General features: G+C 38.9%; 1 protein-coding gene across 3 annotated transcripts; it reads right to left on the bottom strand.

Moving 5' to 3' along the window:
- Positions 1 to 70,833: 70,833 nt before the first annotated feature.
- On the bottom strand, positions 70,834 to 130,859 carry TRIQK (triple QxxK/R motif containing). 3 transcript variants are annotated; one of them, XM_034068529.1, is made up of 7 exons: positions 130,799 to 130,859; positions 129,130 to 129,179; positions 128,465 to 128,550; positions 112,434 to 112,514; positions 91,979 to 92,041; positions 82,034 to 82,119; positions 70,834 to 71,824 (listed from the first exon to the last, which is right to left on the bottom strand). In XM_034068529.1, exons 4-7 carry the CDS (start codon positions 112,492 to 112,494, stop codon positions 71,711 to 71,713), a joined length of 324 nt encoding a protein of 107 aa, XP_033924420.1. In that variant the 5' UTR covers positions 112,495 to 112,514; positions 128,465 to 128,550; positions 129,130 to 129,179; positions 130,799 to 130,859; the 3' UTR covers positions 70,834 to 71,710. The 3 variants fall into 3 exon arrangements, with proteins under 3 accessions (XP_033924420.1, XP_033924421.1, XP_033924424.1); XM_034068530.1 differs by having other exon boundaries at positions 130,818 to 130,858; XM_034068533.1 differs by lacking the exon at positions 91,979 to 92,041.
- Positions 130,860 to 144,179: the final 13,320 nt, after the last annotated feature.

The following is a 144,179-nucleotide window of genomic DNA, read 5'->3' as shown; positions in this document are numbered from 1 at the left end:
GTTTCCTTTGATGAGACATCCAATAACATCATTGAAGAAATAGGCACAAAATCCGTCATCATCAAAACTTTGGGGAATGAAAAAATGTGTATTACTGTAATGCTGGCAGTGTTAGCAGATGGTATAAAATTGCTACCGTATGTGATCTTGAAGCGGAAAACAATACTGAAGGACCAGATGCCTACTGGAATAATTGTTAGGTGTCAAAACCAAGGATGGATGTCTTCAGACTTAATGAAGGATTGCCTGTACATCGTTTGGAGCAGGGGACCAGGTGTGCTGGTACGCAAAAGGAGAATGCTTGCCTGAGGTACATTCGAAGGGTATCGAATATCAGCAATGAAGAATATGATTGGAAAAATTAATGCTGCTTTTGCAGTGCTACTAGGAGGAATGTCAGAACTGCAGGTGCCTGATGTAGTAGAGAGCAAGCCCTTTAAAGAGCGTTTGTAGCCCTTATGGCTCTTGGCAGGGGATCCTGCTGTAAATCCTACAGGGAAGATAAGGAAGTCCTAGAGTAGCACTGCTTTGTCATTGGATTAAGACAGCATGGGATCAGATAAATCCAGAAGTTGTCACTGAATGGTATAGGAAGTACTGTGTTCAAATTCCACAAGAGGAGCCAATGATGATTTGAGTTCAAAGAAGCTGAATGGTGAAGACACTAGAAGTGAGGAAGAAGTTGAAGATGGTGAAGAGAGTGACAGTGATGGATATGACTGTGCCAGATGAAAAATCTAACCTGCAGTAGTAATAACCATAAGAGAAGAAAATAGATGAAAATTAGGTAAATCAGTAGTGAAAAGTTTCTATCCATATTGTATGCTGGTTACAGATATGTAATGAATTTTTTATAACCTTTTTCTTAAGGGATATTATTTTAAATTCAACATTATTGTCCCTGGGTAATATGAGATATTGTCTATAACTTGAAAATGCTGGGGAATGCTTTTAACAGACAATATTCTGAGAAAGCAGTATTAGATGAGGAAATCTGAGGAGATAGCAAAAACAATTTCTCTCCAAACTATTTACCAATCTGTTATGTAAATAGAACATTTGTCAAATTATTGAAAAAAAAAGTAAACAACAAACAAACCGCTTTTCAAGTAGTACTGCTATGAGACTGAATGGTAAATTCCCCAGGCTCAGAAAAGACGAGAAGGAGGATCTGTTCTGAATAAGGGTTCAAAGTCTGGCCCATTGTTTTTATTTCAGTGTTGACATTTAGCAAAACCCAAGAAAATAACCCAAATATTGCTTTGGCAGCTTTCCAAGTGAGACACAAAAAAAGCGGGCCAGCCTGGCTCTTCCCACTCAACCCCAAAATCAACAGAGCTGCCCTTGTGCACTGACAGCTCTGAAAATCTGAAGATCTGGAGAATCATAGAGGTGTTCACAAATCAGGCTGCTCCAGAGCTGCTGGAGAAGGACATTACTTCCAAGGTTTGATCCTCATTGGTACCTTGCCAGAAGAGTTCCAGCTCTTGTGTCTTTCTTTACTGTAATGAGCCTGTGGTCTACAAGCAGCAAATTCAGAAGGTTAAAGCAGGAAGAAGTGAACTTCTGCCCCTGGAAATCAATAACAAGGCACATCCTAAAGCTGTACTATCAAAAAGTTGAAAAAAACAGTGGCCAACTTGGAACTCAACATGTATCTCTGCTGGGGAAAGACTTGTGAGGAAGCTGCTTGCAGTGGAGAGCACCATGCAGTTGTCTATGAAGAAAACAAGAGGCAGAGATACCAGCAACAAGGTCAAGAAAAGACAGGCATGAGCCAACAAAGTCTTTCCACCGACTTCAGTGTGTTTTGGGTCACATCCCTTGCAAATACATTCAATCTCAAAGGTCAGCAGTGGAAAGCTTAGTTCTTTAATATAGCCTCTTTTTTGTTGTCATTGTTGTTTTAAATATTCTCAAGCTAAAGGTTTCCAGGTGTACAGTGCTTTTCTTGTTGCTGTGTGAAGAAGACCTATGGACTTTTGCTGTGAAATGCACTTGTGTTATAACTGGTTCCCCAGAATATTTATTTCTTCAGCTATATATTGCCTTATTTATCCATTCTTATCAGCTTTTCATTTGTTTTTTTAAACATTGGTGCTGACTATACAGAAGCCAAGAAAATTCAAGGCAGTTTCCAAAGCTGATCATTTTTTACTTTCTTTTTGTAATGAAGACTCCAAACCAGCACTGATGATTTAACAATGTATGTCCACAGTATATAAGCAAATCGACTTCCCTGCCATCCTGTGATGGAGCCTTAAAAATCACACAATGCCTGTCACTATTTTTCAGATACCTAATAAATCTGGTCCAATGATTTTCTGACAATTCTCCACCAAAATTATTCAGGCAGACTGAGTCCCTCTTAAAAAAGAAAAAAAGAAAAAGTCAAAAACCAATGCTGTATGGATTCAATCTTGAGTCAATAAATTGTTGATTAATCTGGCTCATGGTGTGTATAAACTCAGGCTTAGCTCTAATGGTAATCATCTCCAGTGTGCCATACAGCTGCATGCTTTCATTTCACACCAAGGGAGCAAGGATTAAATCCCTAATGGAGAAGACATATAAACAGTTTTAGTCCCTGCAACAAGCATGGTCCCCATGGCAGCATATTTGTGTATACAGCATGTGAATGTACAGAGAGGAAGGAGGTACTGGGTTAAAGAAATAATAATCATCTTCACAAGGTGAATGGTGCCGCAGGTAGGACAACAGAAATGAATAAGGGAGAAACTTAAATGGAGCTGTGAAGCAAGCTTAGCAGGGTGCATTCCTGTTGGTTAAGCACCTACACCGGCCACACTCAGGTGGCATAGCATAAAATATCTCTCCTGCTCTGAGTGACAACATATGTACAGCGACAGTCTGAGACAGTGAGATGTTATGTGCAGGCTGCTGATAGCCATAAACTCTTAACAGCTATGCCTGTTCATTAGTTTGCTGCCCTGACCATTAAGTGGTTCTGTAAAACGTGGTTTTACCCAGACCCTTATTTCCCACCATATAACCTTCCCAAAGCTGTCCCCAAATCTCTATTATAGCAGTGTTCCATAAAATCTCTAATATAACAATGTATTTGTAAAGCTTTCTTTTTTCTTAGAGAATTTTAATCCCATTTATTTGTAACTAGCTTTTAAAATGACATTTTTCCTTGCTGCATTTAGCTTAGTCCAAGGGGGGGAGAATAAAGAAAGATGCCAGATGTCACAGGGCCAATAAGCAGGTGGGACGAAGCTTCTGTACCAATTCAAACTGGCACTGCATCAAACCTGGTGGGTATAACCTTTAATTCAGTGCTTCCCTGGCACCAGATCTAGTGCCATCTGCTTAGCTTTGCTAAGCTGTGCTTGTTTCTGTGCAGGGACGATGCCAACAATGCAAACTGTCTCCTACATGTGCAGGGAATCATCGGTGCAACTAGTTTTTCAAGACCCATATGGTGGCATCTGCAAATGTACACTGTCAGCATTGCTACTCGTACCACCCTTCGTGTTTAAGAATGGAAGGAGAGAGCCCTGCTTTGCAATTCACATCAAGATGAAGGGATATTCTTTTCCTCTGTGCTCTTGTTCTTAAGGCCAGCTCTGGGACATGTAGCTTTTAGAGAGGAAGCAGTTTAGAAATCAGGAATGGGAGCTAAGGGAAATAAGTAACATTTGGGAAAAAATAATGATTTTGTGAAAACCCCCTTAACTTGTTGCCTGAAAGCTTCCACAATGAAGTTAAAGCCAAAAAAAACATTGAATCAGAGGATCAACTAGGTTGGACAAGACTGTATCTTGGCTATGAAATGGGTTCAGTTCCCACCAGTAAGCCCAAGACATAACTTCCATTTGTCAGGAATGGATACCACCCTATTGTCTCTTCTCCATGAGGCGGTACCTCACCAAGAAGACGTCAGATCAGAGAGACAGAGTAGGTAGAACCTGGTTCCAGCACAGCTCTTTTGGTACTTATTCTGGGCATTAAGGAGAATGGCTACTGATACAGAAACAGGGGGTGAAACGTTAAATTTATGTGCAATGATAAACAAACCCAGAGCTATTAAAATTCACTTCAAGCTCTTCAATTTAAGTTTCTTTTCGAGAGCAGCAATATGTTCCAATTGCATGGATGTGGGGGTCAGCTCCTCTTTTCCTCTCCCCTGCCTGTAGGCAAACATCCCCAAGAGTACAGGCTTTGCAAGTGCTTTGTTGAGGTGGCAGGTGTGTGTGGCAGTTTGGTGGGGAAGGGCAGAGAAACACCATCCTTGCTCGTAACTCCAAGCACTGGCTTGGCATTTTCCACTCCTTCATAATTTGGCCACTCAGACATTGCCGCTAGATCTAATATGTTACCACCTATCACCAGCGTCACTAAGCAAGATCCTGACACGTTGCTCTGCCAACCATCATCAAAACACCTCTGTGTGGTCAGGAAAAGTACATGTTGACCACAAAGAGTGGTTTCCCTTACTGCAAAATGATTAATTGCTCTCATAGAAGGCCAGAAAAATTTGCACTGAAGAGTGTGAACAAAGCCGCTTTCTTTGGATTGCAAACTCTGCTGTGGAATAGTTAAATACAAACAAAAGGTGTTTTTTCAGTGGAATAATTTTCCACATTTGATTTCATGGAAATTTTCTGTTGATCTAACAGTTTTCAAAAAAATTGCATTTATATAAAGCATAATTCTACCTGAAAGTGTGTCTTTAAAGCAAGTCCTTCCCTTACTTCATGTTTCTCTGATCTCCAATTAGTTCTGCAACATTTTTAAACAAGGAAAAGGTTAGCCCAGCAGTTTGGGAATTATGAAGCCTGCTGCCATTTTCTTTTGAAACCTCAAGCAATTCTCTATTCCTACAATAACATGGGCTTCCCCTTTCTTCCCCCTCAGTGTCATTGCCCTCCCAGTGCATGAGCAGTACAGATCTCTCTGGGTCGAATTCAGCTTATAGGTCAAAGATGGGGCAGAAATGATTCTTTATTCACAGGAAAGGTATGAACCTTCACTGATTCATGGCTTAATTTCAAGATGTTTGGATAGAACATGTAGCAAACTATGTCAATATCACTAAGAAAAGATTAAATAATTAAATAGGTTGTCTTGTCTTTATTTAGTGTAAGACAACTGGTCAGCACCAAACACAGCTGCAAGTCATGCCACTGGTAAAGAATGAGAACTTTCTTGTTGCTGTTATGAACTTCCAGGTTGTTCCAGATACTTCCAGATAACTTCCAGACTTCACTTTAGACTGTGACCTTTAAATCACACTAGTCCAAAACTGCCTTTTTTTATTATTATTATTTTTACACTCCATATGTTCCTTTCCTTGACATTCTATCTTCAAAAAATTATAATTAAAGATTATAACTAATAGAATTTAAAACTTCCTTTATGGAAAGGCCAGTCTCTTCTGGGAGAAAGATACAAGTAGAAAAAAAATTATTTATTCCTTAGATACATTAACAGAGAATTCATGACACAGTAATCTAGCCCTGAGTGTTAGACTACAATTTCTTCCTCTAAAAGAGTTCATAATGACTGGTATACAATCTGCATGGAATTTCTGAAGGTTTCCTCCTCCTCTGCACTTCCACAAATAGACAAACCAAAAAAAAAATCACACTTGTTGCAAGTTTGATACGGATGCTGCTGGTGCATTGCAGAAATGGTTAATTGCCCAAATCCACTGTTGCACTGTTAAGCAGCATTTTTGTTTTTCAAAAGAAAGATTACTTGCAAATACTCCCTCTTGTGATCAAAGCTAGAAAACCAATGGAATAATTTCCCACTGGTTCAAATGTTTCTGACTGACATTGTTCAAGTGTTACAAATAGTCTGCATACAGGATTTTTAAGCCCTTCCATTATTTGGTCTTGTAAAGATGATGGGTGCCTTTCAGAGATTTTTAAGCCCTTCCATTATTTGGTCTTGTAAAGATGATGGGTGCCTTTCAGAGACATTGAAAAAAAGTCTCATTCATCTCCTGAAGTGACACTGCATATGCTGAACTTCATATTTCATTTCATAACTCTTCTGAAGAGGACAGATTTAAAACGACATGTTAAAAGGACATATTCTTTTCTCCATTCCCAATTGATAAGTCAACATTTAAAAATTGCAGAGATTGGCTAGTCTTCAAGGAAATGAAATAAAGAGCATTTCAAACAACAACAACAACAAAGTTCCTTTTTTTTCATCTCAGTGTCTTCACCAAGTTAAAAAAATCAATTTTTTTGGACATAAATTCTCTCAACCTTGAATTTCACCCATGGACCAAGGGTAGCTGCTGGACATTATGAGGTTAACAATATAGCACCTGCCTTAGATTTTCCAGAAGACTGATTAAAATGAACGTAATATCTAAAAAATGAAAACAAAGTACATAATCTGTGTTATAAAGGGCTGTTTAGCTGCCTTTTTCTGCCTAATCCAAAGGAGATATTTGCCTTAGAAAATGCATTTTAGCCCCAAGAAATGAGACCTGAGTGCTCACTCAGAAAATCCAAGTTTGTGAAAATCCAGCCGTATCTCTTAGTTGATATTTATTTTTCACAAAAACGTTAATTAGGCTTGTAAGTCTGCTTTGTGCAGAGTTAAGTCTTACATTTAACATCCTGATGGTTCACAGAGAATTTACTATTAGAATGTTACTCACTGTTTACCACAATGCCCACTAGAAGTGTTCCACATTAATTTTGTCCTATCAGTCATTGTGTAAGATGAGTAACACTTCACAGATGAAGTATTAGGAAAGGTGGAGCACACAGTTTGATGAAGAGAAAATGTTGATTAGAGAAAAAAGAAAAGAAATTAGAAATTAAGTACTTTGACTCACATGCAATTTTACAGAGCTTTGATTGCCCTCTCCAGCTAGTTGAGGTAAATTAAAAGGAACCATGACTGCTTATGCATCTCTATGTGGCAACCAAAAACATGAATACACCTGGATTTGCTTCTGTTTCTAACAATTACCACATAGAATATACATTCACTATTGCACGGTCAGCAGAGACCCCCTACCCTGAGCTCTGACAGACCGTGTCTCTGGAAGATCCCAGCCCTATATGTGACTCTAAGATTCTGCGAAAGTTTCTGTTCATACTTCAGTGAGCTCTAGCACAAACCACTGCTGACCCTTCATGCTGATTGCACATTGTTATCTAATGGACAGCACCTCAAATGCTTGGGTTTTTTCCTTGAGACATTTTTATTTATTGCTTTAGTTTAAGTATGTCCTTCACACTCTTCTCCTTGCACTCAGGTCTATTTTACTTCAGGCATCAACAAACAGTTGTTTTTTTCTAGGGAAGTTTTTTGTTCTTCTGTGACTGCTCCTGAACTTTCTTCTGGATGCTCTTACACATACTGCTGAAGCACTTGAATCAATAACAGCTTTTGTACAGTTTTATTCATACACATCTACACCACTTGAATGCCAATCTATATCTAAACCTATAAAGAAACACTCATGGCTTGGCCAGTTTGCTTCCAGGGTCCTCAAGGCTCAGTAAGAGTGTCACATACTTCAGAGTAAGAAATGATCAAGAGAACATGCCCCCAGTACTTTTGTTCGTCTCACTTGATTATGTCAAGACATTCATATAGAATTATTTATTTCTTTTCTGTCAGCAGCAGCTTAACCTTGGATTGTCTTAGCTTATAAATGTAAAAAAAAAAAAAAAAAAAAACACATATAAACCAAGCAGAATAGAGCAGACAAGGAGAGACCCCTTGGCCCAAGCTGTGCTAGAGCACCAGACTGGCATTTCACAGTAAACAATGGCTGTGTTAAAACCCTTTAGTGTTTTTCACACTCTGCTGAATGCTGTTGGAGAGCGTTGTCTTCAGGGGAATTATAAAACACATGCAAGAAGCAGTGTCTGGGTTTTGCAAGTTTGGAGGACACCAAGGCTGACTTCCTGCAAGCAGGGCTGACCTTACTAAAGCATTTACTCTGGAGTACCAGGGGCTGAATAATCTGAGAGACAGGCATACAGCACATATAAATAAATGAATACGCATTCCTCCACACAGAGGAATATGAAAATTCCCATGCAGGATGTACCTTTTGCAACACGTTAACCCTTTTTGCAGAGAATTTATGGACAAAGAAGTTGTGTTGATAGCTCCAGTCATCTGTGCTAACTCTGCCATAACTTCATCCATGTGGAGTGAACTATGTCTTCAGCAATGTCTGGAATGTTCCCACATCTGTTTAATTTATTTCAGAAATGCCAGCAGTGTCACAAAATTGTTCATCTATACAGCCTTGTACAGGGTCTCAAGTTCTAATAAACATTACTACTTAATAATCAGTGACATTCATTTTTGTGTGTTTAAACTGATTAAACACAATGAACAACAATAGAGACAAGAAAAGTATAATCCCCATTGCTGTTACATTCCCATTTAAACAGATGTTTCCTTTCCTTGTTTTATAGACTGGAAGAGGTAAATTAGTTGCTGAGTTCGACAACACATTTTTTTACAGCAGCTTACAAACTATTTAAAATCACTAAGCAGGAGTATTAGCATCACATTTGCTCTGGGGCCACTATGGTGGTGAAATAGGCTTACAGGCACTTCCCTAAAGCCCATGAATGATTCAAAACCACTTGATATGCAAAATCATATACATATATATATATATATATATATATATATGCCCTCTCTCAGAAGTTACATGCTATGCCTATCTGTGAGAAGGAATACCCACCAGCATCTAAAGAATAGTCTTCATTTTTATTGAGTAGCATTCCAGCTCTGAATGAGATCAAGTTGCCAACCACTATAGAAACATATAAACTCTACTCTCAAATTATTTATATTAGGACTATAAACCAAAAAGACAAAAGGAAGATAGACCCAATAAACAAGAGTACTAGAAAACCAGGAGACGCTGTAGTGTCCTAGCACGAGATGTTTAACCACTGCCAGTTTTTAGAAAACCAGGTATATACAGACCTTAAGAGAATTCAATTGCACTTTTATATCATTCCTAGTTGGCAAAACCAGTCACTGTTTATCAAATTCATGACCATGCCTCACACTGGCATGGTTTCTGTCCCCTCCTCAAAAGAATAATAGCTACCAGCCCACCCTAGGAACCAAAATATTAGCAGAAAAATATTTGGTGTGAAGAATGCATCTCAGAAAGTGGATTTTTTGAAGTGCAGTTGCATTGCCTAACTATTACAGACAAACATTGAAAAGCACAGACTGAATATACAGGGTAGATTACCATTCTCCCAAATGCACATCTTTCTAAGGAGAATTTGCAAAACCTAGTATTTAGCTCCTGGCCTCACATGCAGCACATGTTGAGCTAGGCTGTATAGCAGAGTTTGAAGATGGAGGCACAGGAGTAAATACACAAAAGTCAGGCCAATTAGTAGGAGTTTCCACAGCAGCAAACAACCAGTTTCTGGTATACATGAATAAGGAAAGATTTGGGCTGAGGAAAAAGTGAAATACAGGTCTTCTGAAGATGGTTGGAGTATTCTAGGAAATAATCACTCTCCTCTTTCTCTGCAAACTCAGGTCTTCATGACCTTTGGTGAAGCTAGTGAAAGGAAAATATATCCTACTGAAACTTCAAAACCCCTGCTGCATGGTAGTAATACTTACATGGTGGCAAGGACTAGATGGTTTATTACCCTGAACACCCATAAGGTGCAAATATGCTCTTAGCTCAAAAGATGGAATCAAGGATCAGTAGCACCCAGTCTGCATATATCCTGAACTATGTGAGAGAAACCATAGCAGTGGAGACAGACAAGACCAGAGAGCTCCATAGTATGGAATTGGAATCAATAAGTCTTATTCTTCCCTCAGATCAAAAGTTTCCTACACTGAACAATGAATACTCTTTTTTAATGCTTTTGTCTTTCCCAACTTTGGAACTCCAGGATAGCCTTATATAACGTGCAGACAAGGGAAAGTCTTTGCATTGCATATAAGAATTTAATTCAAGGAGGAGACACTGTGGAAGCATAGCAGAATAATTAAGGCCTAATAGGGGAATGGTATCAGAACTTACCATTCTGTCCTACCTACCTGAAGGTCTGCATTATGCTATTACAATATGCTTTTGAGAAAGATGCAGGAGACAAAATATCTGTTCCTCACAGCAGAAGTTTCATGTCGGTGACAGTACAATCGCATGAATGAGCAGATGAAAAGTTTGGGACGTGAGATATGGCAGCAGAAAGTCAATGCCACTTAGGAAGTCTGTGGAACAGAAATTCAGGAGAGCCATGCAGGAGAAGAATACCATCTTAAAAGGGAGAACTGATGAAATGCATTGTTGAAGTTACATCAGGAACACAAGGACAGGAAAGTCCTGGCCCAGCTAGTGCAAACCAGTACATTGGTAAATCTGTTGTAATCTATACCAACTCTGGATTTAAATTTGATATCACATCTAAAAGAAAGGCACAGAATAAATAGCATTTCATTGGTTTGAATGAAAATATAATACTCAGGAAATGAAAATTGAAATCTGACTGAAAAAAAAGACTGTCCCACATGAAATTAAATATAGATCACATACCTGTAATTTAAATTTCAAAACCTGAAATGGCTCTAGTACTGCCAGAACAAGGCCTGAGAAATCTGCAATGCAGCTAGGTGCTCTACATGAACCTCTCCTATAGCTCTATAGATTTCTATCCAAAGAGAAGCAAAAGTGAGAGGAAAAGAAAGTAAAGTACACTGTGGATATAGTTCCAAGACAAGGCCAAATAATCACCTGCAAATGATTTAGGAAAAAAACCCAAACACAACAATGGTAATGACAAAACAGGAAAAGAAATAGAAAAGCAGTTAAGTGGTGCACTCTGAAATGTCTCAGCTGAATTATGATAAGTATGTATTAGCTGCAGTATGTTTATCTATGTTCACAAGAGAGGATTAGCTGCAAACATTCTTCTGAGATAAACCAGAACTGTCTGGTGCTGGCACTGTTAAATTTTTGTGATATGCAGGTGTTTGGAGTATGTGTACAGCTTCCTCACTGGTTTTGATCCAGGTATTTCCATTGAGAGTATTTTTATGCACTAAATGTGATGAGGTATATAGAATAACGGCAAACACTCCATGCATCTAGTAAAAATAGCTTTATTCACACTGAAGCTTAAAATAGTTTTGTGTGTTAAGGCCAATGTATATAAATACTCACACTGTCAGAAAATCTTGAGATTGGTGAACTTCACTCACTTTTAGCTGGCAGACACACGGGCAATGGCTCTTGCAGGTGGACAAGAGTATAGCTACCCCATTTCTAATAGCAGGGAAGGCACGGTGTGAGCAGGGATTTAGGGTCCTTCAGAGATGCAGTTCTGGGTAAGAAGGGTAGGTGAAAACAGTCCTCCACAGTGTCTGGTATCTTTGCAATGCACTCAAGCTGTACCAGAACTCTTCATACCAACCCACAACCATTTCTGTACTGCTCTAAATGGCCTCATGCCAGATTGAGATCTGCTGCTTGTCACCTCTCACCTCTACTTGTTCCCAAAGCTCTTCAGCTCAGCTATCCCCCAAGAGCCCAACTTTCCTAACCCTCTTAATGAGACAGGTCAGTAAGACTTCTCCAGTGACTTTGAAAGACACCCACTTTTTTCTTTTTGGAGTCATTTCTGATGTCCACTGCACCCTTACTGCCCTAAATATCATAGCTGTAATTTACTAGTGATTTAGGTGTTTATTTCAGAAATGGTGCTCTATATGATATCTAAAATCTAGGCATAATTTTGATAACTAAATTCATCACAGTTGGATGCCAACTTAGACACCTGAAGAGAAGATTAAGTTACACAAAACCCCTGAAATTTCGCAACTGCACATTTTTAACCTCTCCAGTTTTCACTAAATAGCAACCTTTTCCAGTTAAAGGATCTTCCCAAATAACTCATTTCCTACATCAGCAAACCTAATTCTCCTAGCACTTACCAACATTCCGTTCTGTCAAATGATTTACTATTGTAAATTGTGCCTCTCCTGAAGTTCCTGCTGTCTGTAACCTCTTGGTCTATGCCTAAGTTGTGGGGATAGCTCTGCGCCCTCAGACTGATTCATGTGGAAGGCCACTATCTAGTTTTACTGAGGGCTCACTGCATGGTTTTAATCTTGTTACTCTTGTCTGCTGAAAGCCACATTCTCAGCCTCTATGCAAAGTGACCTATTGTTTCATGTAATTTCCAATGTTTCAGATGTAAGGTATTTTTAAATCTTGTCATGTCATTGTTTCATTTTCTGAAACTTATCATTGTTTTCTGTGGTGTAATGACACACCAACAATTTAACCATATGCACCCTTCATCCATTGCAGTTGCCTTTCAGCACAGATGATTCACATTGAAATCTTGTATTATCCATGAGATCTCATCGGTATTTCATGGCTAGCAACCATGAAAATGCATTTCAATTTTGTTTTCTTCAGCTCTCACAGTTAATTTCTCTTTGCAGTCATGCAACTTTCAGCTGAAGTCATCAAGGACTTTTTGGCACTAATCTTGAGATGAAGGGAAAGAAACGTATTTTAAAACATTGAAGATTACAACTTCTTGATAGGTTCCAGTGAACTATGGATCTACTCCTCTGTCCCTTGAGTTAACATGTTTTTTACTTCTGGCTGCACTTGGGAGTCTGTGTGTCCTTCACTCACTGTAAGGCTAGAAGCATTAAAATTTCAGAATAATCATTTCCATTGAGTAATACAGCTGAAGTGGACAAAGATTTACCTACACTAATTGCAGAGCAAGAATACCCATATATTATCACCTCGAGATAGAGGTCTAACACATTTAATCTGTTCATAATTAAAGGAGCAGATCTGCCAGTGCTGCCAGAAACTGTAAAGAACTACAGCCACATGGCACAGAAGACTTATATCTTCCTGACTTTTATGCTGAATTTTGCAAAAAACAACAACAAAAAAAACCCAAATGGAACACACAGAAATACATTAGAATACTCTGCTATGCATCTTAAAATGACAGGCCAGAACAAAATTACTGCAAAAAATAGATAGTTAAGCAAAACTAAAACAGCAGCCCAGACTTCTCTGTGGTCTTAATTCCACAAATAATTTCAGCATGTCCTTTAGCCCTTCCACACTAAGCACAGCACATTAACAAACATTTAACTGTAGGCCATTGCCAAGTATTTCAGTGAAAAGGAATGGATATTGGGGTTGAGATCCAAAATAACAGAAAAACAAAACCAGCAGATACTCACTCTGCACAAGACTTTGGGACTATCAAGCCAACAATTCTCTCCTCTTCATGTAGTCTGTGCTAAAAGGCCCTCTGTAAGTCTGTACAAGATCTTACCAACTCATTGGGTCTTACCAACTGATATGGTTGAAAAATGATTCATAAACATGCAAAACATTATAAAAATCTTTAAAACTTGTTTGAAATAAATGTGTTGGTTTTGTTTTTTTTTTTTGTTGGTTTGTTTTTGTGGTTTTTTTTTCGTTTTTTTTTACTCTTATACTTCCATGAGAACTCTCCAGTTCCAGAAAATGTCAAGACTTTGTTCTGTAATTATCTGACAAATATTCATTCCCAGTTTTTCCTTCATGTATAGCCTGGTCTGCTCTTATTAGCCTTTAAACAGTTTTGTTTTATTCCCAAAAGACCTTTCACTTCCTGTTTTTCATTCTCCTGATAAACAGTAACATGTTTCCTCTCAGCCCTTTCTACCCATGAGGTAAACACACCAAAATCTTCTAGTCTTTTATAAAAACAATCCATCCTTTCCTTCAACAACCATCATTTGTATTTGAATTCACTTTTCCTTAAATAGGTGATCAGAACTGCAAAAACCTCCCTATAAGCTCACATTAATATCTTTAGGCTGAGGCATGAGGGGTCAGAGGATATATCTGAAGACTCAGCTTGCCACTCTCTCAGAAGCAGATGAGTCTTGGATGGCCCATATGCATCATGAAACTGATGAGGGTAACTTTGTTCCTCTCCTTTTCTGTTGTTTCCTGCCATTGAACATATTAGAGTTCTTTCTGGTTGCCCTTCTAAGTGACTGACCTTGCACATTTTGCTATTGAATTACAATTCTTTTCTACTATTTCAGCCCTCTAAGTAACACAGGTCTTCCTGCAATATGTTTCGATCCCTTCCATATTGACAAAACTTCCGATTTTGTCTCATTACCACACTGCCACTTTTTATGTCTTTGTCATTACTGGAGCTATTAAGGAAAGGTATGGGCAGAGGAACTGGTTACCAGAGGGAAAGGAACACATCACTTACTGTGCAGCAAATGCCCACATGCACCCTCCTACCTTTAGTGAAAGAGGAGCTGTCTCCTATTTATCACAGGCTATTGAAGGGCAAGTGTGTTCAGAGGAATAGTTTCTGCTCTTAAGCTATAAACTCGCACTCTAGCCCATGACAGTCATGACAATTGATTAGGTGTCCTTATTATGTCCTTAATGATCCCTCAAGACTTCAGGGTACCTCCTTCCAGCCTTTAAGCACAAGCCATTGCACTATTATCTTGCCCTCAGTCAGCTCTTTACCTATTTTTGTAAGTTCCCTGCTAATCCTCATCCTCTCTAGTGTCATTAGTAAATTCCAATGGAGTACTACATTAGATGCCTCGCTAAAGTCCAAGCAGATTTGACCTACCTTACTTCCTAGTTAAGTAACTCCGTTATTTTACTGAATAATGATACCAAGTTTGTTCTGGTAAATACAAGTTGCATTTTAGCTTCCTCTGTATCTTTGTTTATACTTTCCTTCCAAATTTATTCTAAACAACATGCACTGTTGAGGTAAAGCTCACAAAGCTGTAATCACCTGGATCGCTTTTTCTTCTTTCTCATTAGAGGTTTATATTTCCTGTTCTCTGCTCATACTCTCCACTTTTAAAAATAACATCTAAAAATAATAGCTAACAAACTCCAATTATTTCATACAGCATTGATGATTATGTGAACATTTTTCATATGCTTGATGATATTAAACTTTTGGGGGTTTGATTCTCTCTCAAATGTGGGGATTTCAGATTCTCTTCTTTTCCTTTGGATATTTTGATTAGTTTAGCAAGACAAATAAGTTTTCAACATCTTTGATCTTGGCAAAAAGTGGGAAAAAATAGTTATTCGCTTTTGAGCCATAGCAAAATCTTAACCCAGCCTCCCTCCAAAGAAGTATGGCTTTCTTCATTGTTCCTTTGTTAGCTTTACTGCTTTTTAATAAACTTTCTGCTATTCCACAGAATCATAGAACACCAGGTTGGAAGGGACCTCAAGGATCATTTGGTCCAAACTTCTTGGCAAAAGCACATTCCAGACAAGATGGCCCATCACCCTGTCCAGCTGAATCTTAAAAATGTCCAATATTGAGGAATCCAGCATAATTAATGTTAATATGTAATAATCTTCCCTTGGGGAGATTATTTCAATGGCTGATTCTTCTCACTGTGAAAAATTTTCTTTTGTGTCCAATTGAAATCTCCCTCAACTTTTCCATGTGATGCCTTGTAAAAAGTCTCTGTCTTCTTTGTAGCTACTTTTTAATACTAGATCACAGTGATAAGGTCTCCCCTGAGCCTTCTTTTCTCTAGGCTGAACAAACCCAGTTCTTTCTCTCAGCCTTTCCTCATCTGCAGGCTTCCCAGTCTTTTGGTCACTTTTGTTGCCCTCCTCTGGAACCTCTTCAGCTTGTTCACATCTTTTTTGCATAGTGGGGACCAGCACTGAACACAGTGTTCCAGGTGTGGTCTGGCAAGTGCTGAGTAGAGCTGGATGATGGCTTCTTTATCTCTGCTGGTGATGCCCTTGTTGATGTAACCCAGCATCCTGTTGGCTTTGTTTCCTACAGCAGCACACTGTTCACACTTACTGAGCTTGTCCTCCCCCAGGACCCCCAGGTCCCTTTTCAAAGAGCTTCTCCACATCAGAGTAGATCCCAGCCTGTGCTGCACTCCTGGGTTGTTTTCCCAGGTGCAGTTTGTCAAACTTCATAATTATTAGCCACTCTTTCAGCTTATTCAAGTATTCCTGCAGGATGGCTCTCCCATTCAAAGTCTCCCCTTCCCCACTCAGTTTGGCATCATCAGGAAATTTTATCAGGATACACTTCATTTATTTGTTTTCATTTTCTCTATACTGCCTAATTCAGTTTGATTTAAGGTAGTTCTCCTGCTTTCCCTACAGTTGTTCACCTTTCAAGCTTCCTGCTTTCTGGATCAATATCCTTTTTAATTCCCTGAAGGTTAGCTATTCATTCATTATGTCCTTTTGGAGTCTTTTTGGCTTCCAGGGTATTTGAACCTGATATCCCTGCTACACTTCTTCAATTTTTTTAGTGAAATTTTGCAGATTTGACTTTAAAATATTCCAGAGCTCATCCACATTCAAGACACTGAACTTTTCAATCTGACTGATTTCACTAACCAGGCTCCCTAATATCTTAAAGAAAAAAAGAAACCTTACCTAAGGAACTGGTTTTATTTAGCTTCCATTTAATTTAAAAAGAAAACACTGCTGATCAGGATAGAATATTATTCTCTGAGACCATCCTTTCTGTCACAATCTCATTTCTCATACCAATGCACAGCATCTTGTTGGTCCAATGATTATGTGGCAATCAGGCAGCTGCCACATCCAGAAAGAACAGAACTAGGAAAACTTTTTTTTTGAGAAAATGAACATGAGCCGGCTTCAGTGAGTGCATTCACAGCCCAGAAAGCCAACCGTATCCTGGGCTGCATCAAAAGGAGCGTGACCAGCAGGTCGAAGGAGGTGATCCTGCCCCTCTACTCTGCTCTTGTGAGACCTCACTTGGAGTATTGTGTGCAGTTCTGGTGTCCTCAACATCAAAAGGACATGGAACTGTTGGCACAACTCCAGAGGAGGGCCACAAGGATGATCAGGGGACTGGAGCACCTCCCATATGAAGACAGGCTGAGAAAGTTGGGTCTCTTCAGCCTGGAGAAGAGAAGGCTGCGTGGAGACCTCATAGCAGCCTTCCAGTATCAGAAGGGAGTCTACAGAGATGCTGGGGAGTGACTATTTATTAGGGACTGTAGTGATAGGACAAGGCGTAATGGGTTAAAACTTAAACAGCAGAGGTTTAGACTGGATATAAGGAAGAAGTTCTTTACTGTTAGGGTGGTGAGGCACTGGAATGGGTTGCCCAGGGAGGTTGTGAATGCTCCATCCCTGGTAGTGTTCAAGGGGAGGCTGGACAGAGCCTTGGGGGACATGGTTTAGTGTGAAGTGTCCCTGCTCATGGCAGGGGGGTTGAAACTAGATGATCTTGAGGTCCTTTCCAACCCTAACTATTCTATGATTCCATGATTCTATGAAACTGTTCCTTCAGCTGTGGCTGAAGTCTCCTTTAAGGGCAGAGTGCTATGGTTCCTGGCAACACTTCCTCTATTCAATAAGCTGTTTGTCCATTCTGAATCTAAGTGTGCTGATTACCATCTTTACTATTACTGCCACGTGGAAAATAAGGTGTTTATTAGCCTTCTCAAAAACAAATTGATTCCAAATGTGTTATTTCGCACTATTTTTTCCTAACTGTTTAACACATTGTTAGTATTCAAAACCTTGCATACCTGTACTTGTATTTTACTTTTTTTATTTTCCTTGAGCAATTTTCAAACCACTCCTGTGGATTACGACATCCCAAGTCCAGGTTCTTTTTGACCAGGTTTCCTTTATCTCTGTTTTGTCTGTTTTCACAATCTGTGCCAGGAAAATTTTTCTCAAGGTTTCTGCCCAGGTACCTGCATTTATGATCAAATACCTATTTCTCATAAAAGGAACATAATTTCCTATTCAAATAGACAATGCTGTATTGCCCCTAAGCTACTTCATCTGCATAAATGCTCCTTTTCTTCTTAGTGCCCATTCTTCTAAAATCTGTCATTTCTTTATCTTTATTCACGAGACCTATATGCACATGAGAAGCGTTTTTATTTTTTGATTTGTAGAAATGCCAGGAATCTATTGGGAATTTTTAAGCTAGTTTGGCTTGATCCATCAGCAAAACAGTTTTCTCATGCATCCATTCATCAAAATATTTCCCGAGTTACTTTTGGTTTTGAATAAATGACTTCAACACAATTTATTATGAAATATCTCCACATTTGATATTCAGTTCCATAGTCTGAAAAACAAATTCCAATGATCAGAAGCTCTTGCTCCAAAGCCAGAATTTGTTTTCCTCAGTTGTGTTAGTTATTTGTCATTGGTATTGCCAGCAAACTAAATACACTAGAAAAGCAGCTGAACATAAACAAAAAACAAAGTTTTAGTTTAAAAATTAAAAATATTGAATACATTTTTCAGAAGCATTTTCTCAGATCCAATATATTTGTATTTATCTCTTTGATCTAGCCAGCATCCAGAATGTACTGACATTCAGAAACACTAATTACAAAGGAAAAAGTATTCAATAGCTAAAAACCCCACCATCTATTCTGTTCAGGAGGAATGGTGTTTTGAAGAAAGGAACTAGAGTTAGAATTATATTCTGTATTCTGTTTATTTATTTTCTCTAAATGAATTGGACACATTTATAATAAAATCATGCATTTTTTTCTTTAGTAAATTAATTTAGGTAAATTAATTATAAAATAATTATCTGAGGTTTCATGTCATGCAGGAAGTGTCATTTATATGCCAGTTGTATGCAAAGAGAGAAAAGGTTGACCCCTTAATTTATTGTAATGCATGCAACAGTGAAATATGATTTAATTGAAACAAAAGAGGATGAAAAGAACCTTTTTTTTTCGCATAAAAAATCCAAAGCATTTGCATGCAAGGCCTTGAAGCATTTCCACATTATAAATTATATATTTATATGTAAATGAACTTATGGCTTCTGTCCAGAATATTTGGCAAATTGAATGCTAGATTCTGCTGTCCTTACCCCCATTGAGTTGTGAACTACTCCCTGAATATTCCTATAGATTTCTACAGCTTTGCATAACTTAAGCTACTGTATGTAAACTACATGGTAAGGTGAAGGGTTTTGTAATGAAATGGATGCATCCAGGAGCTGCCTTCTCTGCAGTTGAAAATAAAAGTTGTTCCATACTTGTAAAGCTGTTGCAGACGGTCAAAGCTTGGGATCAAAGCAAAAGGTTTGGACTGTTCTTCCAATCTCAGAAAGATTTTCTCTATTAAGAAAGATCGCTTCCATGTTATCAGAATCCATGATAGCTCAGAATCAGTGTGTGTAGCTTTGAGGAAGAAACCATAAAGGAGAAGAAAAAAACTGGTGTACTTACAGTAGACCAGGGATTGACAAGGAATACCCTAACCACAGAGCAAAGTTGTGATCCCTCATGCAAAATGAACACAACTCCAGGAGGGAAGGAGATCACTTAAGAGCAGCCAACTATGCCTTTCTTTTACTCAGAAATCCCAGACTGAAACCAAGAAATCTTTTCTGAAGAAACCAGCTCATACCTTCATAGTTTCAAGGACAGTTAATTATTTCCTGGCAAAATTATTTTGTCAGTGAATTCCTGACCAGCTCCTAATAATGAGTCTTATTTCCTAACCACCAGTAATGATCATACTGGAAGAACAAGGGGTTCAAATGACTGAATTCTGATTCTGCAAGATGACTCATCAAGTTAAAGGTGACTCACTAACAAAGCCTACAACTTCAGCATCAATACACTTTACCATTCTGCTTAAAAAGGCAAACAAAAACCTTGCTTAATCTTTTATTGTCAGAGAAAAAGAAGTCTTTGAGGAGATGACAGTAATGAGGGATTCTAAATAATAATGCATTCAGTCACCGTTTTGAGGGATTTACATTCCTTAACTACTTCCTACTACGAATAATTTATAAAATTTATTTTGTTGAATATTGATGTAAATTTTGCTTGCATTATTTCTCATAAAATAATTCCTTTAGGCTGGTGTTTTTGGGGGCTTTTGCTTAGGAAAATAGAAAAAAAAATAAAGAAAGAAGGATTTTCTGTTTCTTAGAAAACCATGGGGCTCCACCTCTCCACCCAGACATCTCAAGCTTCAAAAGAAAAGTTTTCCAGGTGAACACAAACCCTCTGTCCCAAGGCTTTAAAAAAGAAACGAGCCAGTGTTTTTGCTTTGGAAATGCCACTGCAGTACACTGCTACAGAACTGTAGTCACACATCTCATGCTGCCACTCTTTTGTTCGGGCTGGAATTGCTATTTCCACATTGTCTTCCACCATGCTGCAGTTAAGAAAACAGGTATATATTGTAGGACAGCATAGAAATATCTGAGCAAGATTGATATAGGAATAAACAAGGCTTTACAGAGAATTATCCAGAGGGAGCTCCACTCTTTTCCTGAAGCCTGGGCCACCTCAGGTAGATACTTCTTGCTACCTCTACAGTGCATCATGTGAGTCCATGTGAACACCAAGCCCATAGATCAAGGACAGAGATGGAGGTAGCAAAACACCACTTCCAACTGAACAATTTCTAATATATGTCAAAAGTTGAATTTTTCCACTGCAAAGAAAATGAATCTCCAGCAAAACTCTTGTTTCACAATTTGGTGGTATAGATACAAAAACCTGACATTGAATGACAGAGTTGATACTGCAGCAATGACACAGAAAGCAAGAAAAATGTTAGTTTGGTGTCGCATGAAACAATTAACAACAATAGTTTACACACACCAAGCCTGATACAAAGTCTGTTGGTTTCCATATGTAGATTTCAGAGCACAACTTTATAAAAAGCTTTGTTCCAAAAGGCTACAATATGAGGAGCCTTCTTGGTTGGACCAGCATCAGAGTCCCATAATATGATTTTACAGCAGAATTTAAGACAGCAGCAGTCCTGTTTGTCAAATATTCTAAGGGAAAGATAGAAACTCTTGATAACGACTGCAAATAATAAATAAATTCTGTTTTTAAACCACCACTTTCTATTTTGGAGCATGTTTAGCTTTTGCCTTGTTTGAAGAAAAACCTTTTGCCTTGTTAGACAGAACAGAGGGTGGGCTGCATCATGAAGTTCAGACACAGTAAATCTGGACTCATGTTTTAGTACCGGGCTACCCATGAGCTCAGAGACACAGCTGATCTCCTTCAATCTGGAGTCCCTCCTGGAGTGTTAGTAAATAGCTAACTGTTCCACTTAGGCAGGTGCTGTTACAAGGCAGATTATAATTACATCTACACAGTGGTTGGAACAAGAAAAACACAGTTCCTTGAAACCTCGAAATTAGAAATGACTTCATGTTCAACCAACTTGTTTTAAAATGTGTACTACAGTAAAACTAAAAAGCCCAATAAAATAAAATATCACAGCCACCTAGTATAATTAAAACAACTGAGCCAAATGATTTACTGGTTAACTGCATAATTCCCCCTGGATGGGAATACATCTGATCTGTAGCCAGCACTGCTACAAACACCAGCTCCTCTCTCTGGAGTTGAAAATAAATATCTGTGTTGCTTTTTGGGGGGTTACAACCTCCTGGAGGTCAATAGGTCACTGCCCTCTTCAGATTGACAATAAACAGAAAAGGTGAAATACTGTCAATGAGAGTTTTTCTATTGATTTCAGCTAAGCCAGGACTCCATTCCATGTATTTCACCCACTCTTAAATTTTAGTAACACTTATCTATCCCAGGAAATGTTAATGGCAAACTACTTCCCACCACCTCCACCCCACCCCCCCATTTGACATGCATGTAAATCTAGAAGCTTGGAATTTGGGGTAAAGGGAGATGAGCTCTCGAAAATTAGTTCCACATTCACTGAGATACTCTCAGCCTTCACTGGGAATCTCCAACATGTTAGTGCTTGATCCTACCTCTCCCCAGCGTCAAGTGCAACATCTCTTTAGAGTTCAGCAGGAGAATGTGGTAACAGGCACGCAAAAATGAATGAACTCTGCTGTTTTGAGCTATCCCTCATAAATCACCTTTGTTTGCATAAGGCCAGAGGCAAAGTCCACTGAAATCAGTATAAGCCTTTTTATTTTGGAAGGAGTCCATTATCTCTGCTTCTCCTTCTCCTTTTTCTTTTGGCTGAAATGTCATGTCTCACTTAAGCACTACAAGGGTGGCCAACGGAAGAGATGAAGCCAGCAACAGGAGTGTCATGAGAATACATGAATGGGATATGTATATTCATAGAAAGATTCATTTTAGAGCAGAATAGTGGAGTGAAGATGCACCAGTTGCTCTTACACACTGATAATTTACACATTTTACACATTATTACTTTGCTGTTCTACAGCAAAAATGTAGTTACTATAGCAACTGGTTTGTCATATGATCAGAATGCTATTTTTAATATCACTCAAAGATACATATTAACATGTGTAATATATGGACTACTTATGAGGGCTGAAAATACATATACTAAATTTTTAAGCTTATAAGGGATAATTTTTCTCTGATTTCTTTTACTGTCTGCATTTTTTTATTAGGCTGTGTAATTACAGACTGCCAAAGAGTAATGTAGTAAAATTGTCCTTACAGATCCTGGTGAGCCCATGCAGTTTTTTCCTTTATGATGCAGGAGATCAGAGGTGCCTATGAGGTTCAGAGCTTCTGAGAGAGTGACAAGGTCTGGCTGGATGTCACCATGAGCTTTGGCTCCTGAGTATCTATATCACCAGCTATCACCAGCACCTTATCCCTTTTTGTACCATGCTCCTGAGTTAGCTTACATGTTTGGATGACCTATGTCAAAAGAATAAAGATACCTTAAAGCATTCGTTTCTTTTCTTGATCTAACATATAAAATGTTTCTGGAATGACATAGTCCAGCTGCAACAGACTTAAATAAGCCATTTCCCAGTATCATAGCACCCCTGAAGTCCCATGCACAAGGCAGCTGATATGACACCTTTGTCTTTGCTGCAATCCTGAATTTATCAAATAATGGATTTTCACTCTATAGATCAAAGAGAGTGTAGGAGAAGGGGATGCTCAGAGGAAAGATAATTTGAGAATGGTGGTGAGAGGGGGTTGTACACTTTTTCTCGCTGTCTCATTGACTATATTATTCACAAATCTTTGGTGGTGTGGGGGTGGGAAGAACTCTTACTTCATTTGGAACTCCCATTCTGGGAGCAGAGTATGCATGCACACATTTGCTGCAACAGCCAAGGAATATACTCACAGAAGAGCTTCTCAGGTTGCACCAGCTTACAGTTTGTTTTGGAGGCCAATGCAAAGCATTCCTATTGCTCTATTGAGCCTTAAACTCTAGATTGTACTTCCTGGTTAGGGAGGGGGAAGGCTCCCAATTCAAATTATTTCAAACTTTTTACTCCTTGTGGAGACTTCACATGCTGTCAAGCCCCTCCAACTTCAGCTGACGGCAGACTTAGATGGTTTCCATTCCAATATATAGGTTTAACATTACAGCTCCCTTAACACACAGCTCCATCTATACCATGGCCTACAGCTTTCAGCAAAGTTGCCCACATTGTAATTCTGAAATCTCAAATGTAACCCTGAGGTGTAATTCAGGTTCTTTTATTCCATAAGAATCTTATAGGAATCAGTCTGCATGTCACTGACTTATGGAGAGCAGAGAGAGGTAGGTGACAGATGCAGAGCTGCCAGAAGTCAGGAATAAGGACTTGTGGTACCCCCCCACATGTCTGAGCCCAGAGGATCAGGTCAGTCCTCAACATCCTGCAGAAAAAAAAGTGCATCTGTTTCCCAGCATGTTCATATCACCCATGGAGCCTTCAGTACGTGGTTGATGCTGCAACCAGAGCTCATGCTGACTGGGTGACTGTATTGCTGCTTGGATGCTGTGGGCTAAAATTAGTCTCAAACTGACCCAGACTTGAGTCCCAAAGGAAAGTATCTCTTGGTGTCATACTGCTGATGCATGAACACCACAAAGCACGCAGCTTCTAGGAAGCCCACTAGTAGTATCCACATGAAAAGACAGAGGATTTCTGGTGCAAAGAAGCTGAATGAAATTGTCCCCTCTCCCAAGCAAAAAAGGTCCAAAAGTCAGCATCCCAAAAGGTCCGGAATCACAAGGAGCTTTGCGGTTAAAAATGCTTTTTCCTATTCAGTGGCTAAATGGTTTGGACAACTGAAAAGGATCTCACTGTAGATAGTGTCTCTGATAACTTGGCATGAGAAATTTATATGTAATTATTTGTGCAGGAGGACAAAATCATGATGAATGCCCTATATAAATCCCAGTAAATATATAAATTAAACCTGCTATCGTATAAAGATTTGTTTCTGTTCCTATGCTATTATCACGGCATACAATAGGAAGCTTCATTATCTATTTACATCAATGCTCTCATAGGCCAGAATGCTTTTTAGCTTTCTGTTACCATTGTGTTGTATTATGTGTGGCAATGTCATAGCAACCCAAGATAATACAAGTACTGTACCGCAACAATGTAATATTTTCTGGCTATTGTTTTTGATTAAGACAAGCAGTCAACAAATACCGAAGATTTAACACAATGAGCTGTAATTAACAAACCAAAATTACATATTGCAAGCAAGCATTTTTATCCATAACATCCACAAGATTTAAAATAACTAAAAGGTACAATTACCACATTGCAAAAGTATGAGCAGTATCCATAGGTGTGTAGTTCAGAGGTTTTGTGTATTTCACTATGCCCTTACTCATATTTGATCTAACTGCACATGTATGACAGATTTGGGCAACAATGGTATATCTATCACATTTGAACTGGGTCAAGTCTTGGGTTAATAGGCTAAAGGCTGAGGATCACATTAGGACGTGTTTATCTGGCATCCACCACAGCAGTACTATGTGTAATTGGAGTTGGTGAGAATCTAATCAATGTTTGCATGCAGAGTAAAATGGCATTTTTAGCCACCTGAGACAATGAGCTCAGAATGCCTTCTCTGAAATATGCAGTGATTGCCATTTTGTGACCTTGGTGCAATAATGTATTTAGGCAATCAGGCACAGGAAATAAAATACCGGTATGATCAACTAAAGTACCAAACTTTCCTCCTGTGGGACTTAGCTTGTGCTCTGGAATCTCTCAGATACTCTGGGGATAATGGAACCTGTCAGAGTGGAGCTTGTCAATATCCTGGGTTGTTCAACACAGAGTGCACACTGGTAATGGTTTCGTTTTGGGCCTTGTGTCTAAATATGATATCAACAAGGCAGTTTACACTAGCAGAATACATTGTGTGGTAGGGCATTTTGCACTAACTTGACTGCTTTCTTTTTTTCTCTTCTTCACAAGAGATCTTTTCCTGTGAACTAACTTAGTTGCACTGTATGGGGACCAGGTTACAACCATTTTGCAATATATAGGTGCTAGCACAAAACCTAGATATCTAAAAGTATCTAAATATGGTAATAAAAGTGGTCTTCCCTGTCAATAAACAGAAGAAAAAAATACCAGTTTTGTATTAAGCATTGTTGAGACAGACATACGTAACTACTGACCTAATGTTCAGGCATCTGAGACAGGGCAAGAAGCATGCTTGGGGAAACAGGTAATGATTGAAACAGCTTCCTTACACAAAATACAAAAAAATGCAAATCCCCTCAGGAATCTAACTTAGATGCCAACGCTTTCTTTGATGACCTGTGTGTGTAGTAGTGAATCACAATGAGAGAGAGAGATTGAGAATAAACGGGCTTGGAGGCAGAGCAGGCAGCTTTGGTTAGAGACAGAATGAGGACTGCAGGGAGGCTCAGCAGAAAAGCCCATCTAGGGCAGAGAGTGCTCTCTGGGACAGGCTTAAAGTTACAAGTAGGAGAAGACAAACTAAACCCCCAGATAATCTAGAGACATTTGATCCTCTTGTGTTTGTGGCACAGGCTATTGATATTTCCTTGTAAATACATAACAGACCTGAAAAATATGATTTTATTCCTTAACCGGTGTGCTCTGCAAGATGTCCAAACTGCTGAAGGTTTTCTTGGTTAAAAATGGAAATACATTTTATAAATATAGTTGAGCCACATGATTATTTCACAACCATTTAAAAAGTGTTCGTTTTTTTAGTGCAGAAGAAGCCAGAGTTAATTAACACTAGTCACTGGAGACAGCAGTAACTCACTCACCTTTTTTTTTTTTTTTTGCTTGTGCTAAATGGATTGCAATTACTCCCCCAGTAATACTGTGATAACAAAGTTTAATACATAGAAAAAGTATTAACAGCATCAGTGATGCATCATGGGAGAGCAGTAACTAGAAGAAAAATAAAGTAATGGGTTTTTGTTCAGATCTGGAAAGAAAAGATTTTTCCTAATAAAGAAATGCATTTTCAACATTGTTTTCTAAACCCAGAAAGACTGCAGAGATTCAAACCAAGAAATCCTAAATAAGCCTTAAATACTTCCATAATTACATACATCTGCACTATTTTATACAGATGTTTATGATTAGGAATGCATTATTAGAACAAGCAAAGATCTTTTCCACCTATAAGCAAGCAGGGTCACAGTTTCAGAAAACTGAGTAAAACCTACTTATTGTTTCTGCAGGTTTTGGGTTTTTTTTTTAGGGGGAGGCTTTTTTGTTTGGCTTTTTCTGTTTGTTGGTTTTTTGTTTGTTAGTTTGTTTTAATTTTCACAGTTTGCTACCAGAGTTCAAAAGGAGCCTAGTTCCATCCCATCAAGTCTTAATACTACTGTTAAAGAATCAGATGTAAAATATTGCTGAGAATACTCACGGGCATGGCTAAGTCATTCCACAACAGTACAGTATGGACACTATAAGTGAAAGACTGTACAAAACCCCAGGTTATCATTATTGTCCCTAGCAAACTGAATAATATCACCACTGTTCTCCAGATCAAGATGGAAAATTAAACTAGATGTTTAGTTCACTCACCTTGGTAAATGAAAATCTAATATGTTATGAAAATATAACACTAGATTGCTCTATTTACTTCAATGTGTAGAACAGAGCTCTTAAAAATCCCACTGTAGGAAAAAGCTGAAGTCTACAGGATACAAAATGTTTTAGATTTGTAACTATTTTGCAACAATATAGCATTTTGTTTTCCAAAGGACTGTGTTAGAGAGGCATGCTGTAAAAATCCAGATATGCTGTCAGTAATTAGGCAGCTGGGTGGCCTAGAAATCTTCTCCATTACACTTTTGTTTTCTTGCCAGTTCTTCATGTTCTCTCCTGAAAGCATGTTTTGTTTTTGTTTACATAGCCCTTGTAGGCAGAACGAATAAGCCTTTTTTCCCCATGCTTGCCGGCCTTCACTGATACAATATCGGTTTCTCCATTTATGTGTTTTGGACAGGCATTTCAGAACATTTGGTTTGACCAGAAATCAATTTTCATGTCACTAAAAGAAAACATCTTTATAGCACTCAAGATATTTTGATCAGTCAGGTGGAATTGAAGCTTACATCTGTTTTAAGGAAAGAGATCTAGATGGAAACCTCAGCTAAGCTGAGTCAGGACCAGTTGGGCACCTGCTTAATGGAAATTCCCTGTGGGGAAACAAAACTTTCCCCATAAAATTCCCGATTTCCTGCTTCTCTCCTTCCTTCTACTACTGTCTTTTCACCGTGTTATGTCTGTTTTGCAGAGATAATTTCCCCATTCAAACTAGCCCCTTTGGGGCGCTCAGGCCGAGCAGCGCAACCAGGCAACAGGAACCCTCAAAAGAGAATCAATTTCATTTGTTGCCTTGAAATATTTTGGTAGAAACTCATTTAGCATGCATGGGAAGAGCTTAGTCAACTACTTAAGATGTTTGTGATTGTTAACTTCTGATCAAACTATCGAAGTTTGATACAAACTACATGGCCCTTACCAGAGGCAACAGCTCAAAATTCAACAATTTATCTTGTTTCTTGAAATAGCAGAGATTGAAATTTTACATTTTTAACATATGGGGCACATTTTCGCTTTCCACTGTTTGTAATGAAAACAAAAAGAAAAGGAGAATAGGATTTATTTCTAATTTTCAAAAGAATTATTCTCCCCTGAGCAGAATCTAATCACAGTGTACTACAGCGAAAGGCAAGAAAGTTTCAGATAGTTGTCAATTCTAAACAGAAATTTTCAAATATAGTTATTTGTCTCTCAATCAATAGATACTAGAAGTGTAAAAAGAAATTGTTATTAAAATAGGTATGAACATGACAGAGAAAATACAAGTTTAAACAATTATAAAATTATAAAAAGAAAGAGTCATGTAGCTAACTTCATTGCAAGATTCCCAAAATATATTAAGGATTAAAACATTTAAGACTTCAGTCACAGTATGTTCTTACACTGAACATTCAGAAATTTTACAATAAATTTTTTACTCTATAGAACAATATATACAAGAGTAAAGCAATGCTGCTACAGAAACCTTAACTCTTACTAGCCAGAGCTTGTAATTTAACATATTCTGCTACAGAATAAGTTTTTCTGCTCACCTGGAACAATTATCAGAGAATCAGTACAGTTTTGAGACATTAGATCTTGCATTTCACATCACCTCTCATAGAACCTGTCCACTATTTAATGTTTTTTTTGACATTTGTTCTCATGTTCTCAGGTTCTGAAAAACTCTGAGCTTCATTCTCTGCTCAGATGTGAATATCTTGGGAAGTTTGAGAACAAATAAAAATAAGTTGTTGCACATTTGTGAAGTGGAATCAATGTTATTCTGTAGCAGATTAAAATTAAATACTCTAAAGATATTCCTTACTTTGCCACAAACATTTACGTGGCTATATCTAAGTCACTGAGTCAGTTTTTCTGTGTTCCTATAGATAGCAAAAGATACTTCTAAACTTGCCAACTGCAATGTTTTGTGCATACAGTTAATTATCATCTCATAGCTCTTCTGAAATCTATGGAAACCTGGAAAGACAGTGTAAGCAAAAATGTTAAATACCCATTTCCTTTTGCGCCAATTTTTAAAATGTCCACAATCCATGCCCAGAATCTTTAGGTTTGAAATAAGAGAGGTTCTGGGCACTGGTTTTAGAGGAACTTGTAATCAGAACATAAACTTTACGGTATATAATGAACAGAAGTCTGGAGATAATTGCACTTACTCAGTATAAGGCCAAAATTCTTTTTTAAATTCCAAGTGTAACCCTTCACATTGCCTGTGTTTATCCATAAGATTCCTGAGTGCAACCGCTGTACCCAGCAGAACCAAGGCTTCCCTTGCATAGCGGCCATCCACTCCTACCAGCAGGGCTGCCCTCCATGCAAGGGATGTGCACGGAAGCAGTTCACTGCCTGGATAAACAATGCTGCTGTTTGTTCCGACAGCTTAAAATAATGTCACCATATCACTGACATGCCACTGAACATGTCAGAAGCTAGGCCATTTCACTCCTCTGAAGTGCTTTTCCTTTTATTGCCAGCCCTATAACAAGGTTATTGAAATGATTCAACAATAGTCAAGCTACAGCTATAGGTACTTGTTGAAAGTAAATAATAAAAGCATTTTATCAGAATTGCTGTCATTTTCCTGTTGAGGGATACATCTGTTTCATAAATACATTTTTATGTGTGCCTGCCTTATGTGAACCTGCTCTAATTTAGTTACACAGATAGGTTCAGTTGTAGCTTTCTTTCTAACAATATTAACAGATGAATAGGGCAGTCATTTTCAGACAGTAATTTGCCACGGCTGCAGTCAAAGTGGATTGGTTTGAGATTGAAACCTAGTAAGAAGAGGGTTTTTTTTTTATTATTATTTTTGCAGTTACTTTGTTGCAAGGTTGGGGTTTTTTATTTTACAGCAGGCTACTGGAAACTGTTAGTTATGCATTAATTTGAGATAATTCATCACAAGGAAAAATAAATGGGTCAAAAGCATTCTTAAGTGAAAAATTGTGGTAAAGTACAGCCTATAGATACGGAAAGGTACAGAGAGCATTATCTCTCTGTGTCCTGAGTACTGTCTAGAAATGTAAACCCTGGTCACATGACACAGCTATCCGACATATATACAAACAGGAAGGGCCATTTTTACAAGGTGACAGCTAAAGAGAACTGCAAAGCAAGTGGATGAATCATTGCATTTCTTTGTGAGGAGAGGAACCTGTGCCTGTACATGGAGATACAGGGAAAATACGTACTATTTTGAAAGCCAAGTAGCCAGATTCAAACCTCAAAGCTATCAGCCAGATAAGTCTAGATGCCTTTGTTCAAATTAGCAATGTCATAAATCCTGCCAAAGCACTATCAGCAGCTAAAGGCAACTAACCTCCGTCCCAGAAGCACCTGTCCACCTCTGTTGCCAAGTAAGTTTCAACCTGTTTTAACTGACAGCCAGTGGTCTCAGATATATGAAGTTCTATCTAGAAGTCAGTGACTTGACGGAGGAAAGAGACCTGAACCAACATCCCTGCATAAAGTCAGGGTTCAAGCTCATAGAACTTTCTGCTTGAACGCCTGGCTACCTAACCAGAACACTGCCAGTGTGCTGGGCACTAATGAACTTTACTGTCAATGTCCAGCCACCCCTGGGGTTCCACTCCTCCTACCCACAGCCCAGGACCCCAGTTCAGTTCCCCAGAAACATCAATCCTTGCCCCAGTGACATTGCAGCAGGGCTGTTCTTCAGTTCCCCACAGCGCCACCAGCCCAGCCATGGGCCCTGCTGAACCAGGCTCACCTGCATACCCATGTCCTGGCCCAGCCTCAGCACGTCCCTGGCCCCAGGGCTGCCAGCATCCCCTATCTATACCTTCCAGATCCTTAAGGCACTGAATTTGTGGTCCCAAAGACACATAAAGATATTTTTATATCTAATCCCACATGCATGCATGTGAATTTCTCAGACATGTCCCTTCCGGGGGTGTAAATAGGGAAATTACCTATTTTTTGAACATCCACAAGGAGAGCTGTATGAAGCTTTTCACCAGTGCTTTCCTCATATTAAACTGGCCAGAGAGGATGACATTTCACACAGGTCTTCACCAACACAATTTATTCCATCATCTAATGTTGTACTAGACAGTAGCATCCACCCTGCATCTATTTTCAATGGCTAATCAGTCAAGGAAATGAGTAATGATGAATAGTTTCAGGAGATCATCTGCATTTTATCTCCAGAGAAGTAGTGGTTATAGTGACACCCCTGCCCCACCACCCCACCTCTTGTGTGATAAGAAGTACAAGGAGAAAGATGGCCATAAACAAAATACTTTTCTTGTTAAGTAAATAATGACTTATTCCTTGGTCAGGAAGCACAAAATGCACAATATATTGAAAATCAAAATAAACCAATAAACATTAAGGTAAGAGAGACACTGAATTAATAGCTTTTCAGTGTACAGATTTCCACTGCTATGAGTTTACAGATGTCAGAATATTTAACTCATGTTACATTAATTTTCTATGTGCCTGTTCTTAGCTAGCAAAATTCAGGTAAAGAGCACCAAACCCCTCTTTCCTTTAATTTGAGAGGAACGAGGAACAAAAGCCCAGTCATCCTCCAGAGAGGGAGGGTTCCAAACAATATCGCAGCCCTGCAATAATGAAATCCCCTCATCCTCTTTAGTGTTTGCACCTGACAGTGAAATTCAAAAACCCTCAGTTGCTGGAACCTGGAAATATCAAAGTGTGCTTCAATATCGATTGCTACCATAGCCCGAAGAATATCTATTGCAGAAAACACAGGCAAAGTCTGTCTATCTCTTCTCCTGCTCCTGAGCTATATGGGGCACTGAAACCTTATAGTGTAAGGGAAAGTTCGGGATTGCAGACAGATTGGACTGTGTCAGAAAGTCTCTTTTAACAACATGTTTTTCAATTTCCTTGGTTTTGCTTAGAAAAATACTACTTTCCTTCACATTTATCTCCACTTCTTTTCCTTTTAAATAATTGCAGGAAGGAGAAGGTTAAGCAATCAACCCTGAGGGAACACCTAAATCAAAGTTTATGTTCAGGGGTATTTTCCTTAAATTTATTTCCATTTATAATTTGTAATGGAAACAAGATACTTATTCCATAACACAGAGGAAGGGAGAGCTGCGGCTGTATGATCTCAGAGATCTGGCATGATGGAGGCTGCAGAGAGAACCCCCCCAAAACCCCATTCCAGAGCACCAAGGAAGAAATGAGCCTCTCCCTGCTCCCACAAGTCCTGTCTCTGCTCTGCTTTGCAGGAGCTGGCAGGAGCATTGATGTGAGCTTCTGCAGAGCCAGAACTTCTCCCCAGGATATGAGATCCAGCAAAGAGCTGTTAAACACATCCTGAAAATCTGCCACTTCTCATGAAAAAAAGAGTTGGAGGTGGTTTCTCCTTCTCCTCCGCAGTGGAGGGAAGCTGTTTGCACTGTTTGTAATACATCCAAACACCTTCTTCAAACAAAATATTTCCCTCATGAAGCATCTCAGCCAAAAACCTGGAGGAAACTTTGCTACGACTTTCCCTCTGAGATGACAGTCCTTACTGGGAAAAATAAGAGATTATAACTCCGTAACCAGAGAAGACCTTGATATCAGCAATGCGGGATGTCAGAGAGTGGAAGGGAAAAAGCTAGTTGAAATGCTATTGCTTCTAAAATAAAAACTGGTCTCTTCACTTCTGGCTCTTTTTTTAAATAATTGAAGAACCACTCAGATTTTCTATATATACACATGGATGGATGGATGGATGGATGGATGGATGGATGGATGGATGGATGAATAGATAGATGATTTTTACAAATATATTAGTATGTTAGGTGTTAAAAGCCTAAATAATTGTGGAAGATTGTTTCTTTTACCCAGAAAAAGTAGGCTAAGATACTTGAAGGAGAGGACTTTTCTTCTCAGTCATACAAAGTTTAGCACAAGGAGTCCTGGATAATACCAGAGATTCCTGGGCAGCACAGTGGTATGAACAGTAGCTTACCCTTCTGGTCCCACTGCACTTTTTCCTAGCACTTGTGTTTGTAAAGGCACACCCATTCATTTCTTCCTAGTTGCTTCTTACAGCTTGGCTGTTCCTGCATTCAAATATAAAAATTCATCGAACTAATGAAGATGATTTGCAGTGCTTTAGAAACCCATCCCCATTGGGCTCTCCGCTTAAGGTTGTCATACAGACAGTTGCTTTTTTTCTAATTGAAGTGGTCATACTGCAGAGACAACAAAGACATGTGTTGAAGCTTTCCATCCTTTTGAAGAAAGCATTTCTCTATGTCAGCTGGCCTGTGAGCAACAGAAGTAGCAAAACCTGTCCCAAACGTACATGCCCAGCAAGCCACAGTTAAACTCATATTCACCACAGATCTTCCCATAATACCTCCAGTTCCTTGCTCAAATCCTCCCAGCTATTTCTAGGTCCCATACCTACCAGAGAGAGGAACCAGAAGTAGCCTATGTGGTGGCTTTTCGTGAAATAGTCATCCAGCAATTTGTTGAGGAATATACATCTGTTATTTTGCTGGTCAACTACACAACACACAGGTGCTGTGCTCATGCTCCAGGTGCACTCTCAGTGGAGGTATCAGTTGTGGTTATCTTATTCTATCTGATTTTCATGGGCCAAGTTTGGTAGAAATTGGTAAATGGGCTCAAAAGTTAGGGGAGAAGAGAGGACTAAGGTCTAATGATTACTTAAATCTTTTCACACAAAGCTAGAAATGCCTACTCTCAAAAAACATTTTTAAAAGATATATTATCCACCAAATTTTCCATGTGAGTGGTTAATGTGCCACAAGGAACAGAATATCTGGAAAAAGATGTTTTCAGACTACTTTTCTTGGGCCCAGAGTCTATTTTTTCATTTCCACATTAAACAAAAGAGCCAGTCATATGTAGGTCAATAAAGTGAACACAAGGGAGATGTACCTCCAAATTGGAGCCAGACGGTGAATAACATAGCTGGAATGTACTTAAACCTCAGTACCAGCTCGTGACAAGGTCTGCTCTCTGTCTTAGCCCTTGGATTTTGGAAAAAAGCTTCAGGAGCTAAGAGAAAAATTTTCAACCTGACAAATACTCTTTGGATGGAAAAGGCTCCTGTTTTAATTCAGCACAGATGTGACTTTTAATGAAAGCATTATGGCTTTGCAGCTGCATAGATGATACAAACCTTCTTAAAGGAATAAATGACTCAAAAAGCTTTATTTTGACTGCACCATTATGTTTGACCTTTGCTGGGATACAATCTTAAAACCAGCTACAATGCTGTTTACAGTTACCTGTCTCTTATCTGGTCTAATCTTTGGAGAAACAGGGCAGCCTGAGTCCTGCTAGATGAGTAAAGAGAATAGCCCATACCTCCCAGGTGGGACTCAGCACTTTGCAAGATTAGGTACCTGGCAAATATAGACACCAGTGGTAAGCAAAAAGGAAAGCATCTAAACGCACCAGGCAGTGAACAGCAAAGAAATACTGGGTCACATTCACACAGAGTCACTAGACAACCCTGAAAACTAGGTCAGTGTGAGGAACACTGGGAGCTTTTTCTACAGCAGTCATCCTCCAAAATTAAGTTGAATCTAAGGGCTGGCTATTTGGCTCACATTCAGACACCTGCTTCGTGCAGGCACAGAGGTATATCATAAACTTAATTTCTTCCCTTCATTTTGTGTCTTAATTCTGCTGGGCAGGAGACAAGACAGACACCTATGTAATAAGCTTTTATATATATATATATATATATATATATATATATATATATAGTCAGGTAGCATCTTCTTCGTCTCACCTAACCTCTGATCAGAGACAGTCCGCTAGGCTTCCTCTACACAGTGGCATTTCTGGGGTCAGTTCACCACACATACCCTATGATGGGATAAATCAGCTCCTAGAGAGAGCCTGTCTTTTTCCACATAAAGAAGCTCAGACTAGACAGTTTTCAGATAGCCATTAAGGTGCAGCAAATCCCACCCTTATTATATATGACCCTAGTGAGTACTTAAGAAAAACTGAAAAGCCAGAAAAATAATTAAGATCAAGCAAATCTTTTCCAGCTCACAGAACAAGCACTATTGTTCTAAACACACAAAGTTACTTTTAGGTAAGACTTTTCTGGTCATCTTTCTTGCTATTGTTTTTGGATGCACATAATTATTCTGATTTATTTCAGATTTATGCCCCTACAAGGCAAAAGAAGTCAAACCCCTGTGGTCAACATTTTCTTTCACCCAACATGCCCTGTATAGACACCGCACTCATCTGGCCCTGATTCAGCAGAGCACTTATCCATTTATTTAAAAACTGCTGAATCAAGGCCAGAGGTACCATCCTGTGCTCAGCAGTAAACTAATAAGCCAAATACTGTGGAGTCAAGTTTGACATGCTGGCACATTCACTTTTCTCAACTTGGATTCCTGGAAGTCTCCAAGCTACTGTAAAAATTTGGACTTCCGCTGATTATACCCTTTGTACCGGTGGTGTAACAGGTCACATCTGCTTACCGACTCAGTGAAGGTTTAAAAAATATTTACCAATATTAATATCAAAGAGTGTCACAGCAGTATCCAGTAATTGATCCATGAAATGTACATAATTTGAAAAGCACAAGGAAATAAAGGAAATATTGTAAGAGAAAAGTTAATTTCAACCCTGGAAAACTGATGAGAGAGCCCTAAACAATTCTATTTAAAGAGAGAAAGTTTAAAGTCATTATTCTTTAGCAAATCATCTTGAATTAATTTCATCATTCTTGATTCAAATGTGGCTTTTTGACACTTTAATTATGAAGAAGCTGTTCCTGAACTGCACAATACAAAAAGAGATGCTATAAGTTTAAGTAAAATACCATTACATCCTCATTTTGCAAAATTCACAGTCGCATTCAAATTAAACATAATTTCTCTGCAATAGATGAAATGAGTATTGCAAAAATTGAGTTGTATGCATGGGTTCAGAAACATTTTAATCATTTTATGCTTTACATACATATATATGCATGTGTGTGTTTATATATATATCAAGAATGGCATGCTGACAATTTTGCAGTTTAACGACTATATCTTTTTCCCATACTGACATACCCTGTTATCTTCTTGGAAATGAGAAACATTCACTACAGCAGTATAACAAAGCAATGTTCATTAAAACAGGGTATGTAGGTAAAGGATTTATATTACCACATTACACCCCCCACTTAACTGAAATACAGAGCACTCTAGGCATTCACCTAATTTTATTGCTTGTACCCTCCTGCTCCCCATTTATTATTGAGCTACCACATTTATAATTCATTTGGACAAGTTTGCTGCAGAATAAAGCACAACCAATCTGCACAGTACAATGTTTACCTCTCACCCCTCCTCTTTTCTTTTTTTCTCACTCTTCCCTGTTATAGTAACAAATCATTTTTACAAGCTATGGTTGGTTAGTTGTCAGTTTGCCCCCTTTTTAAATTTAACACACACACACAAAAACTGAGCTCAATTTGTTTTTCTTTAATAAATAGGTGATTCTGAATAATGCAGGGTGAGCAGTTACTTCAGGTATTACATAATACTCTAGCTCAATTGATAACATTTTAAGCCTGTAAATCAGGTTTTAAATTTGCATGACAAGTGCAGCACATATGACATTTAAGCTAATGACTTGCTTTACAAATTTATGGACCCTTCTCATTCATATAATGCTAGAAAGACAGGAAGCTTTTGTGCTAATGTATTTTGATTCCAAAATGTTGCAAACTCTGTGTTTCACATTTACAGGATCTGTGTTCTTCTGCCATGCAGTAAATTTCAGCTGGTAAAAGGGCACTGCAGAGGGTGCAAAACATAAAAAAAGACAGACAGTAATAAGCCTTTTTCAACACTACCCAGAAGTGAGCTGGAGCAATTGCTCTACTATATATAAAGAGAAAAAAAACTTAAAAAAATCTTTCCTTAGGGAACAGGACAGCACTTATCAAACTTATTTTGTTGTAAGGCGTCCACAACTCTATTTTGGCTGAGGGAGAGCAGTAAGATTATAGTTGCTGAACAGAAGTGGAAGTACAGCAACAAACCAAATGTCCCACATTACCTCATTTCTCCATTTTCGTATTCAGGGTAGGCAAATGTGCAAAGAGAAAAAACAGCAGTCTAGCTACACTGTAGGTAAATATGCAGATATTTTTATCCCATTGGTATTAGGTTTTCACTGAGTCACTTAGTTCTTTACTGTGCCTCCTTTGTCCACCTCTATTAAAATACATAATATGCACAGGTGTATTAATTCAGATTACACAGTTGTATATAGACATACTGACCTGATTTACAAGAACAGTCTTCAGTAAGTACTTAACACCTTGAATCTCCAGCTCAGCTGCACTCAAATGACTTATATTGGACTCAATTCTCACCTCAGCTTGCTCAAACACAAAATTCCCTGTTGTTCAGGAGGCTAGTGGCTAATCAAATGCCAACCAATTAATGAAAAATCAGAGGTAAGATACCAGATACATGGAAAACTACCAGCCAGCACAACAGGAAACAAAGCTGAGTGAAATTATAATTTCAGAATGCTATTATTAATTTGCAATTGAAGAAGGAAGACTAGTCTTGTGGTTAAGAACCTGTAATAGGACTTGGGACCAGACGTGTGATTTAATTCTTGGCTGTATGGAACTTTCTCTCGGTAACTTTGAACTGACCAATTTATCTTCTATGTCATTTTCCCATACACGACATGATGCTTAATCCTGTTTCTCATCCCATCTCCCTCCCCTCTTTATTCACCTTCATCCATGGAAGCACTGGAACAGAAGCTGCTCCCTCCTAAATGCCTGTTATGTAGAATTTCCATCCTAATACTTTTCTGTCTTTCTGATTATCAAAATAAAGTCTTGTTTTCTTTTCACAAAAAAAGGAGAAAACCCAAAACAAGGTGTATGTCAAAGAAATCTGAAATTCAAAATTTTACAATTACCTTGTTTCAGAAAAGAAAAAGATCTATTAGAATTGCTAAACACTCTCTGAGGACTCAGCAAAACTGTATCTATCTGTTAATAATAAAACACAAGTGGGATGCATATTAAGGTACTGCCTGTATATTTCAACACTATCTAACCCTATCATATCACAAGATGTAAGCTTGACTCTGTAAAACTATATTTTTCAGTAATATTTAACTGCACAAAACCTGCAAAATAAATAGAAACAGATACGGATTAAACACGATTCAATCTTAAATAAGCCTGCATATATAATTTTACTATAAAATAAATATTTTCTATTTTCCTATTAAAGAATATATTCAGCATTTTTCTCTAAGAAAAGCTTTTGGTGATGTTCTATGGCCTATATTATGCAAAACATCAAACTAGAGTGCCCACTTCATGTATATATATCTTTTCTTCCAGCAACCTCAGCAATTATAAAACTTTTCCAATTTTTTTTTAACTCTACACTGAAGTACATTAATTGAATGGACAGCATCCATGCATGTTAACCAAAAGGTGTTGAGTAGATAAAAATCTTTTTTACCTATATCAATTGGACTACTTTAAGACTTACTTTTCTTCACATAAATATAATCAATAAAGGCCAAATTCAATATTTTTATTTAAGACAAAAATGCAGGAATGCTTGAGTTCACACAGAAAAAAAAAAATAAAAATGCTTTAAAACCAGTTTTTCTTTACGTCAGCAGTATGTGCAACATGCCATATCTCAACATATTAAATAGATTAATATATGTGTATGTTATTAGACCAATATCCAGAACACACTTGTTCATAATGCATTACAGATGAGTTTCCTCTAATTATTTACATATTGCTATATGAAGGCTACGATGCTTACCACTTTGATGGTACTTTGAGTTACTCTTTTAATGACTCATATAACTCTGAAGAACTTCAAGGTGATGCTGACTTCCACTTGCAAGTCCTCCCCCATTTTTATATATGTGATTAGCATACAAATGAGAAAATTTCTATTTACAGGTCAAACACTAAGTGAACAACAATCTGTATTGGATAATCTAAAGAACATACTAACCTGTGTTTCTTGTTCATTTTTTATATAAATCACAAGCCAGCTTAACTATCCAAAATTTAAGAATGACTTCTCTGTTGCCAATGTGCATGTTGCTTTCCTAACTTATTATAAGAAATTATGCAAACCCACTTTTTAAAGAGTTCTAGGAATAAATCTCACACCAACCCTCTGATTCACCCTATTCTTGCAGGTGTGAAGATGAGCTTTTTTGTAGTTTAAAGGTGGAAGAAGACTTCTGCAAAAACTGTTCTAAATTACTTTGTTCCTCTGAGTCAGTTTAATCCCTTGGAGAGGATATCTTCTGGAGTGACCTCCTTGAACTTTTGTGACCAATGCAATAAAACACTAAAAGACCTAGAGATTAGAAAAGAGCCTTGAAACTAAAAAGAGAGTTCCTCAGGGCTATAAGTTACACCAACAGAGTGCGACTGAATCCCAGTGGGAAGAGAAGATCCTGTATCCCTACCATTAATTATCTGCTTCGTAATCTACTCCCATTATGATTGTAATACTTTCCAAATGCAGCTCTCTTTTCTCATGCCTGCAGCAAAGCACATTGTTCCCTGTCTGACAAAACCCCTCTTTGTTTGGGAATCACAAGCTATATAAACTGAATAATAGTCTTTAAGAAAAGAATCATATCTTTGTTGTGTTTATAATACACATTTCTCTTCCATGTTTCATACAAACGATTTGCCCATAGAAACTGCATGGATGTTCGAATAGCATAATTTAAGAATTACTGCTCTACATATCTAAATGCTGCTTTATACTGTGCATAGCTTTACCCACTGTATGCATTTTCATTAATTATGTTTGCTCTTCTCTGTCACTTAAAAATAAAGAAAACCAATTTTATACTTGGGTACAATTCAGGACACCAAAGGCTTGCTCAGAATTATCCAGAAGAATCATTTTGACCATAGACAAATACAGTGCGTATGTTTAAAGGAGGAAAAATGAGTTTATTCCCACAGATCATACAACTCAGTTCCAGCTCAAAATAGGAGAATTGTCCATTGGTACAACACAAGCTGCAATCTGGAATCCCACACAGAGACACTACAGTCATATTCTCTGCATTACTGCCTGAATATCCCGTGCCATACTCTGCCTGAAGCCAGACACACATGGGGCACAGAATACATGCTGTGGTCTGTAGCTGCAGAAGACGTCCCTAGTATCACCAGGATTGCTCTGGCTCTGTAACTGCACACACACTAATACAGAAACAACTCTTTGAGCTCCGTGGACCTGGTCCTTGAAAAGTACAGAACAAAGAAGTTTTCAGAGAAGACATGAAATGTCTTGACATGAAGGCATGAAATGACATGAAATGCACACTTGTAATTTTACGACAAGGTCATATTGTATTTTATGCCTATATCCTACATACATAGCATTCACCAGTTTTAGAGGCTTCCATAGCTTTTTGCTCATGTTTTTTCCTTTTCCCAAGGGTGCAAAATTACTAGTGCACTAGGACTCCCCCAGTTGGTGTTGCTGAGTACAAGCTTCGCTAGTCTAATTCCTGAGTATATAAAGTATAATTTAGCAATGGCTCAGTTGTTAATGAAATGTAAGAAAGATCCCTAAAAAAGCATGAGGCTATAGTTTATGAAAGGATCTGTGGGAATTGGGGAACAATTACTATTCACTAAGACACTTGCTTTGCCAGGTGCATACATATATTCTATCAACATGAAGACCTTAATCCACAAAGCTGAAAAAATATTTAAGGGAACGCCAATGTATTGAGGGGTTCATCATTATAAAGGCAAGAAAGATCATCAAGAACTAGTTATTTATAATGAGAGCCTTTAGTAATAGACACACACAGTTTTGAATCAGGACTGTTTCTAAATTATTTCCTAGTTATTCAATATCCTTTTTTGCCTTTGATTTTTTTTTTTCCCAAAAAAAATATTTGGGTCAGATTTTTATCTTTAAAGGTTGCTGTTTAATTTTCTAATACTTTAAAACACACAAGGAAAGTGGTAATAGAGTAATCATGTTACATTAAGCAACAGCAGAAGTGTAATGAAGCGGAATCACAGTGCTCAAGTCCTTCATTTACAAAACACTCTTTTATCCCAAACACCTGCATCTTTCCCCAGGCTGAGGGAGCATTTTGACTTAAAACAGAATGTTAGAAGCTCTAGTGCATTATCGCTTCAGATCATCTACAGCCGACTGATTCTGGGTGTCAATTAATGCTATTACCACCTAATCAAATGCTACTTAATACAAACTGTGAGCTATACCCCTGGCTTTGTATACAGCTTGGGATTCACAGTCGAAGAAAAGAAGCTGTTTGTAAAATTTACAGAAGCAGTTTACAGAAACTGAAAATATTAAGCTAGTTTCTAAGCCAGGCAGACAATTAAAAAGAATCACATGTATTTCAGGAGGGAAATTTTAGTGTAATTACTTTCAATGTATTATACGCAAAGATCATACTGTCAAAAGTATCACATGTTTAGAGGGTTCAAAAGCACAAAGTCTTTGTTAGGTGGGACTCAGTCCCTGCTCTGTAAAAATACTCCAAGAATTGGAGCTGGAGGCAGATTAGACTATATATCTCCAGAGGTGTCTTCCAACATCAGCAGTTCTGTGATTCTCTAATATGTAGGATTTGCCTTCCAGATGATGGGCACTCAATTATGTTATGTGTACCCATCTATGGTACACAGCCCTGTGCCTTCTCACAGGAGTAGCAGCTCAAATACCAAATCCAAAGTATCTTCTTTTCACCTTCATCTTCCTGTGAAAATACCTTAATCGGCAGCTTGGAATCTAAGGTGACATTTTCTGAATTCCTCCTATCTTCTTTGTAAGCATTAGTGCAATATTCATGGTAAGAAAACAGACATACAGAGTGTGGGCCTCCTGTGCTCAGTAGACAGCCCAGACACAGAAATATTGCCCTTTGCTACGATTATGTTATCATTTGAAATACCAAAATATGCAGTGCAACATGGTTTGGAACTTGGGAATTTAGTATTCCTTCCCTGAATTATGCTGGTACCATTGAGCTTCCTTGTTCTTTCATCCCAGTAACTGCCAACTTCTCACTTCCAGATCCCATGAAGGCCAGAATTTACTTCTGTCTCCTGGGAATTTGCTGGTAGAGTGTCATATCTCTGCAAATGAACAAGGAAGAAGCTAAACACAAGTCTTTCTTCTCCTAGGTTTATACTCCCGTTTCTGACATCCTGAGTAAAGAAAGCAGCAGGACTACCTCTCCCCATCAGCATGAGCATTACTGACAGCATACATTTTCTCAGCAGATCAGAGCTCACTAAACAGAAGATGGACAAACCTTTTCCTGCAAATCCTGCCAGGGTAAAAACTTCAGTAGCCCTATAATACAAAGTGCTAATGCAATTTGTTTACTTCACTTTCCCAGTCTAAATTATTTCAGAAGTTTCTGACAGCCTTAACACCATATTCTTTTTCTTACCAGAAGAAGAGTAAACCCAGCATAAAACCGTGAAGTCTAAGTTCTGTAATGAATGCTTTGGCTGATTCAACAGAGAAGTTCACATACACATTTTTGATTCAGATCAAAGCTGGTCTTAACAAATCATATGCTATACTGTGTAGCTACCACCTTCCTGCAAAGGAAAGAAAATGCTTCTCACCTTTCCAGTGGAAGCCTTCCTATCAACCTGCTTTGGACAGGATTTCTGGGTTCAGTGTAATGGTATGCTTCTCCACTTCTGATGCAGTATCAGAACATCTTGCACACAGATGTACCTGAACGCAGATCAAACTCTTACAATTACTTCTCAGAACACCATTAATTTTGGATGGAAACAGAACTGTGGTAGCTGGGCCTGTGTAATGTGCTGGGTTAGCTGTCACACCTTCACACTATATGCGATCAGTATTTAATACATAATTTGAAACCCTGCCAAAACTCACTTGAGAAATAAGTTATCTTACAAATGAATTCTGAAGAATTTATTTTCTATTATAATTAAAAGCCCACTTTATATACACTAGGCATCTTATTTCCTTAATTATTTTCAAACAGTTTCTGAATGGTTTATGTGTTCATCTCCAAACACACCAGCCTGTTACTCCCCACTGGAATATAACATATGCTGAAAATTAATTATTTGAATATCTGAACGTCAAATATCCTTTTCCAATATCTGTTTGTTGACCAAACTTTCCATTACGAAGTAAGCATAGGGAAGTTGCCTATTATTAGGAAGAAAAGAACAATGCCAGAATACAGACAAAGACTAATTTATCGTATGGAATGGACATACTGCCGAATATGGACTATGTCACGGCTTCAGTAGAGAAACCCTTCAGACACTATGTCTGCATCAGCAGTTTATTTCCACTTGACATCATTGCCTAGGGTTCTCCAGCTGGAAGGGTAATGTCCACCCCTAGATCTCACTGCATCTCTAGGCCTTGCAGAATCCTATCTCCAAGTTGTGTTTGATAAAGTCTATCATATCCAGACGTTAACTGCTGGCACCCTCTCAATCTTTGTGGTCTTCTTTGCTTGCCTTTGAGAGCCACCTCGAACAATTTCTCTCAGAGTTGGTCACAACCGAGTATTAATGCCTACTGCTTCCTAATATTATTTTCCATTGAAATATAGACATAACCATCTATATTTAAACAAAATAATCATTATTCTCATCTGTCCAAATGACAAAAAGCTTTAAAATTAAGGGCATTCAATCCCTGAATAACACCTTTCTGCAAAACTTGAACGTGGCAAAGAAGTACTTTGAGCTTTCAGTTTAAACTGTTTGGAATCTATGATTGTATTTCACATGACAAAAATCTCCATAAAACAGGAAAATTATTTTTTTTAAATACACAGTATCTTTGCTTTTTAAAATATCAAATTCTTTCTGGTAAATATTCATACATCTATCAGGAATCCTAAAATATACTTTGGATTGCATAGAAATACGGGAATTGTAGTTTTAATCAAGAGAAAGGCAATAAAAACCTGGAGTTTCTGTGTACTCTACTCATACCTAATTCCCAATCTAATTGCATTAGGGCAGTGACTTGGTTCTAACTTTCAAAGAAGGCAACAGGTAAAGTCATTGCCATATTAATAACTGCTTTCAATTCAGAAACCACCAAGGTAGCTGCACTTCTATGTTTTAAGTTATACTGTAAATGCCTATGACCATAATGAAGGGTTTGGAATTTCGAAGTCAAATATTTGAAGGGAAGAGGAAGAAGCTGTGAAACCTACTCCTAGAAACATGGTAGAAAAATGTAAAGTGCAAGTATTTTGGAATATGCCTCAGTGTTCAAACTTAAAACACGTTTTTGCGGTAAAGTTTCCCAGTGATTTAAGAGGTATAAGTGTAAAAAAAATTGTCCCAGATAAACACAACCAGACAGTCACACTGAGAAAAAAATGAAAGAGTAAAAGAGGTGTTTTGTATGACCAGTGTTTTGAACTAGCAGTAAGTTAGTAATGCAAACTGCAGAACAGAGTTTCAAGCTTTCTGAAGTTTTGGGGGGTTTTGGTTTGGCTTGTTATTTGCTTTTGTTTTAAAGGTTGTAGTTGCAGCCTGTTAAGGAACTATGGTCTTGCTGCAATTATAGAGGAAATTCCATCACTTCTAAAAGAGCACAACCACTTCTTTTTAAAGTGATATAAAAGACAAGTCTATGAAAAAAAAAAAAAAAGTAATCTCTTGATACAGTAAAATGTTTATTTCAGAGTTTTTAAGAGAATACTCAAAAGCAAGCAAAAGTTGCTTGGGAGCTGGATTTATTTTAATGAGCTTCCAGGAACACTTATGACATACCTACCCCAGCATACACAGGTGGATATCCTTGCTGGGTAACACTTGGCTGCTCCTGAATAAAACAAGAGAGAGCAAACAAACAGAAGAGACGAAAGGAAGAGCTTTATGTCAGGGTACACTCAATGAACAGCTGTGCTTCACAGGCCTGGGTAACTATTTACCACCTTCTTTCGTCCAGATAAGTATCTACTAAGAAATTACTCCTCTTTCTGTATCATTGACAAATTAAATGAAACCTTTGAAGAGTGCTTGCAGGTAAATCATGCATAGGTTAATTTTTCTTTTTTGTATGCCAGGAAAATAATCATCATGAGATCACCTAATTAGAAAGGATTTGACCCTTTGTGCACAGTCACGCTTGTTGCTTCATAACAGAATGGCTATTGATCTGGACATGGAGAATGCAGTTAAACAGAGCTTCCAACTTGAGCTGCTTGGGATCAGAGCACCGTAACAGTTATCCATTGGAAAATCACCTGTGTAAACTTCAAACCAGCCACAGAGGGCAAAATCTCAAGGTATTATTGCATAGGGGAGAAAGGTCTCAACATCCTTTTCTTCACTGTTGGTTTAGGAACTTGGCCCTTTTAACCAGATCTGCCTTCCTTCTTCTCATTTGCAATGATGATTTATGCATGGGCATGCTGGGTCTGTACAAGACATTTATAAGCCCAAACCAAGCTACCCAAAGAGGCTAGTAGCCTATAATCAATCATTGGCCCTTTGTAACTTGAATGCGAACTATGTTTGCAATCCGTGTACCATAGCTAACAGGGATCCTGATGTACAAATACCCCACCCCAAGAGTGCTCAAAAACTAATCCCACAGAGTGTACAAGTGCAGCAAAATAAACAGTACATTCTAGGTACTACTGATCGGAGCATGGAAAACTACCACTCTCCATTTCACACTGCAAACCAGCTAATGGCAGTTCAGCAAGGTGAGGTTGTAAGTTCCTCCAAAGCTACCCAGACCAGAAGCTGAAATTCTGGCATGTCCAGCACGCTATTGCTCACAGGCTGACATTTGTCCCCAGGACAGTGTACCATCCTGCACTTCGCATTCTTCTATAAACTTCAGTGCCCTTGTGGTATGAAAAACATGAATGCCAACAGAGGACAACGTTTTTTTTCAGAGATGCTCCCCCAAGGACTGACAGCAATCTGAAATAGCTGAAAGTGAATGTTAAAGGCTAGAGGCAGAAGACACCTCAATCCAATTTACTTAGGTGTCTAATCCAAATTATCCACCTGATCATATCCCTGAGGTTTGTTTATACCCTGGGTTGTCAGTTCCTCTGGAGAGGACTATTGCTGTTCAGTGAGAATAAATGGAAATGAAACATTAGTCTGGAATAGCCATGGAGTATAGGCTTGTTTTAGATTAAGGCATATACATATAGGTACCCTAATATTCATGTCTTAATCTCAGACTGAATCCTGCCCTGAACTTCTAAACCAGCGTAGGAAAATATTGTCTGCATGGGTTAAGGAGAAGCTACACTTGGAATAATCTTACCCAAGATCTGCTACCAAACAGAAGTCTGTGCAGTAATTTTTCAGCTCCTGACTAATACAAATTGGTGATTTTCAGAATTGCAACCTTTATGAGCAAAGAGCAACTCACAGCGCAATCATACAGCTTCCTCAGGCATTAAACTCCTATTACTTTTTTGTTTTTTTAAAATACCCAAGAGGAAATAATTTCTTTCCGGAAATATTAGTGCTCTTCATTCTTTGTATTCTTCTCAGCTGCCTCATTACTTTCTACTACACCATAAATGATAGCATTTTTGCTTTATCTTCTCTCACTTCTTGATTCATAACCTTATATGACTCCTTTTATAAGTAGTTACACAATCTTCTGCTGCACTAACCTAGATCTGAAAAAACATACCTCGTATTCTTTATTTTGAAAGCTAAACAAGAAGAAAGAGGATGAAAATTCTATTTGTAAAAAATTATTCACTCAGATTTCTATATTCTAACTAAAGAACACACACTTTTTGCATTCACAATTTTTGGATACATAGTCAGAACACTATACTTAGAGAAAATGCCAGTACTGGCATTATTGCATTAATGTCAAAACAAATGTTCCATGTTCTGATGGCAAGAAAGTCAGTCCATCACCAAGGGTCAATTGCTGTTGCTAAAGGTGGCTTAGTTGTCATTAAAACAAATACACTGTTGTGACAAAAGCATCATAGGAATTATTCTCTGTGCCCCTTACAAAGGGAGCCTTGACATCCTACAACAAAACTGGACCTTTAGTACAAAAGGCCAAAAGCTTCAAATACTCTGTGTATGACAGAAGAGAACAGGAGAGGTCAAAGTGCACCTCCTGGTGTCTTATGTCCTCATAATAGCAGCTAGTGAAAAAATGGATTATCCTAGGAAATGGACCATATATTACAAAGGCAGAAAAAGAGCTCTCAATGTTCTTTGCCAGTCTGACCAGGGGAAATCCTGACCCCAAGTCTTCAGTGTGTGAGTGGCTGAGCCCAAGCTGCTTCACAGTCAACTTGGGACACCCATCATGCCCTGGCCAACATTCCAAATGTGACCAAGCTCCAGTGCTACGGGGAAGTACATTGAAGAATGTGGGATTCTGTCTCATCTGCAAAGTGTAAATGTGCAGATTCTTCCAAACATATTGCATGTTTATCTCACAGTGTGTTGATACCAGAAAGATACCCCCTACGCTGCAGTCTTCATAAACTAAACAATACACCGCCTCAAACTGAATATAAGACAGTAATTCAATAGTGAAATTTATAGACAACATACAACACTCAAATTCATTTTAAGGACTACACTTACAGTTCCCCTTGGGTTAAAGCTTTTGTAACACATCAGGGAGAATCAAGCAGACAAAGTCTATATTTTTGCATGGAGTGTTTTATGTTCAATACTTCAATATTTACATGTAGCATTATTTACCCTACACAAAAATATAGGCTTTGCATCTTTCATTTGTTCAACACTTCAGAATTGCTAATACCCATGGGTATATTACACCCACAGGTTTATTCCTTTGACAATTCTAACCTCATGAAAATGAAATTTTTACACTTAAAATTAAAGCTAACTCTAATTTGCAATTGTAATGTACTGTAAGAGATTATTATACAGTATGTGTGCCAAAGGAGCTGTCTTATGCTAGTATGGTACACTATAGTAAGGGCTGCTGTGCATGAATGTGACACATAAGAATGGGGGAAAAAACAAATCAAGTAACTCAAGTTACTACAACTCCACACTGCTAAAGTAATTTCAGATGTGGATGACAATCTGCAAGAACCCACCAATCTCTCCAAAGTGGCACGGAAACATCAGTCATGCAGCACTCACCTGCAAAATAAACAATGTCTTTGTAACTGCAGAAAAAGTGATGTTCCCAGGGTATCTCCCTATTTTAATTACTTTGGCATTAGCTTTTCTGCTGTAGAATATTTTATCAGGGAATCTTTCTGGATATAGTGCATAAGCAGAAACTCCTCAGTGCTTCAGTTACAAATGTACATCTTCCTATTGAGCCTAGATCTATTCTAGATGTCAATGTCAATGATCCATATTCCAAAAAGCCAGCCTGAAATAAAGCTGCTAGTGCTCTTCCCAGATTTTTCTGAAGCATTAGCCTGCTAAGCTACCTTTATTTAACTCCACTTCCATGCCAAGGAAGCTCCTGCTCCATCACCATCCTCCTCCTCTTCAGATCTAGAAGCAGGATACCAGGTATAGCTTGGCCATCTCAGGTCCAGAACTTACTTCTGTACTGTGAGTGGTGAAAAAAGGAGTTTCCCTCAGGATGATGCTCTATTCGTTATGCAGACACATATAAAGCCTAAATTACTGCTTTTTGCATTCTTGAGATCACTTCCACAGGCCTGCTACAGGACACAGAAGTTAATAAAACTTTGAAGTGCTACCATTTCTTAAGGTGTAGATTGTTGTCTTTAGTGCAGCAGGACCATCAGAGCTCAGGCTTCTTGACAGCTTTAGGTGCCCTGCAGAAAGGGATTGCCCATCACTCATAAACAACCGCAAGGATTCATAGCATTCATGGTCTGAAGTGGGCTAGATGTTCAAACAGAGCACTTTAAGGGGTTGGAGGCAAAGGTGCCAAGTGTTCTCTTACACTGACTATGTGCATCGGCTCACCTTGTATTAGAAGAATGTCTTAAAAAGGCTTGTATGAAAACAGATCTCTTTGCCATCATGTACTGCTTGCTGCCAGTGACAGCAGCATGCGAGTTACTCTCCCTGATGTGGTCTATCAAGTGTTTCCTGCTTAAAACCAATAAGCTGTGAGAGTGTTATTTGTTCCCCCACCTCCCACTTTTTAATTTTCACTGCAAACACAGCTTATTTACACTCTGTCTCTTTTAAAAATCAAGTGTCAACCAAGTGCTAAACTGCTGCTATTTGCCAATGTTTCATTAACACCTTATTAACTTCCAACAGCTGAAGGTGACTGGACCCTCACCTCTGTTTACTTCCTCAAAGTAACAGTTAACTGAAGCATCAGGATAAAGGCACCCCTGTAAATATGACTGAAAACAAACAGGCATGCAGAACATAATCACGCACAACTTCAGCCAGATCTGCTAACAGACACATCTAGTTAATTTTATGCACAGTCACATACTATCAAGTTTGGAGCTCATATTCCTATTAGAGATGATAACAAAGATCTCTGTCTGCTTTTTTTTCCCTAGTCCATATCAGAAACAGAAATTCAAACCTTGTATAAGTTATGCCAGTTTGCTATTTCAGTTTAAATACCAGGTAGAAAGGTGTGATCCTCTTGTCATGTAAATCAGCACAGCTCCACTGATTCCCATAAAACCTGCAGTGGTTTACACAGCTGAGCCTCCAGCATGTGTATATGCATGCTTCTATGCTGAATCCCAGTACATGTAGGTATAACTGTAAAATAAAATTAAAAAAAAAAATAAAATGAAAAGAAACACAACAAAAAGAAAGGGAAAAAACCCCACAACAAAACAAAACCAGCAAAACCAAAGAATTGGGACTCGCAGATCTGGGAGACATGGAAGAACCTCCTTCAAAAGGATCCGTAAGGCATTAAACCCTTTCTTTATCTTTCCCCTATTTACGTACCCTGACCTCTCCCACCTCCTCTGCCTCCCCTTTTCCCTGTTCTCATCTGATTTGAAAGGAAAAGGACAGGACAGCTTAGATACATACATGTTTGCTATATATCTCCCTTCCTTTGTTTTCTATTTTACAAAAAAATCTTTGCTGCCATTTTTTGTCTCACACTTCCAGACCATCATTTTGCACATGTGGAAAAAGGAGCCAATCTGGTGGAAGGCAATTTGTAGAGGTTTCTGTCCCCCTGCCCAAATGAGCAGGGCCTTTCAAGCTTTGCTAATGCTAGAGAACCTGGAGCTGTTCTGGTTGTTCCCCGTTCCATACCTCTATTTTTGGTGGCGTACTGGTTTCTACAACTGTATTGCACATGTATTAATGCTAGGAGCTTGGCTATCAGAGTTCTGGTTATTACTTTTAATTCTCCAAATGTGAAGAATTCAGATGTTTCCAATGAGCTAAAAAGGGGAAGAACTCTTTCATCTTGAATAACCATTCAAGAAGAACTTGAACCAATTTTTTCTGATTTTGGTAATGTTTCTCATATCAGCTGTAAACCTTTCACAATGTACTCCATGCTTATAATAAAAAAAAACAACCCTTTGCTTTCTGAAATATTGTCTGAAAAAGCTGACAAATCACAAAGAAGAGAGGCAAAAAGAATAAAAAGAAAAGAATTGGCAAGTATTTGGGAACAGAAGTACAAAGAATCATAGGGGTGATTAACAAAACATGAATAAAGTAAATGGTAAATTGGTGCTACTAACAGCAGTAATGCAGCCCAGTCTTTCCAAAGCTGGTATCCTGAATTATTCTTATCTCAACATATTGTGTTAAACTAGAATATTTTAAAAAATAATTGCTAATTCATTCCTTGAGCATTCATGTAACTTACCTGATATGATCAATATTTTTTTGCATCTACCCAGGAACAGTCCTGAGTTTTACTAGTTTTGGTATAGGTTAATTAAATATTAAATAAATATTATATATTATGTAAATATATATATATAATAAAATGTATTATATATAATAAATTTTAGTCTGTTACTCTTTTATTGTTCACTACTGTTACAGATGTGTTCAAAGACTTTAAAAATTCTGCAGACCAGTGTATTTTACATGAAGGTTGAAATGAGTGGTTTTCTCTCAGTTCTATCTCTGTAAGTACACTGGACCAGATTTTAGTCTCATTAGCACCAATATAAATCTGGAATAGTTCCACTAGTCTCTGTAATGTTACTCCCAATACATGCTGATTTAACTGAGATCACAAGCTGGTCCATTGACCTAAGTGGTGTCAGTGGGGATGTACTGAGAAGAAAATTTGATCTACTAAATTCAAATCCTTGAGGTGTTGTTCTAGCAGCCAAGTTATTTAGAAAGAAAACACTGAACTCGAATGTTGACCCTCCATCCCAGCTGGATCTCCATGTAAACTGTGCCCCTCCTGTAGCCTTTTAAATAGATCAGCAATTTACATTTTAAATAGATCAGCAATTCAAATTAGTGAAATGCCAGAATGTAGGTAGCATGGAGGGGGGAGAGCTAAGCACTACCTGAAACTGCATCAGCATTCAACAGTGTAACTCTCCTTACATTTCCTGAGAACAGGGCTGCAAGGGTTCAGACTCATGGGCTGTAAGGATTCAACTATTGCACATCTGTGTCCAGAGATGATAGAAGTGGCTGTTGTGTAAAGGATGAGCAGACATGAACATAGTGTCTCAGATCTTGACCAGACCTTGATTGACCATAGCAGGTAGGATCAGGCCCCAGACTTGCTGGGGAGAAACCTACCAAGAAAACAGTTCAGACAGCTGCAGGAAGCACAACTGTGTTCTGTCCTGGCATGATTTCCTAGTACAGATGTGTCCCAAGAGCCTCCTCCAGAGCATGGGATAACCTGTGGGGAGCAAAGTATATGGAGCAGGGATACAACAACCCTGCCAATGGCACTGGGCTCTGAGCCAACTGCCACAGGCTCGTGGTTGCCTCCTGGCTGCTGCATGCAAGCACAAGATGATGGCTTTGTGTTCCGATTCTTGCTCCTTTAAATGTCCAAACATTTCTCAGAACAGCATGTGTTTGTTCCTGCGAGGTCTGGGGTCTAAAACGGATGTAGGTGTCTCTAGGGTTAAGCTGCAATGGCCTGTAGGTTTTCAAATCAGATTCTTGGATTTTAGCACCAAAGTAGGTGGTTCAAGTCTTAACAAAGATAAATTAAAATTACCAGCAGTGAGGTCAATGTGCAAACACAGGAAAATATAAATGGAAAGACAAATGTAAAACTGTATGACTATGTGGCATTTTCTTATGAAGGCCCTGGCCTAAGTCAGTCTGTGTCATACAACACCTCATTATACCCCACGGGACAGAGACTTGTCCTTATTTCTTCCTATGGAGCCATACACAACAACTGAGTCACCAGTCAATGAGGCCCAACTATGCCCCTTACAACAGGCTTGTGGGATTATTTCATAGCTAGAAGCAGCCAGTTCTGAATCAATTGCAGGAAAACATAAAACTGACACAGAGTGAGATTTTAATGAAATGCTTTTCTTATTTGCTGCTTTTTGCTTTGCTTCCTCATGCACTTGTCTCTCCCTTCAGGTATTCGACCATTGCTCCTGTCAGTGAAAGGACTTGAAGTTACATTATTTCCACCTTTGAAATGCTTCAAAGTGCTGACCTTATTCTTAATGCACTTGATGATTTTTGGGTAGCAAAATGCTGCTGCAGTTCTCAAGGCCGGGGTCATTTTCCCCTCAAGAATCTTGGTGCTTATGTTCATCTCCATTGCTTGATTCACACGCATAAACAGCCTTTAATTGCTGCTGCCAGTTAAAGGCATGTAATGCAGGCATACATACCTCACCCCAGCAGGACAAGGCTGTCCTTTGCTGAAGGAATACCACTGCGTTTTATCTGCCTGCCCCATACCCTGACACACAGCGTACAGCAGTGTCATGCACTTCAGTGTCCGCCTTAAGAAGCATCTGCACCGATCACAACACCATTATTCTTAATCCCTCCAGCTCTGATATTTGTTCACCTCATGCCAGGAGGAAGAACAGGGGGCAGTTGCCTGGGATAAACACAAACGACTGTGGGAGATCCCCTCAGGAGCAGCTCTGTCACTGAGGACATTTGCCTCATTGACAGCCCTGCACAGCCTGTCGGCTTCGCTGCTGCTCCCCACAAGAGAAACAGCAGCATCTCAGGCTGTTAAAGGTGTGATTGATGCGTGCTGTCTGTCCCTACCTGTCAGCCCATGGAACTGACAGGAGCGAGATCCCCCAGGGGAGACAAGCTTTACACAATACAGCCCTCCCATGCCGTTCAGTGAGACCCTAATGCCCTCCTGCAACGCTCCTGGCAGGTGATAACCTGCATGGCCGGGCTGAGGAAGGGCAAGCAAAGAGCTGGGAGCTCTGTTTCTGCTGGCAAGGGCAGTGACATCTCTCTCAGAAGTACCTGGAGACATGGGAGCTGGCTGGCTGCTGCAGAGGGCTGGTTCAGCCCGGGGTTAGGACAGATACTGCTGCCGCAGCTGCAGCTGTGGGAATGTCAGTGGGAGAAACTTGCAGGATGCTGGCATGACTCCATGGCTTTGTATGTGCAACATTTAACACGTGCAGAAGGTTTGCAGTATCCGCTCCTGAGCCTGAGGGATGACAGAGGTGGTACAACCATTTACCCCTGCTTGGAAGAATACCCATGGATGTGCATGGAGGTGCTGGCACATGTAGGTGTGAATTCCTCATTCTGCAGGATGGAAGCTTAATGTCATCTGACTGTTCCTCTGGTTTTGCATCAACCTAAATAAAAGTATCCAGTCAAAATAACAAATCAGCCTAGGAACCAGGGATTCTTTTCTGTTTTGTGTTTGCTAGCATATTTAAGGCTGCTTTTCAACATTGCAATTCAAAGATCTTTTCATCCACAAAAGCACCTAAATCAAACCTCAGACTATTCAGTCAGTGTCAACAGCAAGAAAGCAACAGCAAGAAAAACCAGTTGCCTTTCAGAAGCCCTTTCTCTTGGTGTTCCTTATCCTCACCACCCTTTGCTCCCCCTGCCACAGACCAGCCTTTTGCACAGCTTGACTTGCCTCTCCCTGCATCTGGCTCAGGGCAGCATTGGGTCTCTGAGGCCAGGAAACCCCAGCGGGGCCATCTAAAGCCCACTGACATCAGTGGAAAGACTCCTACTGATTCAGGGGAGGCTGCATCAGGCCCAGGATGAAGTAGAGCTATCTTTCCTTCCAAACTTTTCTTTGACAGCTCATAACCTGGCCCAGACAAGCATTATGTCTTTTGGGGACTTGCTACAGTGCTTACAAGGGGAGCACTGATGCCACAGCTGGATCACTCTTTTCATCTGATGCCGCAGATAAGACTGAGTCTCACAGCTTCCCTTTCCCCTCCAAATCAAAGGCAGTGACTGCAGCTGCACAGACTGGCGAGTCTGTTTAGTTTCTGTGGGCCAACAGCCACCAGCTGTAGAGGCTGCTGTGCTTTTTTGCTGGATGGGAGCTTTTAATCCCAACAGACAATGTGTACAAATATTTCCCATATCAAAATTGTTCCATATCTTCCTAAATTAATTAAATGCTAATTTTCTAATGAGGTGACAACAATGGCAATAACCTGTTATCAGCATGCTAGCTAGTGCCCAAAACCAATGGGTGAACACAGAATCCTTGTGCTGTTATTAAACTGCATTCCTATATTAATTAATTACTTTTGCAGCTGTATTATTCTGAAGCTGGACAGAAATGGGGATAGTAATTAAAAGAAAAAAACATTTACATTTTTTGGAGATAGCAGAGTTGCTTTGTGGTATTTATTATTTCGCAGTGTTGTTAAAGAAATTCTTCATGCGTTTTAATGCCCACTGCATGCTAGTTTAGCAAGAAACAGTGGAAGGAAAACTCGTGGTAAAAGTGCTGTTCAATATACTTTGAGCATAAATTAAGGTATAAAAGTTTCCTGAGTTGTGCAATAAGAATGAAAAAGCCACTTGGAGTACAAATTGAAGGGTGGCCATACATCTTTCACATCTTTGTACTCTGAAAAGGATTTAGGAGCTTAAAATCTGGCAGAGGTGGAATTTATGTGCTTACATCCAGAACAGAGATTCGGCCGTCTACTTCAAGAGGTTTCCAGACTCTGACTTCAGCTGCCAGTACTAAAAGTTTCCCAGACATCTTGAATTCTAGTCATACCTAAGAGCTCTTCAGTCTTCAAAGGTCAAGTTTCCGAACATTCAGTTGTCACCAGCTTAGTTGGGATCCCCAGAAATATGTTCCTCTATTTATCTTTCTCCAGGGCTGGTTTGAGCACTCTGAAAATCCCTACTGAACAGCTCTGAAATTGGATTTTTCATAAAACACAGTGGCAGCTATCGGTTTCTTTTGAAATATGGCTGCTGGAGACCTCCCCTTTTCTAAGCTACTGCAGTGACTGAATGGGATTTGAGAGATACAATTCAATGCCTCACTTTGCCCAGTCAGAGCTCATTCCTCCTGTGAAACACTCTACTCAGGAGGCTTCATCTCCCAGGAAGTCCATGTGGGGTTTTCTCAACCCTTTTCACAGAAAAGGAGTGGTAATTTCCATCAAGACTGTGATTTAGAGTTGTGATGGCCACTCCACCTTTGACAGGGATAGTTTAGGCACCCACCATCAGGAGAGCAGCCAGATGGTGGGGAAAGGGACAAGTCTTCATGATGGCACAAAAATTCAGAAGCCTATTAAGAAAGCTATTCAAAAGTGGGAAAGAGCATGGGATTTCAGACAGGACCCTACTTCCACATCTCCTTGTCCAGTGATCAAGGCAAGGCAGCATGCTCCACTCTTGGGTATATCCAAGTGTTCCTCATAGACCCTGGGCACCCAGCTAAGGACCAAGCACTTAGAAGTTGCATACTGCAGTGGTAAAGCGTTGTGATGAGTAAACCTTCATTGGCTTTGAATCCACTTAAACACTGGGGTTTGTATTTGGGAACCTCCAAATATTTTTCTGCCATCAGCCAGCATGCTTCAGAGGTACAAAGGACAGATTTTTCCCCACTGTTGGAGAACAGGCTATGTTAACTAAGACTGATCCAGATTTTATTAGGAATTAACTGTAAGCACTGTGTTTAGATAATCAGCAGTTTTCCATGTAGAGCGCTTTACAGTTATTTTTTAGTGATATGAATCTTGTCAGAATGAGTAACAGGTGAGATGTACCTGTAAACATTTCTCTGAGTGCTTCACACAGTCAGTGTAATGATGTCCTACAATGGAATAATACAGCTTGCCAGGAAAATGAAGCCATAATGTGAAATCTATGTTCAAAACTGTTCAAAACAATTTGTTTACTGAACTCAGAGAAATACATCCAAACTGTTTTCATTACATTTAGTGCTAGCTGAGTCAAGGCAAAAATCTGAGTTGAGGCCTATGATTAACTATGAGTCCATTCACAATAAGTAATAAGTAGACAAATACCTTTACTACACTCCTCTGTGCACTTCTTTCTACCCCAAATGTGGATAAATATATTCTTCTTATTCACTCCTAGCAGTGGACAGTGATGATAGCAACAACAACAGCAAATTAATACTAATAGTATTTAACATTTAACTAGGATGTTTCCCCTCAAATAATTCTACAAACTTTGCAAAATGATGTGGTGGGACCACTTTATCCAGTTACTGAAAAGCAGCCACCTCTGGAGTGAATCACATCTGTTTAAACATGGATAATGTCAATGCTGTATGATAGGGAGATTGGGAGAAGTATTGTAACTAAGTAACAATGAGAGGGTAATTATTTGAGCTGAGGCTTGTAGGAAAACCACAGCTAAAAACTCTTAGCTTTAGAAAAAGTTCTATGAAGTGTTTAGTAGTTGTTAGGGTTTTGAGATTTGCCTCATCCTAATTGCAAACATAATCTGTACATCTAACTGTCACCATACTGGAAGAAGAAGCACCCTGGCTGCGATGGACCAGCATGGCAGCTTCCTGATGGCTGTGAAACATGTTCCAAGCAAGTGCTGGGATGAAGCCCACCAGCAGCAGGCAGTGAGCAAAGCCAACTGCTTTTTAAGATGCCTGTTTTCATCCCAACCTATCGCTTTTATCTTAATGAATTTGGTATTATTCAGCGTGGTGGATTTAATTAAAATATTTAAAGAATTTAAATTATCAATTATTTAATAATTCAAAATAAGTATTTTAATCACTGACTGAATAATGTATATAACTATTAATTTTTATTTTAATAAAAGTCTAGGATTATTTTTTTCCTTGTATTTTCAATTCAGAACTATTCAGAAATTGCAACTTTGCCACACTGGCTTCCTGCAAAATACAGTGAGTGCAAAGCATCTTATTTAATGCAGCCCAAGCAAACACACGTGTGCGGGAGACAGAAAATGATACAGTCTAAAGTTCTGCTAAAATCTCAGTGGTGGTTAGAGATACAGTTGTGTGGAAAACATCAAAAAAAACAAGTCAGAAGTCGTAAACCAAAAGGATGTAAATAATGCCAGGGCAAATTTAGAACCATTACACTAAAAACTTAATTACTTTATGCCCACAGATATCAATGTGGCCAAATCTCCATGTAATATTTGAGCTTGTTCACCTTTCATACAGGCAACAAACATGAGCTGTCCTGGGAGCAGCAGGGGACAGCCCTTCAGAGATCATGGGCTCATAAACCTGAGCACACCTAGAAGGAAACAGTTTGAAGTTGGTCAGTGTGTTACCAGACAAGTTGTTGTAAAAGTCACCTGTGGTCCCATCATGGACAGGGAGCAGACAGCCTGGAGGGCAGCAGCTCTTTAGAGCATGTTCACACATGTGCAACTCCAGGGTGCACTCTGCTCACCAAACTTCAGGTGCGCGCAGTCATTCACTAAAGTGAAATCAACGCTAAACCAAATCAACGTCTAAATTACCTACATTTATAACTGAAGCTGGATTTGGACATGGTCCTACTGACAGCATACAGGCCCTGTATCCCCTATGGCTTCTGCTCATCCTCCCACATGCATTCCTGCCTTGGTTTTGCCTCCAGGGTATTGCTTGCCCAGGTCTACTGCAGGGATAAGCCCTGCCAATACTTAAACTGCTCAGAAGGCTGATGCAGCAGCAGGGAGCACCATCAGCTGCCCTGACCCTGCAGGGACTCAGAACTCCTAGAACAGTCAGTACCACTGGGAGAAGTGAATCTCAAGGACATAACCATAAACAGACTCCTGTCTTCTCCAAAGCAAGCTGCCCTGCCAGAGATGCTGCACCCATCTCTGTGAACAGTGGAGATCTGAGCCAGCTGCAATGAATCAAGCCATCTGGGTGGGTTTGTTTGTTTGTTTGTTTGTTTTAATGGAGTTGTCATATATCCAAAACCCCCAAGTCATTAGGAACATTACAGTATTAGTCAAATCAACTTTGTTTTTCAGAGGGATGAAAGCCAGTGATATAATTCACAGATAGTGGGTGTTGGTGTGTGGTGGTATTCAGCAGAGGTTTTCAAGCTCTTTTTTCCATGTGAGCAAATTTTCATGCTTGGATAGACATCCTGTGTAATTGCTGGTGAAGGGTCACAAAAGGCTTATTTTTCTCAAGCTCCCAGGGAGAGTGAGCTAGCCAAAGGCTTGGGCTTCAGGTGGAGAGGCAGTGTTTCAGGTGGAGAGGCACTGCTGCTCCTTTGGGCCATGGCACTGCTGTGGATTTGAATCTCTGGAAGAAGGAGCTGCTTCATCACTTCCTGGTTTCTGCCCTCAATTCAGGACCTTTCAAATTCAGCCTTCGAAATCACTGATTATTACTCCACTGTGCCAGAAGGCCCAAAGATTTTCCCACTGTGCTTTCCAAAGAGTATCAACAGTGTCTTCCCTGGAGTACTTTATCCCCGTTCCACTCCCAAGGACAGCCATGATGTCTGTCTCTAAATGATTAAGACTAGCATATAGTAGAAGTTTTACAGCACATACTCTTTTTCCTCCTCATTAGCCTGCCAGGTTCAGCTCTCAGCCTATGCTAAGGTCAAGGAACACCTTCTGAGAGGAGCAATATAAGACAAAATCTCGCACACATGTGACAGTCTCTGTTCCTCAAGACTTCTGAGACCCAGGGAAATTTGACAGTGTGTGAACATGTTGCTCATGGGTCTGGTTTTGATATTTGATTGTGAGGAACGTAATAGCGGGGTATCTGTATAAGCTAAAAATTAATGAACTGAGAGCTTTATCTCTGCAGCTCTCTAAACTGGGGCAGTTAGGTAGCCTGGTGTTTTGTAATCCCGTTTTACTTAATTAAAGTATTCCTGTTGGCTGGGTGGAAAATGTGTTACCTTGGTACTAGCACATGATGAAAAGAGGCAGACATCATTAGTGTACATGACTCCTTCCTTAGACTCCATCAGAGCTAGGGCCTCTGTAGTTCCTCTGAAACAGAATTAACATATTTCTCATCAAAATGTCATTGTTTTGTTTTGTTTTGTATTGTTTCATATTCCTTATATCCAGCTGCATAGATTTCCCTTTTAAAAGTCTCAAACTGTTTGGTTATCCATAATGTGCCTACACTTTTGCAAAGACTTTTCTGCTGTTAAGGACAGTTTATTTTGGCACCTGCTGTTCCTATAATCCCGAGTTGTTAATGAATTGACCAACTTTTCATCATCCTTAGCATGAGAGATACTCATGATCTCAACTCTTACTTCTGAAGAGCAAGATTGCACTGGGGTCCTCTCATAAGTTTTCTTGGGTTTGTGCCCAAGAAAGGAGGAGGAAGCAGGAGGAGAGAGTGCATAAGAAGCATCTGGCAGTACATCTGCATCCAGTCCCTGCTGACATCCTGAGATCCATCTGCCTGGGCACACTCCTCCCTTTGTACAGAGCTTGACATATCTGGTACCCCACTGCCAGACAACCTCAGCAAATACTTCTCTCTCCAAGGGAGGCTGAGTCACTTTTCAGTGTCTTCATCTTCTGTTATCTCATTGCTAACCTGATGGAAGAGTATGCAGTCTCTTTTCAAACTGCTTATGGATCTCTGGAAGGAACCTGCCAAAACCCCTTGATCTTAGCAAGCTGGAAGGCCTGATCTAAGTGTAAAGATCAAAACCAGACTCCTCCACGTCAATGACCTTGAAGTTTTAATCCTTTACAAAGGACACAAAAACTAAGATGGTAACTGAGATAAATGTTGATGAGTGGATGTGATAGCTCTGTTCCTCAAGGACTTGCAAGAAAGCAGCAAGGAAGTACTGAAGGCCCCAGGGCCAGCTCTATAGTTAGCTGATCAGTTGAAAGCCAGTTATATTTTTTTTCTGTTATTCTACATCACTTCGCGTTATGCATTATTATACATACCCTCTGGTAGACCCTTTCAAAGCAACTGAAAAACTCAATGCTTAAAAGGGGCACTTCAATTCTCTTGTTTAAGTTCTGGGGAATACAAGATCATTTTTCATTCTGAGTTGGCAGTGATGATCCCCACATTAGTGGTGGAATAGGGGGAACAACAGCTTTGTGAAAACTACTCTAGAGATCTGTACTGTAAGGAATCATGAATATATGACAGAGGAGTGAGGCCTACTTTCATCCTTTATAAATATGCAGTGCAATGAAAACTTCCTTCCTGCATTTATATTATTGTTTAAATTTATCATTTTATGCCTAAGCACAACTCCTACTCCTGTGCTGCAGCAATGATTCTTGTTCCCAAATGTCCTTGTGCTCATGTATATTTTACATGAAGATGTGCAAAAAGAAGTTATCTTCTGTATGTAGGAATTCATTTAGTAAGAGACATCTCTTCTATGTATAAAAGCATAACATAGTGTAGCAGAATTACTTGTTCCCATGAGTTTGAGGGTACAACAATCACAAGCAAAACGGATTGTCTCAGATGGGTGGCCTCTCCATCAGCCCAGAGCACTGACATAGTCCAGTCACAGCAGTGTGTATACAAGAGGTTGAATAATGTATGTGAAGAGTCTCTTAAGCATTTATTGTGTTCTTTTCAGTTGTCCTTTAGGCATTACCCACTCCATCATGACATCAGCTTGAAAATTTCCTAATACTGAGGGCAAAACTCACTGACAAGGAAAAATGTCAAAACCATTGCTCTTTTTAGAGTCATAGATTTGATAATTTCTGTGGAGAATCTACCAAATTTCAACACCACAGTTGTCAGAAAAAGTCATACATATTACAAGTAATTCCTATTTTGAGGCAACCCTTAAGTAAAGGGAGGTAATGATCATTCTGCAGCAGATAAGAAGTCATGTTTGACCAAACTGTATCACCCACAAAGGCACTTTTCTACTAATTCAAAACAACTGATGACTGGCTTATAAGAAAAAAAAATATTCAGACATATTCTCATGGACAACAAAATCTTTTTCATCACTTGTCTTATTTTAACCTTATTTTAAGCATTCATGTATAAGGGCAAGGACTATCAAATAGCATTTACAAGAACACAGCAGGTTTTAAAGGGCTGCTCTTCAAAACAAAAATATACATAGCACACTGAGAAAATTTCCCCTGCATATATTGCCTAATTCTAAATGAATTTGTGGTTTTGGTAACGATCTGAGGACACTGCTCTACTTTTTTATCTGTCCAGCATATCCTGTTATTACTGGAGCAGCAGAGACATAACAGCACAAAGGTAAAGTACTGCTTGGGCAGAACAGCTCGAGAATGGCTAGAATTAATGAACAGATAAACATAAATATGACGGTCTGCCTTTTAAGAAGGAACAGTCCTGAGCTCATTAGAGCAGTGAGAATCCACAATACTGTTGTTAAAACAGCTCTGCTTTAAGTAGACAACCATAGCACCTTAGCTCATCTTTTAAATGAGAAGCTGAAGGAAGCCATTAAAAGGGAAGCAAGCAAAAACCTGACTTTCACTGTGCAGGCTGCTCTGAAGGTTCCTCAGGCAGGAAAGGCTAAATAAAGCTGACCTGAATTCAGAACGTGCTGTCTTTCCCAAACCAGATCAAGTCTTACTGTATTACACAGGAATAGCTTCTTGAGGCCTCTTTAGCTTCAGCCAGGCAAGAGCAGGAGAGATGGCAAGTCACTCTCCAAGCCCCTCCATGCAACAGGATAAGGTCTGAAGTTTTCCTACCAAAAGCAGTGGGCACCAGCATGACATTCTTTGACTGGAAAGCAGTCCCACAGACTCTATGGGAAACAAATATACAAACACAAGTTTCAAAAGCACAACAGAAGAATTTTTTTTGGCACCTCCTTAAGAATCTAATAAATAAAAGTAAAAAGCCTGAACATCTCAGCTTCTATTTATTTGTGGTAACAAATCAGGCACGAGTGATGGTAGGAGACTCACCCTGTAGGTTAAGCTCTGCTCTGTTCGTTTTTGTAGGCCGTCCAAAGCAATCCAGGACTGCAATCCTATTCTAAACACCAGCAGCTCCCCACTGAGGAGGGGTGATGCTCTAGGAGTGCAGAATCAGCAAAAAGGCTTCCCTGCCATTTCTCTCCCTATCCCTCCACTATGCTGACAGTATCACAGGAGAAGAAAGTGTCTCTAAAGAAATGGGGACATTGCTAGTATCAGTGCATTTACATTTAACTCATTAACAGACACACAAAACTACTTTAGCTTGGCATAATGTGACCTTTTTTTTTTATACATGAAAATAACAGCAATTAGCTTGACTTGATATTTGTGTAAATCTCCCAAATCCTGTTTATTCCTTGCTTAAATAAATGAACCACTGAGCCAATGAGAAACTCCTTTATTTAAGACATCTTTATCTCCTTCTGGCCTTTTTTTTTTCCTGTGGAAAACAAGAAGTTGAGGTAACTCTGATTTCATATTAGAAGTAACTTTTTTCCCACCCTCTACTTCTTGAACAAGATGGTGAGACGTGAGGTGGTTTTCTCCTGGAAGAACCGTCCATTTTACTTTGATTTTCTTCCACTCTCATTCCCAGAAGAACTGTGATAAAAGAGTGACATCAGTTTGTCACCAAGCTCCATACTCACCTCCTGTGGCTTCGCTCTTTAAAATTCCTACAATCTCTCTGTGAAATGGCAAACTCCCAAAGATCTATGTGCTGCTCAATTTTTACAAGGTTCAGCAAAATGAAGCTCTTCGTAGCTCACATTTTTAACTGATCTGAGCAAACACCTTTTAGGAAGAATATGGGCAAGGCATGAACTGCACTGCAGGGTTGTCAGCTTTTAGCTGCTTTTTTAGTGATTCAGAATAAAACAACAGAATCAAGTCTATTGTTTGACTAGTCATGTATTTATTTGTGGTTTTAACATGCAAAACCAGCATAACAATTACAGAAGTTAGAAAAAAGGTTTAATAATTCCTTTTATTGTGTCCCTGGTATGATTTATAAACCTCTGCTGATTATAATAAATATAATTTATCCAATCTACATTTTTATTGATTGTAACCTACCAAAATACACACAACAAAGAGTCAAACCCTGTTGCTATTTAATTCCTAGCTTCGTGTTTGTCAGGAACTCCTCGAGGGACTCCAATTGAATCAATATAGATTCTTTTGTCACAGGCTGTTCCTGAAATACTTCTCTTTATTCCCTGAGGAGTTTGTTTCCCTCTCAAATGCCAGGGTAAACAGAATTGCCAATTGAACAATTGCACAGGTGCCCTTCCAGTTCAGAGGAAGTGTAAACCCTAGGATTTTTCCCCCACAGTACCACTATAAATCTAATCTGGGAATTTTTATAGCTGAGTATTTTCTATATCATCCTCAGCCACATTTAGTAGATCTGCATGTCTCTAATTCTCCTAGATACCTGGTAGCATTCACATCCTGTCATGAGAGACAAGCTGTATGGTTACCAGATGCTATGGAGAAATAGGAGGCACCCTGATGTCCTTGTCCCACAGAGCAGGGAATAAGAGTGAGAGGGACTTAGAGGTTTTGTTTCCCCAGGCAGCCTTCTCCTGGTACAGTGTGATTATGCACATCATTCCCTGTTGGTCTCAAGTCCATCCTAATGGAAAAGGGACTCCCTGTGCTGTAGGTTGTCCTGAAGCACATGCATAACAATTGCTTCTATTTAAACTTTTCACTCTGTATTTGACCATTCTATGCAGGCATTTGTATTTTCATATCCTATTTCAAACATCTACTTCAAATCTTTAATTTCAATTACCTTTACTACCTTAGGATTATTTGGTGGAGTCCATGTCCCCATCAATAGAGGAACTGTAGTGTCCACAGGCTGGCCCCAATCATTACTCTTTGGCTCTCCAACCACCATTCTAAATCTACCAATTAGATCCCCTCCTGTGACATCTGCCCCCAGGCCATGAACTTAGCTTACTTCACCACCAGCACTTGAAACGGCAAGTGCTACAGGATCACACTCTAAATCCCCACAGTCAGATTTTATATGACCTTTAAACACATCATTTTAGTTTTTCAAGATATTCCTCAAGCACTGGGTGAAATCCACTCATTAAACCCATTAAAGGCAGTTGTAAACCAAACATCATTCCATCCAGGACAAGGTAGTCCCCAGTGGTTGGAGATAATACTCTGGGCACAAGTATTTATCTAACTGCTTAACTTTCTTTTAGATTCTTTTAGATCTTCACACTTAAGTACTTGACAGGCTGTGAGAGATGGATCTGAAATCAGACTCTGTCCATTGTCTCAAAGATTGGTATGAGAAACTGAGAGGGAATTCCACCTATCTTTTGACTCAGAGATGGGCGGGAGGAGTTGAGATAAGACTCCAATATCCATTGCCTGGAAGAAGGGTGTAAGGAGCTGAACTGGGACTCTACCATCCATTACCGGAGGGATGACTGGGAAAGAGCTGAGGTAAGACTCTTCTGTCTACTACCAAGCACATGGTACATTACCACGAGGATTGGTGTGAGGAATTGCTGCCCGCCATCCCAAGAATTGCTGCAGGCGCATGCAGTTGAAGAGCTGGCTGCAAGACCAGGGAAACTGGTCCATCAGGAACAAGTAATATGTGACAAGAAGAACTGCATCTCTCCCCCAACTCATAATAAAAAGGGGAAAACGTAATCACAAAAAACAGTCATTGCCATGAGGATGACTCCAGAAGGACACCTCCATGAGGACACTCTCCACTGATGACTACTATGGACTCCTGCGGGACACTCCGCTTCAATACCCGATGAACCCTGAAGAACTCTCACCACCTCTGACAAGGGATCCCCTGGACACTGCTGGATCCATGGTGCTGACTTCTGTCTCTGCATCCTGAATTCTTGCTTCATTTTCTACCTTTCTTCCAACCTGTCCTATCGCTATCCTCTTTACTAAGATAATTTCTCTTATAAGTCTCTCACAGTCCCCCAAGACCCAACTGACAGAGAAACCAAACCCAGTTGAGCTGTCAGACCCAAACTTCCTACATGCAGCCTACAAGAGAGCAGGAGAGGACCAAGAGCACCATTACCAAGCACTGAGCGGAGCTCCCACTTGCAACATCAGCCCCAGACTCCCAACACACATCCAGGACGCCTCTGCGGGACCAGCTGTGCTCCATACCTGAGTGACGGCTCTGATGCCTGCCTGCCCACCAGCACAATAAAGGTGTCCCTTCATCTCTGGACTGGGAGATTCCAAGCTCGTCTGTTGGCTTCCTCCTCCTCCTCTCCCTTTCTCAAGGGGCAGCATCAGGGGCTGGGCCCAGAGCACTGTCCTCTCCCTGGGGGTCAGCAGCACCTTCCCCAGACCTCCCTCCTGCACCCACCCAGCATGGCAGGTATGGCCCCCGCAGCTCGCCCTGCAAACTCATGCACCGCAGCCCCAGCGACTTTGGACATGCTTCAGCTCTGTTCCCCTCTGGGCAAGGCTATAAGCAATTTCCTATCCCCATTGCCTAGGTCAGTGAGAATGGTGGCAAAGTGGCAAATATGTTGTTCTTTAATAAGAGTTCAGTTCAGTGCCACATCTGTGTATGCGGCACCAAAGTTTCTGTTGACCATATTTCTACAGTAGCCAAAGGGCACTGCCTGTTCCCCAGTTCTGGGGCCTGTCCCCCACCATAATTACTGCTGTACCAAGTGAAGGTTTCCATCTGCCACTACAAGCCAAGTAATCAGCTTGGCAGAGCGGCTCTGGAGGCGGTCAGTGTGGGGCTGGGAGCATGCACAGAGGGAGGCGGGAGCTCCCCAGCCATGCTGGGGCAGGGCCCCTCCTCTCCTCAGCAAGCAGGGCCCAGACTGGACAGTGGGCACCTGCTGTGACACTCGTGACTGCAATGCCCCTTGCTCTTCAGGGCCTCCAGCCCTGCCCAGCAGCCAGCTAGGCAGGGACAGAGCATCCCTTGGACATGTCTCTGTTCCCACAGAGGTGCTCATTCCCAGTGGCATTTGCTCTCTCCCCTCCAGCATGATGGGCACATGCAGACCCAGACACTTGCAGGCACAAACTGGAGAACAAAGGGATCTGTGCCCATCGCTTTGGCCTGGTGAGCTCCTCTGGGGCTGGCCGCAGCTTTCTGACAGGCAGGCCCTCCTGCACACTCCTCATCAGCTCCGCTCTTTTCTGTAGTGTTTTGCCAATGGGAATTCCCAGCAACAGAGTAGAGTGGAGGTTCAGCTTCAGGATATCAGTCGTGTGCTCACTGAAAAGTACTGATGCAGGAGGCTTCTACTTGAACTATCCTCCACAATCACCAGTTAGTTGATTTGTCCCAGTATTTATAGTTCATCATTACAACTGCCAAAACTGGCAACCACCAGGATTGTTGTCTCAATTAAGGACAGTAAACAGATTGTCCCATTTTTTTTTGTAATGAAAAAATCTAAAATGTAATACTTCACAGTTTAACATGTTTATTCATTTAAACGAGCTAAGAAATAGTGGTGTGACATCTGCTTGAGAGACACTGGTACCTAACATTTTGGCTGTCTCCCCACCAATTTGGTTGTGATTAAGGGGGAATAAAAGGAAGAGTAGGGGATTTTGTCAACTAAATGCACTGATGAATAATAACAACAACAAAAATATTCCACTTTGGAAAAGTGTAGAAATACATTTGCAAAAGAATGCATAATAGTAAAATAAGAGGATGAGGGGAAAAGTGTTGCAAAATAGCTCTTTCAGGGAAAAATACAGTAAGCATAAGATCACAGACAATCTTTGCCAGTTTATTCATCTCATGGCTTCATTTCCCAAAGTGCAGGCATAATCCCCTACAAAATCTTTTAAGAAGCAGCTCCAACATCACATTTCTGCTGTCTTATTGATATGCCATATTGTTATTTTCTTAGTCATAAGCATCAGTAATTATTATGCTACTGTAAGTAAAACTTGAAATGCAATCAAGATCTGTAATATCCCACTTGTTGGCACTCTTAACTTACCTAGTCTGCAGTTCAAGTCCAGTCTTTTACTGAGAATTATCCTAAATGCATCTGACCTTCACCAGCTAGCTCAGTTGTAACTTATAGGCACAATCCTGTATCAGAGTAAAATGAATCATCATTCCACCAGGAGCTGCTAGCAACATTTTCCTCCCTGAATGGGCAACATCCAAAACTTGGCCCCAAGATGCCTCTTCCATGGTAGTAATTTTCATGGAAATGGAATGAGCAGTTTATGTAGCATTTTCACTGAGACTTTATTTAGTAGGGTTGTTTAAAAACTGTTACCAAACACAACTTTCAGGTCAACTGCTCTAAGATGACACCTTAGCAAACAGATAAGTCTGCTCAAGTTGCAGATGTTCACAATTACATGTTGTGGCATAAACTCACCATCTACATCACCATCATCTTCGCTACAGCTGGTCTGATGCATGGAAAGAGCCATGTCAGATCCTGAATCCCATGATGTCTATATGATATGCAACAGTGAACTCTAAATAACACGTTCTTCAAGAAAAGTTTAAATATATCTCTAGGGTCTATTAGGGAAATGCTTAACATGCCTCCTGAGCTTCCAGCAAAATATATTCGTGGACTTTAGGAAGCAGAGTTGAAGACTTTCTTGGCAATATTCATCAGCAGTTCTACTAAAACTACTATACTGAGGCTTCTGTCCTAAGATGGCCTACATGCTGGTTCAGCTTTTGTAGGATCAAAGAGAAAAGGAAAACTACTGAGCAAAATCACTGCTGGAAGACTACCATGACAAAGACTTTTGCAGATGGGATGTGCCCAGACCCATAGCATGAGGACCCAATATAGACATTGCCTCCACAACCTCTGTAGGAAAAAATTTCAGCTTACTCCACAAGCAGAGGGTAAAAACAATAATGATACCTACCCTTTCTCCACAGGTGAATCTCCTTGAAAAAACTTGCCCTGTTAAGCCAGGTTTGCTGCATAGTTTGCTCAGCAATCTTTCTTTGAAACTAGCATATAAAAGTATTATTTTTACAATAAAATAAACATCTGAAGTTGATGGAGCTACACAGAACAATTTTTCTGCAGAAAGAGATCTGATTTATTGGGTAGGACGCCAAGGGAAGTTCTTTTTATTGTCTTTTAAGTATTCAGAGGCTACACTTTGTTTTAATATGAGCTTAGAGGCTAAAACTGCCTAGAATCATCCAGATATTCTAAAACTAGTGAGTATCACTGCTCATATTTGAACATTGTGCTGTTTATATTGCTTTAAAGTTCTTCCAAATGTATATATAATTCAGTGTGTCCAACATTAGTAAGAGCACCAAAATAGTAAAAATACATTTATTAATAAAATAGACACTGAGCAACTAATACAAAGATAGGTGGTCTAAAACCCAAGAGGTGTATTTCATTCTCAGATATAATTAAGGACAAAATAAGCCACATGTTTGCAAGACAAAAATCAGTCTCTAAAATATGAGGCATGGACAATGTAGCACTCCAGAAAGCAGAAATAACTTGAGGTCATATTCTGATTTCCCCTTGGAGTAAATCAGAGTTGCAGTTTCAGTGAACTCAGGAGAATCATAAATTAGCAAACTTAGAATCATACAGGCATAGAATGATTTGGGTTGGAAAGGACCTTCAGATCATCTAGTTCCAACCTGCCTGCCAAAGGCAGGGACACCTTCCACTAGACCAGGTTGCTCAACGTCCTGTCCAAGCTGTCCTTGAACACTGCCAGAGATGAGGCATCCACAGATTCCTTGGGCTGCCTGTTCCAGTTTCTCACCACTATCACAGTAAAGTATTTATTCCCTATATCTAACATGAACTTCTTCTGTTTAAGTTTGAACCTGTTACCCCTTGTCCTGTCACTGCAGTCCTGCATGAAGAGTACCTTTTGTCATCATTATAGGCCCCCTTCAGGTACTGGAAGGCTGCTATGAGGTCCCCACACAGCCTTCTCTTCTTCAGGCTGAACAGCCCCAACTTTCTCAGCCTCTCTTCATACGAGAGCTGCTCCAATCCCCTGATCATCCTCGTGGCCCTCCTCTGGACTTGTTCCAACGGTTCCATATCCTTATGTTGAGGACACTAGAACTGTACACAATACTCCAAGTGGGTTCTCACGAGAATCAGACCTCATTTCTAACATTGTTGTGCTTGTGCCTTTTAGAAAACCAGGGATGGCTCATTTCATTTCATGTAAAGTGGTGGCCTTAAGCTTGAAAAGACTATTGACATAGTCTCATTAGAAATTATTGTACTAATATGAGAAAAATTGTATTTGTTGCAATATTAACTATGCAGTTAATTTCTGACAGTGAGAATAGCTTCTTTTTAATCTAACTGATTCAGAAAGCAGGTTATGAGACAACCTGTATGAAGGGGTAAGTATACATCTTTCTCAGGTCACATATCACCCAGAGAGCTACATGCAGACATTAAGAAAGCAGTATTTCCAGCATTTCATGGAACAACAATATTGCTCATGCAAAGTAACAGGAGAGGTCTGCAGCTTCTGTGACATGTGGTGTGGCAACGGTGAAGTGAAAAGCATGCAACATCCAAGGAGACAGTTTGTGACATGCTTTTCTGTCCACTGAAAGCCAGGCCATGTGTCAGATAATGCTTCACCATGAATGCAACATGTTACTAAGCATCTGGTCACATGAGTATGTATTAGGAGACAATAAGTCATATGCATGCATAAATGTTAGGATTTGGTGTCTGTAACAGTCATAATTAGAAAATGAGGAATATTTGTACATATATGTTGATGTTTCTCTTTCATATTCATGTTGGAAGACTGTTGTACTCTGAATTTCTAGAGGAGTTGTTTTGCATTGCATAAAGTGAATGAGGAGAATGACAGATAAGAAGTGGATCCTTAGAGACCCATAATGTATATGGTCATAGTTACCATATGGTTTAAAAATTAACTGTATTGATCTAAGTTCCTTAAGTGGTGATAATGGAACTGTGTCAATTTAAAATAAATATATTTGCCATTATAATATCTGCTATGATTTGTATCCCTTTGTGTTCAAAATTACTGTAGGAAACCTTAGGTATTTCTGGAACAAGGCAGTAAACATCTCAGCTGCAACTACACCTAACGTTCAGCCCTGAAATTGGTGTCAAAGATGAAGCCAACCTACTTTGCTAATAGAATACAGAATTATAATTACTTTTTCTGGAAGTTAATCAGCCTAACTTCCTTGCCACATTCAGCAAAAATGGCTCAATGCTTTTCTTGGTATCAAAGTGAATTCGAACTAGAGAAAGACTGACCACCTTTTTAAAAGGATCAAAACTAAATCTTTACAATGACAAGCTCAGTTATATGGCAAACTCAAAGCAAAACAGGATACAGCCAGAATTTTACATCTCCCTGCAGCGGCTTTGACATACCAACTTCCTGAAGTGGCTTGTGGTTATCAAAGGGATCAGAAATGTTATCTACAGTGCATATTCTGCAAGGTACTTTGCAAGAACTCAAGGATGTAATCTAGTCAAGACTTTCCCAATTATTAGTACTCATGGAAAAAACCAAACCAAACCAAAACCAAAACAAAACAGGTTTCTTAATATTTACAACTTCTCACATTAGTCTGATTAAAATGATTGTATAACTGAAATCTTTTTTACAACATCCTCCTAACAGGTAGAGCAAGCTGATACCACAACCAGCAGGAACAGTATAATTAATATATATTTTTGACTTTATATTAATAATAGAGCAATACACTCATTAAAACCAACATCGACTGAACTTTCTATTTACACTAATTCAGACAGCACAGGAGGCAAAGAACTGTGTTTCAGAGGCATATGCGAGTGTTAGAGCTTCTGTCATCCAGGTGCCATTTCTGACAGAACACATGTGTGCTGAACAGTTGGCAAAAGAATGAAAAAGATTACTGCAGATATATGGGCACACAGAATCTGGGATGACATAAAATTAAGTCCATATAGGAGGTGACAGACTGCTTCTAAAAAGATATTTTTTCTCTACAATTTCTTCCGTCTTCGTAAGCGCGTGTGTGCACACATGCACAAAAAAAAGATTAAAAGGGAGAGAAAGGATGAGGGGGATTTTTGATATATTTTAAATACAAATCAAGAAAAGACTTTTTATTTGGCATTTCTGCTTTCTTTTGGGAAAGGAAAAGGAAACTAATTTGGCTATTAGGAAGCTTTGATTCCTAAATTTAGTCAAGGCAGACTCTCCTGCTGTGAAGTCAGCATCAATACCCAGGATAATAATAGCACCTGTCTTTTGACATCAAAGTTCTCTGCCTGAGAAAACAAATAATGTAAACAATGAACTTCATGTATTGTACGGATGCTCTTGGCTTTCCTGTTAGCTGAATACGCTTGCTGAGCATAAGTGTTCTCTTATTTTGGAGATCTGGAATGTAAAAGTGACTGACTGACATATTGCAAAACTTTCTTATGAATTTGGACTGCAAGAAATGGTATCATTTACTGTCTCACAGTGAAGGGACTGTGTATTCCTATGTAGTCCTGCTGAAGCTGAAGAAATCTTGATGATAGATTCATTGCATCTGCTAGTTTTCATCTGGATCCAGATCAAGGTCAACTTCATTGGAAATGTTAAGATAAAAGAAAGCATAGAAAGCCAACAAAAATACCAGTATAGCTGCAAGGACAAGTGCAACTTCCTGTAGGAATAAGAGAAAAAAGTAAAACAAAACATGTTAGAAACAGTGCCATATTTTCAGATAAATCAGGAATATTATTTCCCTTCTATAATGCATATCAAAACAAGATCAGACACATAATTGCACAAGGTATAGATACTTTAATGATTTCTTCTTTGTGATTACCATTTCATAATGTTACAAAATCCATTCACTTAATAAAGAATTTTGTGAGTCTGATATACTGCCAAAAATGGGATGGATGGTTTAAAGACCTAAAAATAGGAGCTTTATATCCTTTTATTATGCTATTCCTTCTTTTTTAAAAGAAAAGACAGAATCCATAAACCACAGTTTTGAACACAAATTTAAGTTATGAATTTACACTGTGAATTTTGATGTTTTCTAGCAATATGTTACTGCTTTTTGCCAACAAATTTGTAATTTTTTAATGAAGCAAACACAGTATGGTGGAAGTCAACGAAAATTGCTACCTCTACCTCCCAACCTCCTGGCATGCATTACAATATGGAGCTACAAAATTGTTCATATTGGATGAAACTTTTCTTCCTTCCCTTTGCAATAAGGCAAAAAGCACAACAATATGCACTTGCGCTTGCCTCTCTTCCCATAAAATACTGCAACTTGCTGCATCTTCCTTAATTAACATAAAAGAGTCTTCCAAAGTATACATGATTTATAGCAGCTTTCAGAAGCAGAAAAATATTTTTGCACTACATGTCATGCTCATTATGTGACTGCCTATCATCGTATTCTATCTTAAAGCTGGACTCTGTTAAATTCCAACGTTAGATCTCAAATATAATAAATCACAGAATTATCATACTCTTTATAACATTACTTCTTTCAAAGTGAGGTTATTTCACATTTTAAAGTTTTTATTTTCCTGGAAAGCATAGCACACTTCCTATAGTGTTGACTTTCACTTTGCTAGACAATGAAAGAAATACAAATTTGACAAAAATCTTTATGTTCCTGGAGCTCTCAGAAAGTGCGACTTCCACTGCTAACACCATGCACTGCTTCATCCTTTATCATCATGATGCATTTTTAAAATCTGAGTTGCTCAAAAGGAACAGGTTAGTTTGTTCCACCCTAAACTGTTTTCCCAAATCTCAGCTTCACGTTGGCCTACAAACCATCTATATCAGAACAATCCAGCTATAAACTTAAAAGGAGAGAAGAAAAACAGTTCAGTGACAACAAATCTGAATCAGTATAGAAGATGCCACATCAAACCTACTCTGCCAGTGGGATTGAAACAAGGTGCCTACACCATACCTAGACAATTGTACACCCTTTACCATCCAAGGATAGAATCTGACCCTCTTTGGTGCAGAATTCACTGTGTCCTCTAAAATAGGTCAAGAGAATTCTTCCTGATAATGCCTGTTTCTCCCCTTAGACTAGAAGGGGAGTAGAGATGATACCTGCACTGTAGGACGAATTCTATCCAGCATCACTAGATTGATGGTGGCTTTGTGACTGATTTTGTGTGTCCACTGCCATGAAGGAGTTAAAACTATGTTGGCTTCATTTTTTTTTTAAGTCTAGCCCGTAATCTGGCATTCTTCTATAGAACAGCATTTCATTTGCATTTACATGAATGCATTAACTAGTTCATCAGAATGTTGGATCAATAATTCAACATATGCCATCTAATAAACTTTGAAATACTACTGCCTAGTTGGCGTATGCTCTATAGGAATCTTTTTTCTATAGAAACCTGTGCTTTACATTTTATACAGATGATTGAGATGTACTTTAAATTTATTTTACCACATTAAAATTGCTCCCGTATATTTGCTGAGGCTGTTTGCTGCAGAATTCAACTACATTTTCCTCTTAGAATTATCATCTTCTGAACCTCATCCTCCTGATTTCATATGCTTTGATTAAAAAAAAAAAGAAAGTACATCTAATTCACTAATATATTAAAGGAAAGTGACTTTTGCTTTGTTGCAGTTGCAACACGTCAGTATCTCACAAAAGGGCACGGCAGCATCAGACAGGTTTCATTTATTTCCTTGTATCCACAGCTGTGCTCTCAGACCCATCTGGCCATGCAGCTACTAATCTTAAGAGGATGTAATAAACAAGTGACATACAACTGCAAGCTCCATCTGCTCAAGAGAGTGGACACAAAACTGTACAATGCAGTCACCGTTCACGCTTGACACAGAGAGCAAATTCATTCCAATATTAAAAAGTTTTTTCCTTGTTTGGATGCCATACTTGCCACACTTTGCTTTACAATTGGTTCACCTGTTCTATCCTTTCTCCCCAGCCACGTTTCTGAAACGCTGTGATTGTAGCAGCAAAATTATGGGGAATGTTTGCATCAAAGATTTGTTTTCTAGGAAGTAGAACTAGGAAAATCCTAATTTTATTCTCAAGCTGCCCAGTAACTGCTTTGACAGGAGTAGTTCCTTTATTCCTCTGCCTAAGCTTTACAGTGAATAACACTGAGATAACAGTGCTACTTTCCTTGCTCAGGCATTAGGAACTGGGTGGCTGGATACTGATTTATTAACCCTCGGAATGAAAAGCCTTACTGAAATTCCAGGTTTGAGAATTATGCAAGAACCTTAATTTTGAGTTACTAAAAGAGTACCAAAAATCTAAAATAAATGGCCTAACAAAGGACACCTGGCTCTCAGCTAGTGATATGCATTCTCTTAAGAATTACATCTAATTTACGAACTTTTATAAACATAAATTTTGCAATGTAAATAGCAAATGAGATGCTACACCACTATACTGTCTTTGCAACAATAGTCTATATTGTAATTTTAATTTGTTTTCTACTTATCAGGCTTTGCTATTTGTATTTTAAGCCATGCATAGAAATGAAATGTTAAAATACTCCCAGCTCGGCATATATAGCTCCCTTTCTCTTGCATTTTATGGATCATCCCCATCATCCCTCTGTGAAATCCATTTACTCAGAGGATTTCACCATGAATAATTAACCAATATAGAAAAAGTCTTATAGAAATAAACTTCAAATGATCACAAGGCTTCTTCTCTTTTTTCTTTTTTAACATGGTACAGAACACTAGGAAATAACATCCCTGCTCTCAAATCCCAAAGAAGCCTTCAAATGGAACAGAATTTTCTATTATATTCTCTTACATTTAGAATAACGTCTGTAGAATCCTACAAATTTCAGCTTGGTTAAGTTTTTCAGAAACTTTTCCATAAAGGAAACATATGCCATAACAGCATAATGTAGATTTAGTTCTTTCATTAGTTCTTTCATTTTTTTTAGTTTTCTGTCTCGCATGCCAAAACACTTGGATAATGTCCTCAGATTCACCCTGATGGAGCAAGGTGCAGAGCTGGGTTCTAAACAAGATCATAGAATCATAGAATCATAGAATAGTTAGGGTTGGAAAGGACCTTAAGATCATCTAGTTCCAACCCCCCTGCCATGAGCAGGGACACCTCACACTAAACCATGTCACCCAAGGCTCTGTCCAGCCTCCCCTTGAACACTGCCAGGGATGGAGCATTCACAACCTCCCTGGGCAACCCATTCCAGTGCCTCACCACCCTCACAGTAAAGAATTTCTTCCTTATATCCAATCTAAACCTCTGCTGTTTAAGTTTCAACCCATTACCCCTTGTCCTATCACTATAGTCCCTAATGAATAATCCCTCACCAGCATCCCTGTAGGCCCCCTTCAAATATTGGAAGGCTGCTATGAGGTCTCCACGCAGCCTTCTCTTCATAAAATAGAAATTGTAAAAACAGTGGTGAGGAAAAAATTTGGCTATAACAACACAAATCATAGAATCAGAGAATGGCTAGATCTGGAAAGTACCTTAAAGATCATCTAGTTCCTACCTCCCCCACCACAGGCGGGGACACTTTCCACTAGACCAGGTTGCTCAAAACCCTGTCCAACCCGGCCTTAAACACTTTGAGGCAATCCACATATACAACTTCTAATTCCAGACACTGTGTATGGCAGCATCACATCCCATGCATACAGGGAAATTTTACACTTTCAGGAAATTTCAGATTTTTTACATATATGTTTTTTACTGTCCTACAAAGAGAACCATACCTTTTGTATCTGAAACCAGCTTAAAACTAAGTGAAAGAATACCACAAATTTCTGTCTTTGAAATGCTAAATTGTCCCTACTGATTTCTGGGAAGAGATAAAAAGAAAATCATGCTGACCAAGGATACCTGAAGAATTTAAAGAAAGATACATGAACTTGACGATCATGAACCTTTTCATCCCATATAACTTTTAACCATAAGACTTTACCTGGACATTCATCAATTTTTAGAGTTTGAAAAAAATGATATTTAAAAATGGATGCTTACTTCTTTAATGCAGAACATTCTACAGCTAATAAAAGGTAACAAAAGTAACTTATTAACTTTCATCAGTCATTTTTTGTGTTTGGGGTTTTTTTACTGTAAAAATTTCAGATGGAAGAAAGATCATTTTTGTCTCAAATAATGAGAACAAGGTACTATTAGAGAGTCGCCTAAATGGCCTGGCTGTATGTTCACAAAGTAACAGGATTCATTTTAATATAGCTAAATGCAAGATAATATAGACAGGTATTAAAGACGTAGATAGTACTTACAAAGTGGAGGACTCTGCTTTGGAAAACAGTGAGTGGAAAGTTTTTTCGATTTAAGCGGTAACCACTCCCTCCACACTCTGGATGTGCAAAGGCAGAAGAGCTTCCAGTAGGGAGATGACTGGTATTTATTTTATTATAGAGAGGAATGAGAGCTAGTTTGCTTACAGCCTATAACTGTAAGATGCTTCGCAGTGTGGGGTCCTCTTATCTTATTTACAAGAACCTCTCAAGGTCCAGCTGTGGTTAGATAAGATCTGCCTTGAAATAAGATGCCATTTCCTAGAAGCAAGAATGATTGAACATTCCAGTTACCTCTTGGGGAAAATATGGACATCCGTGGCTGGGAATCTTTTATGGTCTGATCTCTCAAAAAAGTGCATTTTGGTTTAGCTTCAGCTTGTGTTTGTGTGAAAAGGAGGTCCTGGCAAAGAGCCTTGAGTTGGTAAACAGCCCTCTAGACTGCTCCCCTCCTTCAGGACACAGAGAAGACTGCGATTACTTACATGGTCAGTGCTATATTCTGAACCCCTGACACACCATATTAAAAGTAATGGCACCTCATGCTTCAGTGCTTCAGACTTTTCTGTATAGGATCAAAAGAAGTTTCCTTATTTTCCAGGAACCTTTCCTCCGATTGTACTGATTTAATTTCTAGATTTGTGGTTTTGTTGTAAACTGTACTTAGAAGTGTTAGAGATTGGTCACAAGTACACACCAAAGCTGAATATGATGGACTAGTGCTCTGAGATGGTACAGAAAATCCTCCTAAGCTCTTGCTTGGTGCTTCTTGTGCATCTTGTTCCCATGTTCAAACCACCACGATTACTGTACTTACGTATGTATACAGGTCAGGCCAGGGTCACAAAGGATCAATCTGACTTTTGTTTTCCTGTCCGCTTTTCCACGCTCTTCCATTTCAAGGTCAGGGATCAAAGTCTGACTACTGAGATCACTGGGAATATCAGAGTTTGTTCACTAGTGGCACATTAAGCTGCCCTGCTCTTTATGTGGAGCACATAAGCTGGTTTGAAGATCCAGTATTTTGGCCCTTATAAAGTGCCTGGACTTCCTAGAAAGTATTTGGATGAAATTTATGATCTGTAACATATAGAAGGCCAGATCAAATGATCTAATAGTCCCTTGTGGGCTTATTTTCTGCAAAGCTATAAAACTATATTCCCAACTTATCTTAGCAAATGTAGTTCACTAACTTAGCAGATCATGAGCAGCATGAAATCAGAGAACACTATTTGCCAAAATACACCAGGAAGGTCTTGTTATCTATTCATACATAACTTGTTCCAGATGAGATACACTGTTAATAGTGAGCTAGCTAGCTACAAAATAGATTAAGTAGATGGGCAAACGAATGACAGACAGTAAGCTTCTCAGTTTTTCAGGATGCATTTTTTCCTTAGCTCAATCGATGTACTATGTTGCTAATAATTCTCCATGGAGTGGTATTCTGCAGTCAATTATGTTTTTGCAAGTGGGTGTAAAGTACTATTGTTCAATTTGTGTCTAGCTTTCAACAAGAGAGAAAACTTCATCATCTATCCCATGGACCACTGATTCATTCTGCAGGCTCTGAACAAAGTCTTTCCCTGAGAACTCCTATTAGATTTGGCCTCTGCATACCAAACCCCACCTATTTGGTGCTGAGCTTCCACATTACTCCCACCATTTTCTGCTTGCCATCCTCCTGCTGGCACTTCTTCCCTATCCTCTGAGAGCCGAGTCAGCACTGATGGTGCAGACCCGTTGCTGCTTGAGCTGGTAAGGATGAGCAGGTGGGCTTCCACCTGCACAAGCTCCCCCGTGGGGGATAACAAAACAATCACACAGAGAAGATTCAGAGGCTCCCTTTTTGGTACTGCTACAAAGAATTCTGTCGTACTCAAACACCAGGAGACATACAGCATACTGCTTTCTCTACAAGTTGTTTCTCAAGACTAGGGTCCTGCTCTCCCAGTAGATAACATGTACTTTGGCACTCTCTGCATTAGTGTCACATGTACAGAGCCACCATAATAGCTCTGCTACAATATTTAATCTTTAAACATGTTTAAAGAGCAAATATTACACACCAAATACTAGCATGGTCACCCTGCTTGAACTAACTTTTGATAGTTATTAGTGCTCAGCTGCTTCTCTGACATTATCAACATGGATAAAATCTCTCACTAGGGAAATTAAAAAGTACTAAATGCCAGGGACTCAAAGAAACTTTGTTACTTTAAACCCTGCATTAAAATGACAAGGCAATCAAAGTTTGACAAGACAAGCTAATTAGTATGCCAGCAATGAAATGTGAAGGATCTCCAGGGGATTGGTTCTGAAGTTTTATGTCATTTACAGAGCTTTTTTTTTATAAAGCAAATGTTGTCAGCTCTCATGGTGAAATACACAACATCTGAATTTCATTACCTTTGTAGAAATTAGGGACTAAAATACCTCCATTATTTTCCAGTCCTCTTTTTTTTTCTTTGCCTAAATACTACACCAAGTCTTAGTTTACAGCCAGGAATATAAGCTCTTCAGGACACTAGTGCAAAACAACTCTAGAAGTATCAATGTGCACTAAAAATCCTATAGTTAAAAGTGTTGGTATGATACTTACTGTTTTAGGTATTTCACGGAATTACAAAAATATTCCTCTTTCCCAAATAGCTTGTACTTTCACAAGTATGAAAAGAACATCCTTCCTCTATAATACTTTTATTAACTGCAACTTAGCTTTTTATAAGAAAATGTTTATATATTTTGAAATGCTGCACACTGCAGTATGTACTGAAACCTGGATAAACAAATAAAATGTATGGTAAATAAACACAGATTTGTAAGAACTTTGGACATTCTATTGAAAGTGCTGCCTACTTACTGCATTACACTGTGGTTATACTATTTTATCTTTCTTCAACACAGACTTAAGTTATGAACTGTCATTGCACAGAATCAGAGCCTACATCACATAAAAAGACTAAAATTCCAGCTTTTGGAAGGCGAATCATATTCTTTATCACTATGAGAAAACTTTGTTAATATGAGGTGACAACTGTGATGATACCTTCCCAAAGGAAGAGCTCAGGCACACTCAAAAGCCCTGAATATTAGGAAGCAATTAAAGGAATGCACATTCAAGCCTCAAAACAATTTAGTGAATGCACAGAACCTGAAGGGACCTCAACTCCACTGACTCTTTGGACAGCCACTGACACAAGGAGTGATTTAACACTGCTGTCACACTAAGCACAAGACTTCAAGAAATTCTCATTTCAAAATTTATCCAGAAGACAACAGAAGTATCTGGGATAGATGTGGAGAATGAATGCAAGAAGATTGCTTTTGGACAGCTGTAAGAATTTACAGTGGCTTGAGCAAAACAAGGCCTGCCTGAGAGAGGGGGAGAGGTTACAGGGCTTCACAACTAAACAGCCTCTCCTGGGGCTGGAATGGTGATTTCCCTGCAGACACTCCAGGCGCATCCACTGCCCACATAGCAAAGCTCTCCCGAATTGGGGGCATAGAGCAGGGTGAAAAGTTGTCACTGCAAGACAGGAGGTGCAAGTTTACCCTGAGACACTAAATATGCCTCACTTCTGTGCTGAGCGCTGCACAGTCTGCCAGTAGAAGCACAGTTTTATTCTACAGGGACTGACCATATTCTGGTAGAAGTATTGTAACATTTAGTAAGCCTGAGGTTGTTGGCATTAAGCAGGCTCAGTGAGAAGGATGCACACAAAGGCCCTGCTTTCCTTCCCCGACAAGCATATCCCAAGGGAAAGGTGCCTAACTCACCTTCCCTTTTGCTTCAACTCTGTCAGCTTTACTCAGCAATTAGGAAGCAAAGCAAACGACTGTGATCTGTTTGGGTATGATCCAGAGTCATATTTTAAGGTCCAGGTGTGCAAAAAATACTACAGCCAGAAGAAAGTATTTTAAAGACTTTGGGTTTTTTTTAAAGGCAGAGGCAGAACTGCAAACCTGAGACACTGTGCACTGCTATTATCAGAACCCCCAAAACACAACATCCCATGACGTGGAGAACATGGGTGTGCCTTGATGGCAAAACTCATTCTTACGAAGATGTCATCTGGTGTTCTGCTAAAACATGCAGGAGAATATTTGCACAGAATACACTGTTCTCAATTTATTTTCTCACTAATACTTTATTTTGCATTATGCATAGGATTACACATATGCTTTCCTATTCTCCCTATTTTAAAATAAGAATTACTGAAGAAAACAAGGAATCAAAACAGGTGTTAAAGAACCAAAGTTCATATTTTCTCATTTGTGAAAGACATGCAAACACCTTGCATGTTTTAGAACTGGACTGTACAGTAAAACAGTACTCCAAGTAGAACATCACTTTTAAAAGGTCATGTCATTGAAAGTAAAATGGAAAGAAAAAAACAAGATCTAATAAGAAAGGAAGGGAAAAACACTGAACTCAAAAGGTTAATAATCTATCCCTTAAACAAAAAAGGCAATCTACGTTTTCTCATTAAAACCTGACACACAGCACTAACTGAGGAGATTATGTTGTGAAAACATACTGCATTGCATGGTAATGCTTGATCGAGATCAGCAATCAGGAGCAAAAAGAAAGCACTGTTTCGTGATTATAATAGGAAATTCTGGAAGACAACCAAATACATCATCTGGCAGCTCAACAGCTGTTACAGCTTGGTAGTAATACCTTGGCATTTGCTATAAGCTATAACTTGAAAAAATTGATTTCTCATCTGCCAGAAACAAGAAAATGTTCTTTTAATATTTCTGAAGTTTCTTCCACTAGAATATCCAGGTATTTGATCCACTTTTTTATTTTGCTCAGTTTTTACCCTTGCTGCTAAGCTAATTGCATATTAACCTGATTCAAAAATAAGTTTGAGGGAAAAATAGTGGCTGCAACTTAAATAAAATATATGCATTCAGATAAATCCCGTTTTGATGACATATTGGGTGGTAGACAGCACAATATATTCCTAATTGTCTTCCTTGTTCATATTCACAGCCATGATCAAATAGTCATTATTATACTGCATACCTGCCTGAAAAAGGGGCTTTTCCAAAATAAATTTCAGTACCTTTCCATGTGTTTTGCTGTTAACCACTTTTTTCCAAGTCAGAAGCAGTAAACGAGGATGTAGACTGAGATAATAATGCAAAGAATTTATAACACTTAACAAGTCTTCAAATTACTCCAGGGTATAGGATAGGAAGAGGAAGAAAGGAAGATGTTTATTGCAACTTTTATAACTATATGAAATCATTAAAGCATTTGTTCTGAGTGTAGAGAGGCTCCTTGAAAAGATCAATTTTCCACGCATACAGTACTTTATTGACCCTAAAGTAAGTATGCGTCATAACAAGGACATGGACCACTTAAATCTCTTAGCATTTCAACTGTTCTAGTTATTTTAGGGTTAAGTAAAAGCAATCCATCATAAATATTTTAGATTCTGGAATTCCACTTAGATTTTGAAGTGTCATAAACAATATCTCTCAAAAATCAATATTCACACAGTACATCTATGGGGAAAAGAAACAACATATACACAAAGGTGGTATAAGCTATCAAATAGATCTCTACCTTTACGCCTAGTGCAGTTTTCTTGGCCTCTGCTTTTAATCTTGTAGCTCTTAACATAGGCCTGGTTTTCTTATAATCTTGTTTTCCTAGAGTAGAAAAGCACATTTAAGGAAAATGACACAAAAATAATATAAAGAATGTCAGCAATTATTTCAGTTGAAAAGTCAGATCTAACGTTAAGAAAACATCCCCCAGCCCAGCACTTTAAAGAGGAGCTACTCTGTGAGACTGGGGCTTGGTCTGTGGAGAAAAGGTAGCACAGAGAACGACAGCAACAAGCAAGCATCAACAAACCAGTGCAGAACCTAGTACACCGGAGGAACACCAAAACACGCATATGGTTAGCCATCCACTAGTATAATGTTTATTAAATTGTTCAGTAAGCATCAGACAGCAAATAAGTAGATTAAAGATGGATGATGTTTTCCCCTCTCATTTCAATCAAAACAAAATTTTCATTATAATTTTTATTGGTTATTCATCCCTAATGCATATATAAATGTATAATATAGGACATTATGGTGAGTGTAAATGTTTCATCATTATGAACTGGAACATTATTTGCAAGTATCAGAACTCAGAGACGTGTGTCAGTCCAAGTAAGTGCTTACAAAACCACTGCTTCATGCCACTTGCTTGTAGAAATGTGTTACACAGAATTTTCTAGAAGTGTCTCAGATGAGCTTTTAAAAAGTTCTGGGGACTCTCTTGCAGGCACAAAGAGTGCAGTCGAGTGCTTGATTACTGTGTGTCCATATGAACTGAGTTCAGAGGAGGACACACAAGTACTCAGAAATGGTATAAATCATTTATCTCAATAATACAGAATAAAATGCTTGATAGCTCTCAAGGATATTTTTGCTTTCTGAAGGGGCTGTTATTGCTGTATTATGTACTATTTAAGTTAACATGAGTCAAGGTACAGATACAGTCACACAAAGGAGGAGAAAGAAAAGACTAATCAGTGAAAAAACTCCTCAAAGAGGTAGAGCTTCAGTGTAACTGCTCTGGCTTTTCAAAGATGTCCTTTCCATTCCCCCCGCTCCCCTAAATGCCCTTATGTCCTTTTTGCCTACTCCCAAAGCCAAGCTACAATGATGTAAGCAGGACTGTTTGGCTGTTTTTAAACCATTGATTTTACCTAGTTGTACATTAGCTTTCATTATTGTTGTATTCAAGTAATTCAACCCTTCCTCTAAAACCGTGCCCAGTAGTTTTCTGCATGCAATACTCCCATTTGCTCAACCAGATGTGATCTTACATTCATAATCACTAGTGCGATCTTCTATTTTATGATCACCTTCAAACCTGGAATATTTTGCGGTGGTGAAATTCTAAGATACACTGGATTAATGAAAATGCATCTCTATCTACTTTTTCTATCACTGCTCATGTTCAATACAGAGCAACTCTGTAGCATACTGTGGATGCTGAACTCACATTATGAATTTACCTTCATTGCATAATTTCTCCTCTACCCTAGGGATTATGTATTGTTAATGTCTCCATATTATCCTTTGATCAGGTATTATTCATGAAAGATCTGAAACAACTTAGAAAAATAACCAAAACCATGTCTACTGGTGGAGGGAAGTATATATATATATAGGGAACCTTTTTAGAGAACGAAGTGAAGAAAAGATGATTATTTATGTCTCATGCTCCAATATATTCATCCAGTCAAGTTATCTCGATTGCAGGACAGGATTATTCTTCAGAAATCAATTACATCTGGTAATAGGATGCATCAAGAGTATAGTAAGTTTTTTGAACAGTTAGGTAAAGAATTACAGGAACCACCAAAATGGCTAAGTCATAAGAGGGGGCCAGCCAGAAAGAGTACGTTTCTTCTCCCTAAAGTACTGCAGTCATATCTTTGCTATGAAATAGTTAAAGAGCTGTCAGAATTTTCCATTATAAATGGCAGGAGTTTATAAGTCATGAAAATTCACTCCAGACTGAAATTTGGCATAGATATACCCCAGCCTTAAATTTTTTTGTTTGTTTGTTGAGAGCCAGCTTTCAATAAAGTGATGCAGCTGTTCTTACTTACTTGTGAACAAACTATAGAAATTTATCCTCCTGAGATCTTTTAAGCATGAAAAATACCTTTGCTCAGAAGTATGTAACTGACAAAGACTAAGTTCAATTTCAGTTCTTGTAATTCAGGTTTACTGCTCTCCCACCTGGGATAAATAAAGCAGGATAGTCAGAGGTTTCCCTTCCAGTGATGCAACAGCATTAGATAACGAAGCTTTGTAAAGATCATTAGGAATGGGAAACAAGTGAGCTACTGAAACCCATTTACCCTTCCTCCAATGGCCTATTCTCCCTCTTTCTCTCCAAGGGTCAACTGTGAAGGTGATACAAGCAAGAATAAACATTGCACAGGAGACCCAGTGTGTGAACTGCATTTACTGGCAGAACCAAATCTATTATTAGAAAATTAAAAGCTTCTTGGTGTTCTTTCCCTTGGTTTCAGACACTATGCTATTGTTTATTGTTTATCATGGCTATGGTTAAGACTGGATTCTACTTATCTACAGAATACTTCCAGATTTATATTGAATCTGATATGAACAACTAACCCCCCTGCATAACAAATAGGCTATTTCAATAATGACTCTAGAGCTGGTAGTCCTCCAAATCTATGCACCTGCCGTTAATTTACCACTCTCCTTGCTAAATGTGATAGCCAAAATGGAAAAAAAAAAAAAAAAAAAGGTAGGGAAACAGTCTGAGTCCATCAAGTGCAAAAGTTTAAAAAGGGCATCTGTGGAGTTCTTGCAATGAAAACCAGATTCAGCAATGGTACTGAAAGACTTTTAAAACATCTGAACTTTCTGAGGCCTTGGGAAAGACATCTGCACTACAGAACTATGAAGAACAATGAAATGCAAAGCCCCTACCACGTGCATACTGATCATTGCCACCTGGAAAACAAACAGAACTAGATAATACAGGCCCCCTATGTTCTTTCGGGCCTGCAAATTCAGCCAGTTGGAATACGTATATTCACACTCCCAATGTCTTCTAGTTTTATCTCACCCTGCAAGCTTTCTTGTACATTTATCTGTCAAGAGTCATCATGATTAAGCTGTTTCTTCTTCCCAGGAAGTGACCATCAGAGCCAGTTAAGGCGGATTCATCAAACAAAGCCCCATTTGTCTGTTTTATCCAATGTCTATTCAAGACACAGAGTTTTCCCGAGGGAATGTACAAAGGCAAGAAGCCAAAAAGATAGAATTGGAGAATTTCCAGGCCAAATCTTAGTTTTTGTATTACTTAAGCAAAAACCTTTCCTCTTCTAATTCTCATTAGTGTTATTAATTAATATCCTCTCAAACGTCAGTGTCAGCTTTTCTTCATTTTTTTATAACTTACCCGAATTTTCTTTTTTAATTTTTTTTCTTACAAATTTGCCACTTCTTTCCTTACAACTTTTTGTAAGTCCAACATGTTCCATTTTTAAGGCCAAGGAACTAGTCCGTTATAAGACAACTTTTCCTACTGACTACAGCCCTCATCTTTCTTCTTTTCATGCCTCCCTTCAGTTCCTCCCACGACCCCATGCAAAGACCATCAACCTTTCCATATCAGCACCTGAAGTTGGCTTTGCCCTTTGGAAGATCTCCAAAGGTCAACCTTCATCTCTCCTTCCATCTTTCTTGCACATTTTTTCCCACTCCTTTGGTGGCAAAGTGACCTCAGTAGCAGCTGAACTGAGATGTGCCCTGTTTACAGATCCTACTCGGAAAGCTTTCCAAAGGCAGAAATGAAGACTACTAGGTGTGGAATTAGAAAAGGATGAAGACAAGGTGAATTATAGGAACTTTTTCACTACTAAATAAAGCTGTACTGAGAAAAATACCAAAGTGTCTCCCTTAGAGCAAGTATTAGGGATTCACATAATACATAACATGAGCTTGTTTCTCCTCATGTACCTAGGAATAAAAATTTATGGATTTGAAAATAATTTTTATTATTTATCTCTACTCATAAGACAAATTGAGATCCTATATATCTTCTATTTAGTAATTTTCCTGACATACTACAGATGACCTGATCTTCTATATTCAGTATTTTTCTTGACTTAAACCTTCAGTGACAATATGAGTAATGCAAAAATCAAACTAAGTAATACATATGAGCTAGAAAAGTTCTGTTTTTTTGAGTCTGCAGAAATATTGTGACATTACCAGGTAGTATGCATAACGCTGTACTGTTGCATACATACCAAGCTCTGTTATGTATGTAACTGGGAATGCAACATGCTGAGCACTATATTTAAGACAACTGACTATATGAACATGAAAATATTAAAATTGACTATATGTATGATTACATGAAAATGAATATGAGCCAGCAGTGCGTGCCTGCAGCCCAGAAAGCCAACCGTATCCTGGGCTGCATCAAGAGGAGCGTGACCAGCAGGTCGAAGGTGGTGATCCTGCTCCTCTACTCTGCTCTCATGGGACCTCACCTGGAGTATTGTGTGCAGTTCTGGTGTCCTCAACATAAAAAGGACATGGAACTGTTAGAACAAGTCCAGAGGAGGGTCATGAGGATGATCAGAGGACTGGAGCACCTCCCATATGAAGACAGGTTGAGAAAGTTGGGGCTGTTCAGCCTGGAGAAGGCTGTGTGGAGACCTCATAGCAGCCTTCCAGTATCTGAAGGGGGCCTATTGGGATGCTGGTGAGGGACTATTTGTTAGGGACTGTAGTGACAGCACAAGAGGTAACGGGTTCAAACTTAAACAGGGGAGGTTTAGATTGGATATAAGGAAGAAGTTCTTTACTGTAAGGGTGGTGAGGTACTGGAATGGGTTGCCCAGGGAGGCTGTGAATGCTCCATCCCTGGCAGTGGTCAAGGCCAGGTTGGATGAAGCCTTGCATGGAATGCTTTAGTGTGAGGTGCCCCTGCCCATGGCAGGGGGGATTGGAACTAGGTGATCTTAAGGTCCTTTCCAACCCTAACTATTCTATGATTCTATGATTTATGATTGTGTTTGAAGATGCTGCCATAAATACAAAATCTCTAGAATAATGTAATGAGGAAAAAAAAAAAACAAAAACAGATTCACAGCATTTCTAGATATTTACTTTTTCATTCTAACAATAGCTCATTACTGGAATTGAGTAACAGACTAAAGACTGCCTCTCTGCCTTTTAATTCATCAGGCTTAAGCAGAAACAGGACTGCATCTTTGGCCTTTGTTGATGCTGCTGTCCAAGCTTATTATCATATGAATATCTAGTTATTGTTTTATAAATGTTCACATTTCAGGAGCTCCCTGATTTCTTTTCTCTCAGTAGACTTTACAATATCCACCTTCATTATCATCATGTGGCAGCATTGCTCTTCTCCTGCATTTGCTACTTTAAAAATTAATGCACTGCTATTTTCTGAATACTGTACGGCATAAGCTGCTTATGAGTACATTATGCTATCAAGCAAGCACATGCAGAAAAGCTTCCTAAACTGTTATTCTTTCAATGAAAATACAGCTGGTTCTGCTTCAAAGGCACTTCTTTTCACCTGCAAATGGACTTGCTCCTACACTTATTCCTCAATTCATTGTCTTTTATTTGTGTCTGCAAATCTTTAATTGCCTTTAATTAGGAAAAAGTAAATTCAGTGCTTTAATCTTGCAAATACATTCAATCATAATTCTGTCTGGGATGAATACCAAGTTCTATTCACTGACTGATCTTTATAACAAAGGTATATAAATTTATTGTCTGTTTATATAGACCACACCAATTAAGCCACAATGGAAAAGCAAATAGATAAGAGTCAAAATATTTGAAATGAGAAATGTGCAATCTAAATTTAATTACTGAGACAAATTATTTGAAGATGAGTTATTTGGAGCATGCCAAAAAAAATGACAGATAGTAAAATTTGCTAATCAACATTACAGATTTAAAAGTCCTTTCAACACTTTCACTATAATTTGTAACAAGCAACAAACTGCTGTCCTGAATCTTCCTGTGCTGGTATTATAGTCATAATCAAAACATTAGTAAGACATTTTCCACACAGTAGCAACATATTTCATATGTTAAAGTATTGCTTAAGGTGTAATAAAACTACAACTACTGGCTAAATTTCAGTTACCAGTAGTAATTTAACTGAAGTACATTAATGTAACTGATGCGGAAACCCATACTACAATGTATACATAGCTAATTAGAAACCAGAGACAGACTGTGGCAATCTTTATTGTCAAACTGGAAGTGTGAAATCACACACCTACTTAAGCTGAAATCAACGTTCTTCTTATGACTATTGATCTGAATTAGGAAGGTTCTAGGAACACTCCACAAAACCAGACAAAACAAAACACAGAACAAGAAAACCATACTCTGGTCTTTGCAGGTTTCCCAGTCAGACTGCAAGCATCCCCTCCTTTTCCCTGCTATAACAGGGGGAAGGAAAAGTTAGATCTCACCGGCAAGGCTGAAGGTTCATGAAGGAGGAAGGCTCGGTCATGCTATCCTCCACAACCTCCTTACATGCAATACACAGAAAGCCACAGCCATTGTACTTGTACTCCAGATTTAGGTGATTGCTTGTTTAGGTCTCTTTTACTTTCCATACACAGATTCCTCCAAAGTGACTGACAGCAGTCTAGGACAGCCTAAAGTGCTCCCTGGCAGTGACTACTGCCATTAACAACAGAGAGAGCCTACTGATGTTCAGCACCCAAATCAAGTGGATTGATTGCACTTCTAAGGTTAAGCAGAACGAATTGGAGCCAAAGAAACTAAAGATCTAAAGGACAATTGGAGAAGAACTAGTTTCCTACATGATTTTATCTGGACTCAGGACATTTGTGGACATGGCCGTATTACTTAGTACTTTATTACTATAGAGAAAACACCATACTCATGAAGGGACTGGAAAGCTGTAGTTGTTCAGGATGCTAGGGTAGCTGAGTTTGGAGTATTTCCAAAGGTGGAGGTTCCACAGTCTCCCTGAGCAACCTTTTCCAAACATTTGACCATCCTTCTGGTAAAACCATTATTCTCCTACCCAATGGGTATTTCCATGTTCTAACTTGCCTCTTGTCCTACCATTGCACACCTTTGAGAATAGTCTATGGCTTCCTATTAAAATTGTAGACAGCAGTTACACCTCAGCTGAGCCTTTTGGAGCTGAACAAAGCAGCACTCTCAGCCTCTCCTTGTACATCCTTGTGCTTCAGATGGTCATCTTGGCCCTTCATGGACTCACCCTATTTAAGCCCATGTCCTTCTAGTTTTCTTGAAGATGGACATGGCATATGCCTTTTTCCAGTCATCAGGGACACTTCTCTGGAAACAGCTAAACAGCTGACAACTCAGGGAAAATTTGTCCATAAAAATTACATTGTCTGAAATACCTTAATGTAGCTATAGTAATAGAATTCAGTAGCAGCTATAAACAGCAAGTCAACGGACTAAAAAGTTAATAGTTTGCATTTTCAACAATTCCATAGCTTAACAGTAATTCATATTTTAATAGCAGGGAGCAGAATGCCCTGTGGCTCCTCAGTACTGAGCTCTATCATTTCATACACAGTAGCAGAATTTTTCTTTAAGTGTCTTTAATAAAGCCAGCAAGTTAGATGTCTGGCATGGGGAAAGAAGTGTTTTGTCAAATGCATCACCCAGATCCATAACGGTACCTAGCACCTAGCTTCGAAAGTGTGTGTACAGAAGTATATAACCTGTTCTAGCGGAAGGTGTTCCTGCCCATAGTAGGGGGTTGGAACTAGATGATCTTCAAGGTCCTTTCCAACCGAAACCATTCTATGAGTCTATGAAATAACTTTGAGAGATTTTAAACCAGTCACTGTATATTCACTGAGCAACCAAATTTCAATCCAGTGAAATTCTGTGTAACTCTACGCACACCTGACACATCTTAAACACCCATGTCTCATCTCTAACACTAAACCTGGAAATAACTATTTATTTAGGATGTAAGAACCTGACCTTGAACACTTTCAGGGATGGAACAACATTTCAGGCCTGAACTTAGTTAAAACCACACAGCAGTGACAGTGTTATGATCTATGTTTGAGAATCAGCCGCAGAACTCTAACTCATGTCTACAGAAAGAAGATCGAGCTCTCAACTGTTTATTAGTGGTTTTTGTGTTCTTAGTGTCACACAGACATACTCAGTGACCATTCTTTTCCTGAGAAGAAGTGAGATTTTCTTATTTTGAATTGCTATGATTCTAAAGAGAGTTTTTCGAGTCTTAGCTTAACAGAAACATTTTGATGTGTCTTATTCCTACTTATGAGTATGTCTGTACTCAGAAAAGGCATGAAAACCCCCTACAGCCTCTCTATTTTATACAGGTTTAATGGCAGCTCAAATCACTGACCATTTTTCAATCTTGAGAGACGGAACAGCTTGACACTAATAATACATTTGCAAAGGACACATCATCATTTAACACAACATTAAGTGCTCAGGGACAACTTTTTACCACAGACACAATGTGCTCTAAGCTCAGGGTTGACATTTAATGCTACAAAGATAATCCAACCAGTCGTTCATGAGGGGTAAATTAAATTTCAAGCAACTATATTTCAGCTTTAAGCAAAGAAGAAGGATGCATTAAAATGAATAAGTTCCTTTTATGCTGCATGCAAGATTAAAAATACCCAACAAACCAACAACACAAAATATAAAGCGTTCTTAAGTATACCATAATGTACCCATTTAATTATGGCTATCTTTCCCTGATTTCAAACTAGAAGTCTAGAAATATCCGTTAAATATAATATTCTCGTTGGAAACAGAATCCCTGAGAAAATCCCTCAGAATTTGCTGAGTTGCCATGAAAAGCAGCATTTCATTAAATGAATTCTTTACATTTAAAATTTGTATTAGACATATGCTGATTTTAATGAGTAATTAAGAACCTATTTAAATTATCATCTTTTCAGATACTTCTTTTAAGGAATATTTAAAAACTCTATATAAGCAACTAAGAAAAGAACTTCAGTAAACTGGTTATCAGTAATGTAGAAACAAAAAAAAAGAACATCGGTACTTTAAATCAGCTGATTAGTCAGGTAATTTCATTATTTTCAATACCTGTAGAATATACTCAATTAAGTGCAAGACCTTAATAAAAGACCTGACGAACAGCACTAAAAATATTGATGCTTAATAGATATTATTTGATGGGCAGTTCTTTTTCATCCCTTTCAATGCTAAATGAACTTTTACAGTCTTTAACTCAAGCCCAACAGGTGCATGCCTACAGCCACTAAAACATAAGAGCTCCGGGTTAAAGAGTATCTATCTTCAACATACATAGGATCATAGTATAAACTAGGTTCAAAAAGATCTTTTAAAATCATCAAGTCCAACCATTACAGCAGCATTGCCAAGTCCACTACTAAATCATGCCCTAAGTGCCTCATCCATGCAGTTTTTGAACACTGAGAGATGGTGATGTTCTTCTTTTTTCCAACAACATCCTTAATATTTCCTACTCAAACAGACAGCTATGAAAACATCACATACCTTCCTTAAAAATAAATTAACACAAGTAATCTGAAACAGATAACTGGGTGGTTGTTCTGGTTCATTTCTTTCCCACCTACATAATACATATACACATTGATGTGTCCATGCAGTTTTGAGCACATTTTTATTACTTTGCTATGGAACAGCTACTAGTAGTCACATTTCTACATAAACAATCACGGTTTAGTATAAATTCTGAAAATGAGAAAAGCAAAACAAAAATACTACTGCTTAGGAGTGAAGTATCCACCATTAATGAAATTAAAGGCCATATTTTTTCAAACATTTTATTAGATAACTTTTGGACAACAGAAACTGTTGTACTATTTCTTTGATGATGAGAGGTATGAAAAGGCAGCATAAGGCATGATAAGAGAGACATGCAGCACACAAAGAGTCTTCCTACCTTTCTGAGACAGACTGCGCCCAGCTCCCATTTGGCTTATTCTGATTTTATTAACTTTGCTGGCTGCAAATAGAGGAAAATGTGATATATCCTGAAATAACTAGAAACAGACTTATAGTCAGAGCTTTTTTAGGAAGACAGAGGTAGCGTGCAGCACCATCATTAAAGAGCTGCAAAAGTCCTGAGTGTGCTCCTCTGGTCTTTTCCATCTCTGTCTCTAGAGGCCTCAGAATTTTTTTAACATATCCCATGTGAAGGTGTATTCATAGCTCACTTAACAGATGAAAAAGCTTAACAGAAGGGGCTCTCCAGATAGAAGCTAAGTAGCACAAGACAGAGATGATTACACTGTTGTCACAGATACCAACCTGGATCACACAACCATGTTCCACATGGGGAGTACAGAGTCTCAGAAACACAGGCCCTTGAAAATGGAGATGGCACAGCCTCACTAGCTTTCCCCCGGTGCTTCACTAGATTTATTATGGAAAGTTTCCTCATGTCCAACGTCTAACTCAAACTTCCCACACTGAACTCTTAGCACATTACTTTTTTGTCATATCTTCCACTGACTTGGAGGACAGTTGATTTTATATATGGCTTTTATATATTCAGTGGCTGCCACAACATCTTTCAAGTCTTCTGTTATCCAGATGGAACCAGCCCTTCAGCATCAGCCCTACAGTCTTTGTTTTCTAGGCTCCTCTTGCTCTCCTCTAGACTTTTTTTCTGATCTTTGTATAGAACTGAATACAGCACTTCATCTGAGCCCTTACTGGCATCTTTTATGTATATACTCTCCTTGCATATTCAATAACAGTCTGCCTGAGAATTTCTGCTCACTGTTACAAACCCTTTCTCCAAAATCATTGCCTAAGCATTCCTCACCCATACTCAGTCTGTAGGTTGACTACTTATACCAAAGTTAAGAATATTGCCCTTTTCCTTGTTGGATTATATTCTACTTTTCCAAGCTACTTCATCGATGTCTTAAATGTAGGTTGAATTCTAATCTTAACCTCTTAGCTCTTTACTGCCTACCATAGTGGTATAATTTGTAAATTCATCATCTCACTTGCAATTCACATTGGGTCCAGGACAGACCACTATGAATGCCTCAATACACCTTTACAAACAGACACTAAACCATTAATATCTACCAAGAATGGTTTTCATACCAGTTTGGTGCCCATCTTGCAGTACCTTCATATTCACACATCCCTACTTTGTTTACCAGAATAAATTGTCCAAAAGCCTTGACAAGGTCAAGGCACATAGCACCTCTTCTTCTTCCCCATCAATAAGGTTTGCTAGTCTGTCAGAGAAGGAAATTGAACTGATTTTACAAATCATGGTGGCTGTTGCTTACCTCCTTGTTGTACTGTGAATGCTTACAAGAAACTGTCTGTCCCTGTCCCAAAGAGCTTACTGTGAAGGCTGAGAAAGTTGCATTAAATAATTTATTAATATTATATGTCCCATCTGTTTGCTTGTTATTGTGATACTGGCTTTATAATTACTAGAGGTTAACTCCAATAAAAGCTGGCCTGTGTTTCAGCAGGAAGGTAGGAAAATACTAATAGTTCCCCACTGAGAGCACTTAAAGACAATAAAGGAAAATATAGACACTGATGACCAGGTCATCCAATTCAGTTGCCCACAATAAAGCATATCTATGGAACAGATGTTCCTCAAAACATCTTCTCTTTTCTTCTTATCCCTGCAATTACATAGCCAGAAATTTCCCCCTTTGTTTTACATAAATTACTTTCTTTTGACCTTGACAGGAGCAACTGAGGTCACAGAAGTCAAAGATTCCCTACTGTGGTATTTTTTTGGAAGAAAACCAACGTACACTTGAAAGATTCTAAGACCATGAACAAAATGAAAGCAATACACCCTTCCCTCTTTCCCCACTGAAAAAAAAAAAACCCTAAAAAATAGCCCCAGCTTATCTGAACCTGCAAGAAACCCTTCCAGACCATATCTCTGGCAGTAAGTTTAACCTCTTGAGTATATGAACAGGACCAAGCCAACCACTGCCTGAAAAATGTGTTCAGTACCAGTAACTAGAAATTTATTCCCAGTTACTCTGGTGGACATCATGCTACTGCCAGACAACATCACTGAGTCATTCACAACAATGGTTGCTGAATAAGCACCATGTCACCAAATACTGTAATAATAATATTAAACACTCTGGACAGAGTCCATGGTGTTTCAGGAGAGAAGGTTCTCTCTTCCTCTCCTGTAGCTGCTGTACCTGATGTGTCCAATCTTATTAGGTGACCAGGGCCTGTTCCTGAGGGATGTCAGAGTGAGACTGTGGAACCACATGGATCTAAAATCATCGTTTCTCCCATGCCCCTGTTCCTCCATGAGCACCCTCCCAGGAGCCACGGACCTTCCCAACCAAACCTGACCAGCCATTTTATGGGACTTTGCTCAGAGGAGGTATGGCAACAGTCCATGAAGGGGAGGACACAACCTGTCCTTTTCCCCAGCTGGAACAGAGAGATCTTGGGGGTGGTATGGAAAAACCTGAGCAACTTGTGGAACAGATGAGGCCTTAAGAAATAGAGTTCAGGACTTCCACTGCAGATACCACATTGCATCCATTTCTAACAGTTTAACGGTTTTCTGTTCTCACACACAACAGGATGGCAGTATCAGAACAGTACTAGTACATCACCCGACATTAAATCCTAGGTCTGATTTTATGAAAAATAAAAAAACAAAACCACCTTGTAGCAAACAAAGAACATTGACAAAGTTGCATGATGAACTAGGGACAGAGCCTCAGAGACATGAGAGCTCAGGAGAAGCTAGGGTCACTTCTAATGCCTTTTAACATTAGCCTGCACCCTTACTGCCAAGATTAAAAACATTCTTTGCTTCAGATTAACTCACCATTGGTCACAATTTGCTAAAGTAAAGCTTCCTAAATCTTAATCAAACAAAACCTGGGCGGGCACTAGAACTTTTGGGTAACAAACTAGATTTATGGATTTACTCCAAGTATGGGATTTATGGTGTTCATCTAGGAGCAGAGAAGCTGCAAGAACTGAGGACAACCTATGAATGATCACAGCAATATTTAAAAAGAGAAAGAGTAGGGGAAGGAAGAAAAGACATCTGGGTGAAGAGACTTGCATGGGATCAGGTACCAGAAGAATGGCACAACTGCAATCCTAAATGCCTTAACTCCTGAGCCAGTGTCTTATCCAGTGGATAATGCTTTTCTCAGAATTGAAAATAAATTGGATGCTGTCTGCCAAGATGCTCTAATTCCGTACTAGTAAGTCATATCATTCTGGACCAGCTGTATATTACAACACCATCCCAAAATACGAGTTGTAATTTATTAATTCTGCCAAAGTAAAAGGTTTCCAGTAATACTGTCAGCATTTGCAGTTCTCACTTCAATGAAGCATATTGCGAAGGATGCTTTGTCAGACCTATATATCACTGTCACTCCAGAAGTCAATGCACTGACAGTCTTAGCAGAGGTGGATGCTACAGGATACTGTGAAAGTGATTATGTAAGACAGAAAAGCAGGTTTCTGGAGTTTCACTCCAGCAGTGCAAAAATCAGAGGCTTTTAATGGAATTAACGGAGAAGGAACATCTCTTGTACACATCACCATTATCCCTTGGGATCCTAAAATTACTTGTAAGGCATAATCTCTCCAACTCACTCATAATTTTAGCACTCCTAAGAACTACATATCTTTAGTTCTCTCATAATTTAAACTTCTTTCCCTCAACAGAAACACCACCTGACAGGTCTTAACTAAAAGTGAATGACAGCAATAGCAGCTTACTTAAAAGTGTAAAGGAAATACATATTTATGAGCACCCAGAGTAATGGTTTATGGACCTTAGAACTAAAGGTGTGATAATGTATTGAAGCATTATCAGGAGACACAATTTTACCTTCAAAAGCCAAACTGGGGTACAGTCAATAATGAGATCTGTGTTTGTGTTGAGATAACAAGATAGAGGAGCCTGGCTAACTTCAAAATGCATCTTTATTTTTCCAGCCATACTAATTCACCCTCTTCCCTTTCTAAAGGCTTGCAGGAAAGGAACTACGTGTGCATGTGTGTAGTGTATTAAAACATGTAAAATAATGGCATCTTACTCCTGACTGAAGACAGGACTTGCTGCCTTACAGGTATCTGGTATAATTCACAAATACTGCAATCTTCAATGTATAATGAAGATTAGCTAGGCTTTAGTCTAGACCTTTTCTTTAGGCATATACATTTGTCAAGGAACTTAATTCCACATTTTTCTAATCACTTTGCCATCAGAGTGATGGCAATGAGTTTATCTGCTGATTTTTGATTTTATTTCATCATTGCATCAGTATCAGTGTTCTGTTCATATTTTAATGAATGAAGTAAGTTGGTTTCAGTAACAGTCATATTTTGAAGATGACTATATTATGAACAATAGTGAAAGGTACGTATTAGAGCAATTTATTCGAAGAAACAAGGACTGCTCCCAGCATAATTTTTTCCAAAACCTTATTCCACAGGATGATCTTTTAAGTATGCTGCTTCTTGGAGAAAACATACAAAAGCTGGAAAGACTGCTAAGGAAAATAGTCTACCATCTGGAAAAGTATTCAATTAGAGCAGATAAAGCATGGAACTGTTTTCTATTCTTGACTCTTCCATAAAATTACTGTATGACCTTGGGAAATCTCTTTTCCTTACACGACTTTGGTACCCATAAGAAAATCCAAGATCCTGGTCTAATGGTGCAATAGAAGTGAAAAACACTCATAAGTGTTATCTATTAAGAGATAATACTCTGATGGCCTATATTAATTTCTTTTTATGTATTTTAAAATTACATTTACAAATATAATGAGAAACACTTAAAAAAAGTACCTGAAAAAGTAACTGAATCTGCTATTGACCCTTAAAGTCAATTTCTTATCCATTAAAAATGTGTATGAAATATTTATAAAGCTATGCACAAAGCAATTTCAGTTTCTAGAATTAAACAGAACTAAACAGAAAAGGAACTTTTAGCTGTGCTTGTTTCCTCACAAACTGTTACACGGACACTGCTCTGACCACAAAGGTCCTACATAACCCCACACTCTCTTTTCTCTCACTGGAGAAGTCCCTTTGCCTAGAGTCACCAAGTGGGGTCTAGCATGCCATACAGGACACAAAACTTCAGCCATGCACCATTAGGTGACCAGTGACTTGGTCCTAGTTCAAGTGCATCTCCTCTGTGACAGTCCTGATGTGCAGCATCAGTAGAGAAAAAACCCTACCTCCTGTGGCAGGGGGTTCCCATGCAGACAGGACAGGCATGGCTCAGGACAGATGAGAGAGGTTACCTGTAAACTTGCTAAACAGTTCTCTATTGACATTTGTTGCTCTGACTGATCCTGTTCTTTAAATATAACAGAAATTACACATTTATTACACATAGCATGCAGAGCGAAAAACAGGCAGTGCATTTATTTTTCAGTCATTTTTCAGCTCGTCACAACCTAAAGGTTTGTTTCACATTTGGAGTAAATCGCTTTTCTGAATGTCCCATTTTGTTGACAGAGAAACACAGAAAAAAACAAAGCCACACACCCTCTCTATGGTCTATTTTTCAACAGTTCAGTTCCTCAGAAGAAAAGAGGCACAACTTCCCTTTCAGTAACAATGCAGTCCTTATGACTCTTACTTTTCCTAGAGCCAAGAAAAAGCCAGTGGATCTGATATGCCAAGTTCTAAGAATTTAGCAAAGAGACTTTGCATACGAAGAAGAGGACACTCTTAAAACAAAATTACTGCAACCAACATTTGAGTGAAACGTGCATGCAATGAAGATACCATTAAGTTACTTTGTAGTTCTTTTGGTTCAAAATCCAAAGTGTGGCAGAAGCACAATGCTAATTTAATAATAATGTTCTAATTAGGGGGTTTCTTTCTTAGAATTAAACGGCTACAGAGTGTGTGAAGAAGATTCACTGACCGTTCACTCCATAATGTGCTAATACTTTATTTTGTACTGTTTTTCTCCACAGAAATATCATAGAAAGAATCCTCAGGCACCTACCTGTATTTTTAATACAGATTTGGATACCAACACGTTCAAAGGCAGGCACTGAAAAGTCACGGAATAAAGTTGTCTGCTCCTAACATACATACCAGAATACAGAATGTTACGAATTTTTATCATTTTATGTTAATGTATGTTGCTCAGAAGCCCCTTCCTCTTTCAGTAGCTAAGTAAATATAGACAGTAAGACTCACTGATCAAGTTGTGCAATATACAGTAAATGAGGCAAGGGATCAGTGGAAGATGACTATATTCATTATTAGATAGGATGACTAGATGAATGATTAGATATTAGTAAGAAACTCTTCATTATGAGGTTGGTGAGACACTGGAACAGGTTGTCCAGACAAACTGTGGATGTCCCATCCCTGAAAGTATTCAGTGCCAAGATGGACAGAGCCTTAGGAGACATGGTCTAGTGTGAGGAGTCTCTGCCCATGGCAGGGAGGTTGGAACCAGATGATCTTTGATGTGCTCTCCAATCCAAACTATTCTATGATTCTATGACAAATGCATTTATGGTTAGTGTAATAGACAATGACCAGAATATCTTTTCCTCTCTCAGCCACGTATTTTGGTTATGACCTTAGATAAGACATGCACATTTTGACTCATCAAATGTACAAGCAGTCCTAGATTAGTCTTCCTTCTTTTGGTTTAGGAAAAGTCCAGAGATTTGATAGGGTAAAACAAGTCAATAGCCTTATCTCCTTCTTCTCTGAGGCCAGCATTCCATGGTACAATTAAATGGTGACCTTATTCAATATGACCCTGTGATATGTTAATGGCTACTAGTTCTCATAAACACATGTGCCTCAATCACTTTCTACTCCAAGTGTTTAACCAACTATAACCCACTCACTCTAGCCAACTTACCAACCTAATCCAAGATTTACTGAGGACGGAACGTTTTCAATGTCCCCCATACTGGTTTGCGCTTTGAAGATCCAAGTAATTTTATGCCAAAGATTTCAGTAATGCCTAGTGCTGCATGCCCATATGAATTTCTTCAAAACACGCTAAACTAAGTTTTGATGGTAAGTATGCCCAAGTCACCTCCTGTTCCTACCAGTGGGACATGCTGCAACACCTAGGGCTAAGGGTGACATAGGAACATCATGTCAAAGATGTACAACTGAGGGTCCTCCAAGAAATTGCATACTATACATACTACTAGACTGTTAAGTACTGCACTTCTATAATACAAAGAACAAAAAGAGCAGCGACACCAAATGTACACCCAGCAGTGTACTAAAAAAACAACCAACAAACCAACCAATCAACCAAAAACCCAACAAAACCAAAACAAACAGGAAAATGTGATGTGGAAATTTCTGATAGTTTCATCACATTCTGTTGCTAGCACAGGCACTGAAAAACAAAGGTTAATGTTATAATCAAAATGTGCCCGTCTTTCCTCACATCTCTTCTTTCAGTGTGGACTTTCAGCTTGAATTTTATATTCTGCTCATCCTAAATGGAAAAAAATTGTGAAATTCAAGATTATGTTTTACATTCTCCTAAAATCTTGATTTTGGTGAAAATACTCAGTATTAATTTTTCCACAAGTAAAACTACAGTCAGAAAGTTACGGTAATCGTTCCAAATGCATTTTCTAGCTATAAATATCTTGGAAAGCTGCTCCACTTCACAGTGAAACTTTGTCCATATGGAACATATGACTAGGAAGGATGTGGTGAACTACCAAAATCCAGTACACTGCTAGTGAAGGCAGCCATATCATGCAGTTTTGATCAAAACTGATCATAGAAAACGATCAGTTGGAAAACAAGTTAGTTTTGTGAGGTTTTTTGTCTTTAGCCCTACTTGTAGGACATTACTCAAGAAGCTCGATCTCCTACTGGTAAGAAACTGCTTTTTAGTTTCCAGATATATTTCTTTACAGACAAGTTATAACTAGTTACAGAATATAAATATATGACTTTCCCAAGTGCTTACTCCCAAAAAAATTGCCAAGAGGAACCATATTTTTTTAGTTTGTGTTCAGCTGAGCTAAACAAGGCTCTTCTCAGCTCTTTTTGGTCACCTTAGTAGTTGTTTCAGCATGTCCTTCACTTTTGATTCATCTTTCTTAAACATGGATGAGCAAAGCAGTACTCAGTACTTCAAACACAGTGTCTCCAGTACCATATTTAATGGCTTTAATATTTCTTATCTCTATTTTAAATTCATACATGGGTGATCATCAGACACAAGGGAACTTTTCCTCTATGATTTCCAGCTGATGAATTGGCAGCATTGGTAAGGAACTAGCCAGTCATCAAAGTAAAGATATAAACCATGTTTTAAGATGCTGATGCAACCCACCCTGACATTCCTATGTAGCAGTGCATGACAAGTACTAAATCATTAGCTTTCTATTCCTTCAGATACCCATGCACAGCAGTGTACTGAGCAGCTCTGAGAACCTTTTCTGTAGCAGGACTCTATGCCTGTACCACTCTAACCAAATATTCCTGGCATTTCAGAAACAAATGAGAATAATGGCATGATGTCAGCATAATTCAGGACGGAGAGGACCCTGAAGGTTTCCTACTCTAACATAAGCTAGGCCAGGCTAATTTCAAAGTTAGATCACGTGGCTCAGGTCTTCATACAAATCAGTTTAAAAAGATTTCCAGACATGGAAATCCCACAGCTTCCCTGGCAACCTGTACTGGGGTTTGGCCTCCTTATCATGAAACTTTTCCAAAATTATTATTAAGTTAGCAACATGCACAGTTCTTTGATAGCATTTTGACAACAGCCAACAAACAAATCCTGAAGAAACATAATGAGCCTTTCCAGTATCTAAATGTTATTCATTTTATCTTCACACTTATGGATTTAATTTTGCTCCCAGTTACAAGGATGAGCATCTGAAATAACTCTGCTAAATTGAGTAGTGTGATACCTGTCCCCAGTCTCCACCACCGTAAAATCCAACCTTCCTACTCATGGCGTCTTGGCTGTAGGAAGTGTTTCTTTCCAGACTAAAAATTACCTGAAAGGTAGCTGGATAAAGCAAAAAAAGTTAACACTGAACTAGGCTTTTTAATTTCTCTTTCTGCCTCAGCAACAGAAGTAAGATAGGGAAGACAATCATCTGTGCATGACATTTTTCCTGCTTTTGCCATAGATACAATATTTTATTCTCGCTCTCTGAAGAGCACATGAAAGCACTTCCTTCTTTGTCCTTTTCGTGACAATTACTCATTAGAAATTGATAGTTTTCTCTATACAAAACACAACAGGTCATATTTGCTTTTTCCATTAAACCATTTGGACAGAAATTCTTCCATGGAATATATGCTATGGGGTTTGTGGTTTTCCAAGCTGCCTATCAAGATACACAGAGCCTCCTGTGTTACAGGCATGAATTTGATTTTCTTGTAACTCTACCAATCATTTCCATCTGGTATTGTACTTAACAGGTTGATTTTCTGAGACACTTCACACTATGAAGTATGTTAAGGATTGTACCTTCAGTTCTATTTGATTTCCAATTTATTCAATGTTTCTCCCTGTGCAATTCATTCGAGTTTGCACAGTCCCCATCTATTCCAGAAAAGACACAGCGGACTTCAGTCTGTCTTTTCTGGAAAAGTATTTCTTCAGAGAGAATCCCACAAGTTGCTTCACTCAATTTCTTTCTAATGTTTGGTAGGCAAAACACATCATACTATACCTAAACATTATGGAAGAGGCTGTGCCAAAAAACTGCATTTATGTCTTGTTATACCTTCCACATGTAGGGAAGGCAGCATCATTGTTCACTGCAGACAGTGTAAAATACCTCTAAAAATACATGGATTTAAACTATCATAGTTATTCATAACATAATTGTGACAGTAGGACTCATCTGACCAACAGAGGCCAATGGACTGAAATCAGAAGTGATTCTAAGAAGTTGGGGGAAGTCTACAAAGGAAGCCAATACTTCACACTTCCTAATCTGATCACTCTGCATGTTATATGGAATAAAGACTTTTCCTAGACCCACTTGAGGTGTGGCTTGGCTTTGCAGTATGTGCAACAGCAATATGGGCTTATGGCATTTGTTGGCTTGAGTTTTACCACATACGTCAGCCTCTGCTGTGTGCCGTCCTGCTCTTTGATGCATATTAGCTCAGTCTGTGCATGCAGCCAGATGATGAAGTAGATCAGGGAATTCATTCAACTGAAAAACTGCCCAGCACAATTTTTGATTCAAGCTGGATCGAAATGGCATTCAAACAGCTGTGCCACCCGAGACAGGGCACACACTGTGACATAGTAACAGGAACAAGCTGAGAGAGGTAGGTGTTGCTAAAGGTTGCTTTGTAATGTCGAACTGTACCCTCTGGCTATCTGCTTGCAGGTGTACCAATATCTTATACAATGCCAAGTGGAACTGGAATTCAATGGCAGGCACACTCCAGTTGTTACAACAGTCCCTGGCACAGTTTGTACCCAGAGTATCCCTCTCCCAAGCAACTCTTACACATGGCGCAAAAGTTAACATGGGCCTAGAGGGATTTTCAATATGAGGTTTGCAAGCAGCCACTGTGTTTTAAGGACAGAAGAGTTTAACAGTATGGTCAGTGTCATTTGATGCCAGTTGGCCTCTGTGCCAGAAAGCAGTACCAGGCTTGTTTAACCTACAAGTTACAAGAATCACCAGCCCAAATTCAGATTGTTCACTCATTAGAACAGAAACCTACAGAGATGATTCTTACACATCCTCACTCAGTACCTGCAAAACTCTTAGGTGGCCCCACTTGTATCCTACCTTAAACTTCTTCCAGCTCTTCAGTGACTGAAGTTCCTTCAGGCCAGGTCTACACAAACAGTTGCACATTCATTTTGCCCGTGAAATGAACTAGTTAGGTACAAGCCAACTTCAAACTAGGAGATGCATTGTCATAATGAACAAGATTGTGGCCAAGTTAATTAGCACTGCTAAAAGGCAGGCCAACGCAAGCACTGTGCTCAAGGGGTCCAAAGCTGAGGGGTTTAATGCACTCTCCACATTCAGGCTTACTCACAACAGCCTCAGGGAATGTGGGACACGCTCTCATCAGTATGCTGTAACCTTGAGCTGAAGGGACCATGTCTAATGCTAAGACACTGTTTCACTCCATATGCTAGTTCATTATCCAGCTCCTGTGTTTTGACTGCCAACAAATAATGATGTTTTTCAACACTTCTCCACTAGGAACTGAATGCAAAAACATCGCATCATAAATGCCACCCAACATCTGCTAGGCAGTTACCATCTTCCCATGACTATCACCTAGGCTGAACCTGAGTAAGTGATATAGTGATGAGCTGTGTCACATCCCCTTACCTATTACACCCTAGATCATCCAAACCCCAGTTCTTATGAACAAGAAAGCCCAGAGATATTTGGTGAAAATACCATAGGAAAATTAATTCTAACAAAAAAAAAATCCACTCATTCTAAAATGTTAATAAAAAATCAAGTATCACAATCAAGGATGTCAGTATTGCTACAAATCTTACAGCACCAATGCAAATACAGTGATAATTCTAAAATAGTCACAGAAAATAAACTAAGAAAAAGGCAGGTTTTCCCCACATTTCCTATTTAACAGACAGTCAAAACTTGGCAAAATATTATTATTTAATATATGAGTTCTTTTAGAACAATACCAGTAACTTAGCAGGCCACGACTTGGTCAGTCCCATGGCAAATGGGATATTTTGAAGCTGGGATGATGACAAGGACCAGATTTCAAGTAAAGTATTTCAGAGATTAAAAAACAGATTAGTTACTTGCCTTACACTAACTGCAAATTTATTAACTGCAACCAGAGCACTCAATCAGGGCAGAGTATTTGATTTCCCACATTCCATTTTTTCTTGTGAAGCTCTTTGTTCGCATCATGGTGTTTTGCTGTACTGACCTAACTGCTACGCAAATGAAAAATCTCAAAATACCTTTGAATGTGTGAATACTTTCAACAGTGCTTATTTTAAATCAGCCTCTACCATTGAGTAAAAGCAAAAACTAGCTGCACAATGCTTTTAATTTCTGTAACTGTAATTCAGATTAAGCAACTGCCTTTTTATGTTTTCGTTCTAGCTGTTTGAGCTAAGATCTGCTGCCCTGTTACTTCATTTCCCATCCACACTTTAAGCCTGCAAGTAATATGCAGAGCCTAGCAGACAATCCCATAAATAGTTCAAGACCTTGAAAACCACAATGTAGCCAGTTCCTAACTTTCTTCCAAAATAAGGCATAGTAGATGCAAAAGCTTCCACTGAAAAAAATATTTTTAATACAAACCAGTTACAGAAATCCCTGACAACATGCAATTAACAGACTACGTGATAGCAATCACCAATGTGAACAAATTCATTACAAAATCCAGATGACTGTTCTGTGGCTCTGCTTACCCTGAACACAGACATCTAACACATTAAGGCCATAAATAGGTGCAATACCTGCTGAACTACCTAATGGAAGTGGTCATGTCCTGAAGCATGAAATACAAAAGTGTCTTCAGATATACGTTTTGAATTGAGCCAGGGGGACTCCATGTCTTTCTTCTTACACTTCATAAAAAAGAAAATAGTACTATATCTCACAGCATAGTAACTGAAGAAATGCTGTTCACATTAAACATCTATCAAACAGATCTTGATAGATGAATGTGCACGGTCACTTCATTCTTACACCTTCTGCACTGCTGCCTTATGATGAAATAACAGGAAATTGGATTTGTATTGCACTACCCAACTCTTCTTGCATTTATATTGACAATATTACATACAAATACAAGCACACGCACCATATACAGAGAGTGCATACATATGAACACAGCACACATAGAAAAATTATGCCTGCGACTTTTAGAAATGGATATCTGAAGTTAGATTTACAGATTCACATTGAAATACAAGTACTTTGAAGTCCACTCTTCACACATACAAGTGAAGATTTCCAAAGCCTGATGAAAGAATTTCTAAAAAAGTTTAACTGCTCTGCCTCTGAATGTAATATACACACACATATGTCTCTATAGCGAAACTTTTACGGATTTTGGAAAGAATGCAAAGAGGTTGGTTTAGGTTGATTTTTTTTGACTGCAGAAATTAATCCACTGAAGAAGGGATCAGAAGCTGAGAGTAAGTACAAGCACAAATATGTACGTGCAAAAGTCCTTTAGACACCAGATACCTTACAGGAATTGCAAGTGCTTGAAGTAATGCCATGCTGAAATGCAGTTCAACAACTGGAAGCAGCATGTCAAATTTAACTCTCATTTACACCTATAAAAAAGTTCACAGCAACTCCACTGAGTGAAATGGTGATGTTGTCGATGAGATTAAAGTAAGAGCAGACTGTGAGCCTCCATCTGTATAGAAGTACTAAACAAGTGTAGTATAATTGTATAGCAAGAGTAGTATAATCAAACAAGTTCAAAGAAACTCTAGGCGTTTGCTGTGGAGAGAGGATGGGAGACAAGGGCTCAGATACATCCTTCTTAGCATCTCTGCACAGCATGTGTACACTTCCCATAGTCCCCTGGCTGTGCAGCCACCCCTCTCACCCCTGCTCAGGCTGGAGCTGTGTCTGCCCTGCAAACAAAAACTAAATAATATCCACACAAACACAAGTACATATCCAGATTTACCATTACCTTTTATGCTCCAAGCCAAGGCAATAAAACAGCTTTATTGCTTTGGACTTTAAAAAATAAGTGATCGCATACTGTATGTGCTTAAAATCCATCATCAGCCTTCACAGAACATATTTAAAAACATCCCGATCGTCACAAAATGTGGACTAAATTAGTACAGCCAGACTAGGCTTCACTTCACAGCAGTGTTTTCCTCAGCTGCTCCTGCTCTAGTTTCCAAGAAGTGATGCCACTGGCACAAAACTGAATTCAGAACAGCAATCACTGACCAAAAGATCTAGCTCATTTTTTGTGACAATGAAAGTCATTCTTCATAAAACTTCCTCCCAAACAAAAGAAAAGGGACTGAGTGTGGTATCCATAGCATATCAGTGTGAAGTACAAAACTCAGCAGAGGAAAAGATTCCAAAACTTGCCAACACATAATAGCAAAAGGAGTTAGGTTTGGGGTTTCTTTCTGCTTCTCTTTATTATGTGCTTAACAGTAAGTCTTTATTAGAAAAATTCAAGAAAGTAAATTTAATGTTCCATATGCACTGGAACTGCCTACTTCTTTGTTTTTACACTCTAAATAAATAGTTGGAGAGGTCTCTCCCATTTTTGTCTCCACTCAGAATAGCAAGTAGTTGTTTCTGTACTTTTCCCCTTCCTAGCTTTCCCCTAGTAAATAGGTGACTGACATAAAATATGGGGGAAAAAGAGATTACTAATTAAAAAAATAGGTTGGAGAGTTTCAATTCCATTGACATCAGTCCTGCTACATCTTTGCTTGTGACAGTGGAGAGCAATCTCAATGATGCAAACCCTGAATTCTGGTCCCGTGCCTTTTCTTAACAGACAAAAGATACAGGAATTCCTGTTTTGTTACAAATGGTGTGAGTTTGAAATTTTCAACACAAATTCCATCCAAACATTTTTTGCTGTTGCTGTTGTTTCAGAAATTAAATCTAAAATTTTCATGCTGATTACAAACATTTTCCTGATCCAAAACAAAACAATCACATTTCACTTCAAAGTGTGTAATATATTTCATAAGAAAGTGTCAAAATGTAATACTTTTCCTTTTTTAGAGCTGACAAGTCTTAGCAGTCAGTCTGATTTGAGCAATGGCACTATTCAGGGTAAGGAGGGTGGGGGAAATTAACTGTAAAAAATAGAAGAGGTCAACCATGGAAAACAGAAAAAAGTGAGGTGGTGGAGGGTAAAGACACTTCTAACAGCTGGGCAAGCAAAGATGGCAATGAGCCACAAGAAGGGCTTCCCTCTGGAGACAGAGAGGCAACAGGTTCATGCTCACAACTGAGCTGGAAGCTGGAGATGGGAAGTCCAGAGACACTCTTGCTGCCACTAGTCCCTATCCATCCATCTCATCAAGGTCTGCCTAGTCCTCCATATTGTCAGTGCAACCATACTACCACAAACCAGTCCTGGTTTGGGAGACTGGGATCACTTTCCTTCACAATCACCCAGCTGCCAGCTCAGCCACTCTGCAGGAGGCTGGGAGACAACAAAGACCAGCTCTACCCACCATGATCATGCCGAGACACAAGCTCTTCTTCATCTCATTGGGGTTACAGCAGGACCATAACCTTTGGCACTAGGATGAGGTGCCTTTCTTCTGGACAAGTCACCAGCTCCCCACACCAAGGAGTTTCAAAAAAGGGTTGACTTCACGCAGAGTTTTACCTGCTAGTTCAGGTGGGCAGTCTTCTTTTCCCTCCTGTGCTGCTACAACTGGGGTCTCAGGACTCCTGCCCAGTCCCTTCCACCATCCATCGCTCTGCATATGCTGTGCCAACAAACACCACCTCCACCACCTCGTGATCGTGCTCAGCCTAGCACCTTGTGCTTTCCAAAACAAAAGGAGAACTTGTTTTCATTCATAACTTTTATTCCTTCCTGGTGGATGTGGGGAGCTAGAGATCCCCTGGGCTGTGCCTGTATAAGCTCCAGCCCCTAAACGATCCAGCCAGCAAGTCAGAAGATACAGAGGAGACAATAAGCAGACCTTGAGTCTACAAATTGGAGGATGAACGACTGGCAAACAACCTCTCCTCATGAAAAATTATGCTACAGCAACACAATAGTAATAGGAGCCAAAAGTATGTCTATTCCTGATTTGTAGACCAGGTTTTAGTTATGCTATAATCCTCTCAGTATGCCTGCTTAGGATCCCACAATCACACGAGTCATGAACACTACCCACAAATCCTGCAGCTTCCATGCCGAGCAAGCGACACACCAGATGAAGAAGGATGGAAAATATACATGTGGAATTGTTCTGGGAACTTAAAGCACACATAACAGTAAACAAAGCAAATATGGTGTAAAACCTGTTGCTATTTTCACAGCATTTGTGGAGCAAAGCTGCATAAATGCAGAAAGATGCATACTGCCTCACACCTTTCCCCCGATCACGGCAAATTAGGAACAGCAGCACAAACAGCAGCAGTGAGAAGGAAACACTATGTAGAAAAGCCGCACCATTTGTTGCTGCACTACAGGTATATGTTTGGGTATGTGAGAGAGAGCTGAATAATGAGTGTTAAAATTACTTTTCTTCATTGCTCCTTCAAAACCTCAGCTGCTCATGGGGAACTGAATGGAGGAAGATTCCCTCAGCACTATCCTCCCTCTTCCAGGCACAGTCTAAGCCTGAGAAGGTTGCTGCTGGTGTTGTTCCCTGTCCCACTTGGGGACCGTCTTCACGAAGCTAGTGCCAGTTTGGTCTGGTAACAAAAAGGCTGCCTCTGCTCCCAGAGGAAAAGGCAGCGCTCTGTTGGATACCGGAGCACTTGCTGAACAAGAGGCACTCAGACAAATTTTGGCTGGTGGCAGGAGAGATGGCTGAAAGCCAGCTGACAGAGAAGAGCAATATCAGTCTCTATGCCAGGGAATCCTCTGAAAATGCTACTGAAGCAAACAGCAACTGCTAATGGCACAGTGGCAAACAAGACGTGAGCGATCCTGTGCTCAATCAAGGAGAGAAAAAGGCAAACGGCTGAACTGAAGTGATCAACATGAGCTTGAACCATGGCACAGGGCAAACATGTGGCATGCCGTATGGAAACTCAGAACAAAACAGAAAGCTTGGAACCAACTGAAATTAAAAATCTGCTTTTATTTTAAATTACTTCGCTAAACATGTAACTGAAAATTGTGTTGAAGTTGACGTGACTTTGTGACATGTTGCTCCTTGAAAACTGCCATTTTCCATCAAACAAAAAAGGTATTAAAAATGTTTCAATCTGGTTACCTTCTATCCAGCAGACTAGAAAACATTAAATCATGAACTAAGAAATAACACCATACCATTAGTCAATAAGAGACAGCTGTTCAGCCAGCATCCGTCATATTTTCAAGAATCCATACATACCAAATGCCTGGAAAGGAAGGATGGCAATCACTCCACACATGTGTTTAGAAATTTTAATGCATGTGATAAATTAAACCTTTTAAAGACAGGTCCCGTTCAATCTCCCTTTGCTTACTGTTTCTAAATATAATCTATCTGAGGAAGGGTGATCAAACAACCACTTCCAAAATAGATGAGCCTGGAGCATGACGGCATTCTGTGTTTGGAGTAGTCTTCTACTGAACAGCCTCACACTAAAGCATCCCTGAAAGAGTACCTAGGCTGCACAATCTAGGGTTTATTTGATGAATGGACTTCAGGAAAAAAATAAAATTCTTTCTGTGAAATTTCTAGTAAGTATGTAAATGAAATCAGATCAAGACTCTGAAATCAGATCAGGAGGAATTAATATTAAAGATCTGGAGCATCTCTCCTATGAGGAAAGGCTGGGAGACCTGGAACTGATTACCCAACAGAAGATAGGGTTAAAGGGGGACCTACCTCATCAGTGTGGGGGGACCTCCTCAATGAGGGGAACCCCAATCAACCCCTGATGGGAGGGTACAAAGAGGATGGAGACAGGCTCTTCCCAGTGGTGCCCAGTGACAAGACCAGAGGCAACAGGCACACACTGAAACACGTAAGAAAAAGTCTTTTCACTTTGAGGGTGATCAAACACAGGAACAAAGTTGTCCAGAGACATTGTGGAGTTCCCCTCCTTGGAGATATTCAAAAGCCATCTGGACACTCTTCTGGGTAACTGGCTCTAGGTGACCCTGCTTGAGCTGGGGGGCTAGACCAGATGACCTCCAGAAGTCCCTGCCAACTTCAATCATGACTCTGTGATAAACAGATGAATTATCATCACTTACGCAACACCATGTAAGAAGAAAAAAATCAAGAAGTAATGGGGAAAAAAAAAGATTCCATGTTCATTATGGCAAGAAAAGCCCTTTATCAGCCAACAACTGTCAATAATACACCTACTGTCCTATAATACACCCAAAGGCATAATGACACTAGAAAAATGCCTCCCCTAAGCTCAGCTACCAGGCCTAAAGCTAACCCAAAATGCTTGTACATAAAACTCAAACACACCTACATTAAAGTACAAAATTGTATCCATGAATTTTCAACCCCCTCTAATTCATTAAGTTCAGAAAAACAATTTCCATTGGCAAACTCTATGGCTATAGTGAATGACCAGAATGGGAGTTGAAATAACCATCACCAGTGCAAAAGGCAATGAATGGTCTATTTTCATTCTTGCTCTCTGTCCTCTAAGGAATAGTACAATCATAGAAACACCTCCTAGGTTATGTAGTTTATTTGCCTGCCGGTGTGAGATTCTTCCCTGCGATAATTTTTAACACTTGCTTTTGCCAAGTTAAGAGCAATGTGTCGCATCTGAGGATAATGAGCTTATTATAAGCCCCCTCAGACACTGTATTTTGCAGTACCCAATGGATCACGGTGCTGCATCATATAACAGGGAAGGTGCCAAATTGTTCAGACAACATGCTAGCTTGAAACTGGAAAGTCAGCATTATAACAGGATCCCTCTGAGTACTGGGCCCCTATACAAATACTCTCGCCCCCTTGCTACACAGCACAGTGTCCTCTCCCCTGATCAATGCACAGATGATCAATCCTAGCATCTCACAACTGTGAAATGTGCAACCACAGTGCCATGCAGTAGTGACATGCAAGAAGTAGCCCAAGCTGTGAAACAGTGAGAGGAAATTTTGTAAGTCTCATACTTAGGTGAAGCTTTACATCCCCCTGGTCTTCCAGCAGGCCATACTGCCTTCCAGGGATCCTGCTGGAAATCACCAGTCTCTCTCACCCTGCAGACAACTATGAAAAACAATTTCAACCATGGTTACCTGAAGTCATGTACAAGAGGAAGAAAAGCATCCCTAAAGGAGGTGGCTGAAAAAGAAGCGACCACCATGAAAATATGCAGAGAAAATGCCAGAAAGCTAATGCAATCATCCTCTACTCAAACACCCAGTTACACATGACTATTGGCTGCAAGGCTCCAACTTTTCACCAAACCCACTGAGGTGAAATATTTGTGGTGTCATCTTTTGCTGGGTAAGTTTCCTTGCAAGGTTTTCTACATGAAACCTAAATCACACAAAAGCAGAGTGCCCATGTATTTAAACATTTTTTCCAGTATATCTGCTTCCCATCTGCAAAGTTAATCAGAAATTTTCAGCCACATTTCTAACTATCTCAGAGAATGAACCGAGAAAGCCAGACATAAACTGACAAAGATTAGAAAATATGGAGCATTCCACAGCAATCTATAATAAATAAAATACACAATACTCCCTTACTCTCAACTTTAGATGCAGAAAAGACCATTAAGAGTTACATTAAAATAAGGCAGCACTAAAGAAATATGACATGACAAAAATAAGACCGTTTGCGTACCTGCAGCTCTTTCACCATAAGAAGATACACTATAAAAAGCCTTTTTCCACAGACACTTGCTATTTTTCTATGTATTTAAACAAAGATGTGGATGCTTAGCAACTTTAAAACAAAGTTATTTACTTAGATAACTAAGTATATAGTTTAAGGTACTTAATTTTGTATACATTCTTTTAAAATACTGTGTCTGTTTATAATATATTTATCACCTAGAGAGACAAAATCCTCATATATGGATTCCAACAATAAGTCACCTGCCTTTGCAATTATAAAAGAAACAAGAGTTTTGAGTCTGCTATGAACGTACGTGTATGAATACAGGAGTGCATTCATGTGTGTGCATGTGCATACTTTGTACACAAATTACCTATGTATACAACAGGTGAGAACAGAAAGAGATATAGGAAAATAAATTATTAACAAGTTAAAAGTATTTCATTAGTGTGAGAATAAATGCAGTTATAGAATGTAAAGGTCTGTATCATCAGCATATCAAAAACTGTTATGAAGCAGGAACACTATTTTGTTAGAAATGCCCATATCTGACTGGAGACAAATGGAAGAATCAGGAATGCTCCAACAGGTCAAAAATATGATGGAGCCACTGCACTGCAGTATTTCACTATTATTTCTAAACACAGAACATGGATGTTATCAAGCTTCCTGAAACACTATCTTCATAAAAGGTTTTGCTAAATGAATTAGTCAACAGCATATAACAAATGTTTCTCCAGAGTGTGCCTTATTTTGCATCACCCACAAGCAAAACAAAGCTTTTGAAGAGGAATAATACATTTTGTTATGCTAACAGGTCTGGCTGAAAAAATAAAACCAAATTAAAAAAAACCCCACAAAACCAAACCAACCAACCAAACAAACAAAAATATATAAAAAAACTATATTTTTTTTTAAGCACACATGCTTTTCTTACCTATTTGTTTCCTGTACTGGTCAACAGGAGTTCTTGCTGTAGAAGCATCTTTTCTACCCATGGTTTTCAATCCAAAAATCACTGTCAACAGCAGGGGAAAAAAAAAGAAAAAGAAAGAAAAGAAAAATACAGTAAACATTATTCCTAAATAAGTTACTCAGGAAATCAATGACATACAACACTGGAAAAAACTAACACACAACATTCACGTTATGCTATGATTATACCCAGTCATAAGCCTTCCCAGAGTATGATGAGACACCAGAGTTAAATCATCACTATTCTGAAGACTCTTAATAAATTCTAACATACCTTTTTCCCCATTGCATGGGTTATTAACATTACCAAATGCCTATTAGTTTGAATAAAAAAGAGAAAAGGATTTAAACTGATTCCACAGTAATTCAGCATCTGGTACCACTGAATTTAATTTTTTTGTTTGTTTTTGTTTTTTCTTGGGTTTTTTTTTTTTCATAAACCAGGCAGTGAATGTTGTATTTTGAGCTGCTTCTGTTGTTGGCAAACACATTTACAGTATGCCCAGGAGTCTGATGCTGGACTAGGCATGTGTGTATGCACTACTGCAATTGCTCAGGAAACCCACCTGCAGACACAGCCCTCCAGCCACCTTGAGCTAAGGAGAGGAACAGATACCTAAATCACAACAACCCCACAATCTACCTTCCTGCCATGAGCTCTAGAGATCTGTGAATGAAAGGAAAGTGGAGAATAAAAGGTGAGAGCTGGAGCTGTGCCCTCTTTACACCTCTCAGCAAATGTATTGAAAATGTAGATCACCTTCAATGCATTTAAGTTACAACCATCCTGACTCTTGAATGGGCTTCTCGCATTGCACAGCACAAACAGGTGACACAAGGACTGCACAGGAAGCTGCACCATCATTCATCTAAAGATGCTCTTTTGGTACTTTGTTATTGTCACACCATCAGTGTAACTGAACAAGTATCATCTGACTTGTGTTCCAGCAAATTCCAAGTATGTCCATTTAAACTGGAAAACCTTATGGCCTCTTATTCATCTCTTCACAGGGCTGCCACTCAAAAGGTACAGAAAGATTCTACAAGTATACTCCTTTCACCTCTTTTTCCACAGTCAAAACTACCTGGCTTTTATAGACACGGTTGTTTCTCAAAACACTATTTTTCAACCATTTTGGATGGGCTGAATATATCACTCATTGCAATGATGGTAAGCCCCACCATTTGGTCACCTTTATGACACAAGCCTCCAAACACCAACCTCTGCACTCACAAGAGGGCTGACATTTTCCAGTGTCAGATTTACTGTTCAAGCGCGTAAGATGCACAACAGCCAACACTTGCCTTTTCCCAACTGGCCTTGGCAAGTTGTGCCAAGGGCAAACTTCAGCTGAACTGTCCCGGGCAACCACAGACTGTCTACAGATTGTGCACATATGGCTTTGAAGTATCTGCAAGTTATACTTTTCTGTTAGGCATTACCAGATGCATTACAGCAAGACGAGCTTCCCCAGGCTCTGCCAAGGCACACTGTCTGGGAAGCACAGCTCTTAAAGGCACTGTGATGCCAAATCATGGGCCAAAAAGCATGCCAAGACACTGCTAAATGCACTACCATCAGCATCTCAGCCTTAAACATGTACCATTATCTCCTCCATAGTTTCAAGCAAGGTTTAATGTACAGCTGCAGAACGATCCCACCATTTATTTATCTGTTTTCAATCCACAAAGTTTCTTCTTTTGCATTTATCTATTCTGTAAGAATTGTAGGCATTTAATGCCAAGTGACAAATCCAGGCTCCTTAATTTAAAGTGTGGGACATAGCTTAAAAGGAAGTTAGGTTCTCAGAAGTCAACACCTTCAACACCTTTTTTTAAAAGGTATTCACAGAATCACAGGGTTGGAAGGGACCTCAAAAGACTATCTAGTCCAACCCCCCTGCAAGAGCAGGGTAACCTAGAGTACAGAAATAATAAGAAGATTAAAAAGATTGCTATTATTTCTTAATCCAAACTGAAAACTCAATCATAGAGTTCTAATGTTTCCATACATTACTTTTGTTTAACACAGAGCATACCCCTATCTTATGTAAAACACGTAACAGTGAACATCCACTGGTGGTTTTGCCCCTTTAATATGCTTCCCAGCTATCCTCTTGACTGAGTTTTATATCTCATATAACATTCACATCATAATAGCAAGAGTGAAAAATAAAAAGTACCATTTGAACTTCTGGCTAGTGGGAGATAACGTATATTCTTACACTGCAAAAATAGTTCTTGGCTTTTTATGCTACTTTTAAAGACTATTTGACTTGCCTTTTCCAATTTCAATAGCCTACTATGTTTTGTAAGTGAAAGACGTCTGCAGTTTTAGCAGTGCCAATAAGACTCAAGAAGGAAACGCAGACAAAAAATTATTTCCTGACTTAATAGTAGCCACTGAAATGCTTATTTTTGCCCATGTGGCTCAGTGGCACCAACTGCTGCATCTAGAACCCAGACTCCTCTTTGTTCTTCAAAGGGATGCAGTAATCATCATTCATTTCCACCACTTTGATGGTTAGATAGCAAAGGCGCAAGAAACCCATGGAGACATTAGCACATACAGCTACAATGTCTAATAAGACAGCTATTTGCATAAAAGATCAGCCACAATTTAGAATGTGTTGTGATAGATGTGGAAAGGGACTAACAGATCTGTATTAGCATGTACGAAACAGAGATTGTTTTCACAATTCCTCAAGGACTGGGGCTCATCACCTTCTCTTGTAAAGAATTCTGCATTCCCCAAGGAAGCAACTTGCCATGAGCCAGAGTTAAACTAAAATATGTTTAATAAGAGATAATATTTATTATTTATGAAGCTTGCTGCAGGAGTGCTCTCCAGTGTAACTTTCTGATCAGATTTTCATGAAGGAAAATCCTGGAACCTTTATGCACCATGAAGCAATTTGAAAAGCACGTTTTCTGTATTTAAAACAGCAGTGGTCATCCTGGAATAATTGGTCGTCCTAACTTTAGGGTAAGTAAAATTAGAGCTCAAGTCTTTCCCAACTGGCTGCTCCACTGCCTTCAATGTCAGCAAGTGGAAGAGCTAGGTTTTGCTGTATTTTTTTGCCAAACCAAAGGGATAGGCTGTGCATCATGCTGTGTGTACCCTGGCAGCATTCAGGACCCTGGAATTCTAATGACTACATAACTAGTTAAGAAACATGTAAAGGAAGGAGTTGTCACTGCTTTTCTTTACAGGCTACTAAAAATACTTCAAGAGTGACTATTTGAAAGCAACATGAGCCCTCCTTAACTTTCAAACTTTTCCATAAGCTGGTTTTAAGAAAACAAAGCAAGGTTCAAAGGAATTATTTTGTATTTATTGCCTTTATGGACATGTACAAGGTCAAAATACATTGCTTTTGTGGCATCCTTCACTGTTTTTTCACTCTCTCTCACCCTCTAATAGTTCAGCTTTGAAGGCTTATAACCTCAGCACACGATTATTCTCCTCTTTTATTCATAAGCAGTGACTGATAATTAAAAAAACACAATAAATTGCCTATTATCACCTCCCACAACCAACAGCATTTTGTGAGATAGAAAAGCAGTTCCGATTGTCCATTCAAGGTCTGACCACAGTAGTGTTTAAATCCCAACTCACTACTATTGATGCATATAAAGCTTGTATCAACAAAACAAAAAGCAAAAAAAAAAACAAAAACAAACAAAAAAACCCCAAAATTAAAATCAATTACTTGAATGAAATAGAAACATAACCATGAATTACTTCATCAATACCAAGAAGTACAGGGACTATATAGCACAGAGATTGCACTTCGTAAATTTATGGTGTAATACAAATGATTAATAACAGTGATAAGGCTTACAGTGTGAACCAGTGAACACTCAAAGATCCATGTATGTGCACATGTGCAAACTTTCTTAGGGGTGATATTTGACAATATGTCTGTATTCTTCCACAACAAGCTGCCTAACATAGAGGATATGTTAAAGAAATAATGGTCAGTTTTGCAGCTGAAATACACCTGATAGATTAGGTAGAAAAAGAACCACTACAGAATGTAAATGTACTGGATCAAGTCTTCAGCTGTATTTGCAAATGCAGGTGAATGCACAGTGAATATGTGTATATATGCAGAAGTAACTTATACTTAATTGCAAATGGATATCTAACTTAACCCCCCCCCTTTTTTTTTTGTTGGATACAGTGCACATTGATAAACTGAACCCACAACCCAAATAATTTTTTAATATGATTCAAAGCTTACTGATGTCAGTGAAAGAATTGGTCTCAATTTCATAGTTCATAGTTTAATAAAGGATATTAAAACACAAGTTACGAGAGAGAAAAAATTGCCTTTTATCCTTCTCGAGTAAAATCCAAGGAGCACATCAGATCCTCTGTGAACATCAAGTTATTCCAAAGAACTGTTAGCACTGCATTTAAAGTGGGAAGCTGTCTGCATGTAGGTATTTTGGAAATCACTGCTGTTGGTTGTTTTAATTAGCTTTTTTGGTGCATTGCTTAAGTACAGAAACTAAGGTCTCTCTGTACAGCAATGGAAGAAATGCAGTGGAATTAACCCACAGCCAAAATTGCAAGAACAATGCAGTTGAATTTTTTAACCATACTTTAACCAAAAGAGAGAATTTAAAAAACTTTATTACTACTACTTAGAAAAATCCCAAACACAATAAACATAGAAACAAACAAAAAAAATTGAAAGAACCAACCAAAAACGTTCATATTCTACTCGTAAGTCTTCACCATTCCTCTGGAAAATCTCTCTCAAAGGATGACACTCTTAAGTCAAAGGAAAGAGTACCTGCCCATGGTGCTTCTTGCTCAATCTAGCTCTACCTTCCTTGGGGATTTATTTCATTCTCTTTTAATTAAAGGAATGTAACATTTCTTTACTTAATTAAACATTGAAAGTAGCAGAGATGACTTAAATTCAGTTACATTTGGGAAAATAAATTAAAAAAACACAGGATCCATAATTCTAATTGGAACAAGTATTGCTAAAATAATCTTATCTTTTTGCACAAGGACAACAAACACTGTACTATATCCCAATATTAAAACCATCTAGGAATTACAAGTTTTACTCTGACATATACGAGGTTGTTTTCGTAGCTTCACGTAAACATTAGGAACAAACCACACACTGTTACTTCCAGGGAGCACCCTTTGCACTCTAGGGAAAGGAGCTGGTCTGTTAGTTTTACACTGCCTAGAGAACCCATTAAATTAGATCTAAATTTACTTACAGAAGTAGTACACAGGTAATAGTCTATATGAATACTCAACATATTCTCCTGGATGTTTCAAAATCCTGAGGCAGTATGTATTATGAAACATAAATTTCATCAACAATCTAGATTAGTTCCGCCTAATTTCAGGAAGGTAAGTGAGACACTCCAGTTATGCAGGAGGCCACCTCCACTTCCTTTGCAATGAATGAAGAAAGAGATGCAATGGTAAGGAATCCAAACTGCCTGCAGCAATCTTCCTTGATATGCTCCTAAACCTCTCCTAAGTACCTAAAATGGGATAGGATTATTTAGGCCCTAATATTTGCCTGTGCTTCTCTAGCAAAAAGACTACTTACTTTTGTTAGATGTTAAATGTTTTTAAACATCTGAAGAGTTGAAAAGATTATCATTAAATGTATTCATCATAGCCTGGAAAAAGTAAAAAAATCAAGGACTGCAAAACCTAAGATTTTTTTTAAAAGATTTCATACTTATATAATTTAGGTTTTTTAAGCAAAAAGAGGATATTAAGAATGTCAAAGGTTCCTTCCATTCCCAGTAGAGCACAGTTTGTCACAGCTTCTATGGGAAGAAGAATCAAAATGTACTGGGCCAAAACTCACTTATAAAAACATTACTGACACAGAAGATATCTATTGAGCAATTTGTGCTATACTTGTTATAACAACAGTATGACATTTTGTAGAAGAATATTCTATTTATAGCTATTCTATGCACCTTACATTTACTTTGCATTATTTGGGTTTCTTATTTGTCTTCAGAACTGAATTCCCTTACTCACGTCAGAGCCAAGTAGAGATATACCATCTGTGAAACATATTCAGCATAACATGAAGACAGATCTTCATCTGAACAAATTTAAAATTGCAAATGCTCAAAGATTAACCTTTTTTTCTTCTTTTTTTTTTTTTTTTATTTTTATGAAAATGACTGCACTGGCGTGTCCAGAAAATATCCTTAAAGTTCGTGAAGGAAAAAAAAGCATACATGTGTTTTGATTCTGCCTTGCCAGACAGTTCAAAAAGTAGTATTTCCCAGGGGAAAGCGTAATCTGTGCTAAAGGGAAAATTACATGATAAATTACACCATATGCACTATTCCAGATTAACAGAGTATGTTTAAACTTTGGGGTTTGCGGGGGAACAGGGACTATGCTAAAAATCAGAACGAAAAATGTTAGGAAGAGAATGGGCAGCCAGACTACCCTGATGCCCAGAGGCACATCACCAGGGATGGATACAGCCTCCATGGGAGCAATCACAAATGCTGTACAGCCACCACTGCAGTCGGAGGGTAAATACAGAGGACATCACCATCACCACAACTGCACAGGACGGAAATGAAACACATGCTCTCTGCCTCATGAGTTAAAAGTTCATCAAGTCAAGAGCAATGATGAGAAACAATTATTTGCTCTGTCTCAGTAACTGAAGCATCAGCAACGAACATTTTGCCATTCAGATAAATCCAGACAGTTTTATTCCCTCTTTGATCCCCACCACACAACCCTTCAGCACTTACTTCCTTTGATGAAGTAGGGAATAATTTAAATAACAGGTATAAAGCTAGAGGTCATAGACCTTAAATTTCAAAATCAGCCGAGTCTGCCTAAGCACTTCACTTCCAATATGTTATGAAGTTACAGTTCCTTAATTTAATAGTGTCAAGTGGTTTCACTGAGGTCTTATTCGAAAACCTCAGAAACTCTGGTTTGCCCTGCTAGATGTTACAGCAGAGGAAAAGCATCTTTTTTTTTTTTTTTTTTTAAAACAGAAAACGACCTCTTTATTTGCCCACCTCTTCAGTTTTAGAAGTGACAAAAATTAATTTTTTTCCAGATGTTGCTCCTTTCCTGGTACCGGCTACAAGTCATAGCTTGTTGTAAGCCTGGCTGCTTTAATTATAGACACTTGTTAGTTGCTCATTTTTAGATTTTAAGTTTAGGCTCATTTTTGATGGAAATGAGATTCCTATTTCTTCCTTAAGTGAGAAGAAATATTTAGGGAGTAATTCTATTTCCCTTTAGCATATCCATCTTAAACTACAGTCACAACCATCCAGAGGACAGAAAGTCTCTTTCACAATGTTTTCAATACTGCAAAATAGGATAGTGATCTTCATCAAGAATAAAGCTTGTAACTTTTGAAGCTGTTCACACCCGATTTTTCACACAATTCTGTACTGATCTTTTTTTGTTTGCTTCTACTGTGCCTTTTTTTCTTTTTTTTTGCTTGCACTGCCTTGGACCATTAAAAATACAAAATTTCTGAGTGAATGATTTAAAAATTAAACAGCTTCTTTGTAATAATAAAACAAAACAATCTGAAACTTCTGAAATTTTTCCTTTTCTCTCACCCTGTTTAAAGAGAAAAAAAAAGCTTTTAAAAGTATGTTAGGGTAAGTTTCAGCTTAATTTTTTCCCCATTAATTCTAATAGTGATATCCCATCTATTTTGACTCCATTTACACTGAAATTGCTCTATCATTCGCAAAAAGCAAATACACTCAGCAAACAGTCTGTTCATGCTTGACAATCAACCTAATAACTGAAAACCAGTGGAGAAAAGAGCCGCAAATAAGCCATGCAGGCACAAAGCCGGAAGGCAGACAAATGTACCCTTCTGTTATTCATTTCACTGTAGTATAATACAGTGTCCCTTCACACAACTCCAAGTCATAAGAATCACTAACACTGGTCACCACATTTGTATCCTAATGATTGGCTCACTTCTTACCTTGAGCAAGCATGCAAAAGTTGAAAGCAGGCTACAAATGACAGCAGCAAATAACAGTTCAGCAAAACTGAATTATTGGTTCTATTACCAAACCGGGTGATCAAAAGGACTTAAAAGGTAATCTTTCCATCCAAGGCTCAGAATGAATGTGGGGTGGCTTTTTTTTTTCCCTTTCTCTGAAAGTACTGTAGCTTGATAAGTATTAAATAGACTAATCTATGAATGAAGAAAAACAGTTTTATGCAACTTTTGATGTCTCAAATGCTTTATTAGGCATTCAGAAAAGCAACTCAGCTTATAAAAACAAATCTATTCTAGACACGAAGCAGAAGAAACATTAATTGTAAAAAGTTTTAATTTGATGGGTTTGGCATTTGCATTTTCCTCTATTTTTAAGTAACTGATTAAAATAAGGACCTGTTAATCTTTCACATAAAATGAGAAGATAAAGCATTTCCTCAGCCTTAACACATCATTTTTTGTATTTTTTTCCTTTAATATTGTCCAAGACAAACCCCAGTAGATAAAACAGCAGATAACTTAGTGTTAACAGATCAAATGTAAAGTTGAGCCCTACAGCACTTAATAATGAGCTTAATAGACAGGCTTAGTGAACAGACACACAGACATTAGCAGCAGCATTTTCAAAACCAAGTCCTACTCTATTGATTTTGAAGGATTAGACCATAATTGGGTGAAGACTTTAATACGGATTAAATAACATCAGGTCAGTAGTTTCTAAAGTAGTTCAAAACAATAGGCCAAGCACACTCTGCAGATTATATCTAAATTGCTCAAGACTTGGCTCTCCTGAAACCTACCTAGAGATCCCATTAAAGGCAGTGATTTTTAAGATATGAATAAAGTAATAGTGTACATGACACCATCTCTTGAGGAGCTTTAGGTTCTATTTGGGCAAAAATGGAATACAAGATCACTGACACCTACAAAAAAAAATGAAACTTGAACAAAAATTGAATTAAAGGAACTGATCAAAATCAGGTTAAAAATCTTCATATGGTCAAATTTTAAAATAAGCTTTGACAGACAAAGGAAGAAATTTTGCTCCAGGTTCACTGTCAAGGAGAATGCCAACAAAAGGATGCCACCAGCTGAGACTAACACATTGGAAAAAAGTACTGTTTAAAGTCACACAGTACATACAAAATTCTATTTACCCTAAAAATATTACTGAAATACAAAATTGAGCACTTTTTCATGGGTTTCTGCTTTTAGAAACGGCACCTTTTTAAGATCCTGGGTTCTAATGTGTGAAAGGTTAGCCTTTTCCAGCCTAAAAGATACCTCCAATGACTGAGTGGTTCCTACACCTCAAGCTAGATAGGAACTGAATAGTTATGAGATTCCTAAAAGAGAACATTTAATGAGTAGCTATCAGCTTGCAAGCACCTCTTCAGAAACCCTAGCCTGAGATAAAACAACAGACAATCCATTCCATTCGCTCTAATTGCCTGCATGTATCTCTCTAAGCACTAGGGGCTTGCACATGCCCCTGGCAAGAGTCAAAGGGGAATGTATGCTTCAGCACTGCCATGCAGTTTTATTAGAAGGAGGGGATATACCTGAAATCTAGCCTTGTAGACTGCACACAACCAAGAAAAAAACCCAAACCTGCTGGAGTATACAGTGAAATGAGTTCAGGATGGTTTTCATAAGAACAAACAGATTCAACACCAACATCACAAGAAACTACAGGTCTGCTCTCTTCCAACTACAACTACTCAACCTGACTACAAACGTACCAAAAGCTGAATCCTGTATCCAAGCTTAAGAAGCTTAAGGAAAGCTGGGCCAACTCTGAAAAAGAGCTGCTTCCACTTATGGCTTTAAAAATATCCCACGCGCTCACCTTTACAAGCCATCCTAGTTGTTTCCATACTGATTTAATTTTGTTTTAAATAAGGTGAGTTAATGAAAATGTGTACCAATATAGTAGAGTGGAAACATCTTTCCAGCTCTTCACTATTTCCAGCATGGATAGTCTTAAGTTTGAAGGCTTAAAAGCAGACAAGTTTGTTTTTTTTCCTACATACACCATTCTGTCCCCTTCAAGGTCTCTTCATGGTATACAAGACAAGATTACAGAGTCCTTCTATGGTCAGGATAGAGAACTACACCAAGTCTATACAATATACATTACTTATGTGCAATAAATGACAGAATACAAGTACTCTGAATTCTTTACTCTGCATATATGGCTATGTTTTAGTATGGTACCCACATTTAGATCATAATTTCCATGGGACTATATAAACATGCATGAAGATAAACAGGCTCTCTTCCCATGTAGAACTGGAAGAATTTATCCAGAAGCTTTCCTTTGTAAATCATTTCAGATGTATTTTACTGAAGCAGTAAATGATGTAAGCAAGTGCACAGGGACCTTTTGTTTTAAATTATGATGATCTGTTACTCCAACAAAAGTTACTAATATTATTTAACCCCACTGGTGTACTTAAAATGAAAACTGTTTGAAGCTTTTTGAACAGATTTGTCTCTACAATAATCAGTTTTCCAGAGTAGCCTCTTCCTATTTAACTTGATGGTCTGCTGCTTTCTCTATACCCAAAAAGATACCAAAATTATCCAGGCTTTCAAATTATCCTGCCCTTCAGAACAAAGAAGTAAACAGCAATCTAGGAATGCTTTGTTAACCTCTTCACTCCAAATTAGGGAAAAATTTAAAGGAAGCAACATCCATCCTTGCTCTGACCATTTTACAACTGCAAATCAAAAAAACCCCAAATGATAAGCTGCTGCAATTCTTTGCGTTTGCATTTAAAAATCATACTTTAATCACACCAAAATCTAAAGCTTAAAAAAGAACTTATAGACAGCTTCCCATGATGCATATATATAAAAGAAAAAGTGCTTTCCACACCCTCTGTAACAGGAATATATGACAAGTTCACACAGGTGCAGCACAGCCTTGCATATGGCACTCCACACTGTATGCAGGAGGGCCTTTCCAGCAGACAGGTGGGACAGGTAGCAGATAGAACTTGCTGAGGTGAGGTTAAGGTAGATGTGTCATCAGAAACATCACAGCAAACATTAAAGGCAGCATCAAGGCCAGGTTGGATGAAGCCTTAGGTGATATATATAGTTTAGTGTGAGGTGTCCCTGCCCATGGTGGGGGGTTGGAACTAGATGATCTTAAGGTCCTTTCCAACCCTAACTATTCTATGGTTCTATGGTTCTATCATGAACAGAAGTCCATCTGCCTCTTCCAGGAGTTCATCATGACTTCAAATTTTCTAGAGCATGTTTACCTTAGAAACAGAACTAGAGGCAACATTCCAGCACTGGTCTTACTAAGCCATTTCAAAGCACCCTCTTACCTCTCCCCCACTCTACTAGGCAGCACCAGCCCTTCTTGAACTGCCCTGCACTTCAATTTCCTAAGGCTACGGGAGCTTCCTCAGAAACCTCAAGCCCTCCCACAGTCACAGATTTAGAAGATAAAAGATCTTCCATTCTGCATGCACATGCAGTATTCCTTCTTCCTCAGCACAAACAGGCAAACTGCATTTTAACAGAATCGCATTACCATGATCCCAGCCATGCTTGTAACTTCATCCTTTCTTCACCAACCCAGCAATCACTGAACCATGTATTGTTTGCCATTACTGCTTTTACATTTATACACAATTGACTAAAATAGCAAAAAGAGCATCACACCTGACACAAACACTGGGGAAAGTCTCCACAAGCTCACATCCGTTGACAGTGGCCTCGAGCCATCACTTCTGAGTGCTGGCAGCTCACCAGGTCTTTATGCATTTTATTGTTACTGTACAGTCCTAATTTTTAAATTAATTTTAGTTGAGTAACAGTAAATCAAGGACTTAATGAAATTTAAAAGTTAGCTATACAGAGAGTGTACTTTCAGTCTGACAGCCAAGACACAAAAACAAAACAAGTAATACACTGCTTCAGGTTAACTGTTTCCTTTTGACAAGAACATAAGTAAAACAAAACTGGTCTAGCAGTAAAGTAAGTGATGTAATCTTAATTGAAGGCAGCATAATTACCTCCACACATGAGTGCAACACTAAAACCACCTACTGGACAATTTCTATAGCTTACACATTACATGACAGAAAGATAATGATTTTTAGTATGAGCTTTTTGGCATGATCAATTTTAAAAGAAGACAAAACCACGAGGTGAGAGTTTCAGTTGAGATAGTGATACCATAAAGCCACGTACTGAAATGTTATCCACAATGACTTAGTACAGTGCTAGTTGAACACACAGGTAATAGAATTTTTAAATTTTTTTTTAAAGGGGTACATTCTGCTCAGTTCAAGAAGGACAGGGAATTGCTTGAAAGAGTCCAGCACAGAGCCACAAAGATGATTAAAGGAGTGGAACACCTCCCTTATGAGGAGAGGCTGAGGGAGCTGGGTCTCTTTAGCTTGGAGAAGAGGAGGCTGAGGGGCAACCTCATCAGTGTTTACAAATATGTAAAGGGTGGGTGTCAGGATGATGGAGGTAGGCTTTTTTCAGTGATATCCAGTGGTAGGACAAGGGGCAATGGGTGTAAACTGGAGTATAGGAGGTTCCACGTTAACATCAGGAAGAACTTCTTTACTGTAAGAGTGACAGAGCACTGGAACAAGGTTTCCCAGGGGGGTAGTAGAGTCTCCTACGTTGGAGATATTCAAGGCCTGCCTGGACAAGTTCCTGTGTGATGTACTCGAGGTTTCCCTGCTCTTGCAGGGGGGCTGGACTAGATGATCTTTCGAGGTCCCTTTCAACCTTTGGGATTCTGTGATTCTGTGACCCCATTCCCAGACTACGCATAGCGCAGGCTGCCCAAAAAGATGTGTCAGTTAAGGTGATGAAAGCAAACTGAGGGTGCAGGTATTGCTGGGTCTTCTGTACAGCCTGCAATCTGAGGGGTGGGGAAAAAGCAACCAGCTGGCAGCATCTTAAACCACAGCATCTAAGGCTTCCAGAGCACATCTGTCAGAGCCATTCATGAATAAATTTGAGCATAAGAGTTTGTAGAATTGAGAACTTTGTATGTAAAGATTACAATGAAAACACAATAGATAAAAGCACAAAAAGCTACAAAGGCTGATTGATAATGTAAATGTGAGAGGGAATTATCATGGGTAAACTTAACCTTTTCTTCATTTACACCATACAGCACAGCCGGAGAGAAAACAATTGAAACTTTGAAATCTACTACATTTCCAACCCAATCTGTTTCCCCACTATAAAAAACAGTTCATAACATAAAAGGTTATTTTGTTCCATTACTTTATTTTATTTCAATGGAAATTCATGAGGATAAATTTGGCTTTCTGGCTAGAGGCAACCAACTACAGGCAATGTAACCCCATCTTTTATTTTGTTGTCTTACTCGAGAATAGAAATAACAGCATTAGTAAGTGACAACAAACTTGTGTACAAAATGGCATGCTTCCCTCTGCCCTCTGGATTTTAACTTCCCAATACCACTCTCAACATTAACCTACTATTAACCTTTGCTTTTTTCCTCTCTCACACCTGCCCTTTCTGGCGTGACTTTTCCACTATAAGCTTCTGCTTTTGTAACAGTCTTTCCCCATTTATTCACTTTACCAGCTCAGCATCTATTCCTGTATTTCTGTGTCACCCTCCCATCCTCCTTTACACTTGCTATTGGGCTTATGCTGGCTAATTCATTATACCATGCCTTTTCCAATTCCGTCTTCATTTTCATCATAAAACACACTGGATGAAGGATGATGCTAAAACCAATCAAAGCACACAAGTAAGTATTTTGTTGATGTATCAATTATCATATTTAACACTACAAAAAGTCCTGGGACACAATAAACTGCATTGTATAAACCCCTCCATTGTATCATTACAATATATGGTTACAGAGGCAAAATCAAACTTAAAAATTTTTGCCCTTGCTGCTAAAAAAATACGCAGAAGAAATGGGAAACAAAGGGATTAGCACTGCCCATGTCAAGAATGCCTGGAATAAGTGTTTACTCAAGCCACACTGAATCAGAGGGGTATCTATGCACAGCTAGTGATACAAAAGCACCTGGGGTGCCTTGACATTTTCCCATGACCTTCAAACATAATTCTGATGAATAAAAATGTATCAGGAATCATAAGGCTGTTGCTGACAATCTGGGGATGTTAAAACTGCATTAATACAAGTGCTTTTTCTTCTTCTGTGTGACTATCCATGTTTGCCATTATATGAAACAGAGTTCCTTCCTAAATGGCAAACACCAGTTTTTTGGCAACACTCTTTCCTTCCCATCATCTTTTTTTAAAAAAAAAATTCTTACTCTGTGTCACAAAATACTTCAAGACAAAAACAGGTTATTAAAGAGCCAGAGCATACATTGATTTTTTCATCTCTACCAACACCACCATGATGTTTATATTGTGCATAATGCTGCAATGATGTATGAGCTCATCAGCTTGGAAGCTAAAAACAGTTTCACTGTGCCTGTGATTGATAAACTACGGAAGTATTAAAACATTTAAAATGTTAATCTTTGTAATAATCTCCTGAAAATTTTTTATATTAATTTAAACCATCGATCATTTTAATATTTAATCATTGCAGACTTCATTTGAAATGAAGATAGCCATTCACTGAAAAGCACTTAATTTTTTAGTTTAAAAAATGATCAGCTAGTATATAATCACATTTTTTTCCTCAATAAAAAGTAAACCTGCAAGCAAATGAAAAAATCTACAGGAGCAGAAAATTTAAAGCAGAGTTTGTGTCAGAGGACTTTTGCAGTCCTGCTTTCCAGGAGTAACTGTATTATAACAGTAGTATCATAAGGGAGTCAGAGCATTGAGCGAGACTTCAACCATAAACAGAAATTGTTAGCTTCTTTGTCTACACCTTACAACCATCTATGCTCCATTCTAATCTTTACCTGCCTCGTAACATGTAAACATAATAACTTACTTATGAAGCACAGTACTTAATAGAGCAACTTGAGTCTCCAAGATGCTATTAAACTTGGGGTTTCAGAGGTTTTTTTGTTGTGTTTTCCTTTTAAACATACAGCCCAGTTTTATAACATTAGCCTTTAGCAACACATAAAGACTTTCCAAATTATCCTACTTTTTTGTAATTCATAGCTTGTCTTCCCTAACGAGAAATCGAGATTAATATGGAAATATCCCAAAGGAAAACAAAACAAGGAACTTCCTAGTTGTGAGAAAAAAATCCCACAGAAACTCTTAACATCGTCCAACTGCGATGAACTAATTTTGATGGTATTCAGTTTCTTTTGAAAGATTTTTAAAACTATGTAAGAAACAAAAACCAATTACTGGTCTCTAGAAACAAATTTCATAATAAATCCAAAGAAAATGTCTTCACTGCACTGAAAAAACACTTGAAAAAAACCCAAACCACAAGAAACAAAACAAAAAATGAAAAACAAAGCAACAATAACAAAAAGCCCACCAAACAGAAACACACAAACCAAAACCCTCATATAATTTTCTATGTAGACTCCACTAAAATTTTATGTTTCCTATTTCTACAAAGTACGCTTCCTACTTCCATGAAGTACACTGAGCTTAAGTCATCCTTGCAGACTGGGCTACAAGTTTGGGCTTAAGTGTTTTAATAAAATCCTAGATATACACTGGGCAGTATCACAGCTTAATGTATTAATGTACATTACTAGTCCTCATTCTATATTTGTGACTTACAGTGAGTTACAAGATTTTCCAGTACCTGGTGTAAAACTGGCATGCAAACTGGCTTTCTTTCCTGAAGCGGCTGCAGAAAGTAACAGCAAGAGCTATGAAGATAGGGGAACTGGCAGAAGTCACATGGAATCTTCCAATGCATACAAACTTTCTCTATATAGTTCAAGGTTATGAAAATAAAATAATAATTAAAAAAAAAACAACCAACAAACCAGAAATAAACACACTGCCTTTATTCTTGACTTCTATAGTGATACGTATGTATCTTGTTGCATATTACCTTTTGCTGAAGTCCGTTTTTATGGACAAAATCCTGTTCATTCAATGTGATGCAGTAATCGAATTCAGGAACTCAGCTGCTTGCATCTGAAATGGAAGGGATAGTCCTCTTTTTATGGGACTTACTAGAAATATGTTTAATATATGTTGATACAAGAATCAAAGTAAATTATAAGAGGAGTTTTGCCAGTCCTAACAGAAATCTGATTTAATCACTTGATTTTAAACGATTTTTCAAAACCTAGATATTTGAAGAGCTGTCACATCTGTGCTGAAACTGAGTATCTTCTGTATTGCTTTTGCACACACAAAATACTATCTTAGACAAAGACAGCTGTAAAACATTATTGTAACCTCTACATGTTTAAATTAACAAATCAAATTCACAAAATTACAGGACTGATGGTGTTGGAAGGGACCTCTTGAGGTCATCTGTTGGGCTCAAACTTGCTCAAACAGGCTCAGCTAGAGCACACATACGTTACAGAATTATAAGTTACAAATTACAAAAGAAATTATATATTGAAGCAAAAATAACAGAAAATGTGAGCAACTGCCCTTTCTGTGGAAAGAAAAAAAAAGGGCAACTATTTGTACTGGTGTGATAAATTTATTTCCAAGTTAACACTTGTCTGTTTTCACTATGCTCACGCTTACAGTACTGACCTGAAGTAGGCTTACATCTTCACAGCTTCCATGAAGACAGATATCAAGTCCTAGAAGGGTAGATAGCACTAATTCATGATCAAAGATAACCATGCCAACAGAAACAGCTGCTAATTTTTTTCCTCAGTGAGCAGACAAGCTATTTTCTGAACAACAGTGGTTGTCCCTAACCCATTTTGTACCAAGAGGGGAAGAGATCCAGCCAAGGAAGACACGCCAAACAGCACTAGTTAAGAAATTTATCGATTTTCCCCATACTTCCAGATTTTTGTGTATTCCTTAAACACATTTTCTACCATTGTCCACTATGGAAATCACACATCAGTAGCAAAGGGTGGAAGAGTCAACATGTCTTTAGAAACAAGCACCCTTCCATTCTGATTAGCTCTTTAGACACAAGCCTGGTCCCCAAAAGCAAAGAACTCAAGCTGTTTTTGATATATAATTGAATTACCATGTGTGAATGCTTGTGCTCTGCATACAGTCCAATTACACCACACACTCTTTTACAGAGGCTTTCTGGTACTGTGCTCTGCTCTCATACCTATGTAGGTTGATGTAAGGCAGAGCACTTTGAGAGCCACACAAATCCACACTAGCAGACATTTCTGCCAACATTTCACATTCAAAGAAGTTGTGGCTCCCGTGCTTCTAGCCAGGATTTTCTGTATATAAGCATGACCAGTGCACGCTGCACAAAACACAAAGTCCAATGTACCCAGAACACATCACACCTGGGAGGTGAACACAGCCAGCTCAAAAAGCCCAGGTTAAGATTTACTGCATACCACAGCCAGCTGTCACACTGCGCATGTGGCATCTCCAACACACCCTGGCCTCACTGCACTAGGGTGGTCAGCCCACGTGTACGCACACATGGAGATCAGCTGCTAGTCCAGCTCCCAGACACAGAGAAACGCCACATAAATGTGCTTCACACATATATATACACACCCAACCGCACTGCACTGGCAGGCAGTACATGGAAGAACTGAGCTCATGAGGGAAAGCCATAGGATGGCCCCACAGAGAAGCACTACAGGTTCTGGTCAGCTCAGCCAGCCCAGCAACCCCCGAAACAGGCCTCGACCACAGCTCTCACAGGGGAGATCCCCTGCTGAGGGGCTTATTTCCCTCCAAATTGGTCAGTCACACCCTGCGGAGGGACCCAGCCTGGCATCACCTGCGCGCACGCTGGGAGCTGACCAAAGAGCCGAGGAGCGCCCAGAGCCGTGTGAGGCCGCAGCACAAGCCCTGCTGCGAGGGGAGCCTCCCGAGCACGGCGCACGCCGCCGCGGGAGAGGGGAGGGGACTCTACCCGCCCGCACCCAACATGGCCGCGCCAGCCACGGCCGCTGACCCCTCCCGACCCCTCAGCCCGCATCCCGAGGGCGGCACCCGGGCGCCCGCAGCGCCGCCCCGATTGGCAGCGTGCTCCGGCCAATCGCGGAGGCGAGCGCTTTCTGCCGGCCAATGGCAGTGGCGGCCCCGTGCGGACAGCGGGCCGGCCGCGCGCGCTGGTCGCTCCCTGCCCGCAAACCAATGGCGGCGCCGGAGCAGCGGCGGGTAGCGCGCCCCCACCACCCCGGGGGGGGGAGGGAAGCGGTTGCCGTGACAACCGCAGAGCCGGCGGTGCTGCCGGCCCTGGCGCCCGCGGCCCCTCGCTCACCCCGGGAAGCGTGCGGTACCTCGGGCCGAGCGGCACAGCTCCGCCTCCTGCCTCCGCTCGCTGCTGGGCGACTTCCTGTGCTGGTGGGGCTGCCACCGCCTCCCGCCCCAGCGTCCCCGCCTCCCGGCCCCGCCCGTCCTGCCGGGCATCAGCTGCGGGGGGCTGCGGCACTGGGCCCAGGGGCTACGGCCGCAGGTGGGTCGGAGAAGGGTCTAGGGCGGTAGCGGCTTCGACCTCGCAGGGCCTGCCCGCAGGAGGCCCCTCACCCACCTGTTTCGCTCGGTGTCCCGGGAGAGATGGTCTGGTGGAGGCTGGAAGTTCAGCGATGGAGTATTTTAACATCTCCCCTTCACACTCTCTTAGTTTTTACCACTCTTTTGCCAACATGTATTAAAGTTGGTGTTCCTGACATGTGGGATGAAAAGCAATTAGTCACCTTCACATCATCACTATCACAAGCCCCATTCAGTGAGAACTTCATAGAATCATTGAATTGAAAGGTTTGGGTTGGAAAGGGCCTTAAGATTGTCCAGTTCCAACCCCCCTGCCATGGGTAGGGAAAGGCTCCACTAGACCAGGTTGACCAAGGCCCTGTCCAGCCTGGCTTTGGGTATTGCCAGGGATGGGGTATCCACAGATTCCTTAGGCAGCCTGTTGTGCATCACCACCTTCACAGTAAAGAAGAACTTCTTCCTTATATCTAACGTGAGTTCTCCCTTGTTTAAGTTTTAACCCATTGTCCCTTGTCCTACTGCTGCAGTCCCTAATGAAGAGTCCATGCTCAGCACCCCTGTAGGCCCCCTTCAGATACTGGAAGGCTGCTATGAGGTCTCCACGCAGCCTTCTCTTCTCCAGGCTGAACAGACCCATCTTTCTCAACCTGTCTTCATATGGGAGGTGCTCCAGTCCCCTGATCATCCTCATGGCCCTCCTCTGGACTTGTTCTAACAGTTCCATGTCCTTTTTATGTTGAGGACACCAGAACTGCACACAATACTCTAAGTGGGGGTCTTATGACAGCAGAGGGGCAGGATCACCTCCTTCAACCAGCTGGTCATAGTCCTTTTGATGCAGCCCAGGATATAGTTAAGCTGAATTTTTAAGGTCATAAAAAAGTATCATACAGGAAATTATTAAGTCTGTCAGGTAATTTTTCACCACCTTGAAATGATGCTAGGTCCTTTCCAACAGGTAATCCATTTCCTTCTGTGCAAGAAGTAAGCCACTGATTCTTGGAGCAGTTTACTGATTAGTATTTCAAACACACACTTTGCTTCCCGCAAAATGGCAGTCAATAACCAAGTGTAACACTCCGTTGTAAGGAAAGATACACAAAAAAATATTTGCATTTGTTTACCTCTGCAGCTTCGGAAGTGAAAGCCATACCCAGCTGAACTTTCCCATCTTTCTAGGTGACACGCATACAGAGTGGAGAATGTGCCTACAGAAGAGCTGATTAATCAGAGTTTTCTGTGTGGCATGCATACTAGACCGCAGTTTTCTCTAGTTGTTTCTCTAGCAAGCTTAATGGATGGCTGAAATGACACAGTTTGCTTAGGAATACAGCCTGTCCTGATCCTGAGTGATGAGACACAAAGCGTTTTTTTTGTACCTTTTCTGCCAAGAAATCTCACACTAAGGTTATTTAGCTGCTTTGAGCATGGGACACAGCCTCATGTTTTCTTCCCAGGGTATCTTGTCCCATGTGGGACAAGGGTTGTCATATCCACTGTGGGCTCCACCTCTCTTTTTTCTACCTTTTACATGTTCAGAATTTTCAACAGTATTTTGTTTCATTTGTACTCCTAGTGGTAAGCCAGGTCCTTGATTGTTTTAATATGATTCAGTTAAAACCAAGTCATGATTATGCTCATAGATGTTTGAATATAGTGTTATGTGCAAAACAGCAATCATTCAAATAGCTGCTACACGTGATTTTTGACTCTGTAATCACAACCACAATAAATAAACATGAATGAATATCAGAATCAGATGGCTACACGATATTGTGTTATCTGAACCACTACAGAGGAGTTTGTCCTTGTGAGTCCTTGGAGCGAAATACACCTAGTTTTAGTTCAGTTTCACGTAATTACACTAATCGTTTCATCACCAAGTTATTCCTTTAAGTAACAAGCTTGTGTATACCCAGCAGCTTCCATGCTGAATCCATAAAGAAGTCATAAGGAATTACAACTTAATGAAAAGGAGCTCTACAACCACTGAGAAATTTTCACTCTTTAATTTCTTCATTCCTCATCCTCATTTTGTGGGAAAAATGTGTGTTTCCCACTGTGAGATTTCTTCTGCAGATAAGGCATGCATACTGGTGGAATGGTCAGAAGGGTGGCTGACATTTGTATGATAGAAAGTACTACTGGCCAGCTTGCTGTGTTTTGTAGGATAAGAAGCAGTCTGGGAGTGTATGTGTCATAGGATATTTATAAGCTGTCTGTTACAGGTAAGAATCCACAAGGGATATGATTACTAAGTATGCAACTATAACTGAAATGTATATAATCAGGAATATTTTATTGATCTTGTCACACCCATCAGTTTGGTGCCGTATCCCTTGAGAAGATGAATTTAAAAATCCAAAAGTGTTTTTTAAACTAACATGGTTTTAGCTCACATAATTTTCAAGAGAATGTATCAGCCTTTGTTTTCAGTGACTGTCTTTTCCTGGTTTTGTCCTGTTTTTCATTTCTTCACAGGATCTTCAATTTATGCTGACAATTTGACAAGAATCTGTCCCTTTTTGCCCTTGTTCTATGCACTCGTTTTCAAATTTACAATTTGTGAAAATAAAATTAATAGAAATTAAGCCTGCTAAACATAGGCTTCTTTTCTTATTTATCTTTTGTAGAGCTCCTAGAAGCAATCCCTGAGATTTTAGAGTTAAGTAGATAAAAGGCTGGAAAATTATGCTCAACATCTTTGTTCCAAGTTGACAACACAGATTAACATACAGAAGAATAACTCTCCAAAATGCAACAACTTGTCTGCTGTGTCACCTGAGGTCTCCTCATGTATGTCTAACCACCAGGTTAAGCTCAAAGACGTGAAAGAATTTTCTTAATTATTTTTGTTCTATTCATTTTGCCATCACTATAAGTAAGATTTTTGACCCATCTCTCATCCAGAACTGCAGCCTGAGTGTTACAAATAAAACAGCTATTTGATTTGGGCTGCTGTTCAGGCAATCATTAAATTTTTTGGGTAATACCTTACTCCCAAACTTCTGTGAAGTACAGTATTCCCCATCCAACCACAATGCTGAAACTCTCTTATGTTCCCATCACTTCCTAATGTTATTTCTGATGGCTTTAACAGATACAGTCTTGCTCTGCTCTTATTCAACCAGAACTGCTGCTGAAACAAATAACCCCCTTAGCTCATCCCTTTGTTCATGTCATTCCTCACTTTGCATCACTCCAGCATCTCTCATCTCTACACTGGTTCTGTATGCACTTTGCCTTCATTTTAAAATTCTTTATTCCTACCCTGTTTTGTTTTCACTTAGCTTTAATATGTTACTTCTTGCCTCTGACTAACCTAGGATACTGGTTTACACTGCCTTTTTTCTTCATGTTTGGTTTTGATGTCTTTTAACAAACCCTGGTTTGATTTCCCCATGTAACACTGTTATTCTCGAATCCATCTAAAAGACAAATACTGCAGGATAGCTACTGTAACTTGATGCTTCTGGTGTGCTGAGCTTACTGCTATCTTGCTTCTCCCATATTTACTATTTCTGTCTGTTGGTTCATGTCTTGTCTTACATTTCAGTTGCAATTTCTTTAGCACAGGTACCTTCCTCTTGCTCTTTGCTTGGTTAGTATTTAGGAGCACTGAAGTTCCTAAAACTTCTTCAGCACAGCCCATAGCAGAGCAGTCCAAGATGACTGTCCTCTTTGCTTCCAGCCTTCCAGCTGAAAATATCAACATGGTGTCAGCCATGATAAATGGTGCGTTTTGTGACACAGAGTGCCATTAAGGCAAGCTCATTTCACTGAAGAACCATCTGATGGTAATGACTTTCAGATGCAGACTGACCTAGGCTGGCTTAAATCAGAGTGCTGGAGGTGAAAAGCTCCATATTCCATTACCAGGACTCTGAGCCATCAAGTCTGCTCCATTCCACCACTACTTAATCTGTATTGATATATTTGGTAGCATTTTCCTAACTGCTATCATCTATATAGATGTCTGCCATCATTTTGTTGATACAGTCAATCAATACTACATTAAATGTTACCTTCAGTTTAGCCCTAATTGTCTAAAGTAGATGTGGTATTTTCATTATTTATACAACTATGCCATTAAATTATGCATTCCAGATTAAAAGAATAAAGACTTGTTTACATTATTATTATTGCTCTGGCATCAACTTTTGGATTTCTGTGTAAAGAAATTAATCGCCTATTGGAGGGGGAAATGGGGACTGACAAGCACTAGCTCCTGTTGCCTCTGGGACATAATTATGCTTGCAAATACAAAACCAGAGAAGTCATAAGCTTAACACAGTAGACACTCTTGAAAGTTTCATCTCAGCATGAAGCTATGTTTTAATTATTATTTTTGTCTGCATTGTTCAGATCGACAGCGCACCAACTAGAATAAGTGCTTATCCTAGTTAATTCTTCATGAGGCTTATGTCACTGGAAGATGCATTTAATTTATTTCCTTTTTCTTTTCTTAAGCCAGCACTGACTGAGTGGTTATCTGTAAACATTCAACAAAGGTTTTACTACTTTAGGGCCAGATCCAAAGCCTGTTGAGTCAATTGGAAACTTCAAAGGTTTTTAGAACAGGCCTTATCACAAGACAGAGGTAAGATGCGATTTGTGTAGGAACCTTGCAGAATAAGAACAGTTCCTTATTTATGTTCTACAATATTAACAGGTTTCCTATATGGTAATGACTATCTGTTCTTATGAACTGAATTTGGACATTCAGACATCCCCACACACCTCAGTAATAATGTTATATATATATGTTCATGTCCTAATTCCAGCTGAAGATTAACAATATTATAACATATGATGTTCTTATCTAAGACGGTCTGTGTAAGGTCTACAGTCCTTACACCTGAACAGCTGTCATCTGTGTTGTGGGAGAAGATTCTCATATTTATTGATTTAATTAGGTAATTACAGTGATGCATTTAAAATTGGGAAAACTTGTATAAGGTATGATCTCAGAAGTGCCACCAGACCAAATGTTATCATGCTAGTGCAACTTGATGGAGCAACTCTCAAAGAGTCTAGTATCTAACCCTCCTTCCAATAAATTGTACATACTGCGATTTGGGAAGTTTCACTAAGATTTCTTGCTGTTAAATACTTCGGCTCTCACATAATTTTTATAGCTTTCTGTTGCATTTTTCAAAATTCTTTTAAAAATACAGGTGTTACAAGTGTGTAAGTTATTAAAAAACTGATTCTATCAGGGACAAATTCAGAATTAAAGCATGTAATTAACCTTGACCATTACTTTATTTCATGATTTTATATCCAACAACTATGTGCTTTGTAAAAGCTTTGACAAACTGCATTGAATCATTTGGAATCAGAAACTATAATGGTTTCATATAATTGTTTTTAGGATAGAGACTCCCATCTTTGTAGGTATCAATTGTGATTCTTTGGCTTAATTTAAAAATGGTTTCATGTTCCAGATTAGCAACAGATTCTTATCACTATTTTAATTCCATCCTTAGTGTCACTTACTACTTGCCAACCTTTTTGTTCTCATTTTTTATCAAAATGAATTTGTATTTCTAGCTGGAGTTTTGGCAAAAATCTTAAAGCATGTGTAGTCTGCTGTCACTCCCTGCAAAACCTCAGTAGTTTAACAAACTTTACCTGATTGATCAGATGCACTGTGTAGACAGGCCACTGAAGTACAGGATCTACCTCAAAGCTGTCCTCTGAACCATGTTTGCTACTGGTCCTTTTTAGGTGTCAGGCAGGAAGGAGGCAGCAGTGGTGGCAAGTTCTCTGCAGCCACACGGGCACCATCTCCCTCTCCGACCACCTGGCATGCTGTGCCTGGCAAGGCTGCACCCCCAAACACCTTTTCCCTTTGGTAGTGATTGACACAAGGCAGAAGGATCCTTCCTAGAAAGATCCTGGCATCACCTGCTAGGAAGAGCAGATGGGATTTTTACACAGCCTGAATTCAAGGAAAGCAATGCTTCCTCTGTCAGCTCTTCAGACCACCTAAGTAAGTACAGATATAACCCAGGTTTCCTAGCTGGCCATGAGTCCAAGGATGTAGCATAATTAGTTCCATAATTCCCCTTGGCTGCAATACAGCTCTGTGAGTTTCATTCTCTCCTATAAAAACAGTATCTAAATGTTGTCATTTGCAGAATCTGGGCACTTAAGCTCATAATGGTGGACAGCATTCATGGGGAGCATCCCTGTTCTCCGTGTTTTGCAGGGGTAGAATAAGAGTAGAGCAGTAACAAGCTGGAACGCCTCAATCCTTGCAAATAATTGCAGAGTACTGCTCCAGTTAACTGAGAACTGAAATGATCCCACTTTGCTCTGAAATGTTTTATCATACCTGCTGCATATCATGGCTCTTTTTGATAGTGCCCTGCTTTAATGGCTGCATGGATTCTATATTTTTTAATGAGTTTTGTATCAGAATGATCCAAGTAATGATAAATATAAGTTAAAATTACCTAAATAGAATCTTTTCAGGGGTAGTGTAGTCAAAGCAAGGCATCTTTATATTTTCATCAGCTAGGAACATCCATTGACTCATTATCTTTATTCCAATAAAGCATTTACCTAAATGAAGGTGTTGTGGTTTAGACCCAACCAGTAACTTAGCATCACGCAGCCATTCACTTACATCCCTCCTTCTCCCCCTCCCCAGTGTGGGATGGAGAGGAGAATTGAAAGAATGTAAACCCCACAGATTGAGATAAGAACTGTTTAATAACTAAAATAAAGTAAAATATAGTTACAATAGAAATACCAATAGTAATAATAATAATAGGGAACAACAAGAGGAGAAATAAAAGCTCAGAAAACAGAAGTGATGCACAATACAACAGCTCACCACCTGCTGACCTATATCCAGCCCAACCTGAGCAGTCATTGGTCCCTTAGGGGTAACTCCCCTCAGTTTATATACTGGGCATGATGTGTTGTGGTATGGAATACCCCATCGGCTAGTTTGGGTCAGGTGTCCTATCTCTGCTTCCTCCCGGCTTTCCATGCCCCTCCTCACTGGCAGGGGACAAGAGACTGAAAAGTCCTTGATCAGGGTAAGCATTACTTAGCAACAATTAAACCATCAGTGTGTTATCAGCATTGTTCTCACACTGAAGTTGAAGCACAGCACTGCACCAGCTGCTAGGAAGAAAAATAATTGATACAGCTTAAACTAGGGGAGAAGGGCAGACAGGTATGCCTGGAGTTGCTTCAACACATTTTTAAAACATATTATTACTAGGACTGGTAATACTAATGATATGTTGAATTATGCATCATGTAAACATTCAACAACATACATTATTTGGATTGGAAGGGACCTTACCTAGTTCCAATCCCTGTGCCACAGCAAGGATCACCTTCCACTAGACCTGGCTGCTCAAAGCTGTATCCAGCCTAGTCTTATGCTTGGGGGTGCCCTGACCCAGGTGCAGGACCTTGTTGAACTTCATGATGTGCACATGAGTCTATCTCTCAAACCTGCAGTATTTTAACATGGACAATTAATACTTAACCTTCATAAGAACACAAAAGGTAGCATAGCTGAAAAACTGTAATATTCTCAGTTATGAATATTTTTTCACATATTTTTTTTCACCCAGTATCTAATTTCTTCATTCTTACTGAAAATATTATTCATTCTAGAGTTATATGCAAAAATCCTCATCCTGAAAACATTTATGTATATGCTTTTTATTATACAATCCAATGCTAAGTTAAGAAAAGTTCCAGCTTCTAGGGACTTCAGTTCTCAAACACTTAATTTAAAAATCAGCTTAAAATAAAGCCACTTTTTTCCTCCTTAACAGCCTGCACATTTTCATGTTAGTAGAATAAATAATAAATTAATGTGACAGGAGATAGGATAAGTAAGACTGAAATGTTGCATTTACAACTCTAACGTGTTTTAAGACAAGTCTGATCAAAGGCATTTTATGAACAGAAATCTTCTAGTTTCCTTTTGGGGTAAATTGTCTTTGCTATGCAAAAAAGAGTACTACTGGGAGCAGAGAATCTTGTTTTGAAATCTGTTTTCCTAGAATGAGTGTTTTACTTTTGCAGTTTCATAGCCATTAGTTTTTTTCCAGCACTAATCATGCAAGTAATGTCATAAAAAGTAACTTTTACAAGTTTTAATCACATATATTTTAAATCTCAAATAGACTGTTCAGACAATACAGTGTTTAGAAGACCCTATAATACCATGCAGTATGTGTGATGAGGAGATGGTACATTTATTTTAGGAGAGAAAGAAATCTGTATTTCATTTGTTACACTGCTAACTTCACTTTAGGTAATTGCATTCAGCTTTATTATTGCCCAGAGCAATAACTGATTGTTAGTTATTGAAGTCTGAAATGATTTTCTCATTTCCCAGGGGAATCTGGAGATTTACATGGTGCACAGCAGTAACTAATAGATATAATCTGGTCATAATGTAGCCCTATAATGTGTTATTTACTTGTTGAGAACATGGATGTTGAACATTTTAACATTTCCTCAAGAAGTGTGGCAGATTTTACTCATGATATGTGAGCTTTAAGTGTGTACTACTTAGTTCTATAATGGCTGAAATGCCAGCAACCATTAAAAGGTATATAAACCACTGGGGATCACACACCTGTACTTATCCAGCTGTACTGGAACTTGGACAGATTTTGCCCTTGATTTGTAAAATGCAAGCACATGTGTGAAAAATAACCTACAATAAGTAAAATTTCATCAACAGTAGATAGTCATTAGTTTGCCTTGGAATAGTCTTATTATATGAAGATAATTACACTAGGACAGAGAAGGGATTTTACGGAGCAGAACTTGCTTTTCTTGCTCTCTTCTGTGCTGTTATCTATTTCAGTACCAGTGTATATGCAACCCCGACTATTTTCAGTAGCTGTCTGCTTTGTTTTGTGAATGTCTTGTACCATTCTGTAGCCAAAGGATATTAAAGGTGTGCAGTCACAAGCAAAATGTCCCTGGATATACTCTGAAAGCAGCAGACATTTTAAAGATGGGTTGAAGTTGTCTCAACATAGCCATCTAATGCCATTTTGTGTGACATGGTGTGCAAAGAGCCTCCACAAAGGACTGGCACATAAGTAACACAGCCTGCAAGATATTTTGGCCTTCTGAAGCAGTTAGCTGAAATACCTTAGGGCACATTAGCTGTCTCATGACACCCCTTTATAATCAACTATAGACTCTGAAAGTCTGCTACATTTATGCAGTGCCTAGAACAAGAGACCCCATCCTAGCTGTGACCTTCTTTAAGGCAGTAAAATAAACCTTAAATAACAAGCAGTTCAAACTCAGCAGTTTTGTGGTATAGATGTCTGCCTTTGAAGCCACATTCAGAAATAGGTTCTTAAGAGAAGGAAAAACTGTTCTGTAAACTTGGGTTCATTCTGGCTTACTTAGTTAAAATACTCTATTTTGATGTTACAGTAAAATGAACTGTTAATCTTAGATAAACCAACAATATGAAGTAAAACAGTCCTAGCCTTATAATATATACTGGCAATGAAAATACATCATGCGTGATACTTACATAGATAAAATACTAAGCAATGATTATATTATAGTGGTAAACATGTTTTATTAAAGTAGTTTTTCCTTTTCATCAAATACAAATGTTTTATGAAGGTTTCAAAGTATTCCTCATGGAAACATTAAGGAGTCTGTTCTTCTTTCAGTCCCCAGGGAATTTGTGGCTGTTATTCACATTAAACCTAATGAGAATTACTGACTTAAATACCTGATGCACCAAGAGGCAACCATGCTCTTCATCCATAGCATCTTCATCATCCTTTCAGCACAGGCTCCACCTCTTCCCAGGCTGCTGCTACTTCCATTCCTAGTGCTCATTTCCTTGTATGAAACGATTCCTGCTAATGTGGGAGCACCTTCCTTAGTGTGGAAGATTGCTTGAGGAAAAATCTCCTCTTTGACTAATCATGCTGTGTTGTTTTCTTCTTCACCAGAGACATACTGTATACCATGCGGCTAGGATCTGGATGCCATTTAAAAGTTTTATTGAGATGCTTATTAGGTGGGGAGGGAATCAGAGCTGTTTCTGCTCTCTGGATTCAGCTCCAGACTGTTTATTGTCAGGGTGGAAGATGAAAGGAAAGAGAGAATGAAGAAAGCAGTAAAGTAAGGACTGTGGCAGAAAGGTGGGGGGGGGGGGGGGGGGGGGGGGGGGAGTGAGAGACGACAGGACGGGTCTGTGCTTTGATAAAAACAAAATATACAATTAAGAGTTCAAAGCCATTCCTTCCTAAAAGGGAATCAGAAAGAGCAAAATAAATGAAATCCAAACAACACCATCCTCCCTTGAAACACCAACCCTTACTATTCTCCCTCCCACTAAAACCCCAGAGCAGACAGCCAGACCTGTGTCCTGGAGTTAAGTGTCCCCTTAAAGCCTGCCACAGGTTTTCAACATGAGATGCTTAACTAGCAATTCTCTCTGTTTCCAAGCGCAATTCAGAAAGAAGATGCTTCATTTTTTCAACTCTTCCTAGATTCACTGCCTCATCTGTGCCTGTACAAACGATAAATAAAATCACCTGAAGCAAAAAAGCTGGGTTCTGGTGGGTAAGCTTACATATTATGCCATGATGGATCACTGCTGATAACATGTACTAAAGATGTCACATTTCACGCTGAAGCCATACATCAGGTAACTCCTGCACTGGACCGCCAGGCAAGGCTACATATACAATCACTAACAGATTATGGCTTGAAATTTTTCTTAAGGATTTTGGTCAAAATGGAAATGATTCTATCTCTTCAAATCTTGTAGTGCTGTTAATTATCCTATATCTTCCTTCTGATCTCCTGTGCCTCCAGTTGTGCTATGTTTTTTACTAGTTCTTCTTTCCCCACCTCAGTTGTCTCCATGAAGTTCTTTCCCTCCCTTTTGTTCCTGCACTTGCATATTATAGAAAGGTCCTGTATTACAGAACCTTTCAAGCTTTTTAGTTAGCTTCTAATGATAGCTGTCACTACAGTACTTCTGCCCTTTTGCTAATCCAGACTTCCTCACATTGGCCCTTTTGAATTACATGAGGGCTTTTTTCATAGGATTTTTTTCTGGTTAGCAAAAAATCTCTACAGAACTAGAAAATAAGCTTTTGAAAGTTTGTCACATGGTAATTTACCTTGTGAGTTTGTGTTCTCTAATTGCCATTCTCTCACAATTTCTGCTATAGCTACACTTATGTGAAACTGGCTAGCTCAGAACACCAGCTCTCATTCTTTCAATATGACAGTCCTCTTTTCTATACTAATTATAAATCCGCTATTCTATTATGTGTTTGTTACAGCTCTCTGCATCCCAATATTAGGTTCTCTTCTGAAGAGACCCCTTTGCAAGACTCATCAACCATATTCCAGAAGAGCTAGATGAATCTGGAATAGACTGAAAAACTTTGAGTGGTCAGGTAAATAATAAATATTCCATGTGGCAGTGAATTAGAAGACTGGAGTTTGGTGAGATACATGCCAAGGGAATGGGGATGCCTGGTAGGAAAATATTTAAGCTAGATAATAATGCTTGTCAAATAACAAAGAATATGGTAATACTCTTATAAAAGAGTGATACAATGACAAAACTCACCATGGATGATTTTTATTTGATTATTAAGATTTCTAACCATTTCAGTGCAGGATGGGGTAGCTTTCAGTGGAAGTATTTGTAGCAAGAAATGCAGCCCTTTTGAAGACAGTAAGGAGGGTGCATGGTGTGGTGCTTGTGATAGCCAGATATAGACTTAATGATGCAGAAGTTTTTAATGTTCCTTGTTTTTTTTCACTGACCTTGAAAATATATCTGGGAATGCTATATCCCTTTCTTGGGTACTACATAAGCAGTCACCTCTGCTGTGCAGCTTTATATTCCCGCCTTTCAGTCTATCCAAACTGCTGCTATAATTTCCTCCTCTGAACACGTCTATCTGGTAAGATCAAAGTAATCTTTTTCTATTTTAAATATATTAACAATATAAACTTAATTTGATGATCCTTGTTATCTTCCTGGCTAAATAAAATAGGAACCAAAATGAGCCGTACTTGCTAATGTCTAAAAGAACCCACTCTCTAACTTGGCAAACCTAATTTCATTGAAGTCTCAACAACCAATTGGATAAATATGTCAATACTGTACATATCCTCTTTGGCTTGGTACCATTTTCCTGTTTAAGATAGATTAACTCAGCAAATAAACTAAGTACACATTAACCGTATTGACTGTCAGGTGAATAACTTATCAATTATATATTCCTAAGTTAGATTACATTATCAATAAAGAAACCAAGACCTATTAAAATCAACTTTTAAAATTAACTGTGTCAGTACTTGCTGCTGTTTGGCATTCTCAGACTGTGTTTGAGCTATGAGCAATTATTGGCTCTTTCTATTCCAGACAATACTTTATTAGCAATAGTTCTTTCTTTTGGAGGTAATGGAAGTTTCCACCATTATGCCATCCATTAAAGGCTGACAAGCAAGTCCTCAGCTGCTGAACCAGTTTATGAAGTTCCCTTCTCTGCTGAATTTAGTTTACAGCTTTTTATGATACTAGTGATTTTTGCTGCTGTTTTAATTTCTCAGAAATTGTTTTAGTATCTCCTCACATCCCATGTCACAACTTTCTTCTTGCTAACTTTGTGAATGAAAGAAAAGAAATATTCAAGTGGTTGGTTTGTTTAACTGTTCACGCAAAGGACTCGCCTTCAAACCATGCCTGAACTTCAAGTTTTCTACTGAAATAGGACAATGTACCTCCTAATTTATTCCTCAAGGACACCTAAGGTCAAGGCCTTCATAAGGACAGTCATAAAAGCTTCCCTAGAACTTGAGACACAAATTCTAACACCCTATCTGCTTGGTATTACTTACATGGTCTTCTATTAAACTCCTCAGGATAAGAAGATGTTTTGATGGTGATAGCAGAAAAGCCACTGCTGTATCCTTATAATGCCTTACAGATTGTTAAGCTTTATTAGTAATTAATGATGCATTCAGCAAGGTGAGACCCATTACCATGGAATACTAGTGCTTTCAGGGAGGAAACATCACTGTCCCTGGGGACATTGAATAGATATTCTGATCCATAACACCCAGTCAGGTGTGAGCTGTTACATAGTCTT

Source organism: Melopsittacus undulatus, chromosome 1 (assembly GCF_012275295.1).
Source record: "Melopsittacus undulatus isolate bMelUnd1 chromosome 1, bMelUnd1.mat.Z, whole genome shotgun sequence".
Lineage (NCBI taxonomy): Eukaryota > Metazoa > Chordata > Aves > Psittaciformes > Psittaculidae > Melopsittacus > Melopsittacus undulatus.
The sequence above is the reverse complement of the archived record's forward strand: the minus strand, read 5'-3'. Positions and strand labels throughout refer to the sequence as shown.

Bases quoted from the DNA above. Each gene is read 5' to 3' on its own strand.
- TRIQK (XM_034068529.1), bottom strand. From the start codon at position 112,494: ATGGGTAGAAAAGATGCTTCTACAGCAAGAACTCCTGTTGACCAGTAC. The intron at 92,042-112,433 runs GTAAGAAAAGCA...CTCTATTTGCAG, and splicing joins CCAGTACAGGAAACAAATAG to CCAGCAAAGTTAATAAAATC. The intron at 82,120-91,978 runs GTAGGAAGACTC...TTTCTACTCTAG, and splicing joins GCGCAGTCTGTCTCAGAAAG to GAAAACAAGATTATAAGAAA.